We start from the raw sequence: 126543 nt of genomic DNA, 5'->3' as shown, positions 1-126543 counted from the left end.
AGTCTAGGCCAAGGCGTTGCTTTCGATTGGTTTTCTTAGAGACCCACACTAGTCGGCACAAAAATGAATCGTATTCTTCCTGACATCACACACCTTAGTGTATGACCCAAGACAATAGCACCGCACTGCTTGCTTACACAAAATACTAATATGTTTCTAATGTAAGCCAAACTGGAATTCAAACTTACAACTGAGCACTATTCTGCCATGCAGCTTGCTATCTGTCTTCTGATTTACTTCAGCAAGAGTAGGAAAAGGTTTATAAAGCACTACAATAAAATAAATAGTCCTAAAAAGGTGAAAAAGTCATTACACATATAATGGAATGCAGCGCGGGCAAAGCAGCAAACTAGAGCGCTACTTGGTACTTGCTGAAACTTCGGGTTTACAGCTTAACTGATTACGAAATGGCCGCATGTAAAACGTGGTTACTCAAGGAAAATGGTTCCATTTACAAATATTAAAAATGGTTGCATCCTGTGTTAGCCCACAACTGTTGTGTCTTAAATACGTAAATTAAGTGTATTACACGGTATTAGAATTATGAGCCTGTGAGAACTATGGTGGAAGAGGTTGCTACACGCTGTGCAAGTTCACCCCACCCAAATGAAAACAAGAGTATTGACGGTGGGGTGTAATACGTCAGCATGGTATTGCCTATATCTCACAAAAAGTGGGTGCCAGTTGTCACACATGGATGCAGGGGTGCGGAGGTGTTCATCAGCCCTCAGAGTACAACTGTGGGCAGCTGCTACCACCTCTGTTTGCAAGAGGCGGGGCGTGGAAGGCAGCAGCCCCTAGGTGCCAGGGAGAGGATGGAAGTCTTCAGCCCTCTGGGTGGATGAAGCATCCTCTTGGTGCTGGTGGGTGTGGAAAGCAATAGCCTATGGGTTCAGCTGCAGATGAAAGGCAGCAATCTTTGGGTTCAAGGGGTGAAAAGCAGTAGCCACTAAGTGCAAAGGGTGGTCCCATTGGGGCTAGGATGAGAGCGGAAGACAGCAGCCTCTGGTTTCAAATGGGAAGGAGGGAATCATTCCTCGGCTGCAAAGAGGGACGGAGCCCAAGAGACCCGTGGACGCAGACAGGAAGAGAGCACACAATATAACTCTGGGTGCACCTAGAGACGGAGTGCATCAAGTACAGTGGGAAGACAGAGGTTCCTGAGACAGTGGTAAGAATAGAGAGGAGGGGCCAGACGTTGGGTTGTTTGGTGGAGGAGAGAAAGGCGTATAAGGACGATCAAGTCTGTTATTTAGTCTCATTTTCCCTTCATGGTGCTTTTCTTATAATCTCGTGACACTGACAGTTCTGATGCAGGTTACAGTGAACTAAGTGCTTGGACTGGGTTGTGCGCCCTGTCTATGGTGGGCACTGGTGACGGGAGCTTGCACACACTTTCTTACCTGCGAAAGTCGAAGCCCATGGCGCCCCCTCTCTCTTGCCGGGTCTACTCCGCCTCCACCCGGATTCCCCTCTTCAAGCCTGCCGGCTACACACTGACCGCCGGATGTGACATCACGTATGGACGCTCGGCTGCCTGCCATTGGCCAGCAATGATGCGGCTTGGGTGACAACTTCCGGCACTGATTTAAAGAGACTGTGGGAGGTCCACGTGGGAGCAGCCCATAAGGTACTGACAGAAAGGGGCGTGTCCATGAACAGGATGGTTCAGGACATTTCGAACACTTGTTTACCTTTGTAAATTCCACTCAGCAGCCGAGTTTCAAACGGCTTGTACTTTAGAGTGCATTGAACCAAAAAATAAACGATCACCTTTATGTTTGATGTCGCATTACTGCCGTTTCACGCTTGAGTAATGAGTTTTTATATTTCCATTGCATTCTGGTACTTGTAGGTATTATTAATACAGGACTACGAGTAGGTGAATACGCAGAAAAACTTAGAATTGAACGAGGTACAGTTTACGTAGGTGGTTTTTCGAACACCATATATTTCTGTGTGCGTCAGAGCGTATCATTGCTTTGCATTTTTTTCCTCATGTGTGATGAAAACAACAAACATTTATAGTTCTACATTTAACGAATGAGATTTAAAAAAATCTTTTGCAATACACAGACTGACATTGCAAACCTATTTTTAATAATTGGTGTTAGTTTTTTTTATTTATTATAAAGAGGATACCGTGGTTGCAAATAAATTATGTTGACATTTTGTAATTGGCGCAAAATTAATTATAAGCAGTTTGTCACTTTTGAAAGCAGCTGTGTTTCAGAATTATAGAAGCAGATACATTCCCTTGAGCAGGAGCAGTCTGTCTCTTTATTAAATATTCGCTATACATTTTAGGTAAAACATTTTCGTGGGTCCATTTTAGCTAGTTGCTTTGGCACGGTGATAGCTCTGCTTAGGCTTGTGGCCTGAACCCCTTTACCCATATTCATGCTCCATATTTCTGTATTAAATTTTATTCATTTTACTGCTTCTTTTTAGTGGCATTGTTTTAATTTCATTATCGACTGCTATCCTGCGAAAGCGTCATTATCAGTGCTAGGAATTACATACTTTGCATCATGTTCTTTCCTCGGAAATACAAGAACAGTATGCGAGGCACACATAATAAGATTTTGGATTGCCGGCCCCGAAACTGTGTAAACAGTCCCAGGACCGCGTAAACAGTTCAGCGCTTAGATACATACCCACGTCAGGCTTCTGTGCTTGAACATAAACATGTCCCCTATAAAAACATCTTGTAGGACAAAGCATTAGCAGGGGTTCCATTCAGAATTTCCATCCATGCTGATTTTTGGAAGGCCTCAGCCTTTGTATGTGCACGGATTTTGACCTATAGACTGACAGCCTAACCTTGTACCAAGGTAACAGGGGTGGGATGTGCTTCTCATGGACACTGTATGGACAGATTTGGCATACATCACCATGCTCTTGATTAGAGGCTAGAGATTAGGCTTTTAGGCAAAAACTGTATTCTTTTATTATGACAATATGTTCAGGATGTTCATATTTACATTTCTAATTTTCACAATCCTGATTTTGTTATTCCTCATTATCCTAATCATTGCAGCTCATGTATTCTATTGTAAAATGCAGTCCTTTCAATAAATGTATTGAAAATTGCCCTGCATCTTTTTTCTTGCCTCTGTGTGTGTAAGAGACTTGTATGTGTATAAAAAAGAGCAAGGCTTGTTTCATACAATTTTCCCTGAGGGTTTTTTCAGAGTTCCATGCAAGGCTGCCACAAATCACTTTTACCGGTTGGGTTTTGATGAGGTGCTGCTGGTGAGCTTGGACTGACAGCTACCAACTGGTGTTGGAGTGACTCAGTCGCCTACAATGCAGAGGTGCTGCAACCCGAAATCCAGCAGTCTTGTAAGAGTATGAGAGTCCTTATGACAATCTGTTCAGATGAATGAGGTGAAAAGATGCGTATTCTTATACTGCTCATATGATAGCTCCATTCTCCTTATTGGTCTTTCTTTCACACTGAGTGCTGCACGTTGCAGCAGCATAATTTGCTGTCTCTGGCAGCAATGCCGTTTTCGTTTTACAGATGAGTATTAATGTCCTATATAGGACATCATAAGACTATTAGAGGCCACTTTTGATATAAGAATATCACTCATATCCACATTGAAACTATAGAAATGTCACACATCAGCAATCTGATAATTTGGCACTTGTGCATATACACATACTTGTATCAGTTTACCCTCACCACCCATTCTTAACCCTGAGTGTGATGTTATTCAAATGGCAGGGGAGTTTAATGACTGGGTTAGTGATGCTTTAAACTCCATTTTACTTCTGGAATATAAAAGCATAAAAAGAAAAAAAACCTTAGTCTCATATTACTCTGGGAAGTTAGCAGCTGCTAAGAGACATTGCAAAAAACAAGAATGGAAATTGAGGAATACTTATACTGCAGAAGGAAAAAATATATAAACTAAAATTGAAAACTAACATACTTTTCAGATCAGAGAGTGGCTGCTGAAAATTCAGACTACAATGTTTTTAAGGTGGTCAAGAGTTTGTGCTTCCCTTCAGTCGAGAACATGGAAGAACTCAGGTCTGAGAAGTTACATGAATCTGCGTTTTTCAAGGCAATATAAATAAGATGATGACTAACTTTAAGCTCTGGAAAGTAGAGGAAATTGATTCTTCAAATTCTTCAGCTGCAGAGATCAGTCTGACCACCATTTAATAATCCTTTGAACTATCACAACCATAAGAGGTCCTAACTTATATGCTAACAATAGATTCAAAATGTTCATTAGGACCATGCCCAGCCTCATACTTCCACCTAGCAATAGACATTCTTGCATCCATTGTTATCAGTTTCTTCAATCTGTCAATTGAATCAGCTATCTACCTGCAAGTGTGTAAGGAGGCTTTGATTCCCCAACTGGAAAAAACAGCCATCCACTTATCTTCTACAGTTTCTAAATGTAGACGTATCTCTCATCTACTAATTCCATAAAAATTTTAGAGAGAGAAATTAAAAAACATCTGAATCCACATCTAGAAACTAATAGTGTGCTTGTAAATCTCAAGTTGGCCTCAGGCCACAACATGGCATTGAAATGGCACTTGTGTCAGTCCTTGATGAGGTAGGAATACTCTTAGTTAAAGGCTGCAGTGAGGCACTGGTATTGTTGGCCCTCAATGCTGCGTTAGATTTGGTCACACACTCAAGGTATCAATTTACCCTAATTCCATCCATAAAGGAGATCTCACGTGCGCAAGGCCAGGATAGTTTGTCAGCAGATATTTTTAAACTTGATCCTGACCTGTGACCCCTAAAACTCCTGATGGCCACGGGTGTCCATAGTAATAAAATTCTAGGGACTTGGAGGGAAGCATACCGGTCCCTATTTTAAAAAAAGGGGTCATGACTGGCTCAAACAACTATAGGATGACAACTTTGATAGGCATTCTGAATAACATTTAGGCAAAGCATCTTCTGCAAGCCTTTGAAGAGTGGGTCCAAAGTGAGATGACCTTGCCAAAAGTGCAATGAGGATTTAGGTGGGGTCCCTCAATAGTGGACAGGTGCTTTGCATTGACATTACTAATGGAAGAATATGCCTTTAACAGAAATCAAACAATCTCTGCTGGGTTCATAGATGTATCTTCAGCTTTTGATATTCAAATTGCTTGTTTGGAAGATACAACCTAGAATTTTGAAATTAATAATACAACTCCATACAGGAGCTTTGACCTGTGATGAACTTGGCAGTAATGGTGCCTTATCAAGGAAATCAATTTGCCCAATAGGCTTAGGCGGGGACGGGGTATCCTTGCTCGCAACTTTTGTCTTCCTACATTGCAGATGTCTTGAAAAACTTAGTCCAGATCATGGCTATCCAACGAAATTGGGAGGCAAGTTAATCCCAGCTATATTCTGTGCTGACAGTACCATCCTATTAGATTGAACACCCTTGGGTCTCCAAAGAATATCTGATGCTTCTGAAGCAAATGACTCGAAAATAAATATCACAAAGAAGAAAGTAATGATATTCTCCAAGCCTAGGAAAAAAGACAAATATTCTGAAGTGGTGGCTTAATCGAGAGAAACTAGAGACTGTAAAAAAATCTAAATATCTGGGTAGTCTCTTCAAAGAAAACCTTAATTTTAAACAATACATATTGTTGTTGCAGGCTCCTTAAAGAAGATGGATTCAGTCTTGGGGCACAAGTCTTTCAAAGTGCTAAGGGAGATCTACAAATTACAAATCGTAAATCTGCTGCTCTACATTTGTGAAATATTTGTTGAGCCTAACATGATTTGATTGTAGGCAACAGGGATGAACTTCTGGAAAGGTTGGCTTGGACTTCCAAAAGGCAGAGTAAATAGAGCGCTAAGATTGGAGTTGGGTCATGTGAATATTAAATCTAAGTATTGGCAAAGAATCATAAACTATTGGATTTTTGTATGGACAGCACCAGATGGTATATTTAGTCCTTTGATCAAATGTCATTTACAATCCCAAATGGCAAATCCGTGGTTAACAAACCTAGACAAAATTGGGAATGTTTTAGACTTACCCACTTTGGAAGTTACTTCAAGGCTTCATAAGTGTGAGCTATAGGGCGAGTGACAATTTAAATACAATGCTTATGTTCATGTCATGATATAGGCATGTCACATTTTATGTAAGCCTTGATATAATGATAGGTTTGCTGTTCATTATGTGATCATAAGCCTCAGCTTTGTGTAGGTCCTTAAAACCTAATCTAATAACAATACAAATTGTTACTTAAGTGATCAGTTTAGGCCAGGAATTTAGAGATCTCTGCTAATTATAGTAAACTGTATGAGAGTTTGGGTCCTGGCTTTTAATCTCTTTTATATATATATGTATATAAATTTGTGGGTGTTTGAGTTTTAACCTGTTTCTTTCTCGTCAACAGGCTTTTGGATTCTGGTTATTTAATAGATCATTTATTAATTAATATGATGCAGGTGTTTATAATTGTATTCATCTATGTTATTTGGATGGTATAGTGATGGATACTTTGACTATTCTGTTCTTGTGCCTTTTGGCTTGATTCAAACAACAAACTTAAAGAGTATCAATGTTGGTCCAGAAACTGAACTTAGTAGGGGTTCAAGGAAATGCTCTAACCTGGTTTGTATCCCTTCTTTCAAACCCTACTCAAGCAGTTAGGATGTATTTTTCTTAGAATAACAGAGCTTTGAATTGTAGAGTTCTGCAGGACTCCATTTTGTGTCCCAGGATATTTAATGTGTACATCTCATCTTTGGATATAATTATCAAGAAATTGGCTGTCAAGGACAGAAGAGGCAGCTGCTTCCCATTTTCATTAATTTATGCAATCAGCGGCTCAGAGTATGTGCAGGAATGCACTAAAGTTGAATGGAGATAAGGCAGATCTTGTGTACTGCAGGTCCGCTCTATTTTATGTTCACCAAACTGATGACCAAAAGACTTGGTGGAGCCCCCATGCCATCTTTGTCAGAAAGATACCTTGGTGTACTTATTGACAAGGAATTATACCTGGATGAACAAAAAAACAATGTCTCCATCTGTTGTTTTCTATATTCGAGAATACTGTCATGTTACCAGAAAAAAAACTCTCAAACCAGCTTTACAGGACACAATAATATTGCACTTAGACTACTGCAATGCACTGTATTTAGGGCTACTGGCCAAAGCCAAGGCAAGACTGCAAATAGTACAAAACTAGGTGGCTAGACTCAGTGGTATAACATTAGCACCCACAGCATCTGTGGTGCGAGGGACTCACAGGCTCCAGGGGACCCCTCAGCACAGCCAGCTCTGTGCATGGGCAGCAGGCCCCTGGCCTGAGATCTCCTGACGGGTTTGGGGGGAAAGCCTTTCCATGTACTTTTCCTGTGTTCTCCTCAAGTTTTGTTATTCCACTGACTAGGCTTTTGCCAGAATGAAACACCAATATGCAGTCTCTCCAGCATTAAACTCATTACACTGGTTGAAAGTAAATGAAATAATTATGTTAAAAATGTAATGTTTGGTGCACAGGGCATTTTTTATAAACAAGAACCGAAGATTATAGAAGAGACACTTCAAGCCTAGAAGAGTCTTGACCTTGGTGGTGCTGGTTAAATTATCCAGAAGGGAACTCTCTAAATCATGGGAAAGTGCCTCACTAAAAAGATATGTCAATGTTGGGTGGATACCTAGTAGACTGACAATTATAATTACACCCACATATGAATATCCACATCCTGAACTTTTTAAAGAAGAGGTGGAATATAATGAAGATGAACGATGTGTTGAGGGAGCCTTATCAACAGAAATTACAACATTAAATATTGATCAGAAAGGTGCCTTGAAATTTAGACCTAGGCCTAGACTTGTCCTACAGTCTGTTAGGGATAACATATATGTTTTTTCAGAGTTAATGCTTAAGGAATTAAGTGTTATAAGCCACAGTTCTATCAACCCAGGGGAAAGGTTTCATAGTGAAGATAGAATATACAGGCAAACAATTAAGAGGTTACAGGTTTTGGAGTACAGAACTGTACAGAACTCTGACAAGGGTGGTCATGTGGCACTGTGGCCAAAGGAGATGTTTATGTTGGAATCTTATAAACAACTTAATGATTTGGAGTGTTACTTAAGGACTACAGATTATTTAGATGTAAAAAAGGGGCTTGATAAGGAATAAAATAAATGGAGTGGTGAAGGTTTAATCTTTTATTACGAATGCAGATTTTTATGGGAGGAGCACCCAAGACTCCCCATTTTTTAACCTTAGCCCTAAGGTGCATAAGAATGTTAATACTCCTCCTGGGCACCATATAATTGAAGTGCAGTGAGGCATGTTTGAGAATGACTCCAAATACATAGATTCCTACTTAGTCCGACTGGTAGCTAATCTAATTTTTGTACATCAAAGATACCTCTGTTTTTTTACCTAGGATATTTGATGTAAATTGGGAAAAAGAAATGTTAATACTTTATATGCACAGTCAGGGGCTACTTAGCATGATAAAATGGTGTCTAATGAATAGCATATTCATGTTTAACAGGGAAATAGTTTGCTAGTGCAGGGGAACAGCTATGGGCACCTGCTTTGCCCCCAGCTATGCTAACTTGCATATGGGCTGGTGGGAGGAGCAGGCGATAGGAGTAACTATGAGAGAAAAATGGGTTAAGAATGTGATGGTTTGAGTTTGTTTCATTGATAACCTTTTGATAATTTGCAATGGTTTTAAAACTGAGGTGCATGCATTTGTGGAGGAAATCAATTGTAATGATCTGAATCTATCATTTATTACTAAAATCATTGACACAAAGATACAGTGTTTGGATGTTCTGTTACTTGTTGAAGGTTAGACTTCCATAACTATTTTGTTTTGGAAGCCCACTGCAGATAACAGCATTTCACATTCACAAAATTTCCATCCAAGTCCACTTGTTAGGAGTATTCCCTTTGGCGTATTATAAAGAGCTATATGAATATGCAGTATGGAACAGGAGTATCAGAAAACTGTCAATGACATGTTAATGAGATTTAGAGCTAGAAGGTATAATGGTAATATATTGAGCACAGCTTACTTTAAGGCAGGCAAATGTAACAGAGAAACTGCACACTTTGGGAGCAACATCTACATATAATACTCAACATAGGCTAGTGGGAGCTGCACTGACCAAACACTGGCACCTAATCAGGAGTGATCCAGGACTGACAAAGAGCTATCTAGAAGGTCATTGATCAATTTTGGATGTGCCAGATTAATGAGAGACCAATTAGTAAAAAGCAACGTAATGTGTATAAAAGGTAGAGAGACTTAGCTAACCCCAAAGGAAAGTTTCATTGAGTGCAATAAGTGTAAAGCATGTCAGATAGTGAAAAAAATCACCTCAATTTATGTATCTTCTGGAATAAAGATTAGAATCACAGGCAGGTTAACATTCAAGAGTGATGTTATGGTATTACTTGGTTAAATGTCCTTGCACAAATTTGTATATATAGTCAGAGCAAAATTACCATTGAACAAGCGTAATTCTGCAGCAATTGAGAGCAATCCATAATACAACTATAACTTACCCAGTAGTCATGCATTTTAAGCTTATGCATGGAAGTGAACCAAAATTAAAATACAGTGGGATAGCACATATCCATTAGGATATGAAGGGAGGAGATAGGGAATATAGTTTATATTCATCTTAGAAATGGAATGTAAGGAACCTTTCAGCATGAATGTAGACAAAGAACTTTCCTCTAATAACAGGACAGGTTATAATGCACTATTTTAGCAATAGTGCCTATACTGTTTTGATTTTTATGCTTATTTGGTTATGGTTCTATTTTCTTCTCTTCCTTTTCAGAGTTACTCTATGAGGAGTTGTATGACGAAGCCCACTTAGGCTACAATGTCTTGCAAAGAGGCAGTAGTGGACAGCAAATAGAAGACCACACTACTGACGTTCTCCTACTTACAATGATGAGTTGCTTTTATAACGATGATTTGTGCCAGTGAACTGTTTAATTTTTAATATAGTACTTTTGCACAATTAGGGTGATAATTATATGAGTTGAATATGGCTTTGCTAGTTCTTTGTTAAAGGTGGCAGCATTGCGGCGAGTGGAAGGAATGTTCATCACAAACATGAATAAAAGATGAAATTGTAATGGTACTAGGTATTGTGAACAAGGCTGTTGCACAGCCAAAAAGGGTTGATTCTTTAGCACATGTTTGTTCAAATAATGTATCGGTTAGCAGGTCCTGTAGTGCCAACTCATCCTTGGAAATCAGAAGAGAAGTAAATATTTGGTACTCGTGAAGGCAGAAGTGTGTTTGCTGGGCACCACTAGTGGTTTGGTGAAAGCTGGCAACTGCACACTGTTCTGGTAAATATATATATATATATATATATATATATATATATATATATATATATATATATATATATATACATATATATATATTTCCCCCGTTGTTGCCACGCACATTAGTTTCATTGAAATAATTGGAGTCTCTTTTTCCTCTAAATGTATGAATTGTGTAAATCGTAGTCCAACATGTTATTGATTGCCGGACCATGTCAATTTTGCATATATACGCTCCTGCCAATACAAGGTAAATTCATTATAATAACAACTTTCTCAAAAGGCAGATGTTTCATATTTCTTCACCACTTTTCGTATCATTATTTTGTGCACATTCATTTTTGCAGGACTGTCCCTGTCGGAGGGCTTGGCAGAAATATGACATTGGAGGCTTTTCTGTTTTCTGAATGATGATTTTTATTAAATACACATTATGCAAGGAAAATAAAAAATATATATACTTTCGTATGCACAAAATAACTAATTTCAATCTTTCTTCTTGTATCCAGTTCTTCTAAGGGGTAGAGATATTTGTGGCTTTTATCAATCCGGTCTTTTTCCTTCCTTCTTTCACTTGGTCTCTCTGGATAGTCACCACCATTACTCTCGTAGGAAGCAGAAAAAACATAGCGGTGAGTAAAAAGGTAGGTAGGTTTTTCTCTCCTAGTCTTGTATCCATTCTACTCCTCAAGGTGTTTCCTTGGCATGGTCAGTAATCTGTCACCAATCAACTGTAGGGAGAGAAGAGTGGGGAGAGGATTAGAAATCCACCCTTTTACAATCTGACACATAGTTTTCCCTTTTTCTAAATAACAGGGTCAATGGGATATTCGGAAGGAAAAAATATTATACGCAAATTTAGGATCTAAAACAAGTTGAGCCTTTTATCACATTTAGTTTCATGAGCAAGCAATATCCCTTTCACTTACTTGCAGTGGCGGCCCGTCCTTTAGGGCGGAGGGGCCACGGCCCCCCACCTTTTGTCCCTCATGAAGAGTGTCTGTCAGGCTGAACAAAGGCCAGCCTGACAGACACTCTTCATTTTCAGCTCAGACAGCCAGGAGTGAGCCATGCCCGATTTGCGCAGACTCCTGGCTGCCTGAGCTGAACTTTGCTGAGCTGAGGCGGTCACAGCTCCTATGGGCATGACCTCCTCGGCTCAGCAAAGGTGCCTCGAGGCCCTCCCCTGGGTGATGAGGAAAGCGCCACCCATTGACACTCGCCCTGGGCGCTTTAGGTTTAAGCCCTGAAGCGCCCAGGGCGAGTGTCAATCAGTGACACTTCGTCACAGAGTGGGGTGGGGTGGGGTCAGCAGTCTCACTGACCCCATCCCACTCTGTGACGAGGCTGGGACTGCTGCCTTCCCTCATTGGCTGACCTAAGGTCAGCCAATGAGGGAAGGCAGCAGTCCCAACCCTCCTGGGACCTGGAGGCTGAAGGTAAGTGTGTGTGTATGTGTGTGATGTTTTAAATTGAATTTTTGGTGCGCGCGTGCATGTTTGAGTGTTATGAGTGTTGTTAATGGATGTGCATGCGTGCGCGTGTGTGTGAAAGGATGAGTGTATGTGATCTTTTCAAATGAATGTTTGGTGCATGCATACATGTTTGAATGTTATGAGTGTTAATGGATGTGCGTGCGTGTGTGAAAGAATGAGTGTGTGATGTTTTAAAAGGAATGTTTGGTGCGTGCATGCATGTTTGAATGGTATGAGTGTTGTTAATGGATGTGCGTGCGTGCGTGTCTGTGTGTGAAAGAATGTGTGTGTGCTTCCCACCCGCCACCTCCCTCCTAAAGCTGCCGGCCGCCACTGCTTACTTGTTCTCACCATGTCTCTCTCCCAGTGAATAATATGTACATGCAAAGCTGCAGGTGCCCAAAGGTCTCCCCTGAAAAACACGGCTGCTGTATTTAAATGTCCAAGCACCGAATACTGAGGCAGCGTAATCCTAAAGCCATCTCAGGCCTCTTTTACCTGTTTACAACTACTCCCTGAATCTCTCTCCAGCAGCTTTATGCTTTCTCCATGTGTGAGGTTCTTTTTGTTTTTCTCTTCTTCCATCTTTCCCATATGTGTCTTTTGCTCTCAATAAATGCTTGAGGTGGGAAAATAAGTGCTTGCCCTCAAATATAAGTGACGGTGCCAAGCACCGCAAACCACCGGCTCAAATTAAACACTGCTCCCTCCCATACACAACACCAAAAAAAAAAAATTGGTGAAGGGAAATAAAGAGAAAGAAAAAAATCTGCATTAATTTATACCCCAGCTGAATGATTTCGGGAAGACAAGCTCTCAAGTCACTCACCCATGTGGCCACAGCTCTCCTGAGTTGTGGTGGGTTGAGATGTGAAAGCTGGCGGTGTCCACCAATCTCACTCCCCTCTTCTGGCTCCTCGCTTGGTTACCCCTTGTTATCTGGTTGCATCTCATCTGCTTCCATTCGGTCTTTCTACGTTTCATGGTCTGCTGTTATCCTGTTGCCGGTTCCTTCAGGATTCCTCTCTTTGCTCTCTCCTCCAACTTCGATATCTTACTGATATGCTTGACCCACCCCTTTCTTGTCCTTCGTTTACTGTATTGTCTGCAGTCCTGTCACCTGCTCATGGAAAACAGAGTCCTTCCTTATTTACAGTAGGTGGGTGAATGATGTCAGCTCAATCCCTTCTCTAACGCTATGCTTCCTCTCTTCTTTCAGGTGCTGTGGTGTGGCATCTGGATCTGTGAAGGAGCAGATTCACTCTTGCAGGTAAGTCCAGGGGAGAGTTTGGCCCCTTTTCACAGTCCCATAATACAGCAATTTTTTTATTTTTAAAGTTATTGGGATGACCTTTACACTCCCATTAGAGATACCCTGAATATTGTTCTACAGGCTTATTTCCAAATTTACTCACAGGTAATATGTCATCTATTTAAGGGTACCCTAACTTGATGGCACTCCAATGGCCCGACTCAGTTGCTCATATTCATTAGACTCTCTACAAAATATTTAATATGTTATTATTCAAAGCAATAATGAGAAAACATTCTAAGTAAGTAACATGATAGCAGACATTTGAAAACAAAACCATGCATGTTACACAGTAGCTCTAAATGTTCATACAAATGTTTATATATTTAACGTATAAGGCAAATTAAGTATTACATCAATGTTTTGATGTTACATGATCTCACAATGTGCAACTGATCGTAGCGTAGACAGCCCATTTAGCATATCTTTTGGACTTGGCCCTTTGTGGATGGTCTCTCCCAGAGTTTCTTGCCTTCTGTTGCTGATACTGTTTTTTGATTGGCATTAGGACTCTGTACACTTTATTACTACTAACCATTGCTACTGTGCTTCTGTTCTCTCTTTTAAAAATGGTAAAGTTGGCTTACACCTGCAGAGTCAAACACAGTAAAGCCATTTTTCACTGTTGTAAGATCTATCTCTCCCATTAACTAACAATGTGTTTCCTTCTTATATTTAATAAATGATAGTGCTTGATTCGGAGCCTGTAGATATAGGGTGTTTACAGTCAAATTAATTGAAATTTTAAATCCTCTTCAATTGTAAAGTCAGATTTTAAGTCACAATTTTAAAAACACCACAAAATAACCATCTGTGGCTTCTGACATGGCCTGAGTATCATAACTGTCAGTGGCTTTACTGTTGAGGTCTGTGTATTTCTCCCAGACAGTGACACAAAAGGATACTAGATCTGGGGAGGATGGGGCATCTTGCCAAGGTGGCTGGGGCAGAGATGTGCTTTGCCCCACTCAAACTTTAAAGGGCTTGTCCCCAGCATACACAAATACGATGACACTACTCTTTTGTCTCCCCATGTTTCTTGGAGGCACAACAGGTGAAGGAAAGCACTTTCCAGATCCAGGTGTGGCTGTAGTATAGGGAACCCTCCCCCACTTCAAAGACTGGTACCAGGTATAAATATTGGGCCCCAAAAGCCACTTTTCAGCACAACTCTGGAACTCTGGACACTACAGAAGACCGCCCTGCTGATTGAGGAATGATTGACTCTCTCAGAAGGAAGAATGGACTGGATCCTTTCATCCCAGACCAACCTGAGTAACTTGAAGGATCATTTGGCTGACCTCCTGTCTAAGTTACAGGATCACAAGAAGCTCCAGAGGCCTCCTTGGAATTGCACAGCTGACCTATTGCACTTCACCTGCCTGGGCCTGCAACCGGACCTTCCTGAGCTCTGCTGGCCTCTGCTGGAGTGCGTTCCTGATCCTCCAGAGGTGTCTTCCAAGTCCCTGGACTCTTGGCTGGCATCAGCTGAGCTCCACCTGTGAAGAAACGTGAAATCCCGAAGTTTTAGTTTGTTCGCGAGCGGGCCCGTTTGCTTAAGGACTCTGCTGCCTGTGATAAGGAACAAGCTCTGGTAGTAAGTTAAACTCTTTGCGCTACAGCGACGGCAAGAGACATCCAGCCTTCCCTTCGCGCTACAGTGAAGACCATCCACAGTGCTGTTCTTGCTCCTCTCGGCCTACTGTACTGCAAACAGAACTCTTCGCATCAGACTTTGAGAAGGTAACTGTAGCAGTGGGTGTGGCGATAATAAGGACTAGGAGGCTTGAGTGTGTGAGAAGTAAGGAATTTTATTTAAAGTTCTTTGACGTTGTGGAAAAGTCTTTAATATTCTAGGGCTGTCGGGCTCTCCCTGATAGAATGTCTCTTCTCTCCTTTCTAGGTCTCCTCTTGACTGGCGCAGATATTTCCCGTGGACTCCCAGGCGCACCGGAAAATAAGAGGAATGGAGATATGGGTAAGTCGGGGTGGTATATATGTACTGTTAGGACTAATAGTACAAGAAGGTAAGGAGAGAGAGAGAGAGAGAGAGAGAGAGAGAGAGAGAGTGAGAGCTCCGTCCCTTGTGAAAGGTGTATACTGTGCAAATCCGAGGTCAGGAAAACAGTCACCTCTTAGTGTCTTCCCAGTGATAGGTTATAGTCGCTTGGTGCCTTTAGTTCTTTCTTTGTGATGCCCTTAACTTCCACATTTCTATTCTTTCCCTTCTTTTCACCCTCTTAACTTCCCTTTCCTTCCCTTCTCCCTCCAAAGTCCCCCTCCCCTCTCCCTGGATCACCTCTCTCCTCTCCTGACCCCCCTCTCCCCTTTAGCCCGAGGTTGTCCTTCAGAAAGGACCGTACCTGGTGCAGCCACGTGGCGGATTTCTCGTCCTTCGGGTCTTCCCTGGGTCTCCAACCGGCCTTGGTCGCTGGTTTCCTGGATTTCTTCGTTCTTCGGTCTTTTCCCTGGGTCCCCGGGTCCTGCGTCTCTCCTCTCTGCTCCTCCGTCGGCGTCTTCGCTTCTCTTCGCGTCCCCTGCGGGAAGTCCGTCTTCCCCTTCTATTTCTTCGGGAACCCGGATATCCGGGTTCCCAGTGCTGGTGTCGGCGTCTCCGTTGTCATGACGCCCGGGTGGAACGGCGTTCTCGAGGGAGAATCGGGACGCCGTTCCCGATTCAGCGCCGCCAGTACCCGCTATATCCGATAGCCGGCTACAGTAACTTTTTCAGCGGTTCTAACCTGGTGCCTGTATCCAGCTAGCACTCCATCATGGTCAGCCTGAACTTGTCAAATGACCGTGAGTGGCGCTCTGTGTTTTTAGGCGCTATTTTTATCTCAAACTTTAAAACTGAATTTCTCTGAGTCTACTAAGTGGATTTTTGTCTTTGAGGTATCATTTTATTTATTACAATTTACTCTATTTGTTGTAAGTTGGTTTGGGTTTTTCCTAAGTTGTGTTTTCACTTTATTACTGTTTGTGTACTTCATAAATACTTCACATTTTACCTTTAAGTTAAGCCTGATTACTTAATGCCAAGCTACCAGTGGATAAAGCACGGGTTAATTTAGTGACAATTTTTGGTTCACCCAGGCAGGAACTGTGGTCATTGCCTGAGTGGTGCCCCCACCCCCTCAACCAATAACCCCATTTTCTACAATATAAATGTAATAATGTGTACAAAAACCTCCTCATCCTGGTTATGGCTCACCGGATCCTTCGTTTTAAATGTAATATTTTTATTAGACTCCCATGCTTCATCACTGATGACTGCACTCCATTTTTTACTATTCTGCTGCAAGCTGATCCCACTCCCTTCTGAGATTCACCGCTGGTCCTCTACCTCTGTCCTCCATCATTCATACAGTAGTCTCTTGTGAAGGTTAGTTCAGACAATGTCCTAGCTAGTGGTTACAGACCATTCAGACCTTTTTTTATCCAGGTCAAGCACCCTTTACCTAGAGCAGCAAGTCTTCTTTAACTTGTGTGTGTTGCCTGGTCCCTAGGTGATGTGGCTGTGGAAAGTCAGTGAACCGCATCCTGACAATGACCGCTTCCCCAGCCCCATCCTGTGCTGTGCTAGCTGATACAAGCATAGTTTTTTTTCCATACTATACTGTAAATATTGCCTAAATTGCATCTGTGTCCCCAAATGCACATTTAATTGATGTGAACTGTATTTATTTGATTACATAGAACCAAGTTGTAAATTGCTTGCTCTCTTCTGAGTGTATGTTTTGCGCCCTCTTTCAATCAAGCTCGGCTCCATCACTTCTAGGCTGTGTTTATCCTTCCCCTTCCAACCTTCTTCCAATTATCCTCAAGTTCCTGTTTTGAAAGGGCTGCACATTGCTCTTTGCATTCTCAGTGCGTTTACTGTTTGGAATAGCATTTTGCAACTGTATTTTGTGTATGTTTTTTTGATTGTTGGCATAGTATAAATCTTCATGTTCATTAAAGTACTTATCCTTTATTTAAAGTAAAAGCTGTGACCAAACAAGGATTTATTGATTATTACTGTGTGCACGACTAAGTTTTGAGTTTCCAACCCATATTATCTGCCTGTTGGTGTCTTGTGCAAACCTGCAGTTGCTACCTTGAGAGTCAAGTGCACATAGAGCGTGCTTGGTTTTTAATTTGTGGCAACAATAGAATGGGGACCCCTGAACTCGAGTGGTAAACAACCACAATTTAAATGATTGAGATTTAGTGACCCTCCCACGAAGTTGCATCTCCAGTAAAAAGGGGGATGAAAAAACACAAAATTACCAACACAGTTGCTGGCCTGGAGAGAGCCTGCACCGGCTCCCAGTCTGCCTGGTATTGCCCGGCTGGGCACTCCCAGACGATCCTTATTGGCTGCAGGGCAGGCTGGGAGCCTGTGCCTGCAGCGATGAGGCAGAGGAGCGGAGTGTTTTTTTTATTTTGTTTATTTATTATTTATTTCAATCTCTGTGCGCCGGCCCCCCCTTTTGCTTGCCGCAAGCCGGGACTGTGTAGTTTTATTTTCACAAGCAGAAGTATGATCTTAAACATCAAAGCATGCATACTATTCTTCTTTGTAGCGCTATGGCTTGCTAAAGGTGTCATGTATGGCAGGTTCAACAGGCCGATGTGACATTGCAATTCAGAATCAGCTGCTTATGTAAAGCTGTGACATCAGCCCCGAGCTTACACTCTCCGTTGAAGGACGGACACACTGGAACTGTCCATCGAATTAAAGTTCCATTATAACCACCCCGTATATGCACTCTGTCGCAGAGCCCTCTAAAGCGGCCTAAAGGAAGCATCCTGGCACTACAGAAAACACCCAAACAAGAAGATTCTGAGACTATGCAAAACTGTACAGTGTTTGATTTTTGAGAGTCAAAAGTTCTCGGTTTATCCTATGCCATCCATGAGCATCTTATCTAGTCCTGGTTTTTATTTTCCTTTTTGGCACTTGTAGTTCTACATTTACAATGAGCTAAACAAAACTACAAGTACCACAATGCAAAGTAAATCTCAAAGACAGAACACTTGACCTTATGGGGTACGACTGCAGAGTTTTGGTTTCAAAGCAGGAACAAGCACAACAAATAAAGGTGTGTTTCCCTAAAAACACACCAGGAGGGGTGTTGAAGCAACACTTGCCAAGCAGGAAGAGGACTGCTCTAGGTGCTGTTGCCTTATGGTTAGCACTCCTAGATGTATATAGGCTGCTTAGGGAAAGTGTGAGGGCAATAATTGTAAAGGCATACTGGTTATCACCTCTCCATAGCTGTCAACTGGACATAAGTGACTTCTGTCATAAATGACACACTCAGCCTGAAGGCATCACTATATTTCAGCCTGAAATAGAGTGGTACCTATAGTGACTTACTAAAGTCCTGAAAATAAGTTTCGCCGCTTTACTAAAATTTGGCCATTATAAGCAGCGAGTTTAAAAACGGAAGCATGCAAAGCGCACAGTTCCCTAGTGGACTTATGTTATATGTTAGACTTTGAGTCCCCTCAGTATTTTTGACTGCCACAGATAGCATGTTGCAGCCTTTAGAGCCACGCTTAATTAGTAAAAACAAAAGTACAAAATCCAGAATGCAAAATACTGTTGTCTACACAACAAATGTTGTTGGCTCAAAAACTTGCGCAATACACTGATGCACTTGCAGTTAGGTCTTTCCAAAGTGTTAACTGCTTATCTTTTTACTGAAGAACTTCCAGCAAAGTTGCTTGGTCTTATTTACAGTAGGAATTCATGTACGATCTCAGAGGAAAAGATTCCCTGGACGTTCAGGGACATAGGTTGCACGCTGTTTATATCACCATCATATCCTGATCTGCACCCACAAACCCCACTATCAACCATTATCCCTCTTCTCCAACTTGACTCTCGTCTTGCAATAAATTATGTATTAGTCCAAAGAACTCAAAGCAAAAGGTTGGGAACCACTGCACTAACAAATCTGAAGTTGTTCCCTGTTCCAGAACCCAAAGAAAGACATGGGACTCAGTATACCTCTAGGCTCTTGATATCTTCACTGGGACAGTCACTGAGTTAATTGCTCTCATATGTCTCTGGAGAGCAGCTTTCAAAGTTGAGAGGTTGCTGCAAAGTTTGAAAGAAACAACACTGTTTTGGGAATGTGTTAACAAGGCCCTCGATGTATATGTTGTACACCTCAGTTAATGAATATTCCTTTCACATGGTACTGGAGATCAGATTCACATACATAACAGGCCACACAAAGAGGTGCATGCCTTGTCACAGTGTTCAAGTCACTGCTATAGTGATAATGGCCAACTACTGTGGGCAGGTCATGGCTATAGTGCCAGAGTATAACTTACTGTGTGTAAGTCCCCTCTATGCATTTACTGATCCTGTCACGTGTGCTGGACTGCTGGCTACCACAGTGCAGGTACAATGCTGAAGTGTTGCGTGGTCACTTCCTCAGTGCACAGGTCCTAACAAAATGTGTATGTCACTGTAGCAATACAGTTCCAGATAAACGCTGCAGGTTACTGTAAGCATGCAGCTATTTTCTCACGAGTGTTCTTGTCACTCTAAGCACAACGCATCCAAGGTTGGATGTTTCAAGTACCGCGGAGGATCCATTGAGGGCCCACAGTTGTGATAAAAGAATACTCCACTGCTTTTAAACCCCCAGCAATTCTCGAAGTGTGTCATCAGTAATAGTTTGAAGACAATCCAGTTTAAAATAAGCGGATAATCCACCCACTGCTGAGCATTTTGGAAGAACCCGCGGTGTCTCTTGGATATAAAACAAAAAACCACATCAAAGACCTCATACAGTCCTTATTACCGCGATGTCTTTCAGCCCATTTTAAATTACATTAAGCATTAGGTCAGCAGCTAGTACGGGTTACCTTTTGTGCCGTATCCCTGCTGCCCATGTTCAATCCAATATGGATACTAGGCCAGCATTCCCATTTGTAGGATTCATACAGTCAGGCCCTCGAGTAGCATTATACATGAACATAAACACTTATGGCCATCACTTTTTGCAACGCTCCGGTGGCATCATATCTACAAGGCGGCGCTAAGCCACTTTTCCTGGCTTAACGTGGCCTTGTGTATATGGGCCACCCAACACAGTTTTCTGCAGCTAAGGGGCGTGCAATGGGTGTTTCTGTGGGTGTACCCACGCAACACCCGTTGCTTTTTGACACTGCCTCATATTTACGAGAAATTGTAAACCTGAGGCAGCACCAAAAACCTAACGACATCCCCAGGGGAGGCATTAGAGTGGTGCAACGAGAAGAAATACTTTTATTTCTCCGTGTTTTTTGCTCTTTCTTTGTGTGCTGCATCCTTACACCATGACGTAAGGGTGGCTGCGTTGGCACTAAGAAGCTAATTTAGCGCAGGCACAGGACGAATCAGGATGCACGGTGTCCTTTTAAATACAGCGCACCCTGCTGTTTGGCAATGACACAACTTGGCACAGCAAGATTGCTTGCACACCGCCGCCATTGTCTTGTAGATGACCTCCTTAGGGCCTCATTTACGAGGCTGTATTGGCACACTGCGCCACCGGCACCGGAGCATAATTTTTTTATGCTCCTGCACCATCCCACTCATTAAAGGCCACGCAAAGCCACCCTGCATGGCTTTGCATGGCCTTTTAAATATGGGCCCCTTTCACGCATAATACTGAGTGAAAGGGGTGTTCCATCGGTGTTGCAGTGGGTGTTCCCACATAATACCCATGGAACGTGAAGGATTCTGACACATTACCAGATTTACAAGTCTGGGAATGCGTCAGATTCCTACGCCACCTCAGAGGTGGAATAGAAGTGACGCAACAGGGAGGAATATCTTTATTTTTCCCTGTTTTTTTCCTCTTGATACGTGTGTTTCATTCTGCAACACACATAGAAAGAGGGAAACTCCTCTCTTGATTGACTTTGTGCAGGAAGGTATCCCCACAATGCAGGCATCCTTGCACCATGGTGCAAGGGTGCCTACGTTGGCGCTAGGCAGCAATTTGTGCACCAGCGCAGGGTAAGAGGACAGAAATGAGCTGTATCTTGTAGATACAGCACGTTTCTGCTCTTTCCCGGTGGTGCAGGACAGTACAGCAAGACACTTGCTGCACTGCCCTACGCCACAGGACTTGTAAATAAGCTCCTTAGTTTGATACTAACCATTTCATGCTTGCCCTTTAGGTGGAATGTTCTGCCACCTGTGTTCGGTAGATTGACTATGATTCACTTCCGCAGATTTTTCCCTTTCATTAGTAATATTAAAAGTGAGTAAATAGATTTATGAATGTATTAGCTGAACATGCATGTGCAAATGTGACAAAATCCCTTTGTATTCACTTCCTGACAAGCATTGGTAAAGCCAGTAAGTTTTGGGTTGTCGGCCTGCCTTTGGCCAATTCTTGTTTTGTCATGGTTTTTGCAAAATATTATGGTTTAGGAAGCTGCCAGGTGTTTGACAATCCAAAAAAACAAGGCAAAAATGTTTTTGGATCTAAAGAAAACGCATATTGCCATAGCACACCTTGGCACTGAAGGGAACTACTTTGTTTGGTGACAGGCTCATGGAAAGGGCATCATGCCATAACTCATAGTAAAGTCAGCCAGTGGCTGAAGTGGGCTGATGCATGCATGCTTGAGTGGGTTGGAGAAAAATGTGAATGACACTACCACAGACAAATGGATGAAGTGTGGCTGAAAAAAATATGTCATACACATAAATTTGTGGAATTAAAAGGTCTTGGTAAATAAACTGGAAAGTAGGAAAGAAAGAATGAAAGAAAGTAGCCGGGAAGTAAAAGAGAAAGAAAAAAGGAAAAAGAAAGGAATAAAGAAAGAAAAAGAAAGGAAGCAGGGAAAGAAAGAAAAGGAAATCAAAGAAAGAAAGCAGGAAAAAAAGAAAGAAAGAGAGAAAAAAGAAAGGAAGAAAGAAAGAAAAACAAAAACATTTTTTAAAAAAGTGTTGCAAGTGCTGCAAATTAAACACAAAAAGGCTGATTTTCTTCCTGGGCAAAGCTTTTTAAAGAACCATTGGTGAAAATGAGTCCAGAATAAACGTGTGCTGAAGAACTGTCAGCTTATGAATTCGCAAGTATAATACTGAAGCGTTAATTTTGTGTACTGCATGCATGGTGAAAAGAGGATAACTTAATACAGTACAATTTCAAATGGATGCAATCTGTTATGCTGTGAAATACTAGCAGTCAGACAAAGGACACTTCAAAAGGAATTTACCATAGCATTATCAGGCAACAGGAATTGATAAACTTTGGAATGCGGCCTGTACATACATCTGGTAGAAATGTCCTGCTTTCACCTCAGACTGTAAAAACAAAGGCATCACTGAAGTAATTATAAAGTAAAAACAAAAAAGCACTGGCACTCAAGGGAGCTACCTTATGTGTGGATGTGCTCATTCTCAAAGAGCAAAATTCAATCACTCAAAGTGGAGTGATTGCGGTGACTGAAGTATGCTGACCCATTGCCCCATTCTGTTTGCTGTAGTGGGTGGAAGCAAAATGTAAAAGACACATCAACAGACCGTTGGATAAAAATTAGGTGGCTAAAATCCACTTTAAGTAAGTATATTATACCTATAATATTAGTAAAATCAAAAGGTCTTGGATAAAACCACACATAAAAATAGAAACCTTTGCTTTCCCCTATTTTCCCCCATTTCAGCTACTGGTAGTGCAATGATTGTGCGAAAAGCCATTGCATGCACATGTTTGTAAATATCCACTAAGTTACAGCAATGTTAGTGCTCCCTACCCTTGCAGTGAAAAGTCTCATGGCACCCCTATGGGAGCATCCTCTTTTTAGACAGTAGCTTTAAATTTACCATAGATTTTCCACAGTTTATATTGTCATTTGTTCACCACAACTCAGCAGATTTAGAATTGCTGCTTTTCATGCACATACAAATGTGCACATTTGCACATATGTAAAACTTGTTTGCCCACATCCTTTTATGTCTGAGAGTTATACTGTTACAAACTCATTACTTTTGTGTAATTAGGTGTTGACATGGAAGGGCCAAATTGCATAGCAGAGGCCTGGAATACTGCCCTAAACTTCTTCTATAATCTGAAAGGATATTTATTTTGAAAAGGACTATAGGATGAACAAACAGTCAAACAGCACTGGCAGGAAACACTGGCACATGTCCCATGGCACAGACTAGTCTATGAATAATAAAGTAGGATAAAAAAAGGAGTGGGAGAAAAAGAAGTGGATCTTACACAACCATGCCAAGGTTTTGATTACTTTTAGGGTTTTACTACTGTGCTTATCACCAAGAGCATGAAACCCAAGAGAGAGAGAACATCTGTACACACCTAACCACCGATTAAGATATAGATTTTTTTGCTCAGCAGACTAAATAGATTTCTTAGGTCCTGATTCTAAGTTGGTTGGAAGAGGATGAGGTATTTAATGTGCCCGTGAATAAAGAAATAACTACCTCTTATTCGGGTTTTTCCAGAATGAGGAATTCAAAATGTGTCAGAAATTAGTACATGTATTCACCCGATAAATTTCGGCAGATTTTACATGTCAACAGAGATACATTGCCGGAATCCAGTATTTACCATACATTTGGTTATTACACACCAGGAATCAGGGTCTTAAAGTGACAGAATTAATCCGCTTCTAGAGTGCTTTGGAACATAAAATGTGATAAAGGTAAGCTAAATGGAACACTCTGATGTGCAAAGGAAGTAAAGTATGTGGCCGGGGTACAAAAACGCCTGCTAATGTTTCTTAGACACCCATGCCAAAATTAATTTAAAAAGTACATCAATCTGCACTCATGTATCTATTTTCAATGTTTATGAATGTTTAGAAAACGAGAACATTAAAAACTATCGAGTGTTTATCCTCTTCACAGAAATCTCTGTTCAGTTAGAAACTGAGTTCTGAGTCTGCCCCACACAACCCCTGCACAAGGTGATCTGTCAGCTGCCCAGAGGAGCTGAAATGTGTCAGAGTAAGAGTGTGAAAATCTTGTAGTTATCCCTAGTAACAAGTTGACTAGTTACTTCCTGTAATGAGGTAAATGCCAGCAAAAATGCCATTCGATTTGTGCAAACAATAACTCATAGTAGCTCATGGATTAACTGTCTACTTCACAAGGGTTGAGACCTTCATAAGCGCCATCTTTCTAAAGGACACGCAATAAATGGTTAGACTCAAATTAAGTTTTCATGTTCATGTGGAATACTTCATGAGCGCTTGATTGTACAAAACATACAAATGGGAATGCTGGCCCAGCATCCAAGTTGGATTGGTCATGGGTGGCAGGGATATAGCCCAAAAGGTAACCCAGACCGGCTGTTGACCAGTTAATACTTCATTTGTCAATTTTAATGTGATTCCCTGTAAATTGTAGAGGATGTTACAAAGAGTACACCAGAGATAATACCAGACACCTTCCCCAGACCACAAAAAAGGACAAAAAAAACAAGAAAAAAAGATATACATTAACGTTATTGAAAATAAAGACCTCCTACAATTCCTTAAATGCTATTCTTGTATAGCACCACATGGTTAATATTCCATCTTCTTGCATCATCTACTTTCACAGCTTTGGGGAATAACTTCAAACTTTGCGTGAATCACAAAATTTAGAAACCTCTGTAAAGCAAAAGGAGCCTTAATCATAACTATGTCTCCAACCTTAAAGTCAAGTAACTGATTTGTGAACATAATAATTATTCTTTTGATCAATCACAAGCTTTTCTTCCTTGTTCTTCCCATTTCAACTTTACCAGTAAACACTGCTCTTCTTCCTCCGACATCCATCCTATCCAAGCTTCAATATTTCCTTTCGTACCCTAAAATAATTTAAAAGGGAGTGCTCCAGTTATATTGTGAGGGGTAAAACGTTAATCATACAAGAACATAATCAAACCATCCTTCCGATTCCTTCCCACACGCCTCTCCAATGATATACACTTTTGATCTATCTGTTGACTCTCTCCACAGTGCCATTTCCTTCTGGATGGTACAAAGCATTTCCTATGCCTACTCTCTCTCAACCTTATAAATTATTCCCTCTTTTAGAGACAAGTTGAGACCCATTGTCTTTCAAAGTACAGTTTTAAAGTCTTTCTCTATAGAAAACCTTGCTTAAGAAATCTGTGACCATTTTTGTCTCAATGCTGCCTATAATGGTAATTTCTACCCAATAAGAGACCTGATTAACCAAAACCAAAAGGAAAGTACTCAACTTTTCAACCTGCAAATGGATCGCATTATTCAAAGTAACATCCCCCAAATACTTTTTTGGCACAGTTCTGCATTCTGTGGGTGGATTTCTTGTAGATTGTATCACTATTCATGCAGTCACTAAAATACTTCATTAATCTCTCAGTTTAAATATCTAAGACTGGTCAACAGTGACCTAATCTAATTCTTCCTTTATTTTCACTCATCAATTGATGACCCTCATGACCCATTGCCATAATTTTTTCTCTTAGTGACTAACTAACTAACCTTGTCCCTCTCAATACCACACTCCCAACTAGTGACAGCTCAGCTCTTAGCATTGAATGGGCTACCAACATATGCGATCTCCTCTTATGCATCCATCTTTAATGTGTGGCCACACGTAATGTGACTCTGCTGCACATAAAGACCTAGAAATATAAGATATATTCATTCACCTTTCTGCAACAAAACTGCACCCAACTCCAAAGTGCTCAAGTTCATCACTATCCAGCACTCAGGATTAAACACTGTAGATCATCTATGTTCACAAAGGTAATTTTATACACCCTAAAATTATCTCTTGCACTCTTCTGACCAAACGTATGCCATTCTTTTCTTGAGTTGTACTCTCATATTAACCGTCTTGGAGGGTAGATTGGTTTTGTACTTTGCATGAAATTGTAGCATACCAAGAAAATACATCAACTCTCCTTATGTTTTTTGATGGACTCTGCAGATTGACAGTAACTGACACCCGATCCCTCTTTGGACTAGGTCCATTTTTCATAATGCATGGCAATTTCTCACTTAGCAAATTTACATTTGCTCGACTTCAGAGTCAAACCTTTCTCATAAAGTTTCTGTAGAACCTGTCTAGTTCTCAAGTCATGTATCTCTAAGGTCTCCCCAAAAATTAGGATGTGATTCTGAAAAACCTTTATTCTTTACATATTCCCAAATAAGTCTTACATATTCCTTTCAAGTATAGCTGCACTTGATACCAGCCAAAAATGCATCATCATAATAAACTGAAAAGTGCCAAACAGAATTATGAAAGTTATAACATCTTTTGACTCTTGATGCAATCTAATTTATTAGTATGCTTCAGTGAGATCAAAAGAAGAGAAAAATGTCTCCTCATGCAGCATTGTGAGCATGTTTGTTATTTTCAGAAGCTGAAAATGGTCAGTCACTGCATTCTAACTGAAAGCCCTAAGATGCACACACAAGTGAATTTCACCAGACTGTTATAGTACCACCACTACATGGGCAACACACGCTAAACACTTAACACTTTCAGTCCTGTTTGATACATCCTTTCCAATTCACGTTTTGCTGCTTCTGTCATTGAAATCAGAATGCCTCTGACATTCTTGAGGCACCCCAATATGTCAGAAAAGAAATCAGGTAAATCCAACACAAGCTTTTTATCCACATTGACTTCAACAAAATTTAAATTCACCACAGTCTTCTTGACTGGAGAATTTGCTTTGGGATTCAACAAACTGCCAAGATCCCTTTGATAAGGCAAACTTATTACACTGTCTCTCTACGGAGAACATTACATTCACTAATGGCTTTATGACACTGAAACTCAATCTCTGACTGGAAATTTCCCCTCAACTCAATATTTTTTCCACTATACCCCCCAAATACAACATAATTGCCCTTCAATTGGATTTTACCCTGAAAAGTTGTATCGAAGATATCATAAGATATCAGGGTCAACCATACCTCAGAATCAAAAAAGACAACACTGCCAAATGCCCCCTCTTGTTGCATATCTTGCACACAAGATTAAGAGCATGACTCTTTTTTTCATAAGCATCTATGTGCCCAACAATACTACATCTATAGCAAGCACCTTTGAACATAGGTGTTGTTGATTGATGACTTATTTCCTTTAAATCACCATCTTTCATATTAATGTTAGTAATAGGTGGCTTACATTTTTGTTAAGTTCGTCAACACATGCCACTAAGTATTCATTTTTTTTGGCAAAAGTAATGACTTCAGTCAATGTGGGGTCATCTTTCAACCATACGTCTTGCCTGACGTTGTCAAGCTGCCATTTAAGTATAAGTTGGTCCTTAATGCATTTTTCAAGTAGAAGCTCACATTTACAAGATGATGACAACCTCCTCTTCAAAGCTGTAATACAGCCCTCTACACTTTCTCCATATCTTTGATCTCACATTCCAAAACGTTATCACTCTAATAGACTGCTAAGTTTGGGTTAAGAAGCTTTTATACATACTTTCAATTCATTCAAATCGTCCACTTCCTCATCCTCCAAACCTTGTAAGTTTTCAAACACTTCCTATCCCTCAACTCCCAGTCACTGCATGTGTTTTCCTCTCAGTTGACAGTTTGGTACCCTACGCCTTTGCATAATGGCTGAAAGATATTTTCCTTTCCCCCATTTAATAGGTGGTTATTCCAGTGAAGTAAGAAACTACGGTGGCCCTATTACAATCAGCATGGTTCCTGTAAAGAGGACAATCAAGCTGAGCACACTGTTCCTAAAAAGAACCGAAAGAAAACACCTGGGCACTTCTAAATTTAGAAGCTAGAACCCTCACACATCCACTGGATGTCATGCTTCATCATCGGGTCTGCTCCTCGTCGGGCTGGCTCTGCAATGCCCGACGGGCCCATACGAGGGGGCTCTGTGCCAAAGATCTTTTAAGTGCGTACCACAAGGATAAGTAGGAACAAAATCAGACCAACTCGGAAGAGTAGAGAGCTAGAACTTTAAAATTGGCTTGGGAACCACCCAGCAACAAAGTTATTGTGAATGATGGGTCTCGGACAAGATTAAAAACACGGGGAGTGTAAGGAAAATAATGTTCCTATACTCTAACCATAGTAGGGCACAAAGAACATTGGCTCTCACTCTAGCTATAAGGTCGACATGTTTCACGCCTCAGCTGTCCCTGAGGATCAATTGGCGTTTCATTAGGACCACAGGAACCTTAGCTACTCACAAAAAAACACAAAAACACACATTGGGCAAAAGTGAAACAAAAAAACTTACATGAACAGCTACGCAAAAAAGAAAAAAGCCACAATCGGCATAAACCTGTAACAAGAAAACAGACCACAACAAACAACGTGAACGAATTGTATGAAAAACCACAAATGTGATAAAAAGTGGTAGCATGCTAACATGCTGTAAAGAGGATACTATAGTTAGCTAGAACAATCACATATGCATAAAGAAGAGAAATGAGGGGATGTTTGCAGGATTTGTGGGAGTGCCAGAGTGAAAGTGAGTGCTGTGAGCTATATTGTGGCACAAGAAGGATAAGACATTAGGTTATTAAACTGACCAGATAACTCTTTGGCATGAGCACCTTTTACATGGCTCTTTGAGTAACAGACACATAATTGAATATTAACAAAGCTCACTCAAATTTGTATCTCCTTGAGATTGTATTGTATTGCAATCTTTCTATAGTGCTTACTATCCCTATGTAGGGGGCTGAAACACTTGCCTACATGGGTAGCCTAGTAGACTGTGCATGGTGTGTTGTTGGAACAGTGTTGCTTTTGTTTTCAATCGTATGTGGTAAAATGTTAGCAAATTGACCCTCTATGAAGGGTCACCCCAAATGTTTTTCCTTTCTCTTTTTCTGACCTCGTTTTTGTTAGCTTTGGGACGCTGTTCACTTAACCAATGCTAACCTGTGCTAAAGTGCTTGTGCTCACTCCTTAAAATGTGGTAACATTGACTTGTCCACTATTGGCATATTTAATTTACTTATAAGTCCCTATTAAAGTGCACAATATGTGCCCAGGGCCTGTAAATTGTAAAGGCCTGTAAAGTCCCTGCAGCACTGATTGTGCTACCCACTAAGTAGCCCTTTAAACATGTCTCAGGCCTGCCACTGCATGGCCTGTGTGTGCCTGTGTGTGCAGGTTGACTGCCATGTTGATCTGGCATTTAAAACCTCTTGCCAAGCCCTAAACTCACCTTTTATTACAAACATGTCACCCGAAGGTAGTCCCTAGCTAGTCAACAAGGCAGGGCGCTATGTAACTAAAAGGTAGGAGATGTACTTTTAAGTTTTGCATGTTGTAGTAGTGAAAAACACCCAAATTCGTTTTTACTACTGCGAGGCATACTCTTCACAGAAGATAACATTGGGAATTCCTTATTACTCTTTTAAGCTGTAATTTCTGATTGAGAAGGAGTAACTATGTCATGATTCATATTATTGAAATAGTAATGATAAACCCTCTTTACTGGTAAACTTGTGTTTAACATTAATATTTTAGAAATGCCACTTTTAGAAAGTGGACACTTCACTGCTTTTACAGCTCCATGTGCCTGCTGTCTGTCTTCAATACGCGTCTGGAGTAGGTGACAGTTACACTTTGTGCATTTCCTCTAGACAGCCACAAACACAGGAAGGTTAGGGATGCTTAGCACTCATCTGCATTCTGATGGCTATTCCTGGGCAGAAAAGGGTGGGGGCTGACACGTACACCTGACTAGGCAGTGCCTGTCCCCACACAAAGAGCTGATTACCCCCTACTGATAGTCTGGAGCCAGGGATGGGAACAAAGGGCCCCGGTGCACTCCAAAGACCCTTCTTCAAAGTCACCCTCACATCAAAGGCACAATCGGGTGTAAGTACTGGAGGGCCTCTGACCCCACCAAATCAGACACTTTGGGACCTACAACTGGACTCTGTCAGAAGAAGTCCTGTGCTGCATTAAGGACTTTTACTTTGCTGGACTGCTGACCTGGAAGGACTGCTTTTCTGCTGTTCTGCCCTGTTGCATGCTGCTCTCTGACCCTGGGAGAGTTGGACCCTGCCTTGCAAATGAAGTGATCTCCAGGGGTTGTTGGCTTGCCTCCTGGTGCTTGAGACTCAGGGATATCAAAGTCTCTACCCCTGCTCTTGTGACTAGTTCACTGGAAGTGGACCCAGATACTTGCAACACAGAAATAAAACACATTTCTAGTCTGCTTGGAGCAGAACCGGGACATCGACCCTCTTGCAGTAGTAGAACCAATGCATTGCTCTCAGAACGAACACATCACCTTGTGCATCCTCATCGCATCAGCTTGGAGAGACTGATGCATCCACTCGACTGTGCGGAGAAACCCAGTGCATCGCACCTCAGAACCAACCATCTTGTCTTGGCGCTTTGTCCTTGGAACTGACGCATCACCATCACTGCATGAAGACAATCGGTTTATTACCTTGACTGTGGGCACAGTATCGACACATCGCTAAACGCATCTTTTATCTGCAACCTGCATCTCGCTGTTGTGACCAGGATCAAGGTGCTGTGTTCAGTGGGGCTGTGTGGCTCCTGTATCCAGTCCACGCTCCATCACAGTATACCTAAACTCTTGACTTTGCCATGGTCCGGCACGACCAGAATAACCCGTATTGGTACTTATTGCCTCTAGGTGCTACAAAACTTTTTATTCTTTAAAAATTAATATCTTGACTTATACTTATTTGATTTTTGTCATGATTTATTTATAAAATGATTGTCAATTTTCTAAGTCGGTGTATAGTCTTTTTTGGTGTTTTCATTGTGTTACTGTGTGTTGTGTTGCATAAATACTTTACACATTGCCTCTTTAGATACTTGCTTTGTGCCAAGCTACCAGAGGGTGAGCACAAGTCATATCTTAGTGTGTGTCTGAGTTACCCTGACTAGGTTTGTGATTCCTGCTAGTACAAGGTGCATGCTATGAAGAGAAACCCAGTTTCTAACAGAAGTGTTTTCATACTGTGTGTAATAACCACAAGGTGTGGTTATTATGTTATGGGGCACGGAGCTTAGCAGTGTGATGGATGAAGACGTGTGAGAGAGTGGTTTTCCGTAAGTTGGCAGCTCTGCAGCCCCCTTTGGTATTTCCTATGATCACTTCTCTTATGATCACTTGGCTGGTTACTGCCTTGGTATGTTTATTCTGAGAGGTTTTTGTTTAAATTTTATGGTCCTGAGCAGGCATAGGTTGGATAGAGAAATGATGGGGAGATATGCTGTCAAGGACTTTGGTGCTACCACACTGTTTATAATTGTCATTGTGGGATGTCAAGTAGTATTATAGTATTTAATGAGTTGGACTCCAGTAGTAGGTTAAATTAGATGCTTCTGTTGGTCAGCGGTATGTGGAAGATTTATTCAAGTAATTCATACCTATACAGTTAGTGATGGATGGATTATTGCTGTGGACTGGTACTGTACTGGGTGATGGACAAGAATTAAAGAGAAAGATATGATCTAAACGTACAGCTCCTCAGTCCAGGAAGACAGTTGAATCTTCTAGAATACACAAAATATATATGCTTTACATAAAAATACAGTGAGGCATTCTGTAGAGGCTTTAGAAATGTAGTAACCTTTGACAAAGAACTCAAAGCACAGGTTATGGAAAAACTAAAAAGCTGGTGTATGAAATACGCAACTCTGGTTTTCTGAAAAGTTATAAGATATGCTATTTCTGTATAAAAATGATGTAAAAAGGGTTCCAAAGAAAATAAAAGGTAATTATCAAAGAGTAGAGAAGCTGAGGCTTTAAGACACTAGGGACCAGATGTGTGACCACATTTTTTGCGAGTCGCACAACCAAATGCACTACAGTGTCAATGACACTGTTTGGGATTTCCAAACGGGTCGCAAATGACCTCCCTCACTAGTATTCATGAGGTAGGTCGCAATTTGCGAACTCATTGAGAATGGCTGCACTCACAGGGATGGTGGCTGCTGAGGACAGCAGACCACCATGTCTGTGACTGCTTTTAAATAAAGCAGTTTTTTTCTGGCCGTGGAATAGAAGGTGGGAATGCCTGTGCTAAGCTAATACCTGCTCTTCCTGAGCTAGACTGCAATTTCCCTTGAGCCATGGGTTCAGGCTGCTCCCTATAGGAGGCTACCTGTGAAGGTCTAACTGGATGCACTCCTGGGGTATCTGACAGCTGAGATCCTTAAGCCGTCTGGCAATGCAACAAGAAGAAGACCAGCATCTTCCCCAGGCACCTGCAGCTCACCATGCACAGTAACGAGAAACTCAGCAAACTGCTGGGCAGAGTCACTGTAACTCAAGGAGGTGTTCGCCCCAACAACCAGGCACCGCTGCTGCCAATGAAAACTGAGAGCCACAAGGCAGGGAGCAAAGTTAACAGTAAAGCCCAACAACCAGTGTTACAAGTATATGCCTATACCGATGCAACGAAAATTAACTGTTGCATGGGCTTCCATCCTGGAATTCCGTTCTGCATAGTACACTATGTAGATCAGCATTTGTAGATGCCCGCCACATTTAGGATCAAAGTGTATCCTTGTTTTACCATTCCAAGATGGCCCCATTTTGATTCTAAAAGTGGTGGCCATCTTGGAAGAGTAATCCACTGACACAGCATGCAGATTACTGTCCAAAGATGATCATGTGATTTACAAGACGTTGGCACACTTGCTGCAGCACACAGCATATCTATTGAGCAGCCCAGCAACACTAGCTGGGGAGGTGCTGAGCATGTCGAAAAAGAAGTTAGTGACCCAGTAATACTGGCTATGGTGCTGACGGGTACTTTAATAAAAAATTCAGTGGCACTATGGAAGGAAAGCTGCTGTGGGCACTGTCAAAGCAAATGGATTGAATAGGGGAGCTTGTGGGCACTTGTAAAAATAAAGAGTGCACTACCAGTCCTGCAGTAATGTACACTAATTTTTTTTTAAATTAACAAATGTTATTGGTATTTTGACAGGAAGGCAAAATCATAGCGGTACATACATTATGAAGGACATTACATCCTGCATTTTTATAGTCAAGTAACATAACGAAAGAAAAAGAGAACTGGCACAGTCAACCATCTTCCCACCCATCCAGCAACACTACTGCAACATATTTACAGACAACCGTCATAGCCATCTATATATGATATCCCAACATTCATGTAGGTCTACAGTTCCTCACCTCGGCATCTAACAGTAGGGTGGTGGGGCAAATCGGCTGCAGCACCAGACCCCGATAATCGGCCCAACACTGCCATATTTTTGGGTGTTTGTCTGCCATACTTCTGCAGTTGGAGAGGATGTGTCCTTCCACAGCCTGGCAATTTACCTCTTGGCTAACATAAGGCCTAAATATAATAGGTGGTGTTTATATTTGTTTCCCCCCACCCCTTCCGTGCTGTGGAGGAGGATGACTTTAGGTTATTGCGGAATGTGCCAGTCAAGTATTGTGCCAAGGCTGGATGTCACCATCCTCCAATAGTGGTTTAGGGCAGTGCAACTCCAAACTGTGTGGAAGAATGTACCTTCTTCCACCCTGCACCACAGGCGTTGCCTTATGTAGTGTACCTTATGTAGGTTTTTGAACTGTATGAGTCGGAGGGGGCCAGTCAACTTCATCAGATATGCCTGCCTCCCAGGCAGTACGTAGGGTATGAATGTTGGTTGGGATGGGTGTAATCAAGGATCTATAAATGTTGGTGATCTTGTGTGTGCATACGTCACCTGTAAGAAGCCATGCCTCCAATGGACTGAACTCAGGCAGGTCTATTATGTTCTGGCATGACAGAGTTTTAAGTTCGATAAAATTGGGCACAGTGCAACTGAAACTCATATTGAAGCTCTTGGAAGGATTTCAGGACCGTCCCTTGAACCACGTCGCCCAGAGTGGATATACCAATATTGTTCCAGCCCCGGAAGTCCTCCTGGAGGGCCACTTGTTGGAGGGTGGAGCACTGCCCAGGGGTGTCACGTGAGTCACGCTTCCCCACCACCCAATCTGACAGAGAGAGTGCCTCCAAACATCAATGACTTGGGTAGTAGGAGGTAAAGGTTTGATGCTTTTATTACTATAGAGGTAATCTAGTATGGAGGTCTCACCATGGCCCACCACTCCAATGCATATGCAGGGTTCGAGCAAGAGCAATGCCACCAGTCATTGATCACTTGTAGTTGGGAGGCTGTGTAGTATGAGTGTGTATCAGGAGCAGCTATACCCCGCAATATGTGGATTGAAAACAACTGCAGGGTGCCACCTGCACCTCACCTCCCCCCCAAAGAAATGTATTTAGGATGGCGTTAAGTTGTTGGCACCACGAATGGCGATCTTGTAAGGGTAAGTTTTTAGTTGATGCAATAGGTGAGGCAGGGAAACCATTTTTAATATGGACGACCTACCAAAGAGTGACAGAAGTAAGAGGGACCACCCATTTATTTCTTCTTTCATCCGTGCGAGAATCAGAGCAAGGTTATGTGCCCATATGTGTATTGGTTCTGGGGAAATATACACCCTAAGGCAGCAGAACCTATTGGTGGCTATAGTAAAGTCTAATGCCCATTGCAGAGCCTCAACCCCTGCCCTGGACAAGAAATACAATTGGTTTAGCCGGGTTGAGGTATAGACCAGAGGTCTCGCCGAAGACCTGCATGATTTGCAGAATTCAGGGTCCCGAAGATGCAGGTTCCATGAGTTTAAAAGGACATCTTTGATGTAAACTGCTATCCTGTCGGACAGGACGTGGACCACTCAAAGCCTCTTACCTGGGCGTCCACCTTAACTCATGTCGCTAAAGGCTCTATAGCCAGGGCGAACAATAGTGGTCAATGGGCATCCCTGGTGTGTTCCTCTACCTATGGGAAATGGATCTGATTGTACACCGGCAACGTCATCGTCAACGTTGCTGTTAAGCCTGTGTAGAGGAGGGTGTATATATTAAAAAGGTACTGCCCAGGTTGAGACATTCAAGGAGCATGAAGAAGTATTCCCAGTTAACTGAGTAGAAGGCTTTATCTATGTCGGCCAGTAGCAACATTGTCTGTCGTCTCAGGCGATCCGTCAAGACTAAGGCATTGTATACATGCCGGATACTGTGGTGGGTGATGTACACTAATTTTAAGGTACACGTCCACGAGATGAGGACAAATGCTATCATTTACAGGGCCTGGAGCCAATTGTTGGCTGAAAAGCAGTGACATAACCAATGGCTGAAGTGGGCTGCCCACTGCTCCATGCTGTATAGTGTTTTTTGGGCAGAAGCAAAACGTGAGTGACACTTCAACAGAAAAATGACTGGATGGGCTGACCCAAAGCACCTCTGTGTATGTAAATGTATGTATTATTTAGATTATTATTTTTAATTACAAGAGCCTGGCAGCAGCTAAAGCTGGGCGGCCAGAACAACAATAATAGCTTTGTTCCAAGGCTTCCAGTTATCAAATAATACCAGCGGCAAAAGCATGTGGTAAAATGTTACTGAGATGTATTATGTATGGGCTTTAATAGCGAAACAAAAGAACATATGAAAGGGACAAAGATACTTTTGGAAAAATCATCAGTCACTAGAATTACATTTCAATTTGAGCACCATGCAACACATTCAAGGTTGCAAAATTCCAATCTGCGCACCGCAGAACATGTTCCACAGAGTGCAAATTGGAATTGCACGATTTGTAAACAAAATTCCTGTCAGGTTTTACCCATTGAAAATTTGCGGGCAAATAGAAAATGTAGGCAGTTTTCACACAGCTGAATAGCCTCTGGTGGCTTGGTGCATTCATCCCCGCTTCTTAAAAGGAGTGGGTACATCCATGTACTATGGAGTCTCCATCAGGGCAACTTATCTTTATTTCATCCTACACCTGCCCTCTGTCCGCAGATTTCATCACACCACACCCTAACTCACTCCGTTCTTGTCACAAACTCTGGCTCTCTGGTTTTAATGTCCATCAGTCACCTGACAGCGTTGTATTTTATCGTATTTTTATAGTTTTGTAATAGTTGTATAGCCATTACAAGTCAAATGTGAGGCGCTGAAACGCTGGTGTTAACTCCTCTGCTATGGAAATTAAGTACATCATAGATTTTACCAGTATGTAAGAAACATAGGGCCAGATCTACAAGGCCCCCGCGCCACCAGAAGGTCACTTTTTGTGACGCTCTGGTGGCGGTGTGCAGTGCACCATATGTACAAGGTGGCGTTACGCCATTTTTTGTGGCTTGACACCACATTATAAATACGGCCTCTTCACATGCAGCAGTTTGCATGGAAGGGGTGTGCAATGGGTGTTGCTGTGGGCTTTCCATAGCAACACCCATTGCATTTTGATGCTGTCCCATATTTAAGAGATTTCGTAAATCTGAGGCAATGCCAAAATCAAACACCACCCCAGGGGTGCCGTTAGCATGGTGCCACGAGGAGAAATGCTTTCATTTCTCCCCGTTTTTTGCTCTTTCTATGTGTGCTGCATCTGCTGCACCCATAGAAAGAGCAAATTGCCATAGAAGATTGTTTTTGTGCAAGAAGGTGTCCCAATCTCCCCCTGAACGCAGCCATCCTGTGTTGGCACTCTGCAACAACTTTATAGCAGGCGCAAAGGGAAACACCATATTTACAAAGTGGCGCAATGCATGCAGTGTCCACTTTGTAACCCTTTGCGCTACATTATGCCTGCACTAGGCATAATGTATGCAAAGGAAGTCTTCCCCCATTAGGGGGGGCTTAAAAAATGGCGCAAAGAAATGTAAGAGATTTCTTTGCATCATTTTGTTGGCACTTTTAATGCCTGCTCAGGCGTTAAAAGGGGGCACACCATTGTTAACAATGGGCCTCAATGGGCTTTGCAGATTAGCGTCAAAATTTGATGCTAATCCTGCAAAGCGTCGAACTAGCGTCAAAAATTCTGATGCTAGTTCCCCAACTACCACCATGGTGTACCGTATCTAAGAAACGGCACACACATGATGGCATTGGGGGGCGCTAAGGGGCGCAAAAGTAGCGCTACACTGTGTGCAGTGCCACTTTTCCTAAATCTGGCCCTTAGTATATAGAAGGTATTTCTTCTAGACTCGTCTAGACAAATATTGCACATGTTCGTTTGACTGTGTTACTCACTCCGACAAACGATGGAAAATCTTAAACTTTGAACTGATATTCACAGGTCTCCTCATTGAACTCGCCCTTCTTACAGAATAGTGCACATCTGAATTACGAATCGTGTTGATCATTTCGTCTGGTGCTCCACACAAATTGGTTTGTCGATTGGCCTTTAGATAAAAGATTTTATTATTAGCAAAGTCGCGTTTACTAGTAAGAAGGGCTTGGGTGGGATTCCTTAGGCTGCCCATCAGAAGACAGTGGATACTCCCCTTCAATCCCTTCTGTCCCAGAAGACGGTAGAATCAGGGGTGTAGCTTAGTCAGTGATATTCAGGGGTTGTGAATCCTAAATATCCCAACTACATAAGTGTTAAAAACCAATAAAGACATAGCAGACCGGACTCAGGACCCCTAGACCCAACTAGGAAGCTGGGAATACATTTATTTGGGTGGGTCTCACACCACAAACCCCGCCACTGAAGCTACGGCCCTGGCTAGAACCAATTTTAGCATATAATTTCTAGCAGCAGCCTCACCTGATTTACGTGCCTTGATTGTACTCTCAACACTGGTCAAATGAATTTTGTGGTATTTGTATTTTACTTAGTAAAGAAATCAAATGAATTTGTCAATGTATTACAGAAATCTGTGGAATGCCATAACTTTACCATTTCACGTGTACCCCAGCAAGAATGTCACCGTTTAAGGTGACAAAATACCATAAACATGCAGTGAGAGGAAGGAACAATAAGCCTGGCTCCCTATGGAAAAAAACGTTACCTGTCTTTAGACAATTCGTACTTGGACGCACAGTAAACACTTTCAGACTCATAAGTAAAACCTCTCTATTGCTAATTCTCCATCTCACCTCCAGGCAAAGAGGAGGGTGCTGTGCCCTACTGCCCTACTCCCTAAGCCTCTGATCTACCCGCTTGGCAGATTCCTTACCCAGAAGAGTTTAGCAGCTCTCAGAGGCTGATCCATGTAAACTCTTCCCTTCTTAGTTGAACAAATATGCAGCGTGTGGAACTCAGCAGTATCTGAGAGGAGCTATAGACTTTCTCTAGGTCCAGGTCACGCTCAGGAAGAAGTCGCAGATGCGGATTTGAGGGATTCAAACTTACTTGAGACTTGACTTGAGTACACATGTCCAGCCCTAGGAGAGTATGAGGGCAATCCGAGGTAGAACAAGTTGCCAATAATCTCTCTCGACCTACCCTACAAAATCCATACGTGCCTACTCAGGACTTTAAGTGGGATGAAAAAAGTGTGAGGCCCCTAAACAGGGCATGGGCAGTGTAATTAAAGGCATGGCTTACATTTGCAAACAATTTCTGCGACTCCCATAGCATTCCACTCAACCAGTAATTTAGTGCCTCCCTGAGCTTTCTGTTATTGCATCCAGGTATATAACACAACAACAGACATGCATCTCACACCAGTCAGGACTATTGGCTTTGCCAATGGTTGTTAGCTGTTTAAGATAAATGAGTAATAACAATGATTTTGTTGCTAACAATACTGAACACGTTTCAATTCGGAAATTGAAACTGCGAACTAAACATTACTGAGGCCTGGGGAAAGAGAAGTGGTCTTCGAGGTGTCTCAATAACTCCTTTAATGTTCACTCTGTGTTAGATCTGTACAAACCCTTTCTGCTCACATTTTCAAAAGCAAATCTTACACCTCATCTCCCTCCTCTTCAACACCCTCGTCTCTCTCTACTGAAAGCCCTTATTTTACTTCACCATCCACCAGTATTCAACGCTCCTACTCACTGGTAAGCACTGTAGCTTCTTCCACGTTCACCTTGTAAATAGTTTGACAACTGTGTACCTTCTCCATGTGTATGCACTGAACCACAATTGAACTGAAATACACGGCCATTGCTCTGTGCACTCTGCAGAGGCGCCAAGGGTTGGATGACCATGTATCCTGAACACCTTGTTTGGCCCACTGATAGAAGCTGAGAGGAAGCCACAGCTCCAGACCCCATGGCCGCTGTAAGGACCTAGTTTAAAGTATGCACCATACAAGTGTAAGAGGCTACTCTAAAAAAATACAGAAACGCAGCTTTCTGGACATAGCTTACATTATCTTACAGTCCCTAAGAGTGTTAAACATGATAAATATATCCAGAAATGAAATCGCTGACAAGGATACTTTAATGATTTTTAAATTCATTGTTCAGAAATGTACCAGTGTCTTTTTTCCAGTAAGGTTAAGGGCATGAACATGGGGCCGACAGGCACTCGTTTCAAAGTCCGTTTTTAACTACTACTGGGTCTGAAACCCGGATGGACCCGGCCCACTTAACGCACTACCCCAACTGTGGAGCAGAGTTTTCAAATTTGTATTTTTAAACAGTGGGTATGCAAATATTGCCAATGTCTATTGTGACTAGCCCATTCATTTTTTATTGTGCTTAGGAACAAAGGATCGTAATGTTTACTTAAGGAAGCAGAGGTGCATTTTGGCAGGTGTGGTTCTTATGCATATATTAGCAAATGAGGCATAGTTGTTTCTAGGGTATGCAGTGTTATGAGTTATCCTTACTGAGTAAAACACAATGCATTATCAAATCAAATCAAATGTATCAATTATACCAGCTAACAGCCATACACTAATCATATCATTCTCTAGAATATTTAATGTACAAACAACAAGAAGTTGAAGTAAAAATATGAACATTTGAAACACTAAAAATACTAAACAGGAGTCTTTTAGTCATCCATCCATCTTCCATTCTCCCAGGTTGACTTCTTGAAAGTTGCCATAAATACAGAGGAATTGCAAGACTGGTACTTTTTACTCCACAGTATTTAAATAGAGGAATTAATGTTCGTCTTCACAGGGCCACAGTTAATGCACAAGAGATCAGATCTCTTCCTGCTGCCCAATTAATGGCCTAATTTAGATGCTGGTGGTAAAGGTCCCACTGTAAAAAAAAAGGGTTGAATATCCTGTCCGCCACCTTGGCGGTCTGCCAGCCCGATTTAGATGATGTCGGGACCATAGGTGAAATACTGCCCGAGTCCCACCGACTCTGCCATGATTCTTGATGGTGGCATTGGGAATAGGGGCTGACAGCAGGACTCTAGCTCCCTTTACTGCTGAACAGATTTAGATGCCTTACCGCCCATCCGACTGTGGAGGTCCGACCTCCATGTCTGAGTTGGCGGATTGGCCCAAAATGTATCTTTTCCTGTGTTTACACTTCCTTTTTTGAGTGGACACAACTGGACAACACCTTCCATCGCTGCTACCACTGGACCACGGAGAAAACACAACACCAGACCGCAAGATAGGGAACCTGCATTGGCTGTATACGTTGTGTGTGCAGCGCATATGGTCATGGGACTTCTGCAGTCAAATACATGCCACAGTAATTATTTTAATTCCTGTGACATGCATATGTCTGGGACACATTTGGTGTGGGCCATGAATAGGGACACACTCGTACATGACACATATCGCACATATACACAACTGTAATTATGGTGTCAGTATTCACTGCCAAGTGAAAGTTGGCACCAAAATGACAGTACTTTCACACCCATAGATTACGTCTATGTGTGCACATTGCAAGGGGACGTTTATCTATGATGTTATGCTACAACTTGTGTATGTGAGTATGTATGTGTGTGTGTAATGCAATGGGCTAGTTGAGGGGGAGGCAGCTGGAGTGGGTGATGTAGTTGTCTGTGTATGTGGGTTCGATGTTGTGTATGTTTGGTTGTGTGTTGTGTTGCTGTGTGTCACATTCAGGTGAGTGTTGTGTGGTTGTTGTGATGTGTGTGGTTGTGCTTGTGTGGGAGTGTGTTTGTGTGATGAGTGTGTAGTTGTGTAGTTTATTGTGTTGTATGTGGGTGCAGTGTCTATAATGTTTGTGTGTTGTGTCATGGATGTATGGCAATGTGTGTTTCCAGCATGCCTGTGTTGTGTTGTGGTGCAATGGTAATGGATTATATTGTATGAGTTGTGTTGTGTGTAGTGCAGAGGGACACATATAGCTAAGGTACAGTGTGTACGCGTGACTTACCCCATTCCATGGCCAGGGCCATTGTTTGATGTCCATTGGGTCCAGCAACCATCTCCCTCTGTCAGCAATCCTTTGCCAGTACACCACCTTCAGGACTGTAACATCTAAATATGCACGCACTGGGCCACAGAGAATACATGAGGGGCCACCTGCAAAGGACAGTTGTAAAGACTTGTGTGAATATACACAGGGGAGTAGCTTGGTCAGTATGATTTGGGGGTGTTAGCTTCAATGTTCCCGACAATTACACTGGCACATGATGTTAAAATACATTACAGACAAGCAAGGCACACTAGAGAGGCTCAAGAGGCAGTGGAATGGGAGAGGAATGCAGCTTGGTAGGTCTACTAAGTGAGAGAAAGGGCATTATTTTGTGAAATAATTAATATTTTTTCAGTCTTTCCAAACAGAGAGAGGGAGACAGTGTGTGTGCGTTTTTGTCTGTGTGTTTAAAAATTCCTGGTGAAATCCACACATACACACACGGTTAAAGTGATGTTATAGTTAGGTCTGTTAATATTGTACTTCCAATCAAAAAAGGAAGGTCACAGTACATTACAGTTAGGTAAGACTGACAGTTAAACATACCATTTTGAACTAAAAAACACTGAAATTCACTAGTTATAGTTTACTGAGCTAACTATAACTTGCGATCCCGCCATGGAACAATTTCGTGATAACTTGTGTACTGCTAATTAGTATATGCTTTTCAAATGCTTGGCCTCCTAAAAGGACTTGCCTATAAGGAGGGAATGGGCCCTCTGTCAAGAGTTGTCCATAAAACAAAGGCTTTGCATAGTAGGGGCTTCACCTCCATGCAATGATTATGACCTCACATATTATATTACTCATGACATGATCAGTGACAGACATTATCAGTGATGTCATCAATTGAGATGTCATGAGTGATGTAATTTAACATGTCATGAGTGATGTAATATTTGAGGTCATAAGAGGTGCATGGAGGGGGGCACAAGTTATAACTAGCTCAGTAAAATATAACTGGTGAACCAGATTGTTTTTTTAGTTTAAAGCCGTATTTCCCATAGAGCTATTGCTTGCAGGAAATGTGTGTGACAGTCGAGATTTTCAGACAATGGTGCGGTTTCCTGGAAATTGATTAGAGAGCTGAACAATGAGCAAGGGTCACTGCTAAAACTGTATATGTTTCTGGAAAGCATATCTGTTGCTTGAACTTTCTCTGTTCAGTAGCCGCAAGAAGTCTGTTTAGGAACACTTTGGTAACTGAACATCCAGCAGGAATCAGACCTGAATTTTCAACCTGTGTTGTGCATGTTAAAGAGATTCACATGCCTTCATCACTCTGTTTCGCTTATGCATACAATTCATAGACTAAAATAGCCATATGCACAAAAATGCAAAACATAACAGGGTATAAATCTGACTCTGCATTGGTAAGACACTCTCAGACAGTGCCAAATACCTCATTTTAAGTAAGTGAAAATCCTTTCATTTACAGAATAGTGATGGAAGATCTTTAACTGAGACCTTTTCTTTTTTCTGTGCCAACTCCACTTGTGCAGTGTACAGAACCTCTACCAAGACTGGGATACTCCAGACCATGTGGATAAGGGCTCTTCTAGGCTTGACACACAACAGGCTAGGGCTTTTAATGTTTAAATGAATTGTACACTCAGAATTGCATGTTTAGTCTGTCGCTGATATGGAGGATTATGTATGATGTTGTTTCTTTCTGCAGCTTACATTCTCTGATTGTTTGCTATCTCATAAAACCTTCTCCTACTATATTCCTAAAACCCTGCATTAAAAATTTACCATCACATATTTAATTTCTTCAGAGGGACCCTTTTCTTACTTACTATTCTCTGCGTGCCTTCTATTTCCGAGGATAGCCTCCTCTCAGTCTCAAGCCTGCCTTCTTTAATTCTTCTTATTGTAATTCTGCCTTTGGCTGATACCTCATATCAGAGATCAGAACCTCCCCTCTTTAAAACCCTATCCCTGTAAGTTAACAGTACCCTAATTTCCACAGGCCTACCTATCTCACCAAACATTCACTTGCAACCACATAGCCTCCACAAATGATCACCTAACTGGTATTAATATATCACAAACTAACTGGAGTAAGTGCATGCAATTTTTTCTTGAGAACTTTTCACTAATTGCAATAACCAACAATAACCACTACATTATCTACTAACCTTGCATTCCAGAGAGTTGTGCTGCTCATGTAAAGCACTTCAACACATTGCAAGGGTAGTAAGCACTGTATAAATCCAATTACAATGACAATTTGACATATCACGTCACCTTAACCCTTGTTGTTTTCAGATTTTCAATGAATTTCTAAGGTTTTTTTTTAACATAAAGTATATTATTATCAGACTAACTATAACATCTCTTTAATCTTTGTTTTTTCTGAGTGAATTGTTTTTATATATGTACAATGCAAGATCTTATAGCCCTACCTAACTATAATGTCACTTTAAAATTTGTTTTTTTCAGTGAATCTCTAAGGGTTTTTTTGAAGTATGATCTTACATCACCAGGGGTGGACAACCTTACTCCCTCCACATGCACTGCAAGCCCATGAGAGAGCTCATCACAACAGAAAAGAGCATACATTTAAATAATGCATATCTACTGGCTTTCTCAAGGGCTATCAACGTAAATATATATCAGGCAGGACTACTGTTTTTGTCCAGAGGTGACCACATCAAAAAACAACGGCAAGCCTAATGGCTTTGTCAATGGGTTATCACATCATTATTAGGGCTCCCAGTTTTATGGTATTTATTGTTTTAACATTTCCGTCTGTATTTATACATTTTTATTTTTTGTCCATCTTATTAGTACTTATCCATAGTTATTTTGTGATTTGCGAATAAGTGGAGTTACAAATGGTACATTTTCATATGAAACTGATAAATTTGCATTCATACTTTGATTATTGATGCGTTTTAGCAAATCTGGCAGCAAAAGAGCAAAAAAATACACCCATAAGTAAATATTAGCAATTTGCTACAAATATCTTTTAACATATGCCTGTATTTAAAGATGTCTTAGGGGCTGATTAGGAGTTGGGTGGTCAGACCACCACCACTCCAATACGGAGGTGGTGCAACCACAATCGGAAAGGCAGACGGAAAGGGAAGTCGTGATCAGCATGGTGGTGCCAAACTCATGGCTGACCATGACTGTGACTGCTGCCAACCTGTCCCTGTCTGGATCCCTGATCCGGGCGGAGGCAGCAGGATTACCAGGAGTGAAGAGGTTCGACCACCACCGCAGAGACTCATTAAGAGCAAAATATTCAGTATTTTACCATTTAAAAAAATAAATACAGAAAGGAAACACTGTCTGTATGTAACTGTAAAATAACAGAAAACTGCTACTCTCAATCATTATATAAAGCTCCAGCTCCAGGAATGCTTAGAAACACCATCAACTTTCCCTGAGGCCATGTTGTATACACCCCAGGAAACATACTGTTACTTTTAAAAAACAGTTTCCGTGATGCTGCTGATCTCCCTGCAGCCACTTACAACACTTTTGTATCATGTTTTTGGTGCCCCTGTCAGGGATAATGCAAAGCAAACAAAAATATGCAAATTAGCTTACAAAAGTAATTATTGGGAGCTCCTAGCCAGGAGAAGTGAATAATCATTCAGAAAGCTTGAATTTTTGAATTTCAGCCCAACTGTCAAGATATTTCTACATTTTGAACCATAATTTCTCAAAAATGTATGAACCGAATTACACCAAATGACAAAAAACATGCTTCATGGGTAAAGATCTAGTTTTCTGTTTTTGGTGTAATTCTGTTCAGCCATTTGGGCTACTGCGTCGAAATTGCATGGGTAAATTGCATTTTGGGACCCCCCCCTATTTTTTTTGCTCACCCCTTCATGGATGATGCAGAATCTATCTATCTATCTATCTATCTATCTATCTATCTATCTATCTATCTATCTATCTATCTATCTATCTTTCTGTCTGTCCACCCGTCTGTATGTCTATATATATATTATATTTATATACATATATATAAACAAAGGTAATCGGGACGTTATAGTTAGGTTCTGAATTTAGATGCAAAAAACATAGAAATTCAGCTGTTACAGTTAGAGTTATTTCAAGTAACACTAAATCATGCCCTAAGGTAACTATAACTTGTGCCCTCACCATGCACAATTTTCTCATCAATAATTTTATTGCAAATGTTGGAGTGATATTATCAATGATGTCATAGAAGATGTCATAAGTGATGTAACTGGGGTATTTAGCAGTGCATGACGAGGGGGGTAATAGTTACCTTAGGGCATGAATTATAGTTACTTGAAATAACTCTAATAGCTGAATTTCTCTGTTTTTTGCGTATAAATTCAAAACCTAACTATAATGTCCCTCTAACCTTTGTTTTTTCGAGTGAATTTCTAAGGTTTTTTAAATGCTAATTCTTAACTCCTGTAGGAAAGTACCATCTTTCTTGGCATGTTACCTCAAATGTCTGCCTGTTTGTCAGTGTGTTTTACCTGTCTCACTGGGATCCTGCTAGCCAGGACCCCATTGCTCATAGTTTGTGGCCTAATGTGTGTGTTGTCAGTATGCTTAACTGTGTCACTGAAGTTCTGCTAACCGGAACTCCAGTGCTTATGCTCTCTCTAGGTGCAAAGTTACTAAGTGTGAGGGCACCCTTGCACTAGCAAAGTTGCCCCAATGCTGTCCAGGGCCAATTCCCCAGATTTCGTGAGTGGTGTAGCTTTACAATGGTAACTCCTAATATGGCCTTGTGAGGTGTCTAAGATCATAGAATTGTCCCCCAATCCAAATCTGGTATTGGGGGGCCAATCCTATGCATCCTGGAAGCTCCACCATGGATCCCCAGTACTTCTGAACCAGCTCTCGGAGATTTCCACTGCAGCCTCAGCTGCTGCCACCTCACAGACAGGTTTCTGCCCTCCTGGGGGCTGAGCAGCGCAATCCCAGGAAGGCAGAACAATGCATTTCCTTTGGGAGGAGGGTGTTACACACTCTCCCTTTGGAAATAGGTGTTACAGGCTTGGGAGGGGTAGCCTCCCAGAGCCTCTTGATATGCTTTGAAGGGCACAGATGGTGTCCTCCTTGCATAAGCCAGTCTACACCGGTTCAGGGACCCCCAGTCCCTGCTCTGGCATGAAACTGGACAAAGGAAAGGGGCGTGACCACTCCCCTGACCATCACCACCCCCAGTGGTGGTGCCCAGAGCTCCTCCAGTGTGTCCCTGGCGTTATCCATCTTGGATTCCATGAAGTGGGGACACTCTGGAGACCTCTGTGTGGCCAGTGCCAGCAGGTGACGTCAGAGACCCCTCCTGATAGGTGAATATCTGGGTAGGTAGCCAATCCCCCTCTCAGGGCTATTTAAGGTCTCTCTTCTGGGTGTTTCCTCAGATTCAGCTTGCAAGACTCCTCCAGGAATCCTCTGCATCCTCTGCTTCAGCTTCTGACCGTCGGATCAACTGCAAACTGCTCCAGGAACCACTGTAACTGCAACAAAGTATCCAGGACGACTCCTGTGACCTGCAACTTCAGCTCTAGCCAGCATTTGCAACAGTTTCCAAGGTGTGCATGCTCTGAGGACTGCCTGTCTTCATCCTGCACCAGAAGAACCGAAGGACTCTCCAGTGGAGTGATGGAGTCACTTCCCTGCTCCTGCAGGCACCCTTCTGTGACGACGACTGGTACTCTGGGGACTCGTCTCCTGACTACAAGTCTGCTCCCTGGAACACAGGTGGTGGACCGACGTGACCCAGACTGTCCTAAGGTCCAGCTCTCCAAATTTGGTGGAGGTGGGAGCTTGCCTCCCCGTGCTGCAACAGTACCCCTGTGCACCGTGTCATCTCTAGCTCCTTGGGCTTCTGTGCACTTCTTCTGAGAATCCTTCGTGCACAGTGTAGCCTAGGTCCCCAGTAGGGTGACTTCCTGGCATTGATGCAAATTCTGGACAGGACTGTAAAATAATTCAGGACAAAGTGTCAAAATTCAGGACAAAAATTCAGGACAAAGGGTCAAAATTCAGGACAAAAGTTCAAGAACAAATGTCAGTTTTACAGGCACACGCAAGAGAGGCCATGTCTCACTATGTTGTCAGTGCATTTATTTACTCTTTTTTAACATAGCACTATTTATTCACTGTGGTATTTTTGTGATTGCCTCCTGGTATGCTACATTCAGGTGTCACTTTACGTCCTTGTTCAGTAGTAAATTAATGCCCTTCAGTACTGCGGCAAGGCCATCTCCCTTACCCAAATCTATCCAATCTTTCTTGAAGAGAAAGTGACAGCAAATTTTTTCTTATGTTTCCAAACATTTGAAAACCCCTGGCAAACAGTTTGGGAAACATTAAGGTAATTAACCCTATGCTAGTTTAAACAAATTGAACAAAAACATCTGGCTTACCCCAACCGCTCATGGACCTTCAACCGAAAGAAAATTAAAGAGGCAGGGCAGATGGTGTGGGCGACAGTCTCCCACCTAATGTCAGGATATGAGGTACCCACAACTTGTCTGTAGTCTCACACGCTTGAGTGTATGTCTGGGACTCTACATTTATCCCACATGAGTCTTCTCAGCACTCTATGACACTGCACCACTCTGCATTACTGCACTCTCTGCCACTCTATTGTATGTACTCTACTCCACTGCACTCTTTGATACTCTACCCCATGCCACTGTATGCCACTGCACTCTGTGCCAGGGCACTCTAGACAACTGCACTGTACGCCACTGCCCTCTACTCTGCACCACTGTACTCTACGCCACTGCTCTGTGCCACTCTACTCCACTCTACATCACTGAACTGACACTCTACTCTGCAACATTGCACTCTCCGCCACTGTACTTTACACCAATCTACTCTGTACTACTGCATTCTACGCCACTGCAACCTATGTCACTGCACTCTATGCCACTCTACTCTGCATAACTCCACTCTACATGACTGCACTCTACAGCATTATACTCTGCACTGCACCACTGCACTCTCTGCCACACGAGTCTACTCTGCACTCTATGCCACTGCACCACTCTACACTACTGCACTCTCTGCAACTCTGTTGTATGCCACTCTACTCCACTGCTCTCTATGCCACTCTACTCTGTCCCACGCCACTCCATGCCACTACACTCTACACCAATGCACTCTAAACAACTGCACTGTACACCACTGCACTGTACCCTGTACCACTACGCCACTGCTCCTAAGCCACTCTACTCCACACCACTATGCCACTAACTTTTAGCCACGAACAGCAGCCACTCTGGTGTATAACATGGCTTAAACACATTGACAAAGCCAATAACTCTTGCGTAGACAAGACCTATTTGCTTTGCCGATGTTTGTTAGTACTATGAGGTACTGAGGCCCCTGAAAGAACTGTGAATGTGTAAGTCCTTATTTTAAACATGCATCCGACACCTCGTCAGGGAGAGTAAGCACTATATAAATACAATTACATCATAATATAGGCTGCTACAAAATGCGCAAATACATTTCGGTTAAATAACAAAAAAGTGCTTCTCAAATACAGATTTGAATAATATACAGTTTATACCTAGTACTAAAAAAATTTATAACACCCCATTAAAACCACACACTCCACAGCTCACCTTGGAACACCATTGCAGTGCCTCTCTAAAAGAAAGTATCTTTGCCATCAGAAAGCTTCAAGTGACTCCTTTGGTTAAAGTGGATGCAGGTTTTCAAGCCCCTTTACATTTGCAGATTTACCAGTTGCCCACATTTGTATTTCTTTAGGGAAGGAGACACCCTGGTAAGTTTCTTATCTGTCTGGCCCTCCCTCCCTCAGAGCACAGGAGACTCCCTGCCTTCCACTCCAGCTGGGGAAACTAATCTGCCCGTAATTTTGCCCTGCTGTCCTTTGTCCTTTTGATGAAAGGCTAAAATGATGGACAAATGCCATCCGTTAAGCCTTTCATCACGGACAACGGACGGCATGGCGAAATTACAGGCAGTCCGTGAACTTTACAGATGGGTGGTCACTCTAGTCCCCAGCACTCCATCCTGCGACGCACAACTCACTGAGTTGTTCTCCGGCGGCGTGGGACCTTCCTTTGTTGTGCTGCGATGACTGCACTTTGCATCTTCTTTGTCCCCGTGTCCTGGGACTCCCGTGGGTACTGCCTGGTCTTCTGTGGGCTCTCTGAAGTGCCGAGAGCCCCCTCTGTCTCTTCAGTCCGAGTTGAGACCCCCAGGTCCCTCCTGGGTCCAGACAGCTCCATTTTGACGCAAACTGCATACTTGGGTGAACCAAGGCTTGTTGGCGGAATCAGCGGCGCAAACAGCCTGCATCCAACAACTTGACATGGGACATCTCCTGCACCATGCAGGAACCTGCAGCCATCTTCTTTGGTGCTCTTCTGTACTCTTCTTCTTACTGGAAATCCACTTTTGCACCATCTTCTAGGTTGGCAGTGGCTCCTGTCCTTCCTGAACTCTTCTTCGACTTCTGGACTTGGTCTCAAGTCTCCACAGGTCTTCAAGTCCAGGAATCCACCGGTTGTTGATTGCAGTCTTGCTTGGTTCTTGTAAAATCTCTCATCACGACTTGTAGTGTGTCCTGAGGTAACTTGCAGTACTTTACTCCTACTTACTTGGGCTCTGGGGTGGGGTACATTACTTACCTTTGGTGTTTTCCTACACTCCCAGTGCCACTCTACACACTACACTTGCCTAGGGGGGATTTTGGGATTCGCATTCCACTATTGTAGAATATGGTTTGTGTTGCCCCTAGGCCCATTGCATTCTATTTTATTTTCTATTTTTTGCACTATTCTATGACTGTTTACTTATCTGATTTTGGTTACTAGTGTATATATGGTGTATAATACTTACCTCCAGAAGGAGTATTGTCTCTAAGATATTTTTGGCCTTGTGTCACTAAAATAAAGCACCTTTATTTTTAGTAACACTGAGTATTGTCTTTTATTATGTATAAGTGTTGTGTATCTATAGGGGTAATGCAGGAGTTTTGCATGTCTCCTAGTTCAGCCTAAGCTGCTCTGCTACAGCTACCTCTAGATAGCCCAAGCTGCTAGAACACTGCCTACATTTCACTAATAAGAGATAACTGGACCTGGTATAAGGTGTAAGTACCTTAGGTGCCCACTACAAACCAGGCCAGCATCCTACAACTGCCTATAACCTTTGTTTTTTCAGTGAATTTCTAATGTTTTTTAAATGCTTATTCTTAAATATAACATCTGTGAGTGTCTGGTTGGGTGTGTAAGTCTCTTAGTGGGTCTGTGAGTGAGTGTGACTGTCTGAGAGGGTCTTTGAGTGGGTGTGTGAGTCTCTGAATAGACCTGTGAGCGAGTGTGTGAGTTTCTGAGTGAGTCTGTGAGTCTCTGAGTGGCTGCGTGAGTGGATGTGTCAGACTCTAAGTGGGTCTGTAGGTGACAGCATGAGCCTCTGAGTGGGTCTGTGAGTGGGTGTACAAGAGTATGAGTGCATATGTGAGTGCATTAATGTCTGAGTAAGTGTGTGAATGTTTTTCACCCATATTCGCGAATGAGTCATGTCGTTACACGACGGACGCGCTGAGCATTGCGATGCATTTGTGAATATCGCACATGGGAAAAAAATCTGTTTTTTGACGTGTTGTATGCATAAGGTGTCCCACAAACACCCCTATATGCCATGCATGGGGTCAGGGTGCCTTTATCCTAACCCCTTATTCCACTTTAGTTACAGCCCCGGGGAACGTGTCCCATTACTTAAAATGGCAGCTCCAACTTCTGCTCAGGTTGCGGTCAGTCAATCACGGCATTTCTGTTGGCATGCGGATTTGCAATTTGTCATGATATAGTTGCGATGTATTCACGCACCTATATATACAAATTTGTTTTTCATTAAATATCTTAAAAACTACTGAACGGATTTAACCAAAAAACAAAAAGGGCGCTTTTTGGACCAAGAGCTAACTTTGTGCCAAATTTGGTGTAATTCTGTCCAGCTGTTCGGGCTGTAGTGGTGTCTAAAATCTCTATGGGAATTAACATGGGAAACACATTTTTTTTTGATCCACCCATTTTCTCCACCCCCGCTTGACGGATCACTCCGAAACTTTCCATGCACGATAAGGCCCAACTTGACACTTTTTCTGGAAAATTTACAGAAGATCGTCAAACGGCGCCAAAGATACAACCAAGTCAAAAAATGCTTTTCCTATTGAAATTAGGTCCTACCTATAACCATCTACTGGCAACCGCTGTGGGGCTGGTCTGGTTTGAAAAAAAAGTGCTTATATGCTGGAAAAATGTAATTCTTTTTTACTTACCAATCCAAGTGGGATCCACCATCAGGATCAGTAAATTAAAAAAGAAAATGGCACTCACGCCAATCTGCCAATCACTTCTGTGTGCGTGCCTCATCAAGTTTTATCGAATGACAGTCCACTTGAAGTGTCATGACATGTATGTGCTATGTGCATGCCAAATCATGATGCATTTTTTTCTTTCTCTTTGCTGATGCTATACAGCATCACCAAAAACATTGGCATAGCCAACACGTCACAAGTGCAAGACATAGTTGCTTTTTTAATTGAGGCCTTCTGAAGAAGTTCGTCATCTAGCTCGGAGCCTCCCCTAGGATCCTGTAGAGAAAAAAAAAAAACATGTTTGTGAGTTTCCTGTAAAATTAGGTTTAAAAACAAATTCATCCAAATACAGGGCTCATCTTCTTAGATCGAGAACAAGAAAAGAGAACATATTATAATGTGAGCTCTTCAAAAGGAATGCCTGGATAAATCCCACATGAACTAGGCAGTAAAGATTCTTTTGATTGTTGCCATTGGACAAATTCAACTACATTCTACACTTGGTGTATACTAATGCATACAACTCAGCATGCCAATTTCCACCCTAACAACTGCATAGGGAGCTATCAAACTGTGTTAAAGCAGCGTTCATTTAATGGATCAGTCAGATTCATTTTGAATATCAGAGTGCAACTTTAAAAGACAACAATGAAGATAGTTAAGCCCAGAGATTCTTCCAAGGATCTTCAGAAAACTGTTGCTGCTGGCAAGTCTTTATTAGAAAGTCACAGTAAAAAGGGGCTGCTTGGACCATCTAACTGTACTATGGCCTGTGGGTGACAATAGCGGGGTGCAGCTCCCATTAGGGGTACATTACTTACCTTTGGTGTTTTCTTACACTCCCAGTGCCCCTCTACACACTACACTTGCCTAGGGGGGAATTTGGGATTCGCATTCCACTGTTGTAGTATATGGTTTGTGTTGCCCCTAGGCCCATTGCATTCTATTGTATTTTCTATTTTTTGCACTATTCTATGACTGTTTACTTACCTGATTTTGGTTACTAGTGTATATATGGTGTATAATACTTACCTCCAGAAGGAGTATTGTCTCTAAGATATTTTTGGCCTTGTGTCACTAAAATAAAGCACCTTTATTTTTAGTAACACTGAGTATTGTCTTTTATTATGTATAAGTGTTGTGTATCTATAGGGGTAATGCAGGAGTTTTGCATGTCTCCTAGTTCAGCCTAAGCTGCTCTGCTACAGCTACCTCTAGATAGCCCAAGCTGCTAGAACACTGCCTACATTTCACTAATAAGAGATAACTGGACCTGGTATAAGGTGTAAGTACCTTAGGTGCCCACTACAAACCAGGCCAGCATCCTACAACTGCCTATAACCTTTGTTTTTTCAGTGAATTTCTAAGGTTTTTTAAATGCTTATTCTTAAATATAACATCTGTGAGTGTCTGGTTGGGTGTGTAAGTCTCTTAGTGGGTCTGTGAGTGAGTGTGACTGTCTGAGAGGGTCTTTGAGTGGGTGTGTGAGTCTCTGAATAGACTTGTGAGCGAGTGTGTGAGTTTCTGAGTGAGTCTGTGAGTCTCTGAGTGGCTGCGTGAGTGGATGTGTCAGACTCTAAGTGGGTCTGTAGGTGACAGCATGAGCCTCTGAGTGGGTCTGTGAGTGGGTGTACAAGAGTGTGAGTGCATCTGTGAGTGCATTAATGTCTGAGTAAGTGTGTGAATGTTTTTCACCCATATTCGCGAATGGGTCATGTCGTTACACGAGGGACGCGCTGAGCATTGCGATGCATTTGTGAATATCGCACATGGAAAAAAATCAGTTTTTTGACGTGTTGTATGCATAAGGTGTCCCACAAACACCCCTATATGCCATCCATGGGTCAGGGTGCCTTTATCCTAACCCCTTATTCCACTTTATTTACAGCCCCGGGGAACGTGTCCCATTACTTAAAATGGCAGCTGCAACTTCTGCTCAGGTTGCGGTCAGTCACTCACGGCATTTCTGTTGGCATGCGGATTTGCAATTTGTCATTATATAGTTGCGATGTATTCACGCACCTATATATACAAATTTGTTTTTCATTAAATATCTCAAAAACTACTGAACGGATTTAACCAAAAAACAAAAGGGCGCTTTTTGGACCAAGAGCTAACTTTGTGCCAAATTTGGTGTAATTCTGTCCAGCTGTTCGGGCTGTAGTGGTGTCTAAAATCTCTATGGGAATTAACATGGGAAACACATTTTTAGGGTCGAGCCTGCTTTGCATGCGCTCGCGCATGCGTATAGCAGGGAGACTCTTTAGTATTTAGAAAAGGGCTCCGAGCCCTGTCAACTTCACGTCAGTGCTTTTTATTGGTTCGTGGGCTTCCCCAATTAAATCGCTTGCTTTCATTAGTCGAAGGCACGCATAGGTCATGCCTTTTCCGGTGGCTAGCCCTCCTCGAGCGCAGCGACCAAGTACAGAAAACATGCGAGGCTCGCTGTTTTCCATCCGGCTGGTGGACTTTTTTTTAAACTAATTTACGAGCCCGATCTCGCTTGGCAGAAGTCGAGCGCCTTACCTACTTGATTTCACTTTTTCGGGTTACGTGCATAAATGCACTTTTGCCCGATAGGTGAAAAGTCGGGTTAGGAGTTTACAACGCGATCGGCTCTAACACGAGCAAACGCGGGACCCGATGCATTGTAAATGCTTGTTTTTTTATCCCCCCATTTTCTCCGCCCCCGCTTGACGGATCACTCCGAAACTTTCCATGCACGATAAGGCCCAACTTGACACTTTTTCTGGAAAATTTACAGAAGATCGTCAAACGGCGCCAAAGATGCAACCAAGTCAAAAAATGCTTTTCCTATTGAAATTAGGTCCTACCTATAACCATCTACTGGCAACCGCTGTGGGGCTGGTCTGGTTTGAAAAAAAAGTGCTTATATGCTGGAAAAATGTAATTCTTTTTTACTTACCAATCCAAGTGGGATCCACCATCAGGATCAGTAAATAAAAAAAGAAAATGGCACTCACGCCAATCTGCCAATCACTTCTGTGTGCATGCCTCATCAAGTTTTATCGAATGACAGTGCACTTGAGGTGTCATGACATGTATGTGCTATGTGCATGCCAAATCATGATGCATTTTTTTCTTTCTCTTTGCTGATGCTATACAGCATCACCAAAAACATTGGCATAGCCAACACGTCACAAGTGCAAGACATAGTTGCTTTTTTAATTGAGGCCTTCTGAAGAAGTTCGTCATCTAGCTCGGAGCATCCCCTAGGATCCTGTAGAGAAAAAAAAATACATGTTTGTGAGTTTCCTGCAAAATTAGGTTTAAACACAAATTCATCCAAATACAGGGCTCATCTTCCTAGATCGAGAACAAGAAAAGAGAACATATTATAATGTGAGCTCTTCAAAAGGAATGCCTGGATAAATCCCACATGAACTAGGCAGTAAAGATTCTTTTGATTGTTGCCATTGGACAAATTCAACTACATTCTACACTTGGTGTATACTAATGCATACAACTCAGCATGCCAATTTCCGCCCTAACAACTGCATAGGGAGCTATCAAACTGTGTTAAAGCAGCGTTCATTTAATGGATCAGTCAGATTCATTTTGAATATCAGAGTGCAACTTTAAAAGACAACAATGAAGATAGTTAAGCCCAGAGATTCTTCCAAGGACCTTCAGAAAACTGTTGCTGCTGGCAAGTCTTTATTAGAAAGTCACAGTAAAAAGGGGCTGCTTGGACCATCTAACTGTACTATGGCCTCTGGATGACAATAGCGGGGTGCAGCTACCATTAGTGCAGCAGGTGCAGTGGCACCGAGGTCTATAGTGCTAAGGAACCCATTGAACCCTGATAGCTGCTGTGTTTTTCTACCCCAACAGTAGTCAAAGGGGTGATTTTCCTTGCTTGCACCAGGGCCCATTGCATCTTTGCTAGCAATTGGCCAGAAGTGAACATTAAGACCTAACGTGCGTACTGGCCAGGAAACACTGACTGCCCAGGATCCAAAGTAAAAGCCTCACATTGACCACATCAAAATATTGGGAAGCTAGTCCAGGGGGGATGAACTGGAAACCCCAAGAATCTGCAAGATTTTACCTCCTTGAGGTTTAGACCCTGGGGTTCCAAGCTGGCTAGTTTCAGCCGAACAAGAAGAGCGAAGTAAACATTATAGTATGCCTTATATCCATATATAGCTTGCTGACATCTTTTTTGGGGTTGTGTAAGTGCTGGTGCCTTAGAGCCATGCTTCAGCCGTCATTGACAAGGCCCGTAAGTGGCAACGCTGGCCGAGGTGTTCTCTCCTAGGACCGACCTGAGATGCTTGTTGTGAGTGTGGTCTGGTGGAGCACAGCTGCCATTTAGGTCTTCCATTTGAGAAAACTACGTTGGTGGCGTGAGTGGCAGCTGGGATCAAAGACCTCCAGGATGTAACAGGATGACCCCGATGTTCAGGGGCCAGCAGCCTGCTGGGGCAAAAGATCAGACGCTAAGTCAATATGCACTTGTCCTGACCCTGCCTGCTTTCATCGCTCAAGTGCCAGACAGGATATTGAACAGATGATGCCAAGTTCATCCCTCGAATGTACGCGTCTACAAAATGGCCGCGTTCCGAAAAAAACACGATGGACGATTAAATAGCCCTGTGAACTTAAATACAAATACTGAGAACTACGCTAACACAACCGACAGACTGCTTCTGGAGTGTCTGGCTAACGTGCAGGGGCTAGATATGTTCTGCTATGAACCAACTACAAATGTATTCGTGTTTCACCCTGACGTGGATGACAGACTGTGTGCATTCATAGGGTCCACTGACACGCAGACCTGTTCAGCCGGCGCATGAACACACCGCGCTATGTTGCCGCAAAGGAGGGTGTGTTAAACGAGCAGCCTTGAGTCGTTTAAATAACATCACAAATTATGTGAGAGCGTTAAACAATTTCGTGTCTGATGTGCTAAATAAACGGTTATTATTATAGAAGTGATGTTTCGCGTTCCGAGTGGTCCAATGCATTTTCATGGCTTCTACCCTTTCTCTGTAGGTGAACGAGCACTCTTATCGCTTGGAGGCGGCTCTACTACTGTAATCCTAAATAAATATTTAAATGGATGGCATGTCTGCTTCCTTTTACCGCTCGTAATTAATGTTCTAGTTTAGCAGATAAACCCAGCTCCATTCATAAAAACGAATCAAGATGTTTACAGTGTCACTATAAAATGAATTCGTTGTTCTTGCTTTTTTTTCCAAAGTCAAATATGTCCAAACAACACCTTAATTATTAGAACTATAACAGATGAGATTTACCTTTCTTTCTTCAACTCACCGAAGATCCTCAAGCAGTGCAAGAACATGTCTGTGATTGTTGAAAATCACCGAGAGTCGACCTCTGTGGCTTGGAAAGTCAGCCTGGCGGCGGAGCCCGCTTCTGACTGTGAGATTCATTAGAGACTTTTCTTATGATGAAGTTCCTCAGGTAAAGAGCAGGTTCCTGAGAGTTGTGCAAATACCACAGAGAAGTAACAATTCCTCGGTTTAAACACTAGCCTCCAATTTACCTCTGCCATAAGCACATTTTGGGGGTAATTCTGCTGACAAATTCTCGGCAAGAGGAGATTCCCTCAACACTGCATTTAGCACTTCCTGCACAAATCCGACAGTTTTCTTTTACCACCCAACCCCGAATCTGGTCCACGGCCATTCAAAAAGGTGTCTTCTCTCTCCAGTGGGGGGACAGGGCACCTCCATGTTTATCATTCTGTCAGTGCATGATGACATATGTAATATGTACCAGTCCTTGCCTTGATATATTATTTTGTTTGTGTTGGCCCTGCCTTTGAATTGCCCTGGTTTATTTTGTTAGCTGCATTTAAAGCTTGCGAGCTCCCTCCAGTCGCGGGCACACGGCACTTTCTAATCAAACTTAACATAACCACGTTTGAAGGGAAGGAAGAGCCACGGGAAGGAAAGAGAGGCCCGGGAAGCAAGGAGAGTACGTGGTGTCTCAGGGACAGGCTAACACCCGCTGGGACACACGTACTCTTTACACACACGAAACAAGCGCTGACAAAGTCTGTAGATATGGCCTTGGCAAGTAAGCATTTTTTGCAAACACACGAAATATGCAAAACATATTTGGAAAACGTATAAAAAAATCTAAAACAAAAAAGGTGGTCTAGTAGCCTAGGCACACCAGCCCTGCCACAGAAATGGATGTGCACATGTGATCTGGAAAATGCTGTCACTCACATTGCACAAGAGCCAATTGCTGAAGTTGGCTGATTCATTGCTCATGCTGTAAGCTGTGGTGGGTGGAAACAAATGTGAATGAATTAACAGGAGAGAAAAAGTGTATGTGAATCAGTGTGTTTTTATGTTTTTCATAAAACATGAGGTGTCAAAACAGTTAGAGCTGTCCCTAAATCAGAACTAAAAAAGGTTTTCCAGATCAATCTTACTAATGTTCAGCCCCATTGCTTCTTTGCACAGCAGAGGGCAGACCTGAAACATAAGCATCACGGTGTCCTGCTCCACCTTACACATGAACCAATGCCTGCTCTGAAGGGTGCAATAGGGTGTGGTAACCTTAGATCCGGCATTGCCCAGGAGAGGCTACAGGTACAATTTCTGCCGCTCTATTCTCAAGCTTCCAAGCTCAGGCTGACTGGATGGGATTTAAGAGCACTCTCAAATGACAGTGGCACCGTAGTTCACTACAGGTCATCGAGTCCGCCGACATTCTCCTAGGTCAAAAGCATGGGTGGCCATATTGATTTCCCTCTGTTTCTGCGGTCACATATATTGTGTCTCAAAACTTGCATTTTTAGACTTATAGTTTTGAAAGAAAGTCTGCCCACTACTTTCCTTTGTGTGTATAGAGGATTTTAGACTGCCCTAGTCCAGGTCCAGTACCACAGTCGGGGAATTTCATCTATTTCAACTGAATTGGGCTCAAGATATCTTGGTGCCTGCTTAATGAGGTACAAAGCTTGAGCTGATAGCTACAAGCCTGCTGGCAATGTTCAGATAGTATTTGTCTCTCTCCCGAGGAGCCGTTACAAAATGCAGAGCATTTTCCTTGTTTGCACCCGGCGCACCTTTCGAAAGGTGTATCTGGTGCAAACAAGGAGAGTGAGCCGTATTATACTGAATGTGCTGCCCCCCAGGGAAGTAGAGAACTTGCGCTGCCCCAGGGGCAGCGCATTCAAGTGAAAAATGGAGCAGCTGATTTAAACCTGCTCTGTGTTTCACTGTGCAGAGGGCAACCTTCCTGCATTTTTAAAGGGATTAGTGATGCCCTTGCAGGCAGGTGCAGCGAGTGACTGCACCCGCCTGCAAGGGGATGCCCGGGGAGTCTATAGGACCCCCTTTCCCTCCTCCAGAGGCACCAACTTTTAGGCGACACACTCTCAGTGTGGCTCAAGACAGCTTCTTGCAAATGAGGGAACACCCTCTGGTGATAGCGCTGACGCTATCTGTGCGACATCTCTATCTGTATTGCAGAAAGGACTGCGCAAGTTTATGTGGCCCTTTCTGTAACACCAAAGTGGCCTGGTTTTAAGACTGCTGTTTGAATGGTCTCTGAGGCGTGGTGACCCAAACGTATTTGTGCTTCCTGCTGGCAATGGAGAAATACGGCAGTTAAATTCACTATGGCCTGTATTTATACTTTTTTTGCGCCGCATTTGCGTCGTTTTTTGACACAAAAACGGCGCAAACTTGCAAAATGCCATTGTATTTTGCAGGTTTGCGCCGTTTTGCGTCAAAAAGCGGCGCAAATGTGGCGCTAAAAAAAGTATAAATACGGGCCATAGGCCCGTTCCTTCCATATCAAACAGATAAAAATGCTGATTTACCCCTGCCCTTCTAAGGGTAATTTTGTTTATCCATGCTGTATTAACAGTCAGCACAGTGCCCCTTGCAACTGCCACCTTGTCATTATTTAGAGATGTTTACAACAGCCACAAAACCAACCCATCACACCACAAATCTGGCCCATACACTGACCTGTTAGACTTCTCCCTCTGGAACTGCCCAGTCCAACCCTGCTCTTTTATGTCTGCTGGCTCTGTCAAAGTCATATGTCCTGATCATGAGTGGCTTGGTGTATTCTGACCCGTATTAAACCCCTGTATGCACTTGGGTCGGAATTATGAGTTGGAAGGTACTTATCATATCCAATAATTATTACTGTGTTAAATACCTCAACCTTAATTAAAATTCAGCAGGCTAAATTTGCCAAAATTTAACAGTGGAAATGTGTATGGTATTTACCACTTCACCAGATTTCGGTGTGTTAAACATCAAAATTTGAATGTTATTCCCTGTTAACATGTAATATGAGCTATTTATTTATTGCACCTAATAATAATGTGCCCTAGGTAAGCATCATTTATGAGGCCTGATAAGTAGGACCATCTCTCCCAACTCACTCGTAATTAGGCCCATATTATGAGGAATGATTTGGGCAACTTTATTATGCCTCCAGAACGTGAAACATCCAGCATAACTGAACGAATGAAGCAAGCGACAAATGTTTGATTTGGTGAAAATAATTGTCATAACTTTATTGAAAGACAAGTTGGATTAATTTAGCAACAGCCAACCAATTGCTGACAAAAAGTTTAGCTGCCATCTATACCAACAAAGCCAAATCATCTGTCACATGGGGAATAACTCCTGTGAGATGTGTTAGACTGTCCAGGGAGGTGCTGCTATAATATTTAGAGGTGCTGTTTACAAAAAGGAGGTGATCTAATGGCTTCCTATAACATATTCAATGTTTTATTTGAGCCGGTAGTTGCTGGTGGGGGCAGCATCACTTACTTGTGGGCACCAGCACTTATTTTTCTGCATCAGACATTAACCAAGAGCAAGAGAGGGAAAAAAAACCAAAGAGTAAAGATGGCGAAAAGCGAAAGACAAAAACGACACAAAAGAGGAAAGCAGGAGCCTACAAGAGTGAGATGAAGGGGCATGGATACTCTGCTTGGGAATTAAAGAAGCACCAGCTGGTTTTAAGACTAGGGAGGCCTTGGATTTTCATGCAAAGACATTTAAATGCACCGACCTCTTCTTCTGAACCGAGCTTCATGCACCGGGACTCTTTCTTCGCAAATTAAACACTTCACACTTCATCTAAGCAGTCTATACACCCCTTTATACAGAATACCATCATTGGCCCAAGGTACTTCCTGCCCTAAAGTCCTTGTAAAGTTTTATTTACGTTCTTTCCAGTGTTAACCAATGCTCCAGGCCCAATATGTGTTTAAAAAATCCTATTACTATTTTACAGAACTGATCTTTAATGACCAACTACAAAAGTGTATTTAAATTAAGTTCACTTATCACATGCTACTGTTGTAACATGCTTTAAAAACATTATATGTATTGCGTTGTACAACTTTTCAATGGGCCAGACCTCCAAACCTCCTCTAACGTTTTTCAGTTTACGCCCATTGAGCGGTGCATGAGATGTTGATGCAGGTCCCCCTCCCCATTCAGAGTGGGTCGCCCTCACATTTGATACAGTCTTGACAAATGTTTTAGGCCCATTGTCCTTTAAAGTGCACAATTTATCTCAATTAGTCAGTTACTTTCCCCAAATATTGTTTGTGGTAGAACAGACCATCATACAGAACTGACAGCCCTCCTCATTCAGTAACATTCTAGCTAAGACATTGCAGCTAGTCCTCCCACTGAGGACATGTTCCCTCAGCTCTTGGCACAGAAATTACGCTACCTTCACTTTATTAGAATATTGCAATCTTTCCACTGCTGTGTACATTTCTTGAACAACTTATTTTCGTTATTTCTGTAATGGTTTACCATTCTGTAATTCTAGATCTTATGCAAATATATTTTGTAATTGCGGAATCCTTTGTAACTATCCATGTGCAACTTATGTCTTTTATAAAGTACTCTAGCACCTTTGGGTAATATCAAAATGCACAATTAAACAGTAATAGTAAGTCCCTATAAAATGTTTCACATGGTTTTTAAATTCCAGCATATTGCAATGTCTTCACATAATTTTTTCATGGGGAGAACCGACCTTTCACGGTTCCCTTCTATGCTCCTGCAGATGACTGGACGTGCCTCTTAAATATACATTACCTGCTACAGACCTGATCTCACCTCTACAGGAAGGGACCCCGGGTCCTTCTGCGGCGCCTGTGCGTCAGTGCCGCCAGCCTACGCTGATTTCAGTGTTTACTGAATATTGCGTCTGCACCCTGCACGTCACTCCCACCCATTGTTCAGTGATCTGGGCAGAGAGCAGCCGGGCCCTCGGAACTGTCTGTACCAGCTGAGATGTGGCCAGAGGCCCAGGGCTTTGTCCGCTGTCCCCCGTCCTCTGTGCCGTGCCAACTCCCACCGCTCTAATCATTTACACGCTGACGTTAATTACGTTACCCATCATGCCCTTTACTTCCTCTTCAACAACCCCGCTGCGGGCGCATCTGCCGTCCTGTTAGGGTTAGACCCAAGGACCAACAGGGCTGGGACAGGGCGAGTAACAATGTCAGGCACTTGCTTCTGACATCGAACTGAATCTGCCCTCCCAACAGACTTTCTGAAGTAGCGCCCTCTGGCACTGTGGTAACTCGCTTAATGGGTTAATCGCTCGCTGCTGACATCTGTGGGTGACCTTCTGGTCACGAGTTTGTCCATGCCGGGGGCAAGTCAACGTTTCATCCTTTCCAGGGAGCTAAAATATGTCTCGTGGAATGAATGCGATAGTAACTGCTGTGCACAGGGATTAGAAATAGAGAAAACAGCTAAATGTTGATTCATATGAATTCACTTACCATTCGGGGCGCTTGGCGTTTTTCCACCATGCTTTTTGCCAACTATAGTGGTAAGCAGTGCATTTATTAACTCAGTGGAGCAGTAAGGTTTGTTTAACCCGTTAGTATTTGACGACCACTTGACTCTAAGCTTTAGTGGCACTTCTCCAATGAATCTGGAGCGAGGTCCGTGCAAGTGTTGTTTAAAGGCACACTTGATCAAACACTCGGGTCAAAGCATTGCAGGATTTAAATGACATTCAAAATACTCTCACACGACTTTTGGAAAGTGGTGGCCTTGGTGGAATACATTGTTAAGGAATCATAGCAGACGACCTCAGGTGTGACATTACATATTTCTTAAAAGAGACTCAATAAAACCCAGTATGAGTCAGACTCAGTTTCCTTGCTAACAAATGTCCCATTTTCTCTCGGCTACTCACACGTGGTCTGTACTGTTGCTCAAACCTGGGCCCAAATTTATACTTTTTTAGCACCACATTTGCGTCATTTTGTGACGCAAAAGTGGCGCAAACTTACAAAATACAATTATATTTTGTAAGTCTGTGCCGCTTCTGTGTCAACAAAGTACGCAAATGCAGCGCTAAAAAATTTATAAATATGGGCCCTGGAGTGTTACCATTGCATTGCAGTGGTTGCATCTCAGGTAAGTGCATCACAGGCATTGCACTGAGGTAAGTATTTTGAGAGTGGGTTTTCACTACCTTAACATCTTGGTACTTTACCTCGCAGGTATGGTTTTTATGGTGCGCATAATAGAGTGACGCATAAATTATGCAAAAAAGAATAAAGAACTCTGGGTAGTTCCCAAGTTTACGTGGAGAGCAGCTCTAGTAAGGAGCACCCTGCAACACCAGTGACACTCTAGATTTGCTCACTTCAAATGTCTGTTTATCTAGCAAAGTTTTTAAGCATTGGATCAGCACAGTGCTATCCACGGCAAGCTAGATAGTGACAAAGGTTTTTGCCATTTGTACAGCAAAGTCTTTAAGCATAGTTTTGACACAGTATCAACCTTGCCGAGCTGTAAAATTACAAAAGCCATTTACCACTCCAGGCCCAGATTACAGCTTTGAATTGGTAAAAAAAAAATGTGGTGTATAAATGGCAAAAGACTTTGTCCCTATCTAGCTCGGCGTGGATAGCACTGTGCTGATCCGATGTTTAAAAACTTTGCTAGATAAACAGACATTTGAGGTGAGCAAATCTAGAGTGTCGCTGGTGTTGCAGGGTGCTCCTTATTGGAGCTACTCTCCACCTAAACTACCCAGAGTTCTCTATTCTTTTTTGCATATATATATATATATATATATATATATATATATATATATATATATATATATATATTACTTTTTAAGGTTATGTCACTTAAGTGAGGAAGTGGATAAGATGATTTAATGAGAGGTAGTTTAAAGAGTAGAAAGGGGCTTTTAGTAGTGAGGGAAGGATAGTGTTTTTTTTAAATATCTTCGTAGTGCCGTTTATGCATAAAGAAGAAAAACAGTCTCTCACAACCAGGGACAGTACGTATTTGGGAGGGAGCGTGATATAAATGTACCTCTCCCCAGCAGTCGTGTGGGTCATGCCCTACACGTTGTCTGCTGCCTGTTCCTTCTGTTCTTTGAGGCCTTCCTGCTGGGATGCAATGCAGCGCACCTATGTCCATGGATGCTCAGTAATTCCGATAATCTGCCGGTGTTCGCCATATTTTCTCCCATTGCTTTGGGCAACCCCGCCCTCATATACTGTTTTTTGGCTACCAGGGCTCAGCCCATGTCCTTCCCCCCATGTCACTAAGGGCTGGCAATTCACCTATATCCTATTTTCAGGAAATGTTTTGTTTTGCTACAATTAGACCCAGGGCCGGCCTTCTTTTCTAATATTTAGGAGCGGCATCTTCGTCCCATATGTTTATAAACAGAGTCATTCAGGTTCAGTCATGTTACTCGAGGCATGCATCCCAAGATCTCCTTTCAGTGTCCCTGTAGCTGTGAACAAGACCAAAGAGTTGGAAAGAACTCTAATTCCCCGAGGTCACCCTCCCAGGCCACTTTGAGATTCTTTAAATGGTTAAAAAAATTGTTCATGATTCACATCTCAATCAATATCTTGCCTGGTGGCCAGTGGTTAGAGACATTCTGAGCATGATGCTGGTGTGCCGCTGGCTAGATGGGCTGTCGGAGCTGTGTATAATATCTGTGTGATGGTGGAACAGTGGAGGTCCCGCGCAGGACTGTAAGGGGCCTGTGTCCCTGATTCAGATTCATCAGAGTAAGCTCTGCAGATTGTTGACCCTTTACCTTGGCACACACTACAATCATGCAGATGCGTTGGAGGCTTTTTTGTTATCGGCACAGCGACCAAGAGTGGTCTGTGTGTCCTGGGGAGGGCACACCAAGTCCACACTATTTAATGGCAGAAGCAGCAGCGATAAGATTGCAGTGGCAAGACAGGCCTTTTATTCTCTCTGCCAGGGAGCATCAATTACACATCCCTCCCACATTTTTAAATTGGTCTGCCAGTCCCCTGAAACCGGGTTATTTGTCCATATATGTATTACATTGATTTCGCAGGTGTATATTTTACTTTTGTGCATAGCGGGTGTAGGTGGGGTGCGTATGACACATTTGGCCATGCACACACTGGAATCATTTTATTTTCCTACATCCCAGTGGTATCTAGAGTGGAGTTTAGAGAAAGATTCAGATAGCAATCTGAATTGCAGGGATCCTCCTTGACATTCCACTGATTATTTTTAGGTGGTCAGGTCTAAGCAAGTGTCAACAAGGAAGTTGGTGTGGAGGGCCCCTTTGGAGCGTAGGGAGTTTTATTTGCCAATTACAGTCCATTTTTCACTGAGTGAGCCAGCTCACAGGTTAACAGATATTTATGTAGGGTGCCGTTTTCTCTCTTTGTTTACTTGTTTTGGGACTTCCTTGACTGGAGACTTCTACTCCACCTTAACAAAGCTGGTTTGGTATCAGTGAAATAAGGTAAAAGGGTGAACTGTCCAGAACAGGCTTCATAGCTCACTGTTCTGTAGTGTCTGAATAGGAAGGTACTTTCTCTTTCCATGCAAAGCATCAACTACATACCGTGTTAATAATTTCTAGTGGGTGTTTTTTTTTTTAGCTCTGAGTTTAACCCCACCCCATCTCTCTGTGTAACCTTAGGATCGTCGACTGAGGGTCAAGTGCCAACGGGGTGCACCTGGTGCTCAGCTTTTGATTTAATTGTACAGTTATGTCCAAAGTCACCAGGAATAATAAGCTCTGATTGTCACAACCTGAGCCCAGTAGGTCCTGTCTACCCTGGGACTCCTGAGACCGTTCCCACATGTGATGTTCTGTTCATTATATTGCTTGCACTTATGATGCAGTGCCTCATTAGTCGTTAGGGGGTATTGGAGTGTCTGGGATACGTTTTGAATAGAACTATGATGGATATTCTATTAATTGTGTTTTTTGTGGTTGCATGAGGTCTCGCATAGTGGACTTAGCTTTAAGTAACAATGTAATTGACCACAATATGATGTTATATTGTATGTAAGAAAAATGTTGCATCTAATGAGTTCTCCAGTGACTTAATAAGATGTGTTGTGTTGCTGTTTTTTTCTAACTGGTGACTAATAAGGTTTGCAATAAATTTACAGCTACCCACATAATGAGATGTTTTGCCTATAGTGGTCTTTGTGAGTGATGTGTAGTGGTGGATATTGTTGCTGTTATATATTTTAATGGGAGATGTTCGCTCCAGTGCTTAATTAGTAAAAGAATGGATGCTGATGCCCAAAGCTCTGCTCAGAAGCCCATGCCAGTGCTATTAAATGTCAGTGGTCGAATACCAAGGCTTGTAGTCTTGAATTAATTTCAGGTCTCTTTTATTCACGAGCATACTCTACGTGCCTCCTTATCTCAATCTTGCTGACCCCGGCTTTCTCCTGTTATGACGAGTTTTATGTTTTTCTCTTTCTCCTTTCCTTTCTGCGTGTTTTCCCTCTCTTGCTCTCTGTCAATATCAGTTGAGGAAAAATAAGTGCCGGTCCCCAAATATTAGTTCCAGTAGACCCCACTGGCAACGGCTTGCTCAAATTAAGCACTGGTTCTTTTTAACCCCTTCGCTGCCAGGCCTTTTCCCCCTCCTGTGCCAGGCCTTTTTTTGCCTATTTGGGGCAGTTCGCGCTTAGGCCCTCATAACTTTTTGTCCACATAAGCTAACCAAGCCAAATTTGCGTCCTTTTTTCCAACATCCTAGGGATTCTAGAGGTACCCAGACTTTGTGGGTTCCCTTGAAGGAGGCCAAGAAATTGGCCAAAATACAGTGAAAATTTCGTTTTTTTAAAAAAAAATGGAAAAAGTGGCTGCAGAAGAAGGCTTGTGGATTTCCCCCTGAAAATGGCATCAACAAAGGGTTTGTAGTGCTAAACTCAGCAGCTTCCTAGCTTTCAGGAACAGGCAGACTTGAATCAGAAAACCCAATTTTTCAACACAATTTTGGCATTTTACTGGGGCATACCCCATTTTTGCAATTTTTTGTGCTTTCAGCCTCCTTCCAGTCAGTGACAGGAATGGGCATGAAACCAATGCTGGATCCCAGACACCTAACCATTTCTGAAAAGTAGACAAAATTCTGAATTCAGCAAGGGGTCATTTGTGTAGATCCTACAAGGGTTTCGTACAGAAAATAACAGCTGAAAAAGAAAAATATTGAAATTGAGGTGAAAAAAACATCAATTTTTCTCTACGTTTTACTCTGTAACTTTTCCCTGCAATGTCAGATTATGGAAAGCAATATACCGTTACGTCTGCTGGACTCCTCTGGTTGCGGGGATATATAGGGCTTGTAGGTTCATCAAGAACCCGAGGAACCCAGAGCCAATAAATGAGCTGCACCCTGCAGTGCGTTTTCATTCTATACCGGGTATACAGCAAATCATTTGCTGAAATATAAAGAGTAAAAAATTGCTATCAAGAAAACCTTTGCATTTCCAAAAAGGGCACAAGATAAGGTGCTGAGGAGCAGTGGTTATTTGCACATCTCTGAATTCCGGGGTGACCATACAAGCATGTGAATTATAGGGAATTTCTCAAATAGATGTCTTTTTTACACACTCTCCTATATTTGGAAGGAAAAAATGTAGAGAAAGACAAGGGGCAATAGCACTTGTTTTGCTAATCTATGTTCCCCCAAGTCTCCTGATAAAAATGATACCTCACTTGCGTGGGTAGGCCTAGCGCCCGCGACAGGAAACGCCCCAAAGCGCAACGTGGACACATCCAAAATTTGGGGAGAAAACAGAGGTGTTTTTTGCGAAGTGCCTACCTGTAGATTTTGGCCTTTAGCTCAGCCGGCACCTAGGGAAACCTACCAAACCTGTGCATTTCTGAAAACTAGAGACCTAGGGGAATCCAAGGAGGGGTGACTTGCGGGGCTCGGACCAGGTTCTGTTACCCAGAATCCTTTGCAAACCTCAAAATTTGGCTAAAAAAACACATGTCCCTCACATTTCTGTGGCAGAAAGTTCTGGAATCTGAGAGGAGCTACAAATTTCCTTCCACCCAGCGTTCCCCCAAGTCTCCCGATAAAAATGATACCTCACTTGCGTGGGTAGGCCTAGCGCCGGCGACAGGAAACACCCCAAAGCGCAACGTGAACACATCCTAAATTTTGGAAAAAAACAGAGGTGTTTTTTGCGAAGTGCCTACCTGTAGATTTTGGCCTCTAGCTCAGCCGGCACCTAGGGAAACCTACCAAACCTGTGCATTTCTGAAAACTAGAGACCTAGGGGAATCCAAGGAGGGGTGACTTGCGGGGCTCGGACCAGGTTCTGTTACCCAGAATCCTTTGCAAACCTCAAAATTTGGCTAAAAAAACACATGTCCCTCACATTTCTGTGGCAGAAAGTTCTGGAATCTGAGAGGAGCTACAAATTTCCTTCCACCCAGCGTTCCCCCAAGTCTCCCGATAAAAATGATACCTCACTTGCGTGGGTAGGCCTAGCGCCGGCGACAGGAAACACCCCAAAGCGCAACGTGGACACATCCTAAATTTTGGGAAAAAACAGAGGTGTTTTTTTGCGAAGTGCCTACCTGTAGATTTTGGCCTCTAGCTCAGCCGGCACCTAGGGAAACCTACCAAACCTGTGCATTTCTGAAAACTAGAGACCTAGGGGAATCCAAGGAGGGGTGACTTGCGGGGCTCGGACCAGGTTCTGTTACCCAGAATCCTTTGCAAACCTCAAAATTTGGCTAAAAAAACACATGTCCCTCACATTTCTGTGGCAGAAAGTTCTGGAATCTGAGAGGAGCTACAAATTTCCTTCCACCCACCGTTCCCCCAAGTCTCCCGATAAAAATGATACCTCACTTGCGTGGGTAGGCCTAGCGCCGGCGACAGGAAACACCCCAAAGCGCAACGTGGACACATCCTAAATTTTGGAAAAAAACAGAGGTGTTTTTTGCGAAGTGCCTACCTGTAGATTTTGGCCTCTAGCTCAGCCGGCACCTAGGGAAACCTACCAAACCTGTGCATTTCTGAAAACTAAAGACCTAGGGGAATCCAAGGAGGGGTGACTTGCGGGGCTCGGACCAGGTTCTGTTACCCAGAATCCTTTGCAAACCTCAAAATTTAGCTAAAAAAACACATGTCCCTCACATTTCTGTGGCAGAAAGTTCTGGAATCTGAGAGGAGCTACAAATTTCCTTCCACCCAGCGTTCCCCCAAGTCTCCCGATAAAAATGATACCTCACTTGCATGGGTAGGCCTAGCGCCGGCGACAGGAAACACCCCAAAGCGCAACGTGGACACATCCTAAATTTTGGAAAAAAACAGAGGTGTTTTTTGCGAAGTGCCTACCTGTAGATTTTGGCCTCTAACTCAGCCGGCACCTAGGGAAACCTACCAAACCTGTGCATTTCTGAAAACTAGAGACCTAGGGGAATTCAAGGAGGGGTGACTTGCGGGGCTCTGACCAGGTTCTGTTACCCAGAATCCTTTGCAAACCTCAAAATTTGGCTAAAAAAACACATGTCCCTCACATTTCTGTGGCAGAAAGTTCTGGAATCTGAGAGGAGCTACAAATTTCCTTCCACCCAGCGTTCCCCCAAGTCTCCCGATAAAAATGATACCTCACTTGCGTGGGTAGGCCTAGCGCCGGCGACAGGAAACACCCCAAAGCGCAACGTGGACACATCCTAAATTTTGGAAAAAAACAGAGGTGTTTTTTGCGAAGTGCCTACCTGTAGATTTTGGCCTCTAGCTCAGCCGGCACCTAGGGAAACCTACCAAACCTGTGCATTTCTGAAAACTAGAGGCCTAGGGGAATCCAAGGAGGGGTGACTTGCGGGGCTCGGACCAGGTTCTGTTACCCAGAATCCTTTGCAAACCTAAAAATTTGGCTAAAAAAACACATTTCTGTGGCAGAAAGTTCTGGAATCTGAGAGGAGCTACAAATTTCCTTCCACCCAGCGTTCCCCCAAGTCTCCCGATAAAAATGATACCTCACTTGCGTGGGTAGGCCTAGCGCCGGCGACAGGAAACACCCCAAAGCGCAACGTGGACACATCCTAAATTTTGGAAAAAAACAGAGGTGTTTTTTTGCAAAGTGCCTACCTGTAGATTTTGGCCTCTAGCTCAGCCGGCACCTAGGGAAACCTACCAAACCTGTGCATTTCTGAAAACTAGAGACCTAGGGGAATCCAAGGAGGGGTGACTTGCGGGGCTCGGACCAGGTTCTGTTACCCAGAATCCTTTGCAAACCTCAAAATTTGGCTAAAAAAACACATGTCCCTCACATTTCTGTGGCAGAAAGTTCTGGAATCTGAGAGGAGCTACAAATTTCCTTCCACCCAGCGTTCCCCCAAGTCTCCCGATAAAAATGATACCTCACTTGCGTGGGTAGGCCTAGCGCCGGCGACAGGAAACACCCCAAAGCGCAACGTGGACACATCCTAAATTTTGGGAAAAAACAGAGGTGTTTTTTTGCGAAGTGCCTACCTGTAGATTTTGGCCTCTAGCTCAGCCGGCACCTAGGGAAACCTACCAAACCTGTGCATTTCTGAAAACTAGAGACCTAGGGGAATCCAAGGAGGGGTGACTTGCGGGGCTCGGACCAGGTTCTGTTACCCAGAATCCTTTGCAAACCTCAAAATTTGGCTAAAAAAACACATGTCCCTCACATTTCTGTGGCAGAAAGTTCTGGAATCTGAGAGGAGCTACAAATTTCCTTCCACCCAGCGTTCCCCCAAGTCTCCCGATAAAAATGATACCTCACTTGCGTGGGTAGGCCTAGCGCCGGCGACAGGAAACACCCCAAAGCGCAACGTGGACACATCCTAAATTTTGGAAAAAAACAGAGGTGTTTTTTGCGAAGTGCCTACCTGTAGATTTTGGCCTCTAGCTCAGCCGGCACCTAGGGAAACCTACCAAACATGTGCATTTCTGAAAACTAAAGACCTAGGGGAATCCAAGGAGGGGTGACTTGCGGGGCTCGGACCAGGTTCTGTTACCCAGAATCCTTTGCAAACCTCAAAATTTAGCTAAAAAAACACATGTCCCTCACATTTCTGTGGCAGAAAGTTCTGGAATCTGAGAGGAGCTACAAATTTCCTTCCACCCAGCGTTCCCCCAAGTCTCCCGATAAAAATGATACCTCACTTGCATGGGTAGGCCTAGCGCCGGCGACAGGAAACACCCCAAAGCGCAACGTGGACACATCCTAAATTTTGGAAAAAAACAGAGGTGTTTTTTGCGAAGTGCCTACCTGTAGATTTTGGCCTCTAACTCAGCCGGCACCTAGGGAAACCTACCAAACCTGTGCATTTCTGAAAACTAGAGACCTAGGGGAATTCAAGGAGGGGTGACTTGCGGGGCTCTGACCAGGTTCTGTTACCCAGAATCCTTTGCAAACCTCAAAATTTGGCTAAAAAAACACATGTCCCTCACATTTCTGTGGCAGAAAGTTCTGGAATCTGAGAGGAGCTACAAATTTCCTTCCACCCAGCGTTCCCCCAAGTCTCCCGATAAAAATGATACCTCACTTGCGTGGGTAGGCCTAGCGCCGGCGACAGGAAACACCCCAAAGCGCAACGTGGACACATCCTAAATTTTGGAAAAAAACAGAGGTGTTTTTTGCGAAGTGCCTACCTGTAGATTTTGGCCTCTAGCTCAGCCGGCACCTAGGGAAACCTACCAAACCTGTGCATTTCTGAAAACTAGAGACCTAGGGGAATCCAAGGAGGGGTGACTTGCGGGGCTCGGACCAGGTTCTGTTACCCAGAATCCTTTGCAAACCTCAAAATTTGGCTAAAAAAACACATGTCCCTCACATTTCTGTGGCAGAAAGTTCTGGAATCTGAGAGGAGCTACAAATTTCCTTCCACCCAGCGTTCCCCCAAGTCTCCCGATAAAAATGATACCTCACTTGCGTGGGTAGGCCTAGCGCCGGCGACAGGAAACACCCCAAAGCGCAACGTGGACACATCCTAAATTTTGGAAAAAAACAGAGGTGTTTTTTGCGAAGTGCCTACCTGTAGATTTTGGCCTCTAGCTCAGCCGGCACCTAGGGAAACCTACCAAACCTGTGCATTTCTGAAAACTAGAGGCCTAGGGGAATCCAAGGACGGGTGACTTGCGGGGCTCGGACCAGGTTCTGTTACCCAGAATCCTTTGCAAACCTAAAAATTTGGCTAAAAAAACACATTTCTGTGGCAGAAAGTTCTGGAATCTGAGAGGAGCTACAAATTTCCTTCCACCCAGCGTTCCCCCAAGTCTCCCGATAAAAATGATACCTCACTTGCGTGGGTAGGCCTAGCGCCGGCGACAGGAAACACCCCAAAGCGCAACGTGGACACATCCTAAATTTTGGAAAAAAACAGAGGTGTTTTTTGCGAAGTGCCTACCTATAGATTTTGGCCTCTAGCTCAGCCGGCACCTAGGGAAACCTACCAAACCTGTGCATTTCTGAAAACTAGAGACCTAGGGGAATCCAAGGAGGGGTGACTTGCGGGGCTCGGACCAGGTTCTGTTACCCAGAATCCTTTGCAAACCTCAAAATTTGGCTAACAAAAACCCATGTCCCTCACATTTCTGTGGCAGAAAGTTCTGGAATCTGAGAGGAGCCACAAATTTTCTTCCACCCAGCGTTCCCCCATGTCTCCCGATAAAAATGATACCTCACTTGTGTGGGTAGGACTAGCGCCCACGAAAGGAAAGGGCCCAAAACACAACGTGGACACATCACATTTTTTTATAAAAAGCAGTACCTACCTGTGGATTTTGGCCTGTAGCTCAGCCGACACCTGAGGAAACTTAGCAAACCAGTGCATTTTTGAAAACTAGAAACCCAGGGGAATCCAAGATGGGGTGACTTGCGGGGCTCTGACCAGGATATGTTACCCAGAATCCTTTGCAAACATCAAAATTTGGCCCAAAAAACACTTTTTCCTCTCATTTCGGTGACAGAAAGTTGTGGAATCTGAGAGGAGCCACAAATTTCCTTCCACCCAGCGTTCCCCTAAGTCTCTCGATAAAAATGGTACCTCACTTCTGTGGGTAGGCCTAGCGCCCACAAAAGGAAATGGCCCAAAACACAACGTGGACACAACATATTTTTTCACAGAAAACAGAGGTGTTTTTTGCAAGGTGCCTACCTGTGGTGTTTGGCCTGTAGCTCAGCCGGCCCCGGGGGGGGGGGCAGAAATGCCCTAAAATAAATTAGCCCCCCCAGCCCCCACCCTCCCCGGGAGCGACCCTTGCCTACGGGGTCGCTCCCCCTGCGTGACATTGGCACCAAAAAACAAATCCCCGGTGCCTAGTGGTTTCTGCCCCCTTGGGGGCAGATTGACCTAAACTCTGCCAATCTGTCCCCAGGGGGGCAGAAATGGTCTAAATACAATTTGCCCTCCTGGGGAGCGACCCTTGCCTGATGGGTCACTCCCCATCTCTAAAAAAACAAAAAAACAAAAAAAAACACAAAACAAAATTTGCCCTGGCGCCTAGAGGTTTCTGCCCCCCCCGGGGGCAGATCGCCCTAATAATAGGCCGATCTGCCCCCAGGGGGGGCAGAAATGGCCTAAAATAAATTTCTCTCCCCCCAACCTCCACCCCCCCCCCCGGGAGCGACCCTTGCCTACGGGGTCGCTCCCCCTGCGTGACATTGGCGCCAAAAAACAAATCCCCGGTGCCTAGTGGTTTCTGCCCCCTTGGGGGCAGGTTGACCTAAACTCAGCCAATCTGCCCCCAAGGGGGGCAGAAATGGCCTAAATACAATTTGTCCCCCAGGGGAGCGACTTTTGCCTGATGGGTCGCTCCCCATCTCTAAGAAAAAAACAAGAAAAAAAAAATTTCCCCTGGCGCCTAGAAGTTTCTGCCCCCCCCCCCGGGGGCAGATCGGCCTAATAATAGGCCGATCTGCCCCCTGGGGGGGCAGAAATGGCCTAAAATAAATTTGCCCCCCCAACCACCCCCCCCCCCCTCAGGAGCGACCCTTGCCTTACGGGGTCGCTCCCCCTGCGTGACATTGGCGCCAAAAAAACAAATCCCAGGTGCCTAGTGGTTTCTGCCCCATTGGGGGCAGATTGACCTAAAAATTGGCCAATCTGCCCCCAGGGGGGCAGAAATGGTCTAAATACAATTTGCCCCCCCCCAGGGGAGCGACCCTTGCCTGATGGGTCGCTCCCCATCTATAAAAAAAGAAACAACAAAAAAAAAAAAACACAAAAAAAAAAATTGCCCTGGCGCCTAGAGGGTTCTGCCCCCCCCTGGGGGCAGTTCGGGCCTAATAATAGGCCTATCTGTCCCCCGGGGGGGGCAGAAATGGGCCTAAAATAAATTTGGCCCCCCGGGAGCGACCCTTGCCTACGGGGGTCGCTCCCCCTGCGTGACATTGGCGCCAAAAAACAAATCCCCGGTGGCCTTGTGGTTTCTGCCCCCTTGGGGGCAGATTGACCTAAATTGGCCAATCTGCCCCCAGGGGGGGCAGAAGAAATGGTACTAAATACAATTTGCCCCCCCCAGGGGAGCGACCCTTGCCTGATGGGTCGCTCCCCATCTCTAAAAAAAGAAACAACAACAAAAAAAAAAAAAACAACAAAAAAAAAAATTGCCCTGGCACCTAGAGGGTTCTGCCCCCCCCTGGGGGGCAGTTCGGCCTAATAATAGGCCGATCTGTTCCCCGGGGGGGCAGAAATGGCCTAAAAATAAATTTGCCCCCCCCAACCCCCCCCCCCCCCCCCCCCCGGGAGCGACCCTTGCCTACGGGGTCGCTCCCCCTGCGTGACATTGGCGCCCAAAAAACAAATCCCCGGTGCCTAGTGGTTTCTGCCCCCCTTGGGGGCAGATTGACCTAAAATTGGCCAATCTGCCCCCAGGGGGGCAGAAATGGTCTAAATACAATTTGCCCCCCCAGGGGAGCGACCCTTGCCTGATGGGTCGCTCCCCATCTCTAAAAAAAGAAACAACAACAAAAAAAAACACAAAAAAAAAAATTGCCCTGGCACCTAGAGGGTTCTGCCCCCCCTGGGGGCAGTTCGGCCTAATATTAGGCCGATCTGTCCCCCGGGGGGGGCAGAAATGGCCTAAAATAAATTTGCCCCCCCAACCCCCCCCCCCCCCCCCCCCGGGAGCGACCCTTGCCTACGGGGTCGCTCCCCCTGCGTGACATTGGCGCCAAAAAAACAAATCCCCGGTGCCTAGTGGTTTCTGCCCCCTTGGGGGCAGATTGACCTAAAATTGGCCAATCTGCCCCCAGGGGGGCAGAAATGGTCTAAATACAATTTGCCCCCCCAGGGGAGCGACCCTTGCCTGATGGGTCGCTCCCCATCTCTAAAAAAAGAAACAACAAAAAAAAAAAACACAAAAAAAAAAAATTGCCCTGGCGCCTAGAGGGTTCTGCCCCCCCCTGGGGGCAGTTCTGCCTAATAATAGGCCGATCTGTCCCCCGGGGGGGGCAGAAATGGCCTAAAATAAATTTGCCCCCCTAACCCCCACCCCCCCCCCCCGGGAGCGACCCTTGCCTACAGGGTCGCTCCCCCTGCGTGACATTGGCGCCAAAAAACAAATCCCCGGTGCCTAGTGGTTTCTGCCCCCTTGGGGGCAGATTGACCTAAAATTGGCCAGAAATGGTCTAAATACAATTTGCCCCCCAGGGGAGCGACCCTTGCCTGATGGGTCACTCCCCATCTCTAAAAAAAGAAACAACAAAAAAAAAAAAACACAAAAAAAATAATTGCCCTGGCGCCTAGAGGTTTCTTCCCCCCCTGGGGCCAGATCGGCCTAATAATAGGCCGATCTGCCCCCAGGTGGGGCAGAAATGGCCTAAAATAAATTGCCCTCCCCCCCAGGGAGCGACCCTTGCCTAAGGGGTCGCTCCCTTTGCGTGAAATTCACGCAAAGAAAAAACTCCCTGGTGTCTAGTGGTTTCTACCCCCTTGGGGGCAGATTGGCCTCATCAAAATAGGCCAATCTGCCCCAAGGGGGGCAGATATGGCCAAAATATAATTTTCCCCCAAGGGGAGCGACCCTTGCCTAAGGGGTCGCTCCCCACCAAAAAAAAAAAAAATATAACACAAAAAACAAAAAACAAAAAAAAAAGGTCCCTGGTGCCTAGAGGTTTCTGCCCCCGGGGGGGCAGAAAAGGCCTTCCCGAAAATATGCCCCCCCTGGGAGCGACCCTTGCCCAAGGCGTCGCTCCCTTTTGTCAATAACAATAAAAAAAATAAAAATCCCTGGTGTCTAGTGGTTTCTACCCCCCCTTGGGGGCAGATTGGCCTCATCAAAATAGGCCAATATGCCCCCAAGGGGGGGCAGAAATGGCCAAAATATAATTTTCCCCCAAGGGGAGCGACCCTTGCCTAAGGGGTCGCTCCCCACCAAAAAAAAAAAAAAATGAAACAAAAACAAAAAAACAAAAAAATGGTCCCTGGTGCCTAGAGGTTTCTGCCCCCAGGGGGGGCAGAAAAGGCCTTCTCAAAAAAATGCCCCCCCTGGGAGCGACCCTTGCCCAAGGGGTCGCTCCCTTTTGTCACTTTCAAAAAAAAAAAAAAAATCCCTGGTGTCTAGTGGGGTTTCAAAAGCCGGATTGCAAGCAATCCGGCTTTTGAAACCCTCGGAGGGACTTCAAAGGGAAGGAAATACTTTTCCTTCCCTTTGAAGCCCCTCCGGGCCTCCCAGTGATTGAAAAAGAAATGCTTTTGCATTTCTTTTTCAATCGCGCTGGAAGCAGAGCTTCCAGCGCGACTAGGGAGGCCCCTGTGACACATCAGCGCGCGCTGCGCGCGCTGACGTCACGGGGGGGGGTGGGGGGGGGTCGGGGGTGTAAGGGGAAGGTCTTCCCCTTCCATCCCCGACTTGGGGGGGGAGGGGGGTGCACGGGGGGCGCGCTAGCGCGCCCCCAAGTTCCCCTGTGCACAGGGGAACTGTAGCCTTGGACGAGATCATCTCGTCCAAGGCACAGAAGTTATTTAGTTTGAGGTGAACTGTCCTTTGGGAACCAAGCTAAAAATGCAAACTTGATACTAATTGGACGTCATTACTATGATTTGCTTACTACAAGCATAGTCTGGAGCTGAGGCTTTCTTTTTTGGATAAAAATCATAAAGATGTGGTGTAGTAGGGGGTAACCTATAGCAGGAGAAGGGGCAGTGCTGTCAAGAAGGGATGGAGAAACCAATAGATCGCTTGCAACAGACCAAGCGGGGGAATCCCGTGTGACCATGAGGATGCTTCTTGATAGGCAAAGGGTATTGCTGGTAATAAGTAGCTGTTGCTTCTACTTCCCTGGCAAATATCCGGCAAGAGACTTGCCCAGCCCATGATCAGCTTTGCTTAGCACTAAAGTGTAAAGGGAGATAAAAAAAAAAGGCTGTGTGGAAATAGAATATAAAAAAGTGCTGGTACTGAGATCAGAGGGTCATCAGATGCAACAAGGAAGCATAATGCTAAGAGTCTAGCAGAATGGAGGCACTATGGATGGTATATCGTCCCTTTTCTCCTGGTTTTGCTTTGTTATTGCCATTTTTTTACCATAGTGCCACTTCCATAGCTGTCCACCGTCCAAAGAGCCTTCTGATGCCCAATCTTATCTGCCACTTTACATCCTTCATCAATTCAACAAGAGTGTTAGCGTTCCAGCCCAGCTCCAACACTCAATTCAATGCGTCAGCTAACAGCACAACCCCATGGCTACTGAAGAGAAGCAGGCCAAGTTTGGCCCTCCCATCAGCCTTCAGCTCTCTTGAACATGCCTTTTTCTCGTTATTTGGCACATTACAGCCTCGAGTTCAAGCCCAGCCCTAACCACTCCATCAAAGGATGGCTGACACATATTAACATATATTAATGGATTTTAATGTTTTCTACTACTACCACTAATGATAATAATGATGATGATTGTGGTGATAATAACACTTTGAAGTTTAACAAAATTCTAAGAGCTATAGATAGAATACCCAATAATGCAATTTATGCAACTCAATTTTTCAGTCTCAGGGACAAGGGAAGGTGAGTAGACATTTCCAGGAACTACATATCAAGTGAAATCTCCAATATTCTGAAGGACAAGTGAAGGCTGTGTTGCATCTGCCTTTGCTTGAACCCTTCTCTGCGAGGAAGGCCTCCCTTCTTCAACGTGTGCTGTGTCTGGTCTTTTTTATAAGGAAACTTGCAGTGCTGCTGCTTTCAGGAGGGCGGCAATGACTTCAGTCGGAGAGTGCCCACACTTTTTACCACCCTGCCAGTTTAAGGAAAAACACCCGCACTTAGCAGCAGGGTTGCCATTTCTTCAAGACATGGTACTAACACTTCTAACAGTTGTGCAGCTAGTGTGCTATGGGCCCTGAGCAAAGAATTATATTCACCCCCAGCTGCTCTTCATAAAATGTAGTATTAATCAGACTTCAGATGCAACATTCTCTGGGCCCGGCATCACTGCACCTGCTGCACAGTAGTCGCAACACCCCTAACTTCTAAAAACAGGATTATCGTGACCAGTGATATGTGCGGTATGTTGAGAAAAAGGGTATTATTCAGAGATTACCCAACACGCAGTCCGTTATGATGTAAATGTTTTGTAACTGGAACTTAGCAGCGTACCATGTTCCAGACCTCTGTTATAACTGAGCGCGCCAGGGATGTCAGTTGGAGCCTGACTGGCGGAGGAATAGCTGTGTGTAGTCGTAGAAGAAAGAAACCAAATAAATATATCAGTTGCTTACCTTCAGTCATGTCAAGGTTTAGAGGAAGTAGCGTCATAAAAATTCAGCGGTGAGTTAGCCAGTCAGCAAATCTACAACTCGCAGCTGGAACCCATTGCATGCCTTCACTTAGGTCCATACAAAGTTGAGCAGATCAACTGAGTCTAGTGCAGTGCAGGTAGGAGTAGGTCGACTTTGGATCCCATGGCTAGTAACTGTATCCAGGGGTCATTCATAATTTGGGCATTGAGATCAGCGAACAAAATGTTTGGCTCGAGCAGTGGCGTGAGTCACACTGTCCCTTGAAACACATATGAATGCACTCCTGTGTATGCGTGCATGTCATACGTATGTTCAGCGTGTGGTTGCCATCTTGGTTGCGAATCACAGCGCTGATACGCACACCACTCTGTCCGTGTTTGTGGTTGTTTCAGACCACTTTGCTGCGCGTGTTGCCTCAGTGACAGGCACACCCTTTTTTAGGCATACATCATACATATGTTCAGGGTGGGGCCTAGTTGACTTAGTTGGGGCTCACAATGGTGATACGCACACCCTTCTGTCCATGCCTGTGGCCATTTTGAAGCACTTGACTGCATGTGTTCCTTGGGTGACACACACACCCTTTTAGATATCGCACTTTGACTATAATGTATACATATTTAATGCCAGATGGCATGTTTGTTATTTATTGAGAACATTTCCTGCATGGACTGCAACAGTGACACGCACACCAGTTAAGTAAGTGAATAATATGCTCAGCGTCCTTACATTTCAGTGGTTCTTTTACGAACATTGTCCCAGGTTTAGGAGGGCCTCGCGCCTCCTTACGCCACATTAGTGCCATTTTTTAATGCTAACGTGGTCCAACAAGGCCAAAATCAACACGCAGATTTACAAAAGGCATAATGCAGGCATTGCGCCAGTCTGTTACCCCTTGCTCAACATCATGCTTGCGCCAGGCATAATGTATGCAAGGGGGGTGTTCCCCCATTGAAGAGGCTGCAAAAATGGCAGAGGGAAATCTAAAAGATTTCCCTCTGCCATTTTTTGTGGCACTTTTAATGGCATTTAAAGGGGGCACACCATTGGTTACAATGGGCCCCTATGTACTGTTCAGGTTAGCGCCAAAGTTTTGGTGCTAACCCTGAACAGTACCTCAATTAAGTAAACATTTTTTATGCTATTGTCCCCTACCCTGTGCCATGGTGCACCATATTTTAAATACGGCGCTCACATGGTGGCATTAGGAGGGCACTAAGGGGCGCAAGACAAGTGGTGCTGCACTGGGTTAAGCTCAACTTTTCTTAAATCTGTCCCATTATGCCTACAATTACGACAACAGTTTTTCGCATACTTATTAATAATCTTTATAGTATTATTCATTATTATTATTCACCTGAATGTGGTGGTGGACACATACCTGTTGCCGGACATAAATGAATTGGTTTTGGCTCTAGGAAGGGGGAGGCATTTCTCCAAATTGGATTTAAAGAATGCCTCCCACCAGATCAAGATACATGAAGAGTCTAAACCGCTTTTGGCCTTCATTACCATGGGAGGTACATTTCAGTTTACACAGTTGCCATTTGGCTTGTATTTGGCAGAAAGTGTATTCCAATGCAGGATGAGTGAACTATTCAAGAGTATGTCAAACATCCCTTTCTTTGAAGACGACATATTGGTATGTGGGGCCTCCATTGAACAGCATAACATGATACTTATGCAAGCTCTCCACAGAAAAAAAGGCCAGATTATTGCTAAAGTGGGATAAATGTACATTTCTGGTGAAGCAGGTGAAATACCTAGGGTATACTATTAGTAGTGACAGTGTGAAATTCTAAAAAAAACTTGCTTAATGTGAAAAAGTTGACCCACACCATCTGAGAGAGATCAGTTGAAGTCTTTCCCAGGCCTCATAGAATATTATGCAAAGTTTGTACAGAACGTCTCAGACAAGACAGGGTGTTTAAGGCTTCTACTAAAGAAAGGTGGGAGAAGGAGCAACAAAGGTGTTTTGAGTGTGTCAAGAGAGAAATTTGTAGAGCTGACATTTTAACACAATTTGGCGCTAAGCTGAAGTCTATTCTCACCGTTGATGCAAGTGCCACTGTATTGGAGCTGTACTTTTACAAGTACACCACAAACAGGAGAAAATGTGGAATTTGCATCTAGAACCTTAACCACTGCTGAGAGAAACTATTCTGTAACGGAGAAAGACGCTCTTGCGTCAGCATTTGGAGCAGAGTACTTTAGGACTTACTTGTGAGGTGCAAAATTTGTTATATGTACCGACCACAAACCTTTGATTAAGATCTTGTTACCAGTTGGACCAGGTAAAGGTTCCACGAGGTTAGCTAAACCAGCTGCTCGCTCACCTGCAAGAGTGTAATTACACGGCGGAACACATTCAGGGATGAAGGAATTGTCCAGAATGTCCTTGAACTGGAGAGAGGTGGATGGTCTCGTACTTTTGACAAAAGATAATGAAGGTGCAGTGGCTTCAGTGTTGGCTGTGTTGAAACTTCGTAGTGTCCATACCATTTCCACGCAGAAATTGGTTAAGGGGTTTGAGTCTGATGCTGGATGAATTATCGGTTTGTGAAGGCATGGTGATCATGATAGGGGAACAATTTGCTCCTCCTCAGGGTTTACATCAGACACTTGTAGGGATGGCACATGAGGGTCACCTAGGCCAATCCAAAACAAAGAAAAGGTTGAAAGCCGAGTGGTGGTGGCCTGTGATGGATGAGCAGAGTGGGTAGGTAAATGTGGTATATGCAAGGAGGGAGAGAAACGCCTGAGAGTATGAACACAGACAGATTTAGGGCACATAAAGGATCCAGGGAAAGCATGGTATACAGTGTTTAGGACTTCATCGGACCCATGAAAGAACTGAGAGAAGAGCTGAGGTATGTCATGGTGATTGTGGATGTACACAATAGGTGGACAGTGGTTAGGTTCACAAATTAAATCACTACCAAACATATGGTTGTACTGTTGGAAGAAGTGATGTATGAAGAGGGTGTTCCATTAGACATCATTACTGACAATAAATGCAGTTGACTTCACATGAGATGCAGAGTTTTCTGAATGGGATTAAACATGATTGCACCTCACTATACAACCCAAGGAGTAATGGAATTGTGGAAAGGGTCAATAGGGAGGTCAAAGATACCATTCAAATGGCAATTACCAGTCGACTAGATGATATCAGGATGGTAAGAGAGATGGTCTGGGCTTATCGCATGAGGGCACGTAGCACAACGGGCAAAACCCTCTTTGCAGTAATGCATGGGAGAAGGCCCAGAATAAAGTAAATTCCTGCATAGATAAAGGAGGTGGTAAACCAAGCTCAAGGGGTTGGTGAGGATGAGAGTCAGATTGTGAGGGACAGGATTAACTAATGCATATGAGTCAGTGATGATGTGCATGGAGAGGAACTGGATAGTCTAAGTTCAGAGGTCAAAGTGGTACGTGTGTTTTGATTTTGTGTTGAACTGGACACCGGAGAGAAATGGAACAATAGGTGGGTAGCCTTGTATCAAAGAGGGGGGCAACCTGGAGTGAGAGACCAGGAAGAAGGAAATAGTGCATTCATGTTGATGACAGATGGAGAATTGATTTGGTCATCCCAAAACAGGGGGGGGACAGGAGTGATGGTACGAGACGGGGTGATGCTGAAGGACAAGATCTGGGTGGTTCTGACATAACAGACATGGGAACAGATAGGGCAAGAATCAGACAGAATATTCATCCTCCTGGGTATTTATAAGATTTAATTCATTAACTGTGTGTATCTAATCATTACCTTATGGTGTGGTAACATGTTTTACTTTTACCACCTGTTTTAAGAGGAAGTAGGATATTTGTTATTTTTATTTCTTACTGTTTGTAAGGGTGGAGGATATGTTATGATGTAAATGTCTTGTAAATGGGACTTGGAAGTGTACCATGTTCCAAGTTCCAGACCTCTGTTCTGACTGAGCATTCCAGGGATGTTAGTTGGAGCCTGACTGGCAGAGAAATGGCTGTGTGTAGTCGTAGAGGAAAGAAACCAAATAAATATACCAGTTGTGTCGTTATTTAAAGGAAGCAGCGTCACAAGACATTGTTAGGGGAGGAATACTGGTGAAAACTTGATGGGACTTCAAAGACCATTTTGCAGTGGCGGCACATGTTCCCTTTGAGGGAACATTTACGGAAATCAGAGCCTAATACTCTGTAATAGAGTGTTGATCTATGCCTTCAGTGTAAACTTGTTAGCCTTTAAATTTCTCTACAGTGAGTCCAGCTGTTCAATCCCTCATACAATTGGTGTTGAATGCAGAATTTGAAACACATTTTGAAAGTAACATCGATTAAAAACTGATTTTTAAACACACTTTAAGGTGGATTATGGAGTATTCTAAGAAATGTTTTACAAAATTAATACAATCTTTTGCGTTTGAAAGAATGTCATCTTCACATATTAATAATGGTAAGGATTTAAACACAACCCCTAAATGTTTTTGTTTTGTCCTCTCTTTGCGAACGTCTACTAAAAATAAACATTTGTTGCACAATTTTTGAATTGAAAGGCTGTGTTATTCATATATTAACATTAATGTTACTTTAAATGGGCATCCATGTAGTTTCCTTTCCCCCCTCTCTCGTTGCTTGTCCCTCTTTGTTACTCTTTGTTTCCGTGTTCTCTCTCTCTCTCTCTCAACATCAAATCAAAATAGGCCTTGAATCCTTTCTCTTTTCAAACCACCTCGGCATTTCACCTCTTCCCCTTTGTTCCAGTTCTATTACTATTTTACTTTGTAACAATCTATATGTATTCGCCTCTCGCTCACTCTTCATCTGTTAAAAACTTTTTCAGTTCATTCTCACTCTCTCCCTTCCTTCTTCACTTTGACTTTTTATATATCATTGTCATCCCCTCCCTTTCTGTCACTTTCTTATTGGCCTTCACTTCTTTTCCATCATTTCTTCATCCTCCTTTTACTGTAATGTTTACACATTCTTTGTATCATTCTCTGTCTATATCTTCTCCCACTTTGTCTGTTTTGCCTTGTGCAACCCTTCATTCTCGTCCTTTTTTTCTTATCTATCTATCTATCTATCTATCTATCTATCTATCTATCTATCTATCTATCTATCTATCTATCTGTCTATCTATCTATCTATCTATCTATCTATCTATCTATCTATCTATCGATCTATCATTATCCCTCACTCACCTTTCCATCTCATATTCTCTGGCTTACTTTTCAATCATTCCTTTCTGTTCTCTTTCTTTATCAGATAGATTTCTATATATGTGTTCATCTTTCCAGCATCTCCCTCTCCTCTTGAGTTGTTTCTTTCTCACTGCTCTACTCTCTACCTGCAACTGTATGTCTCTTACCTTTTTAGGCTACAGCTAGACAGTGCATGCGCTGTCTCGTAGAGACATGTTGTTATACTTTGTGGGCTTCTGCCCGCCTATAGGCTTCCCATTTGCTGTCTCCTTTGATGCTCTCTTTTTCTTTCTCTCCATTTGTCCACGGCATGCATGTAATTTTTCAAAACGTGCATTGAATTGTTTAAAAAAATACATTTTACAGAAACAGAATTCCTGCAAGTACTTAACTTGATAGGCCGGTAAACATCTCATCGCATGTTTATTTTTTCAGTTTTATATAGTGCAATCTTCACTCCAGGGCATTGGAGCACTTTACATGAGCATCAGATTACATTACCCATTTTTCTTAGGCATCAGAAGATTAAGAGATTTGCCCAGAATCACAAGATGTTGAGCAGAGCCTGGGACTCAAAACTAGTTCCCCAGTTTCAAACTTGGCTGCTCTGGCTGTTGGATCACATTTCATATCCTATTTAATATGTGTTTATGCATGATGATTCATGAACCCTTATGCATGATACCACTTTTTAAATTAGTTTTGCCAGTGCATTTCAGCATTGCTCAGACAGCAAAATCCAATTTTTGATTTCTCTATAGCCGCCCTCCACCCCCTCCGGTGTTGTGTTGCTTTCCCCAGCCGCCATGTTGTGTTTATTGTCCCACCCCTCTTTCCAAACAAAAAAGCTCTATGCCATGGTCAGCATTGGCAGTGTCAAAGCGCTTTTTTCCACGCCTTCCTGCCATGCTGAAAAGCAGCTGTGCTGCTATACACATGGCTAAAAAACATTGACATTGACAACGCCAAATAGTTCTCGCATTGCTGAGACCTTTTGGCTTTGCCAATGATTGCTGTGAGTAGAAGGTAAAGAAGTTTAGGAACTGTGAGCCAGATATACGTAGCTAATTGTTTGCGATTGCCAGATAGCAAATTTGTGTGATTTTTTATTTGGGAATCACAAAGACTCATGTACAAATGTGTGTGTTTTACACATTTTGTTAATCCCAGTGGGTAGCAAATATGCCTACCTCAAGAATATTAAAGAGGCAGGTCTCGTTTGCGATCGATTGGGAATCACAAAATCACAGGGATGGTGGCCTGCTGGGGTCAGCAGACCACCACGTCTGTGATACCCTTTCAATAAAGCAATCTTTTTTTTAATGCAGTCTGTTTTCCTTAAAGCAAACTGGAATGTGTTCCAAAATGAAAATTGAAAAGTTTCTTTACATTTTTTAAGAGTTAAACAATGTTTTTAATCACAATTTGCCAATGGGTTACAACCAACTTGAAGTTGGTTGCTAAAATGTGAATGTTTTGCAACAGCATTCCGGTCGCAAAACATTAATACTTGCCACTGCGATTCGTTATTAGGAAGGGTCTCCCTAAACATGCACCTTCCTACTACCGAATCGCAAACCCAAATTGCTAATCAGTAACCGGTTACCGAACAGAAATTTGGGCTTGGTACATAGGAAAATGCCTTTTTCATTCACAAACAGACCGATTCTATGAATCGGACCTTTTGCGAAAACAGAAACGCTTCGTACATCTGGCTCTTTGTGGCCGGGGGAAATGACAGAACAGAATAAAATGGTTACGTTTGGAAAGGTAATACTGTGCTTATTCTACAAGGTTATTTACCCTGGAGCTGGTGACAGCAGAGGGACAGAGCCAGCCCTGCAGCAAACCTGTGATGTTCTGCTACTGTTACGTTAATCATAATGGCGAAACAAAAAGAAGTGCCTAGAGTGCCTCATTAGAGGCTTCGCAGCACTGCTGAGACAAGCCCTTAAAGCGATGGCATCCTGTCCATGTTATTCCTCTCTGAGAAGCGCAAGTCTCTTTACCATAAGCATCAGCAGTGTCAGTCCTCTCCCACCCGGTGGCTGCCATCACTGCTTGCAAGGACTGAGTCGGTTCATATGAACGTAGCGTACCCCCGCAGTGAAAGGGTGGGCCGCCCAATTTACATATAGCGGCCTTGTTGAGAACCATTTGTTCTATCAGGTACAGGAGCCAAGTTAACACGTCACTGCGTCATTAAACGTGTGCAGTGCTGCTGTAAAATGTTTGAAATGCTTGATTGAAAAATTAATTGCCCTTTTGACCCGTGTAACCTTGGAAGTGATGGTATAGTTTCCTAAAACATTTCATAACACTGCTTTTGTGTGAAAAATCTTCTGCTGTCCTCGTATACATCACCTCCTGAGCAGGTTGCTGTCCCTTGAGCAGTAAACCAGTCATGCAGAGTTGACACAAGCCAATTGTGAGTAATGCAGCTGTGTTGAAAGCACGAGGTTAACTGGGGTCATCTGGGAACCAAAGTACTGAGGTGTAGGTTAGAGGCAGACATCCGCAGCAGGCACATTAACCTACCGAACTCTCACGCTTGTATCAGACCGTGGGTTTTACAAATTTCAAACCGAATGGCTGGAAGAGGTGCGCAATATTAACCCACCAGTCTATTTTCTGATAGAGTGGGTACCTCTCAAGGCAGAGCATGCCTTCCTCTTCAGTGCGCATGCTGTGATTATTTGGAGGCAAATTCCGTCCATTTAATATCACCGCGCAGCACTGTCACTTCTGCTCTCTGCAAAGTCAATATGTGCTGGCCAAGGCCTAAACACCCCCACCCACCTTCCTCTGTCAGTAGCCACTGCTATGGGTGAGATCAACAGTGCGGGGATCCGGGTTGTCTGGAGGATGGGCCGTGCTACAGGAAGAATTGTCTAGGCCATGAGCAAGACTTACTGCAGAGGCCCCTGTTCTATTACCAATTTCCTGTACTTCAAGCCCCGATGCCAAACAATATTGAATGATACCTTAAAGGTCGAGGGGGCTAAATAGACAGATGCGAGCTTGGAAGAAATTTCATTTTCCCATAGATCCCTTTGAATGTGGGGGCCCTGGGCAATTTACCCATGCCTTAAAATGTCTCTGAGACGCGTTTCTTAGCATCCTGACACCCGGGTTAAAATGATTCACGCTGGGCCTCTGCAGCCCAAGGCTTGGTATTACAACACGTGCCATAGTTTGTAGCAAGTATTTCTCTAGACACTTGGAAGACCGTAGTGTGCATGTCTAGCGTTCTTCAAAGGTGCAGAACTGAGAGCAGTGGTGGCCCCTAAGGAAGTGACATTTCTTCACACTCCTACAGTGGCAGATTGCGACACTGCTCACCAGTGCCAGTGTCTTAAACACTCCTTACCAGCACAAACTTCTCGCATTGCCCAACAATGCTGACTCCTCACACTGGTCATTGGGGCAGCCCGCCGGTGCCATCTTCCCATGGCGCTCAAAAGTGCTTTACATTATGTTGTCCAGGTTCTTATGCTGATTTCCAGTGTCAGTTTCACAAATTGCACACAAGTGCCAGTTTTCCGCATTGACCTCTGGCGCTAATCTCTCTCACACTGCTCCCCTAAAACAGCTTCCCGTGCTGCCCCTTCTGAGAGCGTTTTGTAGAACTGCCCACAGGTGCAAGAGTCACACATTGCTCACCAGTGCCAGCGTCTCATGCCGCCAACCAGGGCCACCTCGAGGACTCACTCGTGACAGCCTCCGTCTTTGTTCAATATGCCAGAAGTTCTGCCAAACCCCAATCGTGAAATTCTCACGACACGTTGACCCTGGTTCACTCACTTCTCCATGCAAGCTTCTCACACTATTCACGAATTTGAGGGCCTCAGACCGATTTTTGTGCAAGCTTCTTTCACAGTGTGACTTCTCTCATAGCATATGGCAGTACAGTCTCTACTTTCAGGTACTAACACCAGCTTCATGCTCTGTCCACTAGGGCCACCTCACATTGTTTGCCAGTGCCAGCTACTCACACTGTCCACTAATGTCACATTCTCAACACTTAGCCATTACAGCTTGTCACGGTTCAACCACTGTCAGTCGAACCAGCTCAGGAAGCCGAGAGCGAAATTCACGTTTCACGTTACATCCATCATCAGCCACTAAGCAGAGACTGCCAACAGGTCTGATAACTCTGTGCCACTTTAATTGGAAAATGTATCACCGCCATTGAAGCAGAGAAGGGAGGCATGGGGGAGGTCATGGAGTGACGAGTATTGGTGACTATTTACTGAAAAGTCATTTCAATAGCATGCACTCGAAGTTCCATCTCCTCAAACGATCTCCTCATACGCCCCTAGCTTCTCAAGCTCTCTACGTGCTACAAGCGCCATCCACTAAGGCCCATATTTATACTTTTTTAGTGCCGCATTTGCGTCATTTTGTGACATAAAAGTTGCGCAAACTTAAAAAATACAATTGTTCCCTGACACCTTCACGATGCATTTAATTTTAGGATGGGGAGTTTGTGGGGTGCAGTTTCCATAGGGCACATCTCAATTAAATTACAATTTGGTGCTAGCATTTGGTATTACTTCTTATTGTTTTCAATACACCTAGATGTGTGGGAACCATAATAAATCAGCCATTGCCCCGTCGACTCTTAGGCCATGGCCTCGATGTAAAAGAACTAGTATGTGGAAACGTTATGTTGGGGAGATGCCCTGATTGCCAACCGGCTGTCCTCAGAACAAGATGTCCTCACAGCCTGTTCGAATTAATTCACCTCTCCTCTGCCTCCCATTGTCGCCTGCTATTTGCCTGGCTGGACTTTACTGCTTGGATGTGGTTTAGTACGTGATATAGAAAGAGTTGGTGGTAATTGTACAACCTCAGTTAGTGACAGTAATACTGGTAGAGATTGTCCACCACACTTCTGGACATGTGCTACATGATTGTGCTGCCAATGTTGAAAATGTTGAGAGCCCCGAGTGATTTTACTCCAGGCTCCTGACTGTACTTGTGCATGTGCCCATTGCCTGTGTGAAGGAAACATGCAACATTGGCAACAGGGTGCTTTACTGTGGGTATGCCAAGGTAATATCAGTGCACTCCATAAGTCAGAGACGTTTAAATGCATTGGCAAAGTGGGCAACTTTGCTGCTCACTTTCTAAGGGGCCCTCTGGGAAACTATTTTTTCTCTCTATTTCACCCGTCTATCCTATTTCTCTATCTAAACCTCTCTCCCTCGATGTCTACTGCTGCCTCTAACTCTTTCTCAACCTCCTGTCATTTTAAGGTTTTTTTGAGGTCCTAAGTAAGGCATAGTTGAACTGTTTTTGTTTGACCCTGTTAAAGGTTAACATATAACTTAGTATTGTTGGGATTTACGCCATATAACTTAGTGTTGTTGGGCATTACGCCAGCTGTAAATAGCAGGAAATGGATAATGCAACCACACACTGTTTTGCCCAAGCTCCCAAAATCCTTAAGATAACATTGCCCGAAGTAACACAGAAGCATGCTGGAATGTTGCCTTCTAGAAGCATCTTAGCTGGTGTTGAGGATGGGGGACACATCATGACTGGTTGACCGTGTGGGATTTCCCCTCTGAGACCTCATCCATGTCTAGTTTAGATTATGCTTTTTGTCATGTGGAATTTTGGGCACTGGATCTGTGAAGCCAGTTGGGGCTGAATGGCTCCTAGATGGTTATGGGCTGTGTAAAGGACGAGATTTACCCACCATGGACCATTCTCTTTGCCTTTTCTTTTAAATTGCATTTATAAAATGCTTACAATGCCTGACGAGGCGTTGGTTCTTTACATCCACGAGTCAGCCCAGTGTGTGCAGGGACATCTTAAGGATTTTGGGGGCTCTGGGCCAAACTTATTTTGGGGGCGCTGTTCAGAACAGCTTTGAAGATATGATACAATTTCGACTCTTTCATGCCTCTTTGGCCAGGTCACTGACGGTGCACAGGCCCACTGGTCTAAATTCTAAATATGTTTACATCTAATATAGAATGATAGTGGTGTGATTGCAATATTGGATCGCAGCAGCAGCTCTCTAAAATTACTGCAAACAATCTCTGCACTGTGAGAACCTCCTATTCCTCATATGTGAAATCCTCTTTTTATATAAAAGACCCTTTTTTGTGGCTATTGCTTGAAACATAAACACATTTCTCTGCAAAATGTCTATAATACACTTCACATATCATCCGCATTCAAAAATGAAAGAAAACGTATTTAAAAAATCTGTTTACCAACTATTCAAGGTCATTAGGGAAAAGTCTCTCTGCGGCGCTGGGTCTATCAGGGGGCCCCATGAAAGTCTGGAGCCCTGGCCCAGAGTCCACTTTGCTCATGCTTTATTTATAATGTCTGAGTGTGTGACGTCATTCTTTTCAGGCAGCGCCCGCGCTTGCTGCTGCTTGTGGGGGAGCACGGAGAGACGCCATGACGACCCCCTGCGCTTATAAATTGTCAGTGATGTGTTTGGCTGATTATAAAGCCCCTTTCGTTCCTATCCGTGCCCAACTGCCCCTCGCTCGAAGGGCATTCTTTCCATTTCCTTTAAAAAAATGATATATATGGGGTTTTCACTTTCTTCATACTGTGCTAATGTAGCGCTTCTAACACCCGACAGGTTAATGTAGATTGTGGGTCTTCCCCGCCAACTCGAAGCTATTGGAGCAAGATGAATTAGCGCCTTAAAGTCTGGAAATCACAGCTGCACAACACCAGGACGTAACCCAAGAAAACCCCAACAATGACTCACGGCTTGAGAATTAGGCAAATCGGGTTTTACTGGGCGTCACTTCCTCTTCCCCAGGCCTGTGTGCTGAGCTGTGCAGCTTCCTTAGTCACGGCCCGTGCCGTCCTCCCTACGCTGCCCCGAGCGCGGACACCCTGCGGTACATTCCGAGGGGTCCTGGGCCGGCGCTCCCAGTTAGCGCCTTGCCGGGATGCCACGGCTGAGTCACCAAGGGGCGTTTAACAGTAGCCCTGGTTTGTAGCGGGGAGAAAGCCATGGAGCGAGAATGGCTGGTCCCAAGTCGTATCTGGGCCTTACAAAGAGGAACTGAGTTTCGATGTCATCACCAAGGCTGGGAACTAATCTGTTCACTGAACGCTGCCCTCAGAGCTCGGATCAATTCAGGGCACTTTAGTGTGTCACCAGTATGTGAGAAAGTTGAGGATAATAGTGGGTTTTTGTTATGATGCGTCCTGACTAAGTCAGCAGTGGAATGTGGACTGTGAAATGTGGAGGGGGCCAGCTTGTGTTCTGCTCCCATAGCAGGAAGGAGTTGTTGCTGCTGATGATGTATATTGAATTTACTCATTAGAGGCCTGCATTTTTGTCTCAGTCGCTCCTCGTCCCCAGTGAAACAATGAAGGATGACGAATAAATATAGGACTTTATTGAGTTCGAGTCATTCGTGGGGCTCAACAGACACTTCTGGTCGGCTAATGTGAAATACTTTTTAATTCGGAATTAGTGATAGGCTCAGTCCATCAGACATTGGACATTGACATGGAAAAAACATTAACATCAGTAACCACTGAACTAGGGTGACCACCTGGCACTGAGGCAAATTCTGGACAGGACTTTAAAAAATTCAGGAAAAAGGGTAAAAATTCTGGACAAAAATTCAGGACGAAGGGTCAAAATTCAAGACAAAAATTCAAGAACCAACGTTTTTTTTCAGACACACGCAAGAGAGGCCATGCCTCACTATGTTGTCAGTGCATTTATTTACTCTTTTTTTTAACATAGCGCTATTTATTCACTGTGCTCTTTTTGTGATTGTCTCCTGGTATGCTACATTCAGGTGTCACATTATGTACTTGTTCAGTAGTAAATGAATGCCCTTCAGCACTGTGTCAAGGCCATCACCACCTCCCCAAATCTACCCAATCTTTCTTAAAGAGAAAGTAATAACACAATTTTGATTATGTTTCTGAACATTTTAAACCCCCGGGCAACAGTTTGGGAAACATTACGGTAATTAACCTTGTGCTAGTTTAAACAAATTGAACAAAAACATCTGTCTCACCCCAACCGCCCATGGACTTAAAACCTAAAAAAAATGTAATGAGGCAGGGCAGATGGTGTGGGCGACAGTCTCACACCTAATGTCAGGATGTGAGGTACCCAGAACTTGTCTGTAGACCCACAGCACTAGAGTGTATGTCTGGGACTCTACATTTATTTCGGAACTGGGAGCCCAGACTACCAATCAAAGATAATAAAAGAGGAGGATGAAATCAAGATCAAATGGGAGGTTGTTGCTAAGACCCGGATACATAAGGAAGATAAAAACGAGGTGGAACAATTCCTAAAATCAGACAAGATGGGTTTGCCAAGACTATTGAAAGGTATTGGGTACCTGGGGAATTGTCTCTGCAGACTGCAGAGAAGCAGAAGAGGCACTGTCGAGTGGTTGAACAAGCAGCACCCACCTTGGCAAACTCTTCTGGTGCAATGGTCCGCTGTTTGTGCTTGTGAAGGGTGAGTAGGGGCCAGACCCCTTGCAAGGTTGTGCAAAGCAGTGCCCGTTTTGTCCATGTCTTAAAATGGTGTTAAATTGAGCAAAAGCCGAACTAGTGATCTGGGATATCCCTAAGTGTCAAGTACACATAGAATCTTCAAAATATTTGGGATCTAAATTGCACAAACAAAATGTAAACATTTAAACATTTAATTAGTGTTTCTTTAACATATGGCACTGTTTTCCCCCTTATATATAATTAGACCTCAGATTGAACTGGGAACCAGTTACTTTTCGATACCTAGTGATTAATATCTACCATTCTCCCACTGATTTGCAGGATGAAAATCTCGGCAGAGCATCACGGTCACTTAGAGTCCAGTTTGCTTTTTGGTCTTCTGTTCTGCTTTCTGTAGTGGGCCATGTGGCACTAGTGAAGATGATGTGCTACCCCGATGATAGTATTATTTAGCAAACCTTCCCCTGCTCGTCCTTCTTTCCTTCTTCAAACATGCCACACATCTGATTTGGTTGCTAGGTAACTCTTTCCACTCTAAAGCTACCCGTGACTGCGGGTGGAATAGGCCTTCTAGACTTAGAACGCTATTATTCAGCTGCGCAGGTCTAATGGGTGGCTTGCTGGCTTTCTACCTGCCTCCTGCATGAGATGGGGTTTAACCATGAAGACTTTTAAGGAGGGCTTACTGCACTGCTCATTGTTTCCTACTGACCATTGTATGGATCACCATCCAGGGTTATCACACACAGCTTTCTCTTGCCTTGCTAGAACCTGCAAAGTCACTGACACAAAGAAACCCTGTGCTTCTGCACTACCATTGATAAGCCTTCCCACTCGCACAGGACAGCTGTGCTCAGAGCAACTCCATCAGTGGCATGCTTCAGGTGTCTTAAAATTGGGTGATTTATTTCTGGACGGCAAGCTACTTAATTTCCAAACCCTTGTGCAGACTCCCATCTTCACCCTGGTCAACTCCTTACTTACAAGCACCTTAAAAAAATCATTAAATGCCCTATTTCATGTCTGCCACCTAGCACTAACCCTACATGAGGTGTGCTAGAAGCTCTACACCATAGTGACTGGTGGCAAAATGATAGAATGGGTGTACAGACCTTTCCTGCAACATTAAGACCACTCCAAATCTTTTTGGCATACTATCTGGGTATTGATGTGGCCAACCCTCTGCAAGATATGGACTGGACTAAAATACTGGACTTTCCCCACAAAGTATCCCACGGCTGTCACTTTAAGTACATTCATAGAGCTTTTGGAATATATTCGGCCCGTTGCTTGCCATTGGCTTTGTAACTCACATTTTGTTGCTTTCACTTTGCTGGCTTTACTTGTTTTAGGGTATGGAGCTAGGGTTCATTTCTTCCCTTGTCCAAACCTTATTTACAGTATCCTTCTGAGTGCTCCTTTTCTGTAAACAGGCCTGTAAATCTTGTTCTTCTCATCACATTTGCTGTGCATTCAAAGAACAAAGTCAAGTGTCAGGCTCTGCTTTCGGTGGGAACTTAGGGGGTCATTCTGACTCCCGCCGGCCGCGGTAACCGCGGTGCCGGTGGAAGCCGCCAGAATACCGCTGCGCAGTCAGAAGACCGCCGCGGTTATTCTGTGTTTCCCGCTGGGCGGGCGGGCGACCGCCAGAAGGCCGCCGCCCGCCCGCCCAGCGGGAAACCCCTTTCCACGAGGATGGCGGCTCCGAATGGAGCCGGCGGAGTGGAAAGGGTGCGACGGGTGCAGTTGCACCCGTCGCGAATTTCAGTGTCTGCTATGCAGACACTGAAATTCTCAGTGGGGCCCTGTTACGGGGGCCCCTGCAGTGCCTATGCCATTGGGCATGGGCACTGGGCACTGCAGGGGCCCCCAGGGGCCCCACGACACCCCATACCGCCATCCTGTTCCTGGCGGCCAAAACCGCCAGGAACAGGATGGCGGTATGGGGGTCGGAATCCCCATGGCGGCGCAGCAAGCTGCGCCGCCATGGAGGATTCCCCTGGGCAGCGGAAAACCGGCGGTACACCGCCGGTTTTCCGTTTCTGACCACGGCTGTACCGCCGCGGTCAGAATGCCCAAGGGAGCACCGCCAGCCTGTTGGCGGTGCTCCCGCGATCCCCGGCCCTGGCGGTTTTTACCGCCAGGGTCGGAATGACCGCCTTAGTGTTTACTTTTCTTTCTCGGACTTTAAAGTGAGAGGATTTATGCAACAATCTTGCTGGAGACTGGGGTTAGGAAAGAGTTTTTGCTATCACATGACAACATTTAAATAAACTTCAGAATATATTAGAATTAGGACTACAAATAAAGCACATTTTTGTTAATTCTGAACTGTACTGGAAACAATAACTTTATATGAGTAAAACAAATCATTGCATTAGGTGATGCAATTTCCACACATCATCGTCTGTGCTCTGTATAGTTTTATTTGATAAACTGTATGTCTGAGCAATGTGGTGGTCATTTCGATTAAAATGTGTTGTCTGTAATGGCAGTGTGTTACCACACCATGCATACTCCCCTCCACGCTGCTCTGCACCACTCCACACCACAGCACCCTACTCTGCATCACTCCACTTTACACCACTCCATGCCACTGCACTGTGGGACACTGCACTCTTTTCCAGTCTTCTCCACTTTACTCTATGCTACTTTCCCACTACGCCTCTCTACTCTACTCTGTATCACTCTACTCTATGCCAATGCACTTTACACCTCTCTACACAACTGCGGTCTGCATCTCTGCTCATTATACCATTCCAGTCTAGGCAACACCAATATAGTTCGCACAACTCTACCCTATGCCACCCTGCAACACTGCACTGTACTCTACTGCACTCTATGCTAATACACTCTATGCTAGTGCACTTTACTCTATGCCATCACACTCTATTCCACTCTATGCAACTCCACTCTACCCTGCACCTCTCCGCTCTCTGCGACTTCACTCTACTGTGAAACAATCTACTTTATTCCACTGCACTCTGCACCACTGCATTCTATGCCTGCACTCTACACTACACCTCTCCACTCTATGCCACTGCACTGTACTTTAAAACAATCTATTCTACACCACTACACTCTACGCCACTCTTCCCCACTCTACCTTAAACCACTGCAGTCTACTTTAATGCACTCTATGCAAATGCACTCTAAACAACTGCACTATACGCCACTGCACTCTGACACTATACTCTGCAACACTGCACTTGCCGCCACTATACTGTATACCACTCTACTCTGTACTACTGCATTCTGCACCAATACATGCTATTCCACTGCACTCTATACCACTCTACTCTGCATAACTCCACTCTACATCACTGCACTTTACAGCACTATACTCTGCTCTGCACTGCACCATGCTACACTACTCTACTCTGCCCCACTCTACCCCACTGCACTCTATGCGACTCAAGTCTACTCTGCACTGTATGCCACTGCGCCACTCTACACTACTGCACTCTCTGCCACTCTATTGTATGCCACTCTACTCCTCTGCACTCTATGCCACTCTTCCCTGCCCCATGCCACTCTATGCCACTGAACTCTACGCTAATGCACTCTAAACAACTGCTCTCTGTTCCACTCTACGCCTATCTACACCACTGCACTGACATTCTACTCTGCAGCATTGCACTCTCCTGCACTGTACTTTACACCACTCTACTCTGTACTACTGCATTTTACGCCACTGCACTCTATGCCACTGCATTCTACAGCACTATACTCTACTTTGCACTGCACCACTCTACACTAACCCACTCTGCACCACTCTATGCCACTGCACTCTAAGCCACGCAAGTATACTCTGCACTCTATGCCACTACACTACTCTGCACTACTGCAATCTCTCCCACTCTTCTCTGCCCCATGCACCACTCTACACTACTACTCTCTGCACCCCTCTATGCTACTGCACTCTATGCCACGCAAGTCTACTCTGCACTCTACGCAACTACACTCTACGCCAGTACACTCTAAACTGCACTGCCCTCTACTCTGCACCATTGTACTCTATGCCACTGCCCTCTGTGCCACTCTACACCACTGCTCTGACACTCTACTCTCCAACATTGCACTCTCTGCCATTGTACTCTACACCACTCTACTCTGTACTACTGCACTCTATGCCACTATACTCTGCATCACTCCACTCTACACCACTGCTTTCGACAGCATTATACTCTACTCTACTCTGCACTGCACCACTCTACACTACTCAACTCTACTCCACTGCACTCTATGCCACGCGAGTCTACTCTGCACTCTATGCCACTGCACCACTCTACACTACTACACTCTCTGCCACTCTATTGTATGCCACTCTACTCTACTGCAATCTATGCCACTCTACTCTGCCCCACGCCACTCAATGCCACTACACTCTAAACCACTGCACTCTATGCCAATACCCTCTAAACAACTGCACTGTACCCCACTGTACTCTACTCTGCACCACTGTGCTCCACACCACTGCTCCTATGCCACACTACTCCACTCTACAACACTATGCAACTAACGTTTAGCCATGCTGAACAGCAGCCACTCTGGTGTATAACATGGCTAAAACACATTGGCAAAGCCAATAACACTTGCGTAGACGAGACCTATTGGCTTTGCCAATGTTTGTTAGTACTATGAAATACCAAGGTCCCTGAAAGAACTGTGAACGTGTCAGTCCTTATTTTAAACATGCATTGAACACATCATAATATAGGCTGCTACAAAATGCACAAATACATTTTGGTTAAATAAAAAAAGTTCTTCTAAAATACAGATTTGAATAATACACAGTTTATACCTAGAACTAACATTTTTTTTATAACAGTCCAATAAAACCACAAAATTCACTGCTCACGTTGGAACACCCTTACAGTACCTCTATAGAAGAAAATATCTTTGTCATCAGAAGACTCCTTTGATTAACGACAATGCAGGTTTCCAAGCCCCTTGACATTTGCAGATTTACCAGTTACACACATTTGCATTTCTTTTGGCAAGAAGGCCTTTTCTTATCTGTCTGTAACTCCCTCCCTCAGAGCACAGGAGACCCCCTGTCTTTCAATCCAGCTGGGGAAACTGATCTCTCCTAATTAAATTTTGTCATATAGGTGAAAGGCTAAAATTACGGACCAATGCTGTCCATTAAGCCTTTCATCACAGACAACTGATGGCAGGGGGAAATTACGGGCAGTCCTTAAAAATTACAGATGGATGGTCGCCCTACAGTGAGCAACACTTGTGCGAAGGGTAAAATCCAGTCCCTTTCATGTTGTATGGGCAAAAGGAGACTGAGGGGGTCATTCCAGGGTCGGCGGGAGCACCGCCAACAAGCTGGCGTTGCCCCGCAGGGCATTCTGACCGCGGCGGTTTGGCTGCGGTCAGAAGAGGAAAACCGGCGGTCTCCCGCCGGTTTTCCGCTGCCCACATGAATCCTCCATCTGCGCCGCCATAGGGATTCAGACACCCCATACCGCCATCCTGTTCCTGGCGGTTCGCCCGCCAGGAACAGGATGGCGGTATGGGGTGTCGTGGGGCCCCTGGGGGCCCCTGCAGTGCCCATGCCAATGGCATGGGCACTGCAGGGGCCCCCGTAAGAGGGCCCCACAAAGAATTTCAGTGTCTGCTTTGCAGACACTGAAATTCGCGACGGGTGCAACTGCACCCGTCGCACCTTCCCACTCCGCCGGCTCCATTCGGAGCCGGCTTCCTCGTGGGAAGGGTGTTTCCCACTGGGCTGGCGGGCGGCCTTTTGGCAGTCGCCCGCCAGCCCAGTGGGAAACCCAGAATAACCGCAGCGGTCTTCTGACCGCGGTGCGGTATTCTGGAGGGGGGAACTCTGGCGGGTGGCCTCCGCCGCCCGCCAGGGTTAGAATCACCCCCTGAATTTGTTGCAGCATTTACAGAGAGTTGGTTGAGTCAAGCCTTGATGTGTGACAGTGATTGGGTCCATGGATTCTGTCTGGGGAAGACCCATAGAACGAGTGAGAAGAACCAGCATTGGCAAAGCCAATATTCCTGCCAATGTGTTCATGCTGACAAAGTGGATTTTTAGTTTGTGTCACTTTATCATTGAGCACAGTTCGTATTTATCTTTTTGCAAAAAATGTGTGGGAAAATGAGCAGAAACATCAGTATGTGTTGTCAATAGTTCTGCGATTAGACAATTTAGTTCTATTGATTATCAATGAACAGGCATAGTTTTTACACTGTAAGAAGAGGAAAGACTTAGTTATAAATTAAGCAGTTTCTAACATTTTGCAGGAGGCAGTGGGCATGGACATGGGCACACAAGCCATGTATCTCTGGGCAACTCAGGTTTCTGGCTGCTAAATTTGAACGGTACATGCCATTGCATGCTCAACCTGTTTCTATGGGTTATCCCAAAAGCCGGGTCTGCTGTAACCTGTGATTATAGTTCTTGCTTCACTGTGGTAGCAAACATCTGGAACTCTATACCACTCAATGTACATGCCGAGCCAAACCTTTTAAGCTGGAGAAGACATGGCTAGTAACCTAATGATGTCCTCCTTCTATGATTGATCTTGTGGCATTTCTCATTCTCTTTCAAATTTAGAAGGATGTTCTCATCTCCTAGATATTGGAATGAACCAGCTCAAATGTTTGTGATGGAGTACCCATCCATCAAACTCTAAATCAGGCCATAAGTCTGGAAACCAAATGCCTATGGTCATTTTGGAATGGACCTTTGTATATTCTCAATATGGTGGATATGGTACACAGGTAAGCAAAAGAACAAGGATAGAGAGTCAAAATGAATCTGTTAAACGTGTTGACAATGCAACACAAGGACCTCAGGAGATATATGGTAGGATACTAGGCATCTTTTGGAAGAAAGCTTCTTTTGTCTTTTTGTTCATTATATTGTATTGTATAAGGTGCTTTTCATACCCCTTGAAAGGAAAGTCCATGTTCAAGCTGCAGTCTACGTTCTGAAGGAAAGACCTTACTCTTCAAATAGTTATCAGTGAGGTTTTATTGCCGGGTGGGCCCTTCAGGATTGTGGCCACTGGATCTGTTAAAGTTCTAGGCAAAAGACATCTCTTTAGGACAATCTGTGATAAGACATGTTCTTGCTGCTTATTCCTCAAGTTAAGATAGCTCTGTACAACATTACCACAAATTGTTCTGGGGGCAAGGAGGACTCCCACATGGGTGCGAAAGGAGGAACCTATTTCTCTGACAGTCCCAAGAATGGAAAAGTACATGTGCACAGGGAAGCAGTGAGAGGTAAGAAATGAGGACTATGTAGAGACGAAGAGGGTAGAAGGAGGAACACTGGCAACATGTTGAACAAGACTACTATTAAAGGCAGTAGCCCAACTCTACCAACCAAGTCACACTCAACAGGATCAAAACCAAATCGTATGGGTGCTGTACATGGGACCAAAAGCAAACAGATGCTACAGGCTCAAACCTTAATACGTACACTACAGGATGGTACCCATGACATATCTGTTGCAAACTGGATGCTAACACTTATGTGTGCTACTTGGTTGGGCCAAGGAGGTATAGGTGCAACAGGCTGAAACCCACAATATACGCACAATACATGATGAACCCAAGACATATGGAACTGAAACCCTAGGTGTAATTTGGCTATGGGGTGAACTTATTCACATAAGTGTGCTACTGAACCCAAGATGTACGTGTGGCATAGAATGGAACTTAAGTTGTACGTGCGCTGTGAAAGGAGCCCATGGCATGCAGGACGTAAGTGGCACAGATAGCAGTTCTTGCACAATGCAGAACAGCTTCCTCCAAGGAAGGAAGGACGTTGGCAAGGCATCTGATATATGCATTCAGATGTTATCGTTGCCCAATTAAGCTTGTGACAGCCAAGCCACAGAAACGTGCATTACACAAGTTCACACGGAGTGACAGTGACTATGACTTCCTGACCCGGTCGGCCAACTTTTGAAAATAATTTTAAAGGATATTGTTGAAAAAATATGGTGGTCACACATGCTGGCCACTAGGACAGACAGATAGTTGGGTGCCTTTTTTTATGACAGCCATATGGCTAAGCCCCCAAGTGTCTCCATTCCTGGGGTGGCGGGAGGCAAAGGCCCCTCCCTGCCTTCATGCAAGACAGCAACTAGGATAGGTCCCGGTAGAAGGAAGAGAAATGTCCACATTCCAAAGGCGCAAGGTTTGAGAGTTATGGGCCAAAGATTAGTATTCTAACTGAAAAATAATGATTTGCAGGCATGAGGCTGTATTACTTTAACTGAAATTCCTTACTTTATTAAATAATTTAAATGATCCTCACAAGCAACTTTTGACAGAAAACAATCATAACCAAGCTTAATATTCCACAATCATAGTATTATCACTGAAGTGTGCCATTCAGCACCTATGGATGCATGGTGACCCTACAAAGAACCATGTTACCGGGTGCAGTGAATGGGTAAATAAAGGTGTCCTGACCTTACTACCCATGAATAGGGTCAATCATTGTTAGGATCCTGGCTGGCTGTGCACCACGAGGTTTCATGCATCTCCTCAAGCAGACACCACAGTGGCAATGAGGATGGTTTTCCAATCATACCTGGAGCAACTCAGTGTCTCATAACAGAAAATCACATCCTGTTGGCTCCAAGCCAATGGGCAAATGGAGAAGTATATGTGGACACTCAATAACGCAGTACAAATAAGGGTTGAACGTGACGAGAACCTTGAGTGGATTATCCGTAACTTCCTACACTTGTACTCTTACTTGCCGTACAGTTACACACACACATGCTCGAGAAACCAATAGGTGAGATCATCCCTGTGGCCAGACACTCTGCCCCCGAATCTATAGGCCAACAACTCAGCCAACGCAGACAAGCCAAAAACAATACCGATACCATTCAAATAGATGAGCCAGACACAAATTGGTCATAAGAGGAGACAAATTACTGGTAACCGACATCCAGGTGGAAATACAGGACCCCTTCAAGAGTAGCCCCTGAACAGGTACCGCCATAAAATAAAATGTGGTAACTGCCCAAAGAAGACATGACACGACCTGACTATAACTATGTTCTGGCAACTGAATGAGCTTTGCCAAGGAGAAGACCAATGAGAAAGGGTCAAATGCAAGATTGATGAGGATGGAGAACTCATGGAAAGGGGCAACTCCATTGACCTCAATTGTGGGTGGGACCAACAACTCTCCCCATATGTCCCTATGCTGACACAACCTGCAAGTGAGAGCCCTGCACCGAAATCCAACACAAGGCCCAAGTATCATGGAGAGCCTGTCTGGTTCATTGTCCTGTGTAGTAGGGCAATGCCAAACTGGCAGGCACAGCTTGAGGTGGGTCTCCTCCTGTTCTTAGTGTCTGTGCGTGAAAGTGATGCCTCGGGAGTGGCAGTGCTATATTGGAGCATCAGAGCTAGCACCAGTGTCATGTAGGGATGAGGAGAAAAGGGGCTTTTCAGGGAGCTAGATTACGAGTGGTGTCCATTTTTTCTGCGTTTGTCACCAGCATATAGACAAGCGCAGGTACCTGCTGCCACCTGGTCAGCTTAAAAACTGCGAGGGGACTCCCGTTCTCCATTGAACAAAAATAAAAAGTAACACTAACAACCCAAATGAGCAAAAAGAAAACTGTTTTTTTAAAGAATTACTGTGAAAAACATTAATTTTGGGGCAAAATGACAAAGGGGTGGGAGAATAGACATGGCGGGAAAGTAACAAAATGGATTGAGCGAGGAGCGCAATGTAGAGAGAGAGAGACAAAAGAAGAAGTGCTATGGACAAAGTGGAGATAAAGGACAAAAAGAGAAAAACATTCAAGAAAGGGAAGCAAGGAAAGCTAGGGAATGAGAATAAGAAGGCTATAGATGCAGAGTGACAGAGGCAGGGGAGACATTAGAGAGCATGATTTATGGAAGATAGTAGAGCAGGGGCGGCTCCTCTGCTAGGGCGGAGGTGTGTTGCCCCCCACCGGCAGCAGGAGCTGCACAACATTTATAGAAGAAACATAATAAACATAGTTTATTATGTTTCTTCTATAAAAGTGGGCAGCATGGCGTGGACAGACGGGGAGTGCAGAGCACTCCCCCTCAGTGTGCAAGTATACTTGGCCGGGCTGTCTCAGGCCAGCCAAACACACATGCGCACAGGGATCTCTCCAGCCCCGCACTGTTTTGCCGGGCTGGAGAGAGCATACACGGGCTTCCAGTCTGCCTGGGAGCCTGTTCCTGCAGCCTGCAAAGATGGAGCAGAGCGGATGGAGCGGTGCGGGAAAAAGGAAAGTTTTATTTTTATTATTTTGTTTTGTGCCCCGCCACACACCACGCTGCCCGCCCCATTTCCCTTCTGCGAGCTGAGCTGCGACTGTAGTAGAGAGAAGGGTAGAAATTGATAAAGATGGAGTAAAAGCAGGAAAACAAAAATGGAGAGGCAGGGAACAAGAAAATGAATGATGAAGGAGAGAAGACGAAGGCAGAAGAGGGTGTCATGATTTCTGGTCTATGAGAACAAAGGGAGGAATGATACTAAGTAACATGCACTATCCTAGTTCTCTCCTTCAGGCAAAGATTTAGTTTAGAGGTCGTTGGCATTGTGGGAGGTAGTGTTAAATGCACAGTACAATCCAGTAAAGGAATTTCTTCCATCAGAGGGATATTATTCGTGTAGTTCAACTATGATCCCTTCAAACAGCATACTCCACATACCTCAGGCAGCACAGTGTATCTGCTTAAATGTAGCTATCACGGTGCACATAAGTGCATCCCAGAGGCCAGTGGGGAGGCACAAAATGGGGTAGGATTCCAAGCACTGTCCAAACTTGCTATATGGCTGTGCTTCCAGTCCTATCAATAAGCTGGGAGAGAGCTTGAGATGGGGTTTCCTCCTAAAGCTGGCCCTGCTGCTTTCTCTGGCTCCTCGTTGAGAATTATGGCTTGGTGTTCTCATGCCCCAAACCAGATTCATACTCTGCTGCTGCCAAGGATCCTCCAAGCTACCATCTAAGGAAGAAAGGTAAGTAAAAAAAAATTGTTTTTCTGTACGTTTTTATGTGTGAGTGTGTTTGTGAGTGACGGCCAGTGACTCAGATTGAGTTAGAGTGTGTGCAAATGTGTTTGAGAGTATTAATGAGAATTAAAGTGAATGGGAATCTGAGTTTAAGAGAGTATATGAATAAGTGTAAGTTAGTGTGAGAAAGGGGGTGAGGGAATGCACGTGTGTGGGTGATTGTAGATTGTGACAGCGAGAGGGAGGGCATTAGGGCCCGTATTTATACTTTTTTTGCGCCGCATTTGCGTCGTTTTTTGACGCAAAAACGGCGCAAACTTGCAAAATACCATTGTATTTTGTAGGTTTGCGCCGTTTTGCGTCAAAAAGCGGCGCAAATGCGGCGCTAAAAAAAGTATAAATACGGGCCAAGGTGTTTAGCTGTCAATGTTACAGCAGTTGCAATTGAACCAGGGTGCAGAGTCCCAGAGTGATTGAGTCTGAAAGGGTGAGTTGTGTGTTTGCAAGTGAGAACCAGTGACTATGAGTAGGTCTGTGTGTGAGTAACTGTGAGTGGGAGTGAGCACGAGGAGGGGGTGAGTTACAGTGAAATGGTGGAGGAAGAAAGTGATTGCAAGGGGGAATAAGTATGAGTGAGAGGGTGTGTTTGTTTGCATGCTTACGATTGAGAGCTTGCTGTTCACCATGACATATTTAATATAAGTCTGGGCTTATGGTGGCACCCAAGGTAACATTTTGCTGCTGCCATATTGGAGATAAATCTTGCCATAAGAAATGGCACTCATAGCAAAATAAAGGCCCTGACATACTAGAAGTAATTCTTGGCAAGGCCTCTGTGGAAAAATGCTAGAGCTTGCATAATGGAGGAAAATTCTGGGCATGGGCACACCTTTCGCAAAATGCTCTAGCTGGGACTGTGGTGGTAGTTCTTGACATAAGGGAGGGCACTCAAGGCAAAATGCAGACTCTGAAATACTGGAAGAATACCTGACTTAAAGGGACACTTATGGCAAAATGCTGGTTCTGGTGCTGGCATACTGGAGACACTTTTTGGCCTTAGAGGTGGCAGACAAATATCTTTGAGACGGGTTGGAGAAAGCAAACCATAATAAAATGCTACCTCTGAAGTACTGGAGGTAATTTATGACCTACTGTCCACCAATAGAATATGGGCACTATCATTGGCAAAATTCTGGTACTGAAATATTGTATGTAATCATTGGCATAAGGGGTACCCATAACAAAATGTTGGCATTGGCAAAATGAAGGTAATTCTTAACATATGGGCAACTCTCAAGACAAATTCCACAAAAATGGGGTGATCTCCTGGCAAGTATTATGCTCTATTACTTTCAATGATCACCAGCTGCCACTGCAACAGAATATAACATTAGGTGTTGTACAGGGCACAAAGAATTTCAAAGGGCAGAGGTAAGTGGTTGGGACTGACAAGAAGAATGTGGCTGGAGCAAATAGAAAGTTTGCAAAAAATTAAATAAAACTTCAAGGAGAAAGGCAGAGGAGGAGACAGATACATTTGGTGTTTTAGATGGATAGACATCGAATCACATAGATAGTTGCACATGGAAGTAGTGGAGATGAAATGAGGGAATCCAGAACAGAGTTAGAGAATAGAGGCAATGTATATTTGTTTCTTTGAGAGAAGGTAAAGGGACAGATAATATCTAGGAGGTGAATTTGAAGGTAGCATTTAGAGAGAATTCCTGCAGAATTTCCAGGATCAAGTCATGACTCTACCCAATACAAAAAACGTCAAGACCAACGTTTTATGCAATCATCGGTGATATCACTTGCAGAGAGGCTTCTGAGTGGCAACCAAGAGAGAAAGCCTTGGCCAACTCTGATGTGTACAACTGTGGGTGCCTGCTTCAACTTCCCAATGGGTGGCAGCAAAACATGAACTGAAGGCAACCAAGAACGCCAGCGGCTCAACAATGAACAGTAACTTCAGGGTCATGAAAGTGAAGTGAGTAGGATCTTCAGTGACCTAAGGATTGCGAGGAATCTCTGGCGTCTAATGGGAGCAAGAACACCAAGGACATTTGTCCTGAGTAGGACCCTCTGAGAGACCTGAGAAAGGCCAAAAGCTTCAGTAAAACAAACGTGAGCAGGGACCTTGCATACCTGAGGGTGACCAGGAGCCCAGGAGAATGGAGCAGAGGCCTGCGGACAACCACGAGCAATCAGGGGCATGAGAGTGAGCAACAGTTTCAGGAAAATGAAGGTAAACTGGAGCATCAGGGACCTAAAGTGAGCAATACTTTTAAGCTCATGCCATCTCCATTGTCTTCTGTGGCAATTGAGGAATTGGAAATCCAAGCATGCAGCTTAATAATTTCCTAATTTTCATTTGAGCACTACCTAAACTATCACCCATTGACTGTCTGACAGACTTTGACCTCTTGGATATAAAAGTATTGCACAGTGTTTGAAACTGCAATAATGTCAACAGGAGCACATAGACTGGCTATGAGTGAAGCTGTGCTACAAAGTATGCGTTTTACACCCTCTGAGTATGGCTGAGTTTAAGGTGCGATAACCAGTCGGTGCCACTGTGCCACAAGTTGCAACACTCCACCCAGTCAACGAATGAAGGATCTGAGGAGTTAGTTCCACACCCAATGAGTGAGATTGTCTGTTGGGACGTGAGACTCGATTATCTTTTAGAAGAGACTCTGCCCATGGGTGTGAGACTCACTCCTAATGAGTGAAACATTGTTCCTTGGCTGAGGCTGACAACGAATGAGGAAATGTGCTTTCTGGAAGTTGCAGGCAGCCCTTGCATTACATCCCTTGTTTGCTTAAATACACAGATTGCCTCACAGGGGAGTGGGGTGGAAGAAAGGTTTGTTATGAGGATAAATGGAGTGGGAATGGGAAGTAGGAATGCCATGCACAAGTGCGTGAGTGCCGAAGACGAGCAGTAGAAGGGGAGTAACAAGATGGATGAGCAAAGTGAATTATTAGCTATCGAATATCACAGCAAAAGTGACATGAAGCCATGTCGCTCCATCATGCCCCTTCCAATAGATGTTCAACCCAAACAGACAACACTATTTTGGTCAGGTTGTATCCTATCCAAGGCCTCCATTAAAGGTCAACGTGCCCCACTTTCATTATGTGCTTGATTGGGGGAGTATCCATACTTCTCTGCCAATGCTTTTCCTAGGAACCCATGATATACCTAATAAAGTGGCCCCATAAGAAAAATGTATGTAGAGTTTGGGATTCATTATTGAGTTGAAAACATGCTGAACCATAACTACTGCATAACTTTAATGACTGAGTAATATTTAAGAGAAGCTGGACTCAAAAAGCACTAACCCCATGATATAACACTTTGCTCTGCAAGCCAGGCGTATTTTGAAGAAAGACTTCAATTTAGTTTGGTCCACCCCAAGAAACTAAGACTACTGAAACAGAGGCCCAGTCTCAACGATCCCATCACAATGCAGCATTTGAACCCGCAATGCAAAGCTGTGCCGAGTCGAAAGCCCAACTCCATCTATTCGTTCTCACATTAGAGAGGGTGCAAGCACACTGTTCCTCACTGGAAACTATGAACCAATGAACATAGAGTGAAGGGGACTGAAAGGTTTCTCTTGCTTGAGATGTTTTAGTTCATACTCTACAGGGACTCAGCTTTCTGAACACAAATAGTGGAACAGCTGAAAAGGCTTCATTTTCTGAAGGTACATGTCATTTTGGTGGTCATTCTGACCCTGGCGGTCTTTGACCGCCAGGGCGGAGGACCGCGGGAGCACCGCCGACAGGCCGGCGGTGCTCCAATGGGGATTCCGACCGCGGCGGTAAAGCCGCGGTCGGACCGGCACCACTGGCGGGCTCCCGCCAGTGTACCGCCGCCCCATTGAATCCTCCACGGCGGCGCAGCTTGCTGCACCGCCGCGGGGATTCCGACCCCCCCTACCGCCATCCAGATCCCGGCGGTCCGACCGCCGGGATCCGGATGGCGGTAGGGGGGGTCGCGGGGCCCCTGGGGGCCCCTGCAGTGCCCATGCCACTGGCATGGGCATTGCAGGGGCCCCCGTAAGAGGGCCCCTACATGTATTTCACTGTCTGCTGCGCAGACAGTGAAATACGCGACGGGTGCAACTGCACCCGTCGCACAGCTTCCACTCCGCCGGCTCGATTCCGAGCCGGCTTCATCGTGGAAGCCTCTTTCCCGCTGGGCTGGCGGGCGGTCTGAAGGCGACCGCCCGCCAGCCCAGCGGGAAAGTCAGAATTACCGCGGCGGTCTTTCGACCGCGGAACGGTAATCTGACGGCGGGACTTTGGCGGGCGGCCTCCGCCGCCAGCCAAGGTCAGAATGAGGGCCTTTGTCTCTGAAACTGGCGATTACAGTCCCAAATCAAAATCCTATTTCAAAGCACAACTTATTTCCTGTAGTTTGGACTTGCCTTGGTATGCAGTCTCCTCCAATCCATTTGAGTGAAAAAACATTCTACATTCCGAATGGATGAGTGGAAACATGTTTTAGCCTTTAGCCAAGGCCTGTGTAAGCAGCTCGTAATCGACAGCTAAGCCTGTTGTCTTCCTGATGCAGAAGCTGAAATCCTCTGTAAGTGGTCCATGATTGAAAGGACATGTTATCTCTTGGACATTTAAAATGGGGGGAGGTTAGGGACTCAGATAAGTTTTTCACTCAGTGCATAATATATGGGAGACGTCTCGAGATGAAAAACAGGTTGTTCAATCTGCTCTAATCAGCTCCATATCTAGGAGCATGGTTTCTGCTTCAAACAACATGCCTAAAGATCAAAGCTAACACAGAACTGGTGTGGAAACCCATAAAAGACCAATTCTTATCATTTAAAATATTGTCAGGGGCAGTTGCGGCTTATTAATCTGTAAAGGAGCAAAGTGGGTGCCGTGCGTGGGGGGTTACACTTAATTTAAAATGTGCCACCTCCGTTGCTGCGCCGCTCCTCTCTCCCTCGTCATCACTGCAGGTAGGCACAGGCTTCCAGCCTGCCCTGTGGCCAATCCTGATGCTGCTCAGAGCAGTGCCAGGATTGGCTGGGAGTGCCCTGGCTGGGCGCTCCAAGGCAGACTGGGAGCCTGTGAAGGCTACATCCAGCCCGGCAATACAGTGCTGGGCGGGAGAAAGGCCTACAGAGCATGTATGTTTGGCCAGTCCAAGACGGATGGCCAAACACATATGTGCTCTGAGGGCAGTGCTCTGTGCCCTCCCCTCACTGCCTGTCACCTCCATGGCTCCTCCCCTTTCACCACAAAGGGATAATAATCCTGGTTTATTATCTCTTCGTGGTGAAAGTTTTGCGGCTTCAGCTGTTGGTGGGGGGTTGATGGGGGAGCGACACTCCTCAGCCCTAATGGAGGAGCTGCCCCTGGGCAGGGGATTATATACTCATGTTCAGTGGATGATGTTACAGCACGTTTACGCGGTGGGTTATTGTGTGTAATTTTTTCAGTGATTTCTGAGGCATGCTAGAAGTGGGAGGGGATCGCCATTTCTGAACTGTGTATGTGTTCCTAATTTGTCATTACGTGAGCCAGTGGTCTGCCTAATGGTATTTACTTTAGATACATACCCTGGGCTGACAGAGACATCCAGTTTCCACATCTTGTATCTGTGCTTAAGATTCTGAGTAAAAGAGATGTTAGGATGCCTACTCCACTTGTGAAGTACCACTTTCAAAACGTCTACTCAATACTTTCCTACCAGAGAGGGCCTAGGGTGTGCAGCTTCATCTGCTGTCTCCAGGTAACACCTCCTCCCAATTGTAAGGTAAGGAAGAAAAAACATGAAAACACCAATATTACATCAAGTCTGGATGAAGCTTTTTGCTACTTAGTTATTTTCTTTCAGTTTATTTCAGGTTTTGTAAAGTACTACAAGTCACTAATGTAGTCTCAGAGAGATGTGTTTTTTTATGTGCGGGGAACAGTCTCTGTGCCTACCTCTATATCCATCACTCTTAAACCCCTCTCTCTGCCTAGCTGTCTCTGTAGCTCATTACTCTCTGTGTGCCACACTGCTCTTTTTTCATCTGACCTCCCTGTATTACTCCTCCATCTATTTCACACCCAACACAATCCCATCACTAAGGGCCTGAATTAGATGTCGCAGAGGGAATACTCCGTCACAAAAGTGATGGATATCCCGTCCGCCATATTACAATCCCCACAGGATATAATGGGATTGTTATACAGAGGGCAGGGTATCCGTCACGTTTGTGACACAGTATTCCCATCGCCGACATCTAAATTAGGCCCTAAATGTACCTCACCTCTTGGTTTGTCTCCATGTCTCTACTACCGTACCTCATTTTACCTCTCTCTCAGCCAATTCTCCAGCTCACTGCTCCCTCTCATCTCTCTCTCAGTTCACTCTCTACCTCGTATAACCCTTACTACTGCATCTTTTTCTACGCCATAACTTTCAGTGACTACCATATCTCAGTGCCTACCATAACTCCCATTTGACCTTACAGTTAATTCATTATCTCTCTTCTCCACAGTTCCTTTATCTCAGTCTACCTCTCTTTCCTTTTTTAAAATGTCTTATTTCTTTGTAGCTATCTCTGTTCATCTACTTCTAAGTTCAAGTATCACTCTCTCTCTCATGCTCTTCCTCCACCTCTCTCTCTCTCTCTCTCCCTCTCTATCACACACACACACTCACACACTCAGGGTCTCCTTTTCTATTTAACTCACCCCTTCAACCTCAGCTGCCTTTCTCTACTTTTTTCTTTATAGATATCTCTACCTCCCTGCTCCTTCCTCTGTATCGGTTTCACAGCGCTGTCTACTGGCTGGATCAGCGTCATTTCTCTTTGATGTCTCTCAACTTCCTGTCTTTTCTTTACTTCACATTTCTATTTCTATCGTTCATCCTCTCTGCCATTCTCTCCTCCCCACTTCCCTCTTAACCGATCCATTTTTTCTACACTTCTTCTTAATCTGCAGTCTGTCATGCAGCTCATTGTTTTGCCTTAAGTCTCTCCAAATGTCTATCCCTACCTATTGTTGCCCTAATTTCTCTCTAATCCACACCTTCTTCTTACATTGCCTATTTCTGTGCCTCACTCCCTTGGAGGACAGCACTACTCTGCCTCTCTCTCCATTTTCTTCTTCCTAGTTCTTTCTGAAAACATGATGTTTTGCTGAGTGACCGGAAGGTAGGCTTACAAGGGGGCTTATCATAACGATCTAGATTGGAGTTGCTTTGAAAGTTCAGTTATTATATGTTTTACAAAGGGACATTGCAACAGAGTTTTCTCATCTGAAATTTATGAAGCATATATATGTGAAGATTGCAATGTTCCTTATTATTACAAATCATGATTGCCCTGAGACAGTTCACTTGTGGTGAACAAAATGTGTTGGCTGCTTTTCGTTGTAAGAAGAAAATAAAGGCTGTGTTGGAAGTGACCTGCTTGGATGATTCAACCTTTTTTTTAAATTGTTGTTGGTTCTCCTCCAATTGTGTTATATATTCATTCTGGAATTACACCTATTTCTCTACCTCTCTTTCTCTCCCTTCATCTTACTCATTCTACCTCTCTTTAACTACAGGCTACCACACCGTTCTCTATATACTTCCTTCACTATGTCAAATATCTTTTTATATCATCTTTGTCACCTTCTGCATCTGCTTCATGTCTTGCCTTCAACTCTTCTCTTTATGTCTCTGCCCTTCTGCCATATCTTGCCCTGTCCAATTTCTGTTAGTCAGTGCTTTAAATGGAAAAAACATAAGTGCAGGTACTCACCAAATGGACTTGCGGACCAGGGGTCGTGTGTGAGGTGGAGTTTGGGACAGAGCAGCGGGTGGGGCCATGGTTCTTACTTTTTAAGCTTTATATGCAGGAAACCGGCATGCATTGTAATAATGTCAGATAAGAAGTGGACAAATAAAATCACCTCAGCAATTCACCATGCAATAATTATGACTCACACCCTATGTTTAGACACATACAAAATCAACATCTGGGCTTGATGGGGCTAGCAACTCTAACTGAAACATTCAGAAAGCAACTTGGCAATTGCAGAACGGTGCTGGAAGTTGAGAGAGTCACCAAATTCCTGAATTAAATAAATGACAACGTCCTAATAAATATGGCCAACTGCATGTATCCTTGTTGCCAATTTCTTTTGGGCAGAGTTAAAAAAAAAATCTGTCCACAATCACATGATGTTGAACTGATGCCAGGAGTGGACCTTGTTCTACAGTTATGAAGTTAGCAGCTCTGGACATTAATCCACATCTCCTTTGCACCCCTACATTGTTAGCTCTCTGGTGCCTCTGGTTAGAGTTTGGTGCAGGGGGATGATCACTGACACTGTTTGAATTAGTGGACGTCTTACAAGCCACATAGAGCTGGCTAACCCCAATGCACTTCTTGCAGTACAGCACTTAGACACATTGCAGGATGAATATGTAAACAACTTGTTGTTTTCATTCTTGTTAAGAAAGTGTGTCACTTTACCAAAAAATGCAGCTACTGTGCCAATGGCCAACACATGACTAGTTTCCTGCAGTTTATCAGAAGAAGAAGGCGTTCTTAGTTTTCCTGCTTCCTCCTGGGGTTCGATTGGTAGTCGGTCTGGTCCACCAGCTAGCTGAAGTTAACTGGATTAAGTGCGCTCAGTCGATCTCAGGAGGCACAGGGACAGTCTGCCTGAACAACAGAGGTAGATCAGACAGGCAGAGACTGTGCCTGCAACAGCCTAAGCATTCTACCTTGCTGAACCTAATTAGCCCATTGGAAGTATAAGCAACCCAACAAGAATTATGGAGCAAATGCTGCGTAACAACAGAGCGATGTATACTGCTCTCTGCGTGGTTCAGCCTTAGGTTGAGGGATGGTCAGAATATATACGTTTCTGATCACAATGGTGCCTGCGTCCGTCCATTGTGTTTGTTTGCTTTTGTCGCCATAAGTGCGCCGGGTATGCCCAGACATGGGTCCCGGGCTCACTGTGCCACTGGATTCAAGCTAGCCTGGCTGATGAAGGGTGATACCCTGAAACTGGTCCCAGGATGCTTGTTTCCGGTCCAGGGAGGACCTGTCCTGGCAGTTCGGGCTGGACTGTTCCCATGAGGAACAGGGTCAAGACTGATTTGCATATAGCTGGGTCCAAACTGAGGTGGCTTGGTGATTAAAAGAATTGATGGATTAAACCCAGATCTGTGACTGGGGGTGATTATTTGATTGGTTCCACATTCCGTCCATCGTTTATGTTTGTCTTCTTCTGTCGCCATAAGTGCACCGGGTATGCCCAGACATGGGTTCCAGGCTCACTGTACCACTGGATTCAAGCTAGCCTGGCTGATGAAGGGTGATACCCTGAAACCGGTCCCAGGGTGTTTGTTTCCGGTCCAGGGAGGACCTGGCTTGGCAATTCGGACTGGACTGTTCCCACGAGGAACAGAGTCAAGACTTATTTATTTACATATGGCTGGGTCTAAACTGGGGTGGCATGGTGAGCAAAGAATTGATGGATTAAACACAGATCTGTGACTAGGGAGGAATGTTAGATTGGTTCCGCATTCTGTCCATCATTTGTGTTTGTCTGTTTTTGTCGCCATAAGTGTGCTGGGTATGCCCAGACATGGGTCCCGGACTCACTGTGTCACTGGATTCAAGCTAGCCTGGTTGATGATGGGTGATACCCTGAAACTGGTCTCAGGATGCTTGTTTCCGGCTCCAGGGAGGACCTGGCCTGGGAGTTCGGGCTGGACTGTTCCCATGAGCAACAGGGTCAAGACTGATTTGCATATGGCTGGGTCCCAACTGAGGTGGCATGGTGAGCAAAAGAATTGATGGATTAAGCCCAGATCTGTGACTGCGGGTGAATGTTTGATTGGTTCTGCATTCTGTCCATCATTTATGTTTGTTCGGGAATTCTAGGTCACTGTGAGTACCGGTACCCAGGAGAACTTTCAGTACTCAAGGGGTAAAAAATAAAAAGTGCCTGTACTCAGTAGTGGAGAGTACCAGCCCATTTAAAGCACTGTTCTTACTTAATAGGGTCACAAGTAACCATTTACCCAGAGAAGCGCACCCACCTGAAAAGGAGAAGAGGGACATGGCAGTGGACTAAACATTTGGAGATATTTATAAGATTTTAACCTATGGAATTGTGAAAATCCTCTAAGTAGCACTTTGATTTTCACTGTTTGCAGCAAGGACAGCGGCACATAATGGAGACATATATAGAAGATATATATAAACACAACCACCCAGCAACTAAAGCTACAATTTATTGTGCATATGCCTTAATTTAATAGTAAGCACTAGTCCACTAAATATCTTCTAAGTCAACCCTAACAAGTTTTGCCTACAATGCAAGCAACACTTAACACTACCTAAAATATTGCTGTTGGTAGTCCAATATCTATATGCAAAGGGTAGGCGAAAATGTTTTATCAATGCTTGTTCAAGCTTTCTTTTGGTACTATTTGGATGGTGGACAGGCAGTTTGAGCATTCAGCTGTTTTTGCAAGCCTCCATTTCGGAGAGCCTAATATATAACTCAATGTTATGTAGTATCCCAAGGGCTTGAACGAGCTGAAAAAGTAAGAAAATCTAAGGTGTTCCAAATAAATGGTCTGAAATATATCTTGCCCGGAGCCCCACTGCTCCTTAATACGTCGCTGTGAGGCAACAAGTGTAGTAACCATGGCCCATATTTATACTTTTAGATGCAAAACTGCGTTTGATCAGTTTTGCATCAAAAAGTATAGCACCAGCTTGTCCCATTTCATGACGTCAGCCGGGCACCATATTTATGAAATGGCGCAATCCGGCACAAAGCGTGGGCTTGCGTACAAAAAATGACGTTAACCGAAGGGGGTGGTGGTATGGGAGAAGGGGGGTTTGCGCCAAAAAATGGCGTTGGGCTGGTTAGAGGCAAAGAAATGCCTCTAACCAGCCTAAAGTCATTTTCTGATGTAAAACCATCCATACCACATGACTCCCACCACCCCAATGCTCAGCACAGGGGACAAGGGTCCCCTGGGTATGGCCATTACACCCTGTGCCATGCAGGGGGCCCCAAGTTGGGCCCCCGGTGGTACTTCAATTTAAAAAATAAAATAAAATAAAATACCAGGTAGCCTACTTACCTAGGATGGGATCCCCATTCTCCGGTATCCCTCTGGTGTGGGTGGGGGTGTTCCGGTGGCTTGAGGAGGGCACCTGTGGACCCATTCCATGGTGTTCAACCATGGAAATGGGTCCACAGGTCCCCTACCGCCTGGTCTGACCCAGGCATTAAATAATGGTGCAAAGCAAGATTTGCACCATTATTTAGTCCCTCATCCCACCTGTGCGTCATTTTAGCACGGGGGTTGGTTAAATGTGGGCTATGGGGTCAGCAACATTTTTTAGATGGGAACGCCTACCTTGTATCTCAATGACGCAAGGTAGGTTCATGCATCTACAAAATGGTGCAAACTCCAATATTTTGACGTTAGACATGTCTAGCGTCAAAATATAAATATAGAGTTAGTTTTGTACCGAATTTGCGTTAAAAAAATTACGCAACTTTGCGCAAATGGAGTATTAATATGCCCCTATGTGTCTCCCGCTGTGTTTACTGTCCATAATGTTTTTTCTGCCTTTTAGAAAAAATGGGATCGGAAAAAGTCACGGTGCATTACTCCCTGTGAGTCCATTTCGTCACACCTTCCCATTCCAGACCTCTACAGGGCCCGGAACAGCACGCACCATCTGCGGTCTGGCATTCAGGTCCCATTGCCCGTGAGGCATCCCTGGTCAGGATTTAGCCGAACCTCGACTCTTGGAAAAGGTGCCTGGTAAAAGGATTTATTGTTGAACGTGCAGTCCAGACCTCACAGGTACTGGCCAGAGTGACGCAGCTTTTCCACCTCCGATAACGGTGACCTTCCGTGTTTTGAATGCAGGCTCTTGGTACACCTGCTGGTATATTTTTACAAGGTAATCAAATTTACAAACATGTTTTAAAAAATTTCAAAAACTGGAAGCTATAAACTGTATTAAGTGAGAAAACGTTCCATGCTCCAGTTCATTTTTGGAACGCGTACGAATTTCTGTATAAAGCATGTCGATTCAAAACTGTCCTTATTAGGCCTCGTTGTTTCGATGCTTGAGAGGAATGGGTGGTGGCATGATCACATTATTGCTTGAGTTTTAGGATGGGGTGTTTCCGGTTGACCAGAGGGCACCATTTGATTGACAGGACCTTTATAGTTAGGTATTTTTGCAACTATTCTTATTGCAATGCAGTTCCGCTGACTGTTGCATCGTTGTGACCGTTTCACAAATGCCAGATATCTCGTCTACCAGAGAGCGACGTAGCACATACCGCAGGACACAGCGTGTAAGCAGTCAAATATTTGCACAAGGCCTCTATGGGACGCTCATACAAATCAGTGAGCCCCTACACCCTATTGCCCAAAGTGACACTTCGCAATGATTTTCTTGCTTGGACTCTCATAAATTTAGTTTCCTACACTATTCCAGAAAAAGAGAGTTCAGAAGAAGTATTAATTTGCTTTAGCAACTGTGCTAATGCATCTTCAAATTGCCCATTTGCAGGATCACTCCAATGGAAAATGACAGGTAGGCAAGCCAGCAATTCACATAGGGAGCTGAGCCAGAGGCTGTCATGACCCTAAGAGGTATAGCACGAGCCAATCATAAAAAAGATATACTTTGTAAATGTCACTGAGTAATATCATCTAGACACTCAAATCTAAATAAAGAAGCACTGGCAAACCCAATAGGTCTCGCCTATTCAAGAGTTATTGGCTTTGCCAAGTGTTTGAGCCATGCTATATACCAGCGTGAATAATTTTCAGCATGGATAAAGGTTATTGGCATAAAAGAGAGTGCCGTGGAATGTTGTGGAGTGTCGTAGAGTGTAGTAGAGTGTTGTAACGTGGTTTATAGTGGCTTTACAGTAGAGTGGATTGCCCTGGAGTTGCATAGATTAGAGTGGCTAGAGCATTGTTGAGTGTTGTGGGGGGAACAAAGTGGAAGAACATAGAGTGAAGTAAAGTGTTGTGGAGTTGAGTGGAATGGAGCAGAGCATCATAGAGTGGCACAGAGTGTCAGAGTAGAGTAACATAGAGTAGAATGGAGTTGCTTAGAGCAGAGTGGCGTGGCATACAGTGGAGTAAAGTAATGTGGAGTAGAGTAGGGTAGGGTGGAGTAAAGTGGCGTAGAGTGGAGTAGATTGTCATATAGTGGAGTGGCATTGAGTGGTGTAGTGTAGTAGAGTGGAATGGCATGGAGTTGAGTAGAGTGTTGTGGAATGTCGTAGAGTTGAGTGACAGTGTCATAGAGTGGGGTGGCATAGATTGGCATGGAATGGCTTAAAGTGGTGTAGAGTGGAGTGGCGTACAATGGAGCACTGGAGTGAAGTAGAATGGCATGGAGTGGTGTACAGAGTGTTGCATAGAGCATCATAGAGTGACATAGAGTCATTGAGTGTCGCATAATTGAGTAGAGTGTTGTAGAGTGGAGTGGCGTAGAGTGGCATAGAGTGACGTAAAGTGTTGTGTAGTAGAGTAAAGTGTGAGAGTGTAGTGGCGTGGAGTAGAGTAGAGCGGAGAGGCATAGCAAAGAGTGACCTAGAATAAACTGTCATAGTGTGTCATAGTGTGGAGTGGTGTGGAGTCGAGTTTAATGAAGTAGAGTGTCAGAATGAAGTATTGTGGAGTGGAGTATCGCAGAATGAAATGGTCTAGAGTGCAGTGGTGTAGAGTATTGCAGAGAAGAGAATAATGGCACAGAGTGCAGTGGTGGAGAGTAGACTGGCATAGAGTGCGGTGGCACAGAGTGCATCCATTTTGAGTGAAGAGGTGTACAGTGCATTGGCGTATAGTGCAGTGACATAGAGAGCATTGTCGCAGCGTATAGTGGTGCAGAGTAGAGTAGAGCAGCATAGAGTGGAGTGGTGCAGCGTAGACTGCAGTAGAGTAGAGTGTAGTAGTGTAGAGTAGAGTGGCGTGGAGTTCTATGGCATAGATGACAGTGGTGCAGAGTGAGTGTCGTAGAGTTCTGTGGCAGAGAGTGCATTGTTGCAGAGTAGAGTATTGTAGAGTATAGTGGTACAGAGTAGAGTGGCATAGAATCCATTAGCATAGAGTGCACTGGCTGAGAGTAGAGTACTGTAGAGAGCAGAAGTTTAGAGTATAGTGGTGCAGAGTATAACAGAGTGGTGTAGAGTGCAGTGACATGGAGTGAAGTGGTGAAGAGTAGAGTAATGTAGAGAGCAGTGGCATAGAGTGCAGTGGCATGGAGTAGAGTATTGCAGAGTAGGGTATGGTGGCACGGAGTGCAGTGTTGTGGAGTAGATTGGCATAGAGTGTGTTGGTTTTGAGTAAAGAGGCATAGAGTGCATTGGCGTAGAGTGCTTTGGTGTAGAGTGCATTGGTGACATAGTGTGCAGTGATGCAGTCAAGTTGCGTAGAGTTTTGTGGCCCAGCACAGATTGCAGTACCACAGAGTATAGTGGCACAGAATGGAATGGTGTAGAGTTGAGTGGTGCAGAGTTGAGTTGTGTAGAGTGGAGTGGTGTAATGTAGAGTGGAGTGGTGCAGAATGGAGTGGTGTAGAGTGCAGTAATTTGAAGTGCAGTGAGGTAGAGTGCAGTAGCATTGAGTAGAGTGACGCAGAATACAGTAGAGTGGAGTGGTGCAGCATAGACTGCAGTAGAGTAGAGTTGAATGGTGTAGACTGGAGTGGTTCAGAGTGGAGTAGGGTGGCATAGAGTGCAGTGGCGTAGAGTACATTGTTTCAGAGCAGAATGGTATAGAGTGCAGTGTCGTAGGGTGCAGTGGTGCAGGGAGATTAAAGTGGATTGGCCTAAAGTGAAGTAGGGTAAAGGGCAGTGGCATACAGTGGAGTGATGCAGAGCGGAGTGGATTGGTGTAGAGTGTACTAGAGTGGCATAGAGCTGAGTGCTGCAGAATTGAGTTCAGTGTCATTGAGTACAGTGGTGTTGAGTGGTGTAGAGTTCAGTGGTAGAGAGTGCATTGTTGCAGAGTAGAGTGTCATAGAGTGGAGTGATGTAGAGTACAGTGGCATAGAGTGCATTGGCATAGAGTGCAGTGGCACAGAGTAGAGTAGCATTGTCATAGAGTACAGTGGTGCAGAGTAGAATAGAGTGGCATAGAGTGCAGTGACATAGAGTGCAATGATGCAGAGTAGAGTGGCATAGAGTGCTGGTTCTAAGACTATAGTGTTGCAGAGGACAGTATAGTGGCATAGAGTACAGTGTTGTAGAGTACAGTATAGTGGCATAGAGTGCAGTGTTGCAGAGTAGATTTGCATAGTGTGCAATGGAGGTGAGTGCATTGATTTTTAGTAAAATAGTTTAAAGTGCTTTGGCGTGAGTGCAGTGTTTAGGGTAGAGTGTGGTGGTGTAGATTGGTGCATAGAGTGCAATGGCATAGATTAGAGAGTGGTAGAGTAGATTGTTTCAGAGTAGAGTGAAGAGAATTGGAGTGGTGCAGGAGAGAGTGCAATGGCCTAGAGTGGCAAAGAGTGCAGTGGTGTAGAGTAAAGTGGTGTAGAGTGCAATACTGCAGAGTAGAGTGGCATAGAGTGCAGTGGTGCAGAGTAGAGTGTAGTGACCTAGTTGGGAGTGGTGTAGATTGAAGTGGTGAAGTGTGCAGTGGGACAGAGTAGAGTGGCATAGACTGCAGTGGCATAGAGTAGAGGGGTGTAGAGTAGGGAGGCGTAGAGTGAAGTGGCATAGAGTGGGATGATGCACGGTAGAGTGCAGTGACACAGTGAAGTGACGTAGAGTGCAGTGGTGAAGCGTAGAGTGCAGTGGGGTGGAGTGGTGTAGAGTAAAGTGGAGTGGCGTAAAGTGAAGCATGTAGGGTGCAGTAGCGCATTGCTATTACAGACATAACATTTTAAGTTGCAATGACTGTTACATTTGTACAGACATACAGCTTTATCGATAAAAGTATGCTGTGCACAAATTAAAATGTATAGAAATGCCATCACTTAGGATTTTGATTACACTATTTGTTACCACCCAACTTCAGAATAACCAAAAATGTGCTTCATTTGTGCTTTTCTAATTTAGATATATTCTGAAATATCTGCACAGTTTATTTAAAGACAAATGTTGATGTGTGCTAGCAAAAATAATATCGCACAGCCTTCCTCTAGCACATTCCTAGTACCCAGCTTGATCGTCACATAAATCCTCTCACTTTGAAGTCAGAGAAAGAAAAATAAACACCAAGCTTGGAAGACAGAGCCTGACATTTGAGCTCTGTCTCTGAATGCCCAGCAAATGTGATAAGAACAGGATTTCAAGGCCAGTTTACAGAAAGGAGCACTGGTGGGAGAAAACAAGGAGTCATTGTAAACAGGCTTTGCTCCATGGAAGGACAATCTCAAGCTGGACAGTCTAAAACAAATAAAGTCAGCAAAGAGAAAGCAAGCAGGTGTGAGTTATTAACCACAAAGTCAGTGGTAAGCAATGGGCAAATGCATCCCTAGCGGAGCTTTCCGAACATCCCCAAGATGTCTTTAGCAAACCAGAGCGCGCAGCTCGACTTCAATATAAAAAGAATATTTCTTCAAAATATGTGTTTCAATTTAAGTAATTAAAATATCCCACATTTATATTTATAGAAATTTTCTAAACAAAACTGCATTAGAAATGGAAAGGTGCATTTTCCCTATACACTATTTCAAGAGAACATATAAACACAGAAATTATCTCCTTTTTAGAGATCACCTACCTAGTGCAAACTTTTTCACTTGTGAGAGATGTCGTTTAGATTAAGGAGGTTGGATCCCTCCCATTAACCATTCATTGGCTTAATTGTCACTCTCACTTGCTGCCTCCTAATTGAGCGAAAAAAAAGCAAAAAGCACAAATGATAGCCAGAATTCTCAGCAGTGCAAACATTCACCCCCCAGTCACAATGATCTGGGTTTAAGCCATCTTTTTTTGCCCACCATGTCACCCCAGTTTGGTCCCAGCCATAACCTAAACAGTCTCAACCCTGCTCCCAATGGGAACAGTCCAGCCCAAATTGCCAAACCTGGAACGAAAACAAGCACCCCAGTTTTGGGGTATCACCCTTCATTAGCCAGGTCAGCTTGAATCCAGTGGCACAGTGAGCACAGGACCAATATCTGGGCACACCCTTCCTATTTAGGGCAACAAAAGCAAAAAGAATAGATGATGGACGGAATGCTGAACAATGCACACATTCACTCCCAGTCACAAAGATCTGGGTTTAATCCATCATTCTTTTGCCCACCACACCTCCTCAGTTTGGTCTCAGCCATATGCAAATTAGTCCTGACCCTGTTCCCCATAGCAACAGTCCTGCCCAAACTGCAAACCCAGGTCTTCCCTGGACCAGAAACAAGAATCCTGGAACCGGTTTCAGGGTATCACCCTTCATCAGCCAGGCTAGCTTGAATCCAGTGAGCACAGGACCCACATTTGGACATACCCTAACCACTTAGGCCAACAAAAGCAAAAAGAACAGGTGATGGACGGAATGCTGAACAATGCAAAAATTCACCCCCAGTCACAAAGATCTGTGCTTAATCCATTGTTTTTGTGCCCACCACATCACCCCCAGTTTGGATCCAACCATATGCAAATCATTCTTGATCCTGGTCCCAATGGGAACAGTACCACCCCACCTGCCAAGATATGGCACTGTTCTGCTCTCTACCTGATCTGGCACACTTTTGACAGCCATGCACCAATGCAGACACCCTTGTGCCAGAGTGCAAGGGTGTCTGTGTTGTGGTCAGCATAGTTTTTGTTCAGGAAGGGGTCAATTTCTTTACAGAAAAAATGCTTTAAGGCTTTTTTCCTCCTTGTTTGTGTACTGTAGAATGTGACACAAATGCAAAGATGAAAAAATGTGTAGAAATAAAATATTTCTCCTCATTTTCCTTGCTTAACGGAAGCACTGCAAGTCTGAGTAAATCTTAGTCTACAATTCATTGTAAGCATGGATTTGCACCAAAACTCATAGGTGGCTTCATTGGAACACTTAAGCACCACCCGTGGAACAACTCCCTCATGCTAAGTAACAAAAGGTAATGCATTGTACTGCGTTATTTTGGAATCCAAAGAGATTTGCATTGGTTTGGAAATATCAACCCAATACATTGCGTTGGGTCTGTGTTAACTTGAAGTTTGTGGTAATCTGCAAATGTTTTGTGACAGCATTCCAGTTACAAAACATTCATACATACCAGTGCGACTCGCTATTCAGAATGGACACCCTTGGCACGCCCCTTCCTAATAGCGCCTTGCAAAAACATTTTGCAATTCGGTAATTGATTACTGTATAGCAAAATGGGGTCCTTACATGCAAACATTATTTTGCATTTGCAAACGGCCCTATTCTGTGAATTGGACCATTTGCAAATCTAAAAATCTTTGTACATCTGACACTAGGTCCGCTACAAATGATGGAAGTGGACATGAGCGCGGGGGCCATTTGAAGATAAAAGAGTAGCTCACATGGGGCATTGGGGGCCTAGCAACAGAAGTGTTCTTCCCCCTTGTTTTTCTTTCTTTTCCTTGGAGATCGCCAGTGGCAGTGTGTTATCTTGTAAGATTTATATAGCGCTTCATAGGGTAGATGAGCTTGCCAAGTGCTCATTGTGAATCCGGCTCCTGTCCCCTGCCTTATTGAAAATGCTATGATTTTATCTTAATCGCAGGAGTTGGATGAGATGCAGTAAGTTTGAAGACATGCTCTAACTATGGTGCATCAGCATCACTGCGCTTAAGCATAAGGTATTGAAGATATATGTGTTTGAATAGACAGGACCAAGTGTGCGGATACCTTTTTCATTTGTGAGGACTTATTAACATAAGAGCACTCATGATCATGGGAACAGCTGGGTTTCTAATGCTCTCTGGAATTTGAGGTGGTTGTGAATTATTCTTTTTCCTTCAAGGAGTTAGTTCTATATCTTAGACCTTTGAACTGAGAAAACATTTCCACCAGTGCAAGATTTATTGTAGGGTGTCTCAATCACGAGTGAACCAACCCAGAATGGAGAGCTCTGGTTTTGTTATAGGTATTGAATTTGTGCCGAGGAAACACATGAGCCATGGCAGACACAATTAATTAGCCACCTCAATTTGAAAGTAATAAAAACTGGCCATAGGTAGCCGCCATTGTTCACACTGAAGTGCAACTGAAATGCAAGACCTGACCTTCAATTACGTTGAAGTTGTCTTGCTACTGGTTTCTGGGTTCTCTTTGGCTCTCAAATTTCCTTAAGAGATGCTCCAGGGAACACACTTTTGGCAAGTTCTACATGGGAGAATATTAAGTCGTTTATTTCAAATAGGTGAATAATAAGTTGTTGATTCTAGATGGGAGATTATTAAATTGGGGGAGTTATATTTTCTAGTGGAAATGTAAATAAGGGAATACTCAAAGTAGGTATCTCATCATGTAAAATGATCCCCTTATCACTTAGTAAGGATAGGTTTCTCTTAGAATCTCACCGCCTGTTGGATTTTAGGTTCATTAACCACAGAGGCTGGGGTATACCTGATTGGTATATTGGGAAGTAAGGAATGCTCACTTTCTCCTAACAATGCAGTCATACACAATTTAAAGCAGTGGTGTACAATGTAGGTCAGAACTTTATCACAACTACAATCTGTTTAAATTAGTTCCATTTAGATAAATGGTATCTGAATTTGTTTGACATGAATATCCTCAAAGTATGGACAGGATGAAGCCCTCTTGGACCTCTGTTGGATACACTTGGGACTTGCTCCTTTAACCAGATTGTGTATGGGTTGAAGGAGGTCCATGTACCACAATCTAGTAACTCGGTTTTTTATGCTTATAGCTTGCGGTGATTCATTCACATCCAGTGGCCAAAAGGTAGTAGGTAGTGGTTAAAACAAGCTCAGATGGTATCTCAAGTTTTAGTGTCATTTGAGTATCATCAGTAGTTACTGTAATAGTTGAGGCTGAATGGGTGATCATCTGTGGTAGTTGAAGAAAAATACCCATAGTGGAAAGAAGGCAGTGATAAAATGAGGTTTTGTTCGTGAGTATATAACAGTTTCCCTATAGAGCTGAGTGTCTGAAGCAAAGCAGGATTATAAACCATATTAAAGGCGGTCCAATTGCAGAAGTGCCCATCTCATTTGAATCAACCGTATTCTTGCTGCTGCCCTATGTTGCAATCACTATAGAGTCTGTTCTTACAAGTGAGGCAGAATGAGAGTTCATAATTGAAAGTAGGCATCTATTTCAATCAGTTTACTTAGGAGAGGACTGTTGTAATTGGGCAATGGCTAGAGGGGGGCACAGAGTCAGTGCCGAGTTTTTCAATCTTGGTTAGGTGCTAAATTGTAGAATTATTTTGGAATTGGTCCAATTCTGGAGAGAGGTGGGATGTACCTCTGTCTTGTCTTGGATGACAGCTGAGCTATTGATGAGGATGTCCTTGAATATATGTGCTTGACATAGGTCCATTTGTGAACCTGATGGGCTACATGCTTTTGTGGTGATATATGAACTCAGCAGGACAAATATAGGTTGAAGAGAAGTTGTTTTAATTTGTGAAGCGGTTTGAAAGGTGAAGATGTTTGACTTCTGAAGGCCTGCTTTGGTTTTTGGGTCAAGCTAACTTTTCAGGTCTTTGGTTTTAGATATAAAGTACTCTGCTGAGGAGTTGCATAGCTCATGTGTCTGCATGATTTTGATGTTCAGCATTCCGGGTTAAAGAAGTTTGTGATGCTCATGTGCAGTTCCTTAACTGGGTAAGTTGGTACATAGTTGTTTCAGAAGTGGTGAAGTCTGCCTTTTTATCAAACATTTCGATTAGTTCTATGGTGATATTGCAATTTTTGTTTGTCAATGGAAACGTTTGGCTTGGTCCAGTGTCTTCAAAGATATTTGGCTAGATAGGAGAGATTTCATCCCTGGCGTCACTCAACAAGGTTCCTAGAGTTGATGGGAGGTCGTGGTGGTCTGCGTTAGGATGATGTTGAGTATGACATCAATAAATGATGTTGTTGAACTGAGATTGTTGGGTACAACGATTCCTGAGGAGAGATTGTTGTTATCCCCCGACTTAACCCTGTATGAATGGGACATATTAGTGTTCAATTCTTCCTCCTAGCCTTGACTGTCTAAAAGGAGAATTGGTGTCTCCCATTAGTAAGGGGCACCTTTGAATAATGGTCTCAGTGATGGCTGAATTTTGACTTACCCTCTTTGAAAATAGTCCCGCTCTTCCTCATTACCCTAGATCTCTCTGACATGGGTGGCTGCGGGATCTGGTGATTCTGCTTCTTTTTCCTTCTCTGTAAGGATTTACATAGAGAAACAATATTTAGAATATGTGAGCTGAAAGCGTACTGGTCCTCCCATACTCACCACCACTCTCCCCCTCCAAATGCCACAGCATTGGGCCCAGCCCGGGGGATGCTAAGTTGCTAAGATGTAACAACATAATGTGACATTGTGTTTATCTGTGGCCAAATGCAGCCGCAGGCGGTTCACCCAAAGGTGAGGATCACGTGGCGGATGAGATAAGTTTTTAATCAGACTGTGGTCCAGGCGGTGTGCGTCGGTAGGGGAAGGGAGGAAGGAGGCTCAATGAAGGTCTGAGAGGAACATCAGGGACACCGAGAGAGAAGGAGGAATGAGAATATGGGAGATCAAGAGTTGAAGATGAGAGTTTGATGGAAATGGAGAGGTAGGTTGAAAGATAGGGTGGGTAGAAAGGAAATTATGTGGAAATCATTTTTTGTGTATGTGAGGAGTATGTCGAAAAGGTAAGGATTATGTGCAAAGGATTTTTTTGCATGCATGCATGGGTGAAATGAAAAGGCACCAACTTTAGGCACTGTTAGTTGTCAAAATTTGTCCTACTTTAAGTAACTATGCACACATCGAAAAATGAGCACATGTCCAATTTGATGCTTCGCCTTGGTATATAAAGCTGTATCTAGCTATGTAAGACTGTATTGTGGCATATGACTTAATATTGGGTCCTAGTGGTTTTCATGTGAAGTTGTAATGGGTACACAAAGCTCATTTGGGTCAGCAGGTAAGAGGCTGTATTCGAACATACGAGGCTGCACTAGGGACATGAATCTATGCTAATGGCCTTAGACTTTGGAGGTATCCTGGTCTTGTGAGGCTGTACCTGGGCGTTTAGGGGATACCTGGACATGTGAAGCTGTACACAGGCACATGAGACAATATTGGGTTTACAATCACTGAACCAATGGATAAAGCTGTAACTTGGCATTTAATGGCCTATGGTAGTTGCGCCACTGTCATATTATGACATGACCTCTGCCATGACACCATATCATGGACACGCCGTACTAAATATATGAAGGTTAGATAAAAAAGATGACAATCTTTGAGAATGTTCCTATTTTATGAATCTTACACTTATTTTGGTTCATTTAATTAACTAAAGATCCGTAACTATTTTCAGTGAAAAATAAATCATGTGGTGTGAGTTCTGGTGATGTAATCCAGCAATCGTCATGTGATGTCAGTTCTTGCTACGCGTGGGAGCATTTTGAATGGAATCTAAAAGGAACATGAGATAACTTCACAACTCCTACGTTTTGGATAATTGATGCAACTGCCCCCTGCTCTTGATTCCTCAAAACATTGTCAATATCACCCCCACAGCAGAACGGAAGAGGAAAAGAATGGGAAGCATTAATATGCTGATTGACATTAGGAAAATGAAAGACCGACTGAATTGGCAAAGGATGTTCAGGGTGTAAATAGATGGCTCACACTCCTCAGCGTTGCCCACCCGCCAGCAGCAGCAGCTGCAACACCTTTTACAAGAAAACCATAATAAACTCTGTTTATTATCGTTTTCTTGTAAAGGGGCGTGGCCACGGGGTGACGAGCAGTGATGTTTGGCTGGCCATCTCGGGCCAGCCGAACACACATGCACAGTAGGCTCTATCCAGCCCAGCAACACAGTTGCTGGGCTGGAGAGCATGCATACACTTGCAGTCTGCCTGGGAGCACCCTGCCTGGATGTTCCTAGCCAATCCTAACACTGCTCTGAGCAGCTTCAGGATTGGCAGCAGGGCAGGCTGGGAGCCTGTCCCTGAAGCAGAGGAGTGGATGGAGCAGTGCGGCGGCGGTGATTGAGGTAAGTGTTCATTTTTTAAAATATTAATTTAATTTTTATTATCCCCCCACACACCTGGGCGCACCGCCCCACCCCTACCGCGCACTGTGAGCTGCAACTGCAAACACCCCCTCAGTCAAACACA

The 126543-nt window shown here is 43.9% G+C and overlaps 2 protein-coding genes across 3 annotated transcripts in view; both read right to left on the bottom strand.

The window, feature by feature from the left end:
• ERGIC1 (endoplasmic reticulum-golgi intermediate compartment 1) overlaps positions 1-1555 on the bottom strand; it is a 270638-nt gene extending 269083 nt beyond the window's left edge. Inside the window, exon 1 of one of the 2 annotated variants that reach the window (XM_069244648.1) lies at positions 1404-1555. In XM_069244648.1, coding sequence (XP_069100749.1) covers positions 1404-1423 — 20 coding nt within the window. In that variant the 5' untranslated portion in view covers positions 1424-1555. The remainder of the gene's footprint in view (positions 1-1403) is intronic. The other variant, XM_069244649.1, reaches the window with a different exon arrangement.
• A 9166-nt stretch (positions 1556-10721) lies between these two features.
• LOC138246949 (uncharacterized) lies at positions 10722-81081 on the bottom strand. The gene is made up of 4 exons (XM_069201696.1): positions 80801-81081; positions 15468-15826; positions 14483-14603; positions 10722-11048 (listed from the first exon to the last, which is right to left on the bottom strand). The coding sequence occupies exons 1-4, from the start codon at positions 81079-81081 to the stop codon at positions 11045-11047; spliced, it is 765 nt and encodes a 254-aa protein (XP_069057797.1). The 3' UTR covers positions 10722-11044.
• Between the last annotated feature and the right edge of the window lie 45462 nt (positions 81082-126543).

The sequence above is a fragment of the Pleurodeles waltl genome, chromosome 7 (genome assembly GCF_031143425.1).
Source record: "Pleurodeles waltl isolate 20211129_DDA chromosome 7, aPleWal1.hap1.20221129, whole genome shotgun sequence".
NCBI lineage: Eukaryota > Metazoa > Chordata > Amphibia > Caudata > Salamandridae > Pleurodeles > Pleurodeles waltl.
The sequence above is the reverse complement of the archived record's forward strand: the minus strand, read 5'-3'. Positions and strand labels throughout refer to the sequence as shown.

Bases quoted from the DNA above. Each gene is read 5' to 3' on its own strand.
- LOC138246949 (XM_069201696.1), bottom strand. From the start codon at position 81,081: ATGGTATGGACACTACGAAGTTTCAACACAGCCAACACTGAAGCCACT. The intron at 15,827-80,800 runs GTAAGTCCTAAA...CCGCTGAAAAAG, and splicing joins ACAAATTTTGCACCTCACAA to TTACTGTAGCCGGCTATCGG. The intron at 14,604-15,467 runs GTACGGTCCTTT...GTTTCTTCACAG, and splicing joins CCGCCACGTGGCTGCACCAG to GTGGAGCTCAGCTGATGCCA.